The sequence below is a fragment of the Coregonus lavaretus genome (assembly GCF_964263955.1).
Source record: "Coregonus lavaretus genome assembly, contig: HAP1_SCAFFOLD_315, whole genome shotgun sequence".
Taxonomy (NCBI): Eukaryota; Metazoa; Chordata; class Actinopteri; order Salmoniformes; family Salmonidae; genus Coregonus; species Coregonus lavaretus.
In genome coordinates this window covers 365,001-480,000 of record NW_028165262.1, presented here as the reverse complement: position 1 = coordinate 480,000, position 115,000 = coordinate 365,001, and the positions used below count along the sequence as shown (strand labels likewise).

The 115,000-nt window shown below is 46.0% G+C and overlaps 4 protein-coding genes and 1 long non-coding RNA gene across 5 annotated transcripts in view; 2 read left to right on the top strand and 3 right to left on the bottom strand.

The window, feature by feature from the left end:
* The window catches only part of trpm1a (transient receptor potential cation channel, subfamily M, member 1a), a gene marked incomplete at both ends in the record, with an annotated part of 48,317 nt that extends 45,183 nt beyond the window's left edge, over nucleotides 1–3,134 (top strand). Inside the window, 4 exons of the mRNA XM_084191190.1 lie at nucleotides 128–333; nucleotides 589–721; nucleotides 1,011–1,244; nucleotides 2,120–3,134. Coding sequence (XP_084047316.1) covers nucleotides 128–333; nucleotides 589–721; nucleotides 1,011–1,244; nucleotides 2,120–3,134 — 1,588 coding nt within the window. The remainder of the gene's footprint in view (nucleotides 1–127; nucleotides 334–588; nucleotides 722–1,010; nucleotides 1,245–2,119) is intronic.
* Nucleotides 3,135–12,515: 9,381 nt separating this feature from the next.
* Nucleotides 12,516–37,713, bottom strand: rab8b (RAB8B, member RAS oncogene family). The gene is made up of 8 exons (XM_084191192.1): nucleotides 37,471–37,713; nucleotides 26,883–26,943; nucleotides 24,919–24,979; nucleotides 20,088–20,165; nucleotides 17,832–17,921; nucleotides 17,372–17,437; nucleotides 17,196–17,246; nucleotides 12,516–17,047 (listed from the first exon to the last, which is right to left on the bottom strand). Exons 1-8 carry the CDS (start codon nucleotides 37,592–37,594, stop codon nucleotides 16,955–16,957), a joined length of 624 nt encoding a protein of 207 aa, XP_084047318.1. The 5' UTR covers nucleotides 37,595–37,713; the 3' UTR covers nucleotides 12,516–16,954.
* Nucleotides 37,714–38,150: 437 nt separating this feature from the next.
* Nucleotides 38,151–46,567, bottom strand: idh3a (isocitrate dehydrogenase (NAD(+)) 3 catalytic subunit alpha). The gene is made up of 11 exons (XM_084191184.1): nucleotides 46,422–46,567; nucleotides 45,989–46,054; nucleotides 45,696–45,779; nucleotides 45,438–45,552; nucleotides 43,551–43,738; nucleotides 41,207–41,340; nucleotides 40,450–40,552; nucleotides 40,042–40,106; nucleotides 39,676–39,760; nucleotides 39,192–39,344; nucleotides 38,151–38,816 (listed from the first exon to the last, which is right to left on the bottom strand). The coding sequence occupies exons 1-11, from the start codon at nucleotides 46,446–46,448 to the stop codon at nucleotides 38,733–38,735; spliced, it is 1,104 nt and encodes a 367-aa protein (XP_084047310.1). The 5' UTR covers nucleotides 46,449–46,567; the 3' UTR covers nucleotides 38,151–38,732.
* A 4,666-nt stretch (nucleotides 46,568–51,233) lies between these two features.
* On the bottom strand, nucleotides 51,234–52,066 carry LOC311116049. Its single transcript, XR_014611347.1, has 3 exons — nucleotides 51,933–52,066; nucleotides 51,580–51,828; nucleotides 51,234–51,472 (listed from the first exon to the last, which is right to left on the bottom strand). It is a non-coding gene; the product is annotated as an uncharacterized lncRNA (long non-coding RNA).
* A 20,941-nt stretch (nucleotides 52,067–73,007) lies between these two features.
* Nucleotides 73,008–113,442, top strand: LOC311116051 (calcium and integrin-binding family member 2-like). The gene is made up of 6 exons (XM_084191182.1): nucleotides 73,008–73,402; nucleotides 74,118–74,152; nucleotides 99,773–99,884; nucleotides 105,706–105,853; nucleotides 106,691–106,886; nucleotides 112,119–113,442. Exons 1-6 carry the CDS (start codon nucleotides 73,352–73,354, stop codon nucleotides 112,138–112,140), a joined length of 564 nt encoding a protein of 187 aa, XP_084047308.1. The 5' UTR covers nucleotides 73,008–73,351; the 3' UTR covers nucleotides 112,141–113,442.
* Nucleotides 113,443–115,000: the final 1,558 nt, after the last annotated feature.

Here is a 115,000-nt window from a genome sequence, read left to right as displayed (position 1 = left end):
TCACCACATTACATGATGCATTATGCGTACGTATAGTTGACTGTGTTGTGGTGTTGTGCAGGAGACCTGGTTGGTAAAAGCAGCGCACTGATTGAGCCTCTCGTCCGTCCTTACCTCTGACCAACAGCAACACCTTCTTAGAGGTCAAGTCCGTCTCCAACCAGATCTGGAAGTTCCAGCGCTACCAGCTGATCATGAAGTTCCACGACCGGCCCCTCCTCCCTCCGCCCCTCATCATCTTCAGCCACGTCTTCATCATTCTGAAGCACGTCTGCCGCCGCTGCAAGAGAAGGACAGAGGGCGAGCAGGACGACAGGGACAACAAAGGACTACGTCAGTGGGGTTTTTGGGTGATATCGGTTGACTGATTGATTGGTTGAGTGAGTGATTGAATGATTGGTTGATTGATTAGCTGGCTGGTTGGCTGGCCGAATGGGTTTTCTGGCTGGCCAGCCGGTTGGTTTGGCTGTCTGGTTGGCTGGCTTTGGTCCTTCAAGACGGATTTCAGTGCGTTCTACCGGGTTTCCGAAGCAGTTTGATTCCACCGACCCAGCTCCAGCGTGTGACGTGTGTTTCTCTGTCTGACAGAGCTGCTGCTGAATGCTGAGGAGCTGAAGGCTCTGTATGAGTTCGAGGAGCAGTGTGTGGAGGAGTACTTCAGAGAGAAAGAGGAAGAGGAGCAGTCGTCTAACGACGAGCGCATCAGGGTCACATCTGAGAGGTCTGCATGCTCTATGAGAGACCGGCAAGCTATATGGTCTTTCCTCTTTGGTGGACTGCTTACATTGAAATAAGCAACTGTAGCAAATGTATGCACTCACTAACTGTAAGTCGCTCTGGATAAGAGCGTCTGCTAAATGACTAAAAATGTAAAAATTTAAATATTCGCTACAGTTGTTCATATTTATCAGTAAATCCCCACCAATATATTTGGTGTAGTCGGGCAGGGTGCGTAAAAAAACAAACAAAAAAGAAACAGTTGTGGTACTATTGACTCTCGTTCCTCTCAGGGTGGAGAACATGTCGATGCGCCTGGAGGAGGTGAATGAGAGGGAGACCTCCATGAAGGCTTCCCTGCAGACGGTGGACCTTCGGCTGGGTCAGCTGGAGGAGTTCTCCGGACGTATGATGAACGCCCTGGAGAAGCTGGCCGGGGTGGACCACCACGACCTGGTCAGGGCCCACTCTGGGGTCTCCTCAGTCTGCGACCCGTCATCCCTGTTCCGTCACAGCTCCGTCAACAGGTTTAATAACTTATTTAAAGGACTCTAGATGAGAAAGACAATGGTCTGGTGATTCATGGACAGCACAGTAGTCTAGTGTTTATGGATGATGTGAGGATGATATTTACTGATTATCAGCACAGTAGTCTAGTGTTTATGGATGATGTGAGGATGATATTTACTGATTATCAGCACAGTAGTCTAGTGTTTATGGATGATGTGAGGATGATATTTACTGATTATCAGTACAGTAGTCTAGTGTTTATGGATGATGTGAGGATGATATTTACTGATTATCAGCACAGTAGTCTAGTGTTTATGGATGATGTGAGGATGATATTTACTGATTATCAGCACAGTAGTCTAGTGTTTATGGATGATGTGAGGATGATATTTACTGATTATCAGCACAGTAGTCTAGTGTTTATGGATGATGTGAGGATGATATTTACTGATTATCAGCACAGTAGTCTAGTGTGTATGGATGATGTGAGGATGATATTTACTGATTATCAGCACAGTAGTCTAGTGTTTATGGATGATGTGAGGATGATATTTACTGATTATCTATTTGTCTGTCTGTCTGTCTGTCTGTCTGTCTGTCTGTCTGTCTGTCTGTCTGTCTGTCTGTCTGTCTGTCTGTCTGCCTGCCTGCCTGCCTGCCTGCCTGCCTGCCTGCCTGCCTGCCTGCCTGCCTGCCTGCCTGTCTGCCTGTCTGCCTGTCTGCCTGTCTGCCTGTCTGCCTGTCTGCCTGTCTGTCTGTCTGTCTGTCTGTCTGTCTGTCTGTCTGTCTGTCTGTCTGTCTGTCTGTCTGTCTGTCTGTCTGTCTGTCTGTCTGTCTGTCTGTCTGTCTGTCTGTCTGTCTGTCTGTCTGTCTGTCTGTCTGTGTCTGTTAGCTCTGACGGCTACAGCCTGTACCGGTACCACCTGGAGATGGGAGACGACACCCGCTCCGAGGCCGGGGACATCAAGAGCCCTGAGAGGATGGGGAGCCAGAGGAAAGGGAGCCAGAGGTTGGCGGTTGAGAGGAAAGGGAGTATGAGAGAAACCACGACCAGCACCACGGCCCCTGTGAAGGAGTACGGGGCCACGTTAGATGTGGTGGGGCCCAGAGAGAGGAAGCAATCCAGCTCCAGTGTGGATAGACTGATCTCTGGGCAGAAGGAAACCCAGAGGCCTGAGCCTCCTACAGGGTCTTCTCCACAGCCCAACCCTGTAGCCTCCCTGGACGCAGCCCTGGAGAAGGCAGGGGTGACCATGGAGAAGATCAAGTTAGAAGCAGCCGTCTCATACCCCCTGGGGAGGGTCAGGTCCCTGCAGTACCACCCACCAGAGACCCACAGTGACTGTCCGACCTCCAGGCCCAGATCCAGGAGCGCTATGGTGTACAACCCAGCCGATGGGGGAGATGAGGGGGAAACTTGGGCCACAGACGTCAACAACCCCCTCACAGGGGAGCAGGAAATGGGTACCTCCAGATCTCCGACCATGGGTCGCTGGGCAGCCCGCTTCGAGTACAAAGTCCACCCCTGCCCGTTCGGCCACACGCCCAAAGTCTCCATGGAGAAGCTAGTCCCCACCACCACCACCGATACGAAGGTCGAGGCAGAGGTCAAGGAGACAACGACAGACGGTGAACAACAGGAGCCAGGGAAGAGCAACAAAGATGGCGGTGAGGAGAAGCAGGAAGCGGAGGACAAAGATACTGGTGGAGGCCTTCTGCTTGTGGCAGAGGACAGGATGTATCCATCACTGAGGTCTAAGAGCCTGAACACCAACCCCAGGAAGGTGAAGACCAGAGGCGACCGCGTGCAGAGACCCAAGTCAGCCAGTAGTGTAAAAGACTTAACAGCTATGTTTGGAGGGACTGGGGAGACAGAGACAGAGGCAGAGACTGACAGACAGTGTTAAAGACCTAACAGCTATGTTTGGAGGGACTGGGGAGACAGAGACAGAGGTAGAGACTGACAGTGTTAAAGACCTAACAGCTATGTTTGGAGGGACTGGGGAGACAGAGACAGAGGTAGACTGACAGACAGTGTTAAAGACCTAACAGCTATGTTTGGAGGGACTGGGGAGACAGAGACAGAGGTAGAGACTGACAGTGTTAAAGACCTAACAGCTATGTTTGGGGGGACTGGGGAGACAGAGACAGAGGTAGAGACTGACAGTGTTAAAGACCTAACAACTATGTTTGGAGGGACTGGGGAGACAGAGACAGAGGTAGAGACTGACAGACAGTGTTAAAGACCTAACAGCTATGTTTGGAGGGACTGGGGAGACAGAGACAGAGGTAGAGACTGACAGACAGTGTTAAAGACCTAACAGCTATGTTTGGAGGGACTGGGGAGACAGAGACAGAGGTAGAGACTGACAGACAGTGTTAAAGACCTAACAGCTATGTTTGGAGGGACTGGGGAGACAGAGACAGAGGCAGAGACTGACAGACAGTGTTAAAGACCTAACAGCTATGTTTGGAGGGACTGGGGAGACAGAGACAGAGGTAGAGACTGACAGACAGTGTTAAAGACCTAACAGCTATGTTTGGAGGGACTGGGGAGACAGAGACAGAGGTAGACTGACAGACAGTGTTAAAGACCTAACAGCTATGTTTGGAGGGACTGGGGAGACAGAGACAGAGGTAGAGACTGACAGTGTTAAAGACCTAACAACTATGTTTGGAGGGACTGGGGAGACAGAGACAGAGGTAGAGACTGACAGACAGTGTTAAAGACCAAACAGCTATGTTTGGAGGGACTGGGGAGACAGAGACAGAGGTAGAGACTGACAGACAGTGTAAAAGACCTAACAGCTATGTTTGGAGGGACTGGGGAGACAGAGACAGAGGCAGAGACTGACAGACAGTGTTAAAGACCTAACAGCTATGTTTGGAGGGACTGGGGAGACAGAGACAGAGGCAGAGACTGACAGACAGTGTTAAAGACCTAACAGCTATGTTTGGGGGGACTGGGGAGACAGATACAGAGGTAGAGACTGACAGACAGTGTTAAAGACCTAACAGCTATGTTTGGGGGGACTGGGGAGACAGAGACAGAGGTAGAGACTGACAGTGTTAAAGACCTAACAGCTATGTTTGGAGGGACTGGGGAGACAGAGACAGAGGTAGAGACTGACAGTGTTAAAGACCTAACAGCTATCTTTGGAGGGACTGGGGAGACAGAGACAGAGGTAGAGACTGACAGAAAGACAGAACACATGAGACCGACTTCTGATGATGGCTGACTGGTATCACTCACTGTGGAATGGGATAAACTAGCCAATGATGTGTGGCAGAGCGGAGCAGCATGGAACTGATGTCTGAGACCCAGGAACGTTGCCATATCTTGGTTCCACCAATTCATTCCAGTTCATGGGGGACAGCTTTGCTCGCGAGCGAATGGCGAAAAGTACAGCAATTGTTGAGTTGTTGTTGAATGTTTTTTTCTTCTTCTTTTTATTGTATTAAATGTATTTCGTGTTGATAATCAAGCAAATAACATTGCAGATACAGACCAGCAATCTTATAAAGACAAGGGATATTTGTATTTATCTAAAATGGTACTCATTATACAAACAAGGTAAGAGCTGATGCATAGGTTTTCCGAACATTTGCTTGATCCTTCAAAACGGGTTAAAAGGGAGAATTATAACTACCTCTGTGTAACACAGATCGAATAACACTGAATTCTGAAATAAAAAATATGATTATTTGAATTACCCTTGCATGTGGTCAGTATCAGCGTATCTGTCTGTCTGAGTTAAAATGCTGTAACAGCGCCCTCTATAGCTCAGCTGAGGGAAATAAAGGAACTAATGCATTACAGCAACAATTCCCCTGAGAGGAACATACAGCAGGGACGGTCAGCTCCAGTCCTCGGGGCCTGAAAAACCCCCAACAATGCAATAATCAATAACAATGTACCACTAGAAAGAAAAAAAAACACGAGAAATAAGAAGAAATATGAAGAACGCAATAAATAAGTAAGCAACTATATACAGGGTCAGTTCCAATACCATATTAACAATGTGCAGGGATACTGGAGAGATGGAGGTAGATATGTATAGGGGTCAGGTGACTATATACAGGGTCAGTTCCAATACCATATTAACACTGTGCAGGGATACTGGAGTGATGGAGGTAGATATGTATAGGGGTCAGGTGACTAGGCATCAGGATATAAGATAAACAGAGTAGCAGCAGCTTGTACAGTGCATTAGGAAAGTATTCAGACCCCTTCCCTTTTTCCACATTTTGTTACGTTATTCTAAAATTGATTAAATAAAAAATGTTCCTCATTAATCTACACACAATACCCCATAACGACAAAGCACAAAAATGTTTTTAGAAATGTTGGCAAATTTATTACAAAAAGAGAAAAAAAATACCTCTTACATAAGTATTCAGACCCTTTGCTATGAGACTCGAAAGTTGAGCTCAGGTGCATGCTGTTTCCATTGATCATTACATTTTACATTTACGTCATTTAGCAGACGCTCTTATCCAGAGCGACTTACAGTTAGTGATTACTTTTTTTTTTTTTATACTGGCCCCCCGTGGGAATCAAACCCACAACCCTGGCGTTGCAAACGCCATGCTCTATCAACTGAGCTACATCCCTGCCGGCCATTCCGTCCCCTACCCTGGACGACGCTGGGCCAATTGTGCGCCGCCCATGAGTCTCCCGGTTGCGGCCGGCTGCGACAGAGCCTGGATTCGAACCAGGATCTCTAGTGGCACAGTTAGCACTGCGATGCAGTGCCTTAGACCACTGCGCCACTCAGGAGTCATCCTTGAGATGTTTCTACAACATGATTGCAGTCCACCTGTGGTAAATTCACTTGATTGGACATGATTTGGAAAGGCACACACCTGTCTATATAAGGTCCCAAAGTTGACAGTGCACGTCAGAGCAAAAACCAAGCCATGAGGTCGAAGGAATTGTCCGTAGAGCTCAGAGACAGGATTGTGTCGAGGCACAGATGTGGGGAAGGATACCAAAACATTTCTGTAGCATTGAAGGTCCCCAAGAACACAGTGGCCTCCATCATTCTTAAATGGAAGAAGTTTGGAACAACCAAGACTCTTCCTAGAGCTGGCCACCAGGCTAAACTGAGCAATCGGGGGAGAAGGGCCTTGGACAGGGAGGTGACCAAGAACCCAATGGTCACTCAGGACCTCAGACTGGGGCGAAGGTTCACCTTCCAACAGGACAACGACCCTAAGCACACAGCCAAGACAACGCAGGAGTGGCTTCGGGACAAGTCTCTGAATGTCCTTGAGTGGCCCAGCCAGAGCCCGGACTTGAACCCGATCCAACATCTCTGGAGAGACCTGAAAATAGCTGTGCAGCAACGCTCCCCATCCAACCTGACAGAGCTTGAGAGGATTTGCAGAGAAGAATGGGAGAAACTCCCCAAATACAGGTGTGCCAAGCTTGTAGCGTCATACCCAATAAGACTCAAGGCTGTAATCGCTGCCAAAGGTGCTTCAACAAAGTACTGAGTAAAGGGTCTGAATACTTATGTAAATGTGTCATTTCAGTTGTTTATTTTTAAGAAATTTGCTTTGTCATTATGGGGTATTGTGTGTAGATTGACGAGGGGAAAAAAACAATTTAATCAATTTTAGAATAAGGCTGTAACGTAACAAAATGTGGAAAAAGTAAAGGGGTTTGAATACTTTCTGAATGCACTGTATGTGAGTGGGTGTACGTGTGTAGAGTCAGCATAAATGTATGTGCATGTTATATGTGAGTGAGGAAATGACAGAGCGAGTGTTTTTGTGTTGGAGCGACAGCGCGTGGGAGTGTGTGAGCATAGAGACTGTGCAAATACTGAAATAAAAGGTCAATAAAGATACAAGGTTAACTCAGACAGTCTGTGTACAGTGGCTTGCGAAAGTATTCACCTCCCTTGGCATTTTTCCTATTTTGTTGCCTTACAACCTGGAATTAAAATGGATTTTTTTGGGGGGTTTGTATCATTTGATTTACACAACATGCCTACCACTTTGAAGATGCAAAATATTTTTTATTGTGAAAAAAACAAGAAATAAGACAAAAAAACAGAAAGCTTGAGCGTGCGTAGCTATTCATCCCCCCAAAGTCAATACTTTGTAGAGACACCTTTTGCAGCAATTACAGCTGCATGTCTCTTGGGGTATGTCTCTATAAGCTTGGCACATCTAGCCACTGGGATTTTGCCCATTCTTCAAGGCAAAACTGCTCCAGCTCCTTCAAGTTGGATGGGTTCCGCTGGTGTACAGCAATCTTTAAGTCATACCACAGATTCTCAATTGGATTGAGGTCTGGGCTTTGACTAGGCCATTCCAAGACAGTTAAATGTTTCCCCTTAAACCACTCGAGTGTTGCTTTAGCAGTATGCTTAGGGTCATTGTCCTGCTGGAAGGTGAACCTCCATCCCAGTCTCAAATCTCTGGAAGACTGAAACAGGTTTCCCTCAAGAATGTCCCTGTATTTAGCGCCATCCATCATTCCTTCAATTCTGACCAGTTTCCCAGTCCCTGCCGATGAAAAACATCCCCACAGCATGATGCTGCCACCACCATGCTTCACTGTGGGGATGGTGTTCTTGGGGTGATGAGAGGTGTTGGGTTTGCGCAGACATAGCGTTTTCCTTGATGGCCAAAAAACTCAATTTTAGTCTCATCTGACCAGAGTACCTTCTTCCATATGTTTGGGGAGTCTCCCACATGCCTTTTGGCGAACACCAAACGTGTTTGCTTATTTTTTTCTTTAAACAATGGCTTTTTTCTGGCCACTCTTCCATAAAGCCCAGCTCTGTGGAGTGTATGGCTTAAAGTGGTCCTATGGACAGATACTCCAATCTGTGGAGCTTTGCAGCTCCTTCAGGGTTATCTTTGGTCTCTTTGTTGCCTCTCTGATTAATGCCCTCCTTGCCTGGTCAGTGAGTTTTGGTGGGCGGCCCTCTCTTGGCAGGTTTGTTGTGGTGCCATATTCTTTCCATTTTTTAATAATGGAATTAATGGTGCTCCGTGGGATGTTCAAAGTTTCGTATATTTTTTTATAACCCAACCCTGAACTGTACTTCTCCACAACTTTGTCCCTGACCTGTTTGGAGAGCTCCTTGGTCTTCATGGTGCTGCTTGCTTGGTGGTACCCCTTGCATAGTGGTGTTGCAGACTCTGGGGCCTTTCAGAACAGGTGTATATATACTGAGATCATGTGACAGATCATGTGACACAGATTGCACACAGGTGGACTTTATTTAACCAATTATGTGACTTCTGAAGGTAATTGGTTGCACCAGATCTTATTTAGGGGCTTCATAGCAAAGGGGGTGAATACATATGCACGCACCACTTTTCCGTTATTTATTTTTTAGAATTCTTTGAAACAAATTTTTTTCATTTTGTGTATGTCCATTACATGAAATACAAATCAATTTAAATTACAGGTTGTAATGCAACAATATAGGAAAAACGCCAAGGGGGATGAATACTTTTGCAAGGCACAGTAGCTCTTTAGTTAGCTATTTATCAGTCTTATTGCTTGGGGATAGAAGCTGGTCAAGACTTTATGCGTCGGTACCGCCTGCCGTGCAGATGCAGAGAGAATAGTCTATGCCTTGGGTGGTTGGAGTCTTTAATGATTTTCAGGGCCTTCCTACCACACCGTCTGATATAGATGTCCTGGATGGCAGGGAGCTCTGATATAGCTGTCCTGGATGGCAGGGAGCTCTGATATAGAGGTCCTGGATGGCAGGGAGCTCTGATATAGATGTCCTGGATGGCAGGGAGCTCTGATATAGATGTCCTGGATGGCAGGGAGCTCGGCCCCAGTGAAGTACTGGGCTGTCCGGACCACCCTCTGTAGCGCCATTGCAATCAAGGGCGGTGCTATTGCCATACCAGGCAGTGATGCAGCCCGTCAAAATGCTCTCAACGGTACAGCTGTAGAACCTTTTGAGGATTTTGAGGGCCCATGCTAAACTTTTTCAACCTCCTGTTGTAATGGTAAAACGTTTGATATAACCTTTCCCCGACACGATCACTTTGACTAGTCTTAATTATTGCTTAATATGTTGCATAACCTTTTTATTATTTATATATATATTTATTTTTTACAAATTCTGATGGTTCTTAAGAGTGAAATTTTGACAATATTACCATTATATCAACAAAGCTGTCACTCCCGTTCAACAACTCTGAATCGCTTTGGCACAGTAAGCATCAAGTCACTTAATCTTACATACAGTTGAAGTCGGAAGTTTACATACACCTTAGCCAAATACATTTCAATTCAGTTTTTCACAATTCCTGACATTTAATCCTAGTAAAAATTCCCTGTCTTAGGTCAGTTAGGATCACCACATTATTTTAAGAATGTGAAATATCAGAATAATAGTAGAGAGAATTATTTATTTCAGCTTTTATTTCCTTCATCACATTCCCAGTGGGTCAGAGGTTTACATACACTCAATTAGTATTTGGTAGCATTGCCTTTAAATTGTTTAACTTGGGTCAAATGTTTCGGGTAGCCTTCCACAAGCTTCCCACAATAAGTTGGGTGAATTTTGGCCCATTCCTCCTGACAGAGCTGGTGTAACTGAGTCAGGTTTGTAGGCCTCCTTGCTCGCACATGCTTTTTCAGTTCTGCCCACAAATCTTCTATAAGATTGAGGTCAGGGCTTTGTGATGGCCACTCCAATACCTTGACTTTGTTGTCCTTAAGCCATTTTGCCACAACTTTGGAAGTATGCTTGGGGTCATTGTCCATTTGGAAGACCCATTTGCGACCAAGTTTAACTTCCTGACTGATGTCTTGAGATGTTGCTTCAATATATCCACAAAATTTTCCTTCCTCATGATGCCATCTATTTTGTGAAGTGCACCAGTCCCTCATGCAGCAAAGCACCCCCACAGCATGATGCTGCCACCCCGTGCTTCAAGGTTGGGATGGTGTTCTTTGGCTTGCAAGCTTCCCCCTTTTTCCTCCAAACATAACGATGGTCATTATGGCCAAACAGTTCTATTTTTGTTTCATCAGACCAGAGGACATTTCTCCAAAAAAATATCATATTTGTCCCCATGTGCAGTTGCAAACCATAGTCTGTCTATTTTATGGTGGTTTTGGAGCAGTGGCTTCTTTCTTGCTGAGCGGCCTTTCAGGTTGTCGATATAGGACTCATTTTACTGTGGATATAGATACTTTTTTACCTGTTTCCTCCAGCATCTTCACAAGGTCCTTTGCTGTTGTTCTGGGATTGATTTGCACTTTTCGCACCAAAATACATTAATCTCTAGGAGACAGAACATGTCTCCTTCCTGAGCGGTATGACGGCTGCGTGGTCCCATGGGGTTTATACTTGCGTACTATTGTTTGTACAGATGAACGTGGTACCTTCAGGCATTTGGAAATTACTCCCAAGGATGAACCAGACTTGTGGAGGTCTACAATTCTTTTTCTGCGGTCTTGGCTGATTTCTTTTGATTTTCCCATGATGTCAAGCAAAGAGGCACTGAGTTTGAAGGTAGGCCTTGAAATACATCCACAGGTACACCTCCAATGGACTCAAATGATGTCAGTTAGCCTATCAGAAGCTTCTAAAGCCATGACATAATTTTCTGGAATTTTCCAAGCTGTTTAAAGGCACAGTCAACTTAGTGTATGTAAACTTCTGACCCACTGGAATTGTGATACAGTGAATTATAAGTGAAATAATCTGTCTGTAAACAATTGTTGGAAAAATGACTTGTGTCATGCACAAAGTAGACGTCCTAACAGACTTGCCAAAACTATAGTTTGTTAACAAGAAATTTACGGAGTGGTTGAAAAACGAGTTTTAATGACTCCAACCTAAGTGTATGTAAACTTCCGACTTCAACTGTATAACGTTGTATACAACATTTGAAAGGTCTATCATTTTCATCGAACGCAATCAACGTTAACATTTGCCCTAGATGCCTTAAATTTACCCGATTTATAGGCATGCCCAATTTAGACCTATTTTTGAACGATGTGATGTTGCGCTCCAAATGGATTACATTTACGTCATTTAGCAGACGCTCTTATCCAGAGCGACTTACAAATTGGTGCATTCACCTTATAGCCAGTGGGATAACCACTTTACAATTATTATATTTTTTCTGGTGGGGTGGGGTAAGGGGGGGGGGGGGGGGGGGTTAGAAGGATTACTTTATCCTATCCCAGGTGTTCCTTAAAGAGGTGGGGTTTCAAATGTCTCCGGAAGGTGGTCAGTGACTCCGCTGTCCTGGCGTCGTGAGGGAGCTTGTTCCACCATTGGGGTGCCAGAGCAGCGAACAGTTTTGACTGGGCTGAGCGGGAACTGTGCTTCAGCAGAGGTAGGGGAGCCAGCAGGCCAGAGGTGGATGAACGCAGTGCCCTCGTTTGGGTGTAGGGCCTGATCAGAGCCTGAAGGTACGGAGGTGCCGTTCCCCTCACAGCTCCGTAGGCAAGCACCATGGTCTTGAAATAACATTTCCACTCCCGACAGCGCCAAAACAACCACTATGGCTAACCTGATGGAACAGAGCACTGAGTCTCAGAAAGAGTTGTTTCAGGTCTCAGCAGTGTAGAGCGGGCTGTCCACCTCATTCAGAAGTTGTTTCAGGTCTCAGCAGTGTAGCGCAGGCTGTCCACCTCATTCAGAAGTTGTTTCAGGTCTCAGCAGTGTAGAGCATGCTGTCCACCTCATTCAGAAGTTGTTTCAGGTCTCAGCAGTGTAGAGCGGGCTGTCCACCTCATTCAGAAGTTGTTTCAGGTCTCAGCAGTGTAGAGCATGCTGTCCACCTCATTCAGAAGTGGTTTCAGGTCTCAGCAGTGTAGAGCGGGCTGTCCACCTCATTCAGAAGTTGTTTCAGGTCTCAGCAGTGTAGCGCAGGCTGTCCACCTCATTCAGAAGTTGTTTCAGGTCTCAGGAGTGTAGAGCGGGCTGTCCACCTCATTCAGAAGTTGTTTCAGGTCTCAGCAGTGTAGAGCGGGCTGTCCACCTCATTCAGAAGTTGTTTCAGGTCTCAGCAGTGTAGAGCAGGCTGTCCACCTCATTCAGAAGTTGTTTCAGGTCTCAGCAGTGTAGAGCGGGCTGTCCACCTCATTCCATGGAGGGCAGACTGGCTGCTGCATTTAGTCATTTATTTTACATTTGTGTTCAATTAAGACCAAGACAACCAGGTGAGGGGAGTTCCTAGTGAAAGCCTGCAGACACTCTGCCCTCCAATGAAAGGAGTTTGACACCTGTGCCTTAGGAGGTATGTCTGGTAAGGAAGGAAATAAATCACCCACACCCGGATTAAAAAACAAAAGTTATTTAATTTTTATACAATATCAGTTCACACTGATCAGATCGATATGTTACAGAGTTGACAAAAGTAGCGGAAGACAAGTTAACAAGCTGCTTGTACAAAGTATGTTTATAAGGAGAAAGGCCGAACTGAAAACACGTCTTTCGGATCTTAGAGAAAGAATGCCAAAAACAATGGAGGAATGCTTTCATTGTTACACCGACGTGATAGAAAGTATTCTAGAATGTCTGCATATATCTGTATTTCCATACATGATGCTACATGATGGTCGCATGAGAATTCATGATACTCACCATCACTGCAGTACAAGAACTGCTCTATCAAAACATATCGACTACATGTAACTCAAGCCATCACGCATCGTTCGACAAAACAAGTGGGATTATTAAACGATCAGTCTCTGCCCCATCATCTCAATACACAGGTCACGCCGTATGACTATCAATTAAAATTCTTCATCATTTTAAAGTAACTGTCCAGTGTTTCCAGATTTCTATGAAATATAATTAATTACAATATGAGTGAAATAGTTTTCCTTCCAAAAAAGGGTAATAAAGTATGTTAAAAAGCAGCTTTTCTGTGTTGGAATGGTGTGGGCGTACCCCTACAACAGAATGGTGTGGGCGTACCCCTACAACAGAATGGTGTGAGCGTTCCCCAACAACAGAATGGTGTGGGCGTTCCCCAACAACAGAATGGTGTGGGCGTTCCCCAACAACAGAATGGTGTGGGCGTACCCCAACAACAGAATGGTGTGGGCGTTCCCCAACAACAGAATGGTGTGGGCGTACCCCTACAACAGAATGGTGTGGGCGTTCCCCAACAACAGAATGGTGTGGGCGTACCCCAACAACAGAATGGTGTGGGCGTACCCCTACAACAGAATGGTGTGGGCGTTCCCCAACAACAGAATGGTGTGGGCGTTCCCCTACAACAGAATGGTGTGGGCGTTCCCCAACAACAGAATGGTGTGGGCGTTCCCCAACAACAGAATGGTGTGGGCGTACCCCTACAACAGAATGGTGTGGGCGTATACCAGTCGTTCAAAATATTCATGTGAGTCGACCGCTGATTCCTCTATGGGGAAATAGCAAGCATGTTTGAAAAGGTCTGTTTGAGATACAAGTTTGAGGTTGGGTTTTTAAAAAGTGTTTTTTCTCAAATTGATGCTTTGGCCATAAAAAACCGAGCACAGGACGAGTCAACATTATTTGGATACGAGTTAACAGAATATGAACTTTTAAAAAGTGAGATTTTCACTGGACAATTACTTTAAATAAAGAATGGTTTGACTTTGAATACTTAAGATATTAAAACACGTTATGACAATCAAATCATGACCATTACACACTATGTTGCAAATGGATTGGAGTTGCTTTCTTCAGTCTTTACAATCTTGGTATGGAGTGGTTCAGACATCGATTTACCTTCGATACACACAATCACTATCAGCTACTGACCCGTCACATGACACGTTGTTAGAAGCACCTTTTATCAGAACACACACACGCACGCAAGCGCGCAGACACACACAGACGCCCACACACACACACACACACACACACACACACACACGCACACAGACGCCCACACACACACACACACACACACACACACACACGCAAGCGCGCAGACACACACAGACGCCCACACACACACACACGCACGCAAGCGCGCACACACACACACACACACACACACACACACACACACTAAGAGAAGACAAAGTGCAGCAGGAGATCTGCATAATACTAGTGGTTTTGTAAACACATTGTTTAACACTAACATTTGTAAAAAAGAACAAGATTTAACAACAGCGAGCATATTATAAGGATATTAATATCAACTGTAAAAAGTGTCATAATCAACAAGTTTTATAATATAATGAAGCATGCAGAAAGCGGTTTACCTTATGGTTTCACAAGCATGTTGAGAGTAATGCCAGTGTCCAATGTCTTATAGGAGACCATACAAAAATATATAATTACCATAACATTTGCATGAACGCACCGACGACAGAACCCAGAGGTTTCCTGCTTGTCGCTACTTTTCAAAAGCACTTGTATGAGTCAGTATCTGCTACCGGGGTGGTCGACGTTGTTTCTTCAGGAAGGACTGTCAACTCAAACTGAGGGCAAGGCCGTTTTCAGTGAATGGAAATTGCAAGAAAGTCTGAACTTTCAAACACAACAACAACAACAACAACAACGTTCAAGGCTTTAAAAAGACACTTAAAGCTGTAAAAAAAAGTTACGTTGAGTAGCGCGCTACTCGGTGGTTTTAAGTTGGAGTAATTGAGAAACCTTCTCTAAGTGCATGACTAAGTGACAACAGAAAAACGAGTCATTCGTTACGTTCGATTGAGTGAAGCCAATTCTGAGACCGTCATCTTCTCAGTTGAAGTGCCAAGCAATGAGCATCATTTAACTCTTTAGAATGGTTCTGAAGAGTGGTTCTGAAGAGTGGTTCTGAAGAGTGGTTCTGAAGAGTGGTTCTGAGGTTCTGAAGAGTGGTTCTGAGGTTCTGAAGAGTGGTTCTGAGGTTCTGAAGAGTGGTTCTGAAGAGTGGTTCTGAAGAGTGGTTCCGAAGAGTGGTTCCGAAGAGTGGTTCTGAATGTAGCCTTCAGTGCTCTGGACAAGTGATGCACCGTCGACTGATTGCAGTTTCCTTTTTGACAGAGGCGGTGTTTTAACAATCATTGAAACATCCATAATGATCTCCAGTGCGATTACATAAAGTTGATATAAAACTAAAGACATTTGTGAAACAACCACCACAGTGACGCCATCAGCTTTGGTTGAATATTAAACAGTTCCTTTTAGCTTTTTAGTCTGGCCAGTATATGCAGCCAATCCCCATCTCTCCCTCCAGTCATGCTCATTCATGACTTTAAAAGAGAACGTGATGATGACTTACAATTCTCAGCAGACTATTTTCTTCTCTAGTAGCAAACCGAAATCCACACAAAACAACTCTTCCAATCCTTCAGGTGTCAATCTCTTCGCAGAAAGACGTAGGTACAAAGACAAGACACTCAACAAAATAAAAGTTGCGCATAAAGTGAATACAGAGAAAAAGGCAGCTTCAGTTGAATATTAATCAAAACAAACAAACAAACAAAGAGTTTCCATGGGAACTAGAGAACACAGAAGACAGGGTTCAACTGTCAATCAGAGCTGTTGGGGGAGAATTGCGATTGTGTCCAAAATGGCACTCAATTCCCTATATAGTGCACTACTTTTCACCAGGGCCCGCATAGGGCTCTTGTGAAAAATAGTGCACTATATAGTGAATAGGGTGCCATTTGGGGTGCAGCCATAGACAAACTCCTTTGGGGAAGGGAGAGGGGGGGGGCAGTTAAGACAACAATTGGGGGAATTCCTTCTTTTCATAATGGTTTTGGTTCTCTAATGTGTCATTGTTTAATGGGACGGCGAGTCGCTTTCCTCTGTAGCTTACAGAATAGCCAGCCAGCTCAGCAGCAATAAGTAGCCTAGTCGGGCCAAGCCCCGGGCCAAGCCCCAGTTTAGGGTGTGGAGGTGTGCTAGGTAGGTAGCCTGGTACTCAGGCCTGGTGAGGGGTTGGAGGTGTGCTAGGTAGGTAGCCTGGTACTCAGGCCTGGTGAGGGGTTGGAGGTGTGCTAGGTAGGTAGCCTGGTAGCCAGGCCTGGTGAGGGGTTGGAGGTGTGCTAGGTAGGTAGCCTGGTAGCCAGGCCTGGTGAGGGGTTGGAGGTATGCTAGGTAGGTAGCCTGGTACTCAGGTCTGGTGAGGGGTTGGAGGTATGCTAGGTAGGTAGCCTGGTACTCAGGCCTGGTGAGGGGTTGGAGGTGTGCTAGGTAGGTAGCCTGGTACTCAGGTCTGGTGAGGGGTTGGAGGTGTGCTAGGTAGGTAGCCTGGTACTCAGGTCTGGTGAGGGGTTGGAGGTATGCTAGGTAGGTAGCCTGGTACTCAGGCCTGGTGAGGGGTTGGAGGTGTGCTAGGTAGGTAGCCTGGTAGCCAGGCCTGGTGAGGGGTTGGAGGTGTGCTAGGTAGGTAGCCTGGTAGCCAGGCCTGGTGAGGGGTTGGAGGTGTGCTAGGTAGGTAGCCTGGTACTCAGGCCTGGTGAGGGGTTGGAGGTGTGCTAGGTAGGTAGCCTGGTACTCAGGCCTGGTGAGGGGTTGGAGGTGTGCTAGGTAGGTAGCCTGGTACTCAGGCCTGGTGAGGGGTTGGAGGTGTGCTAGGAAGGTAGCCTGGTACTCAGGTCTGGTGAGGGGTTGGAGGTGTGCTAGGTAGGTAGCCTGGTACTCAGGCCTGGTGAGGGGTTGGAGGTGTGCTAGGTAGGTAGCCTGGTAGCCAGGCCTGGTGAGGGGTTGGAGGTCAGCTCAGGGGGGAAGCAGCAGGGAAGGTAAAGGTTGTACCAGTCCATGGAAAGGAGAGGATTGATCCACTAGAACAGTGAACATCTGAAGAAGCTGCTCTTCTTTGAGCGGTTCTCTGTGATCTTCACCGGCCCGCCTCCTCCTGGAGGATTGTTGTCGTTCTAAAGCGGAGGGAAGAAGGGGGAAAGGTTAAGGGTCAACTACCACTCTTAAGATCCCCCTGTGGCCACCAACTGTTGTAACTTACATTCTGGATAAGTGTGCATCGTACATCATATGAGCATCATCTGCTAGGCATCATAAACTCACCATTTTTCTGTTGAGTCTCGTCATGATGTCTCTCCCCAGTGTGAAAAAGGACTGTTCAAAAGAAACAAAATGTATACTTCAGGGACAGTTTATTAGAGAAAAATGTCCTGTTTCAATGAAAAGATTGGGAGGAGAATTAAAAATGGGTATAAATGAATGGCATAGACAGAACCCACCTCTTCCACATTCAGGCTGGATTTTGCACTTGTTTCTAAGAACTTGATCCCATAATCGATTGCCAACTGTGCAAAATACAACAGACAAATGATGAGAACAATTCGTGTTAGTAATGAATGTTACAGATGTACTTTTATCAACAGCAGCTCATGCAACACATGGCATTGCCAGAACGTACGTGTGTTACCTTCTGTTGTAAAGGAATTCTACTTCATCATTAAGGGAGAACTGGGCTGGCTACGACAGACATTTATCATGCTGTATAATCACGAGTATGTCAAAGATACCACTGGGAGTACGTTTACACAAAGATACTATCAGGAGCAGTGTGGGGGGGTTTCTCTTTTCTCTGATGTTATCAAATAGTTTCCAACGCACCTGCAACAAGATATCTCAGACGCGCCAGTGCTTATTTGAAACACAAAGAGACCCTGATAGCCTGAACTCTGAACTCCATACCTTTTCTCCTCGTTCTTTTGACACCTGTCTTTTGTCGTTCATGTCACACTTGTTCCCGAGGATCATCCTCTCCACGTCAGAGGACGCATGCTACAAACAGACAGAGGAAGAGAAGACTGATTATTGCTACAGACAGACAGAATGAGAAGACGGATTACTGCTAGGGACAGACAGAATGAGAAGACGGATTACTGCTAGGGACAGACAGAATGAGAAGACGGATTACTGCTACAGACAGACAGAATGAGAAGACGGATTACTGCTAGGGACAGACAGAATGAGAAGACGGATTACTGCTAGGGACAGACAGACAGAATGAGAAGACGGATTACTGCTACGGACAGACAGACAGAATGAGAAGACTGATTACTGCTACGGACAGACAGACAGAATGAGAAGACTGATTACTGCTACGGACAGACAGACAGAATGAGAAGACTGATTACTGCTACGGACAGACAGAAAGAATGAGAAGACGGATTACTGCTACGGACAGACAGACAGAATGAGAAGACGGATTACTGCTAGGGACAGACAGAATGAGAAGACGGATTACTGCTAGGGACAGACAGAATGAGAAGACTGATTACTGCTACAGACAGACAGAATGAGAAGACTGATTACTGCTACGGACAGACAGAAATAATGAGAAGACGGATTACTGCTAGGGACAGACAGACAGAAAGAGAAGACTGATTACTGCTACGGACAGACAGACAGAATGAGAAGACTGATTACTGCTACGGACAGACAGACAGAATGAGAAGACTGATTACTGCTACGGACAGACAGACAGAAAGAGAAGACGGATTACTGCTAGGGACAGACAGACAGAAAGAGAAGACTGATTACTGCTACAGACAGACAGAAAGAATGAGAAGACGGATTACTGCTAGGGACAGACAGAATGAGAAGACTGATTACTGCTAGGGACAGACAGAATGAGAAGTCTGATTACTGCTAGGGCCAGACTGATTACTGCTAGGGCCAGACTGATTACTGCTAGGGCCAGTCTGATTACTGCTAGGGCCAGACTGATTACTGCTAGGGCCAGTCTGATTACTGCTAGGGCCAGTCTGATTACTGCTAGGGCCAGTCTGATTACTGCTAGGGCCAGACTGATTACTGCTAGGGCCAGTCTGATTACTGCTAGGGCCAGTCTGATTACTGCTAGGGCCAGTCTGATTACTGCTAGGGCCAGTCTGATTACTGCTAGGGTTCCAAAGCTTTATTAAGATTAAGATCACTTTATTATTTAATTGTCCAGTTGCCTTCCACGCTGGGCGCCGGGGAGTGGTCGTTGTTGGGGGTTAAGTGCCTTGCTCAAGGGTACAACGGCAGGCAATGGCATCTAAGATTTTAAAGATTTTATACCAGCAACCCGCCGGCTGCCAGCTGACTTCACCCCAGATATTTCCCGTCGGGACCTGGGATTCAAACTGGCTCGCCTCTCTAACTACCAGGCTACCTGCTGCCGTAGCTTCATACTGGCTCACCTCTCTAACTACCAGGCTACCTGCTGCCGTAGCTTCATACTGGCTCGCCTCTCTAACTACCAGGCTACCTGCTGCCGTAGCTTCATACTGGCTCGCCTCTCTAACTACCAGGCTACCTGCTGCCATAGCTTCATACTGGCTCGCCTCTCTAACTACCAGGCTACCTGCTGCCGTAGCTTCATACTGGCTCACCTCTCTAACTACCAGGCTACCTGCTGCCATAGCTTCATACTGGCTCGCCTCTCTAACTACCAGGCTACCTGCTGCCGTAGCTTCATACTGGCTCACCTCTCTAACTACCAGGCTACCTGCTGCCGTAGCTTCATACTGGCTCACCTCTCTAACTACCAGGCTACCTGCTTCCATAGCTTTATACTGGCTCACCTCTCTAACTACCAGGCTACCTGCTGCCGTAGCTTCATACTGGCTCACCTCTCTAACTACCAGGCTACCTGCTGCCGTAGCTTCATACTGGCTCACCTCTCTAACTACCAGGCTACCTGCTGCCGTAGCTTCATACTGGCTCGCCTCTCTAACTACCAGGCTACCTGCTGCCGTAGCTTCATACTGGCTCGCCTCTCTAACTACCAGGCTACCTGCTGCCGTAGCTTCACACTGGCTCGCCTCTCTAACTACCAGGCTACCTGCTGCCGTAGCTTCACACTGGCTCGCCTCTCTAACTACCAGGCTACCTGCTGCCATAGCTTCATACTGGCTCACCTCTCTAACTACCAGGCTACCTGCTGCCGTAGCTTCATACCTCTTCGATGTTCCTGATCCAGTTCTTGATGTTCTCGAAGGACTTCTCGTTAGTGATGTCATACACTAGCATGATGCCCTGTTGGACAAAGGACAGGAAGTGACATCAGAGGAAGTGACACACCGTGACATTAATAGAAAAAAAGACAACCTAGCGCCATTCCAATCACGACCCGGTGAAATGTACGTTCATCTGTACGTCGCTCTGGATAAGAGCGTCTGCTAAATGATGTAAATGTCTGTGCTGTAGTCAGTGTAAAGGCTTGTCTGACAGCATCACTACAAGCCAGAAGCCCATATAAACCCGGAATAATCTACCGCAATAAAAATAATAGGATGCTTTCCAAAAACGTATTTACATACAAAGTTGACAAATATAACCTGTTTAGTAAGCAAAACATAACAATAGTACATTTCCTAACCGGATACAGAGCCGTGAATAAGGTGGAATAGACATTGTTCTGACTATTCTACTAGAACTCTGAGGCAGTGTAACTGACCACAGTCTAAACTCCTACACAAAGCAAACAGCTGGGAGGAGACAGTAGTTAGTACAAAAATGGAGATTCGCGACATCTTGACTAAAAAAATATTGGTCGACCAACAGCCTATCGACCAAACAATCGACCAGTAACACACACACACACACACACACACAGCCCTCCATAGTAACACACACACACACACACAGCCCTCCATAGTAACACACACACACACAGCCCTCCATAGTAACACACACAGCCCTCCATAGTAACACACACACAGCCCTCCATAGTAACACACACACAGCCCTCCATAGTAACACACACACACCCCTCCATAGTAACACACACACAGCCCTCCATAGTAACACACACACAGCCCTCCATAGTAACACACACACACACACACAGCCCTCCATAGTAACACACACACACACACACAGCCCTCCATAGTAACACACACACACACATCCCTCCATAGTAACACACACACACACACACACAGCCCTCCATAGTAACACACACACAGCCCTCCATAGTAACACACACACACACACACACAGCCCTCCATAGTAACACACACACAGCCCTCCATACTAACACACACACACAGCCCTCCATAGTAACACACACACACACAGCCCTCCATAGTAACACACACACACACAGCCCTCCATAGTAACACACACACAGCCCTCCATAGTAACACACACACACAGCCCTCCATAGTAACACACACACACACACACAGCCCTCCATAGTAACACACACACACACACACAGCCCTCCATAGTAACACACACACAGCCCTCCATAGTAACACACACACACAGCCCTCCATAGTAACACACACACACACACACAGCCCTCCATAGTAACACACACACAGCCCTCCATAGTAACACACACACACATCCCTCCATAGTAACACACACACACACACACACAGCCCTCCATAGTAACACACACACACACACACACACAGCCCTCCATAGTAACACACACACACAGCCCTCCATAGTAACACACACACACACAGCCCTCCATAGTACACACACACACACACAGCCCTCCATAGTAACACCACACACAGCCTCCAGCCCATAGTACACACACCACACACACAGCCCTCCATAGTAACACACACACACACAGCAACACACAGCCCTCCATAGTAACACACACAGCCCTCATAGTAACACACACACACACACAGCCTCCATAGTAACACACACACACACACACACAGCCCTCCATAGTAACACACACACAGCCCTCCATAGTAACACACACACACAGCCCTCCATAGTAACACACACACACACACACACAGCCCTCCATAGTAACACACACACAGCCCTCCATAGTAACACACACACACAGCCCTCCATAGTAACACACACACACACACAGCCCTCCATAGTAACACACACACAGCCCTCCATAGTAACACACACACAGCCCTCCATAGTAACACACACACACACAGCCCTCCATAGTAACACACACACACACACAGCCCTCCATAGTAACACACACACAGCCCTCCATAGTAACACACACACACACACACAGCCCTCCATAGTAACACACACACAGCCCTCCATAGTATCACACACACACACACACACAGCCCTCCATAGTAACACACACACAGCCCTCCATAGTAACACACACACACACACCCCTCCATAGTAACACACACAGCCCTCCATAGTATCACACACACACAGCCCTCCATAGTAACACACACACACACACACACAGCCCTCCATAGTAACACACACACACACAGCCCTCCATAGTAACACACACACACACAGCCCTCCATAGTAACACACACACACACACAGCCCTCCATAGTAACACACACACACACACAGCCCTCCATAGTAACACACACACACACACAGCCCTCCATAGTAACACACACACACACACAGCCCTCCATAGTAACACACACACACACACAGCCCTCCATAGTAACACACACACACACACAGCCCTCCATAGTAACACACACACACACACAGCCCTCCATAGTAACACACACACACACACACACACACACAGCCCTCCATAGTAACACACACACACACACACAGCCCTCCATAGTAACACACACACACACACTTAAATACAGTGTGGGAAAAAAGTATTTGATCCCCTGCTGATTTTGTACTTTTTCCCACTGACAAAGAAATGATCAGTCTATAATTTTAATGGTAGGTTTATTTGAACAGTGAGAGACAGAATAACAACAAAAAATCCAGAAAAACGCATGTCAAAAATGTTATAAATTGATTTGCATTTTAATGAGGGAAATAAGTATTTGACCCCCTCTCAATCAGAAAGATTTCTGGCTCCCAGGTGTCTTTTATACAGGTAACGAGCTGAGATTAGGAGCACACTCTTAAAGGGAGTGCTCCTAATCTGTTTGTTACCTGTATAAAAGACACCTGTCCACAGAAGCAATCAATCAATCAGATTCCAAACTCCACCATGGCCAAGACCAAAGAGCTCTCCAAGGATATCAGGGACAAGATTGTAGACCTACACAAGGCTGGAATGGGCTACAAGACCATCGCCAAGCAGCTTGGTGAGAAGGTGACAACAGTTGGTGCGATTATTCGCAAATGGAAGAAACACAAAAGACCTGTCAATCTCCCTCGGCCTGGGGCTCCATGCAAGATCTCACCTCGTGGAGTTGCAATGATCATGAGAACGGTGAGGAATCAGCCCAGAACTACACGGGAGGATCTTGTCAATGATCAAGGCAGCTGGGACTATAGTCAACAAGAAAACAATTGGTAACACACTACGCCGTGAAGGACTGAAATCCTGCAGCGCCCGCAAGGTCCCCCTGCTCAAGAAAGGACATATACATGCCCGTCTGAAGTTTGCCAATGAACATCTGAATGATTCAGAGGAGAACTGGGTGAAAGTGTTGTGGTCAGATGAGACCAAAATGGAGCTCTTTGGCATCAACTCAACTCGCTGTGTTTGGAGGAGGAGGAATGCTGCCTATGACCCCAAGAACACCATCCCCACTGTCAAACATGGAGGTGGAAACATTATGCATTGGGGGTGTTTTTCTGCTAAGGGGACAGGACAACTTCACCGCATCAAAGGGACGATGGACGGGGCCATGTACCGTCAAATCTTGGGTGAGAACCTCCTTCCCTCAGCCATGGCATTGAAAATGGGTAATGGATGGGTATTCCAGCATGACAATGACCCAAAACACATGGCCAAGGAAACAAAGAAGTGGCTCAAGAATAAGCACATTAAGGTCCTGGAGTGGCCTAGCCAGTCTCCAGACCTTAATCCCATAGAAAATCTGTGGAGGGAGCTGAAGGTTTGAGTTGCCAAACGCCAGCCTCGAAACCTTAATGACTTGGAGAAGATCTGCAAAGAGGAGTGGGACAAAATCCCTCCTGAGATGTGTGCAAACCTGGTGGCCAACTACAAGAAATGTCTGACCTCTGTGAAGAGTTTTGCCACCAAGTACTAAGTCATGTTTTGCAGAGGGGTCAAATACTTATTTCCCTCATTAAAATGCAAATCAATATAACATTTTTGACATGCGTTTTTCTGGATTATTTTGTTGTTATTCTGTCTCTCACTGTTCAAATAAACCTACCATTAAAATTATAGACTGATCATGTCTTTGTCAGTGGGAAAACATACAAAATCAGCAGGGGATCAAATACTTTTTTCCCCCTCACTGTACCTGGGGATCAATACACGTCTTAAACTACCTGGGGACAACACACATCTTAAAAGGAAAACTCCACTCAAAAACAATCTATATTTTTTTATTAGTCCACTGTTTATACAGTCCCAAAATGTTTTGCATGTCAGCAGTCAAGTTTTCAAGATATTGGACTTTCAAGAAGCAAAGTGTCACCGGCCGCATCACCATGACGATGAAGTGGGTGTTGGTTCTCCAAACATACTATAGGCTATCCCTCCAACCCAACCCAACCCAACCTTTCCCTTGTATCCTAGCGGTTCTCTCTCTGTGTAAATACATCCATGGGCTTGGGTCCTCCCTGTGTATACAGTCTCCTATCAAACTGGGCATTCAGTGATTTTGACCGCTCACATAGAGCATACAAATCTGTAAGACGGACCTCAGTGTTAACAAGCAGTGCATCGATAAATCTAGTTTAACTAGTAGATGGACTGTTTGGTATTGACCGGGAGGCAGATAGACATTAGGATCCAATTCATTATTAAAAGTTGACTCCCATACTGAACGCACACGCGATAACCTCCAGGCGTGTTGTTGATCTGTGCCGTTTCCGTCTGTGACCTTGTGGAGACGTGACAGTGGACGGTTCTTACCATAGCTCCCCTGTAGTAGGCTGTGGTGATGGTCCTGAACCTCTCCTGACCTGCTGTGTCCCTGGGAGAGAGAGTACAACGTCAGTACAGTGTAACAACCATGTTGGTATAGTAACTACAGCATTACTACACTACCCTGGGAGAGAGAGTACAACGTCAGTACAATGTAACAACCATGTTGGTATAGTAACTACAGCATTACTACACTACCCTGGGAGAGAGAGTACAACGTCAGTACAACGTAACAACCATGTTGGTATAGTAACTACAGCATTACTACATTACCCTGGGAGAGAGAGTACAACGTCAGTACAGTGTAACAACCATGTTGGTATAGTAACTACAGCATTACTACACTACCCTGGGAGAGAGAGTACAACGTCAGTACAACGTAACAACCATGTTGGTATAGTAACTACAGCATTACTACATTACCCTGGGAGAGAGAGTACAACGTCAGTACAATGTAACAACCATGTTGGTATAGTAACTACAGCATTACTACACTACCCTGGGAGAGAGAGTACAACGTCAGTACAATGTAACAACCATGTTGGTATAGTAACTACAGCATTACTACACTACCCTGGGAGAGAGAGTACAACGTCAGTACAGTGTAACAACCATGTTGGTATAGCAACTACAGCATTACTACACTACCCTGGGAGAGAGAGTACAACGTCAGTACAGTGTAACAACCATGTTGGTATAGTAACTACAGCATTACTACACTACCCTGGGAGAGAGAGTACAACGTCAGTACAGTGTAACAACCATGTTGGTATAGTAACTACAGCATTACTACACTACCCTGGGAGAGAGAGTACAACGTCAGTACAATGTAACAACCATGTTGGTATAGTAACTACAGCATTACTACACTACCCTGGGAGAGAGAGTACAACGTCAGTACAGTGTAACAACCATGTTGGTATAGTAACTACAGCATTACTACACTACCCTGGGAGAGAGAGTACAACGTCAGTACAGTGTAACAACCATGTTGGTATAGTAACTACAGCATTACTACACTACCCTGGGAGAGAGAGTACAACGTCAGTACAGTGTAACAACCATGTTGGTATAGTAACTACAGCATTACTACACTACCCTGGGAGAGAGAGTACAACGTCAGTACAGTGTAACAACCATGTTGGTATAGTAACTACAGCATTACTACACTACCCTGGGAGAGAGAGTACAACGTCAGTACAATGTAACAACCATGTTGGTATAGTAACTACAGCATTACTACACTACCCTGGGAGAGAGAGTACAACGTCAGTACAGTGTAACAACCATGTTGGTATAGTAACTACAGGTTCTCCCTCTAAAGCGTGTCAGACAGTGATATGACCAGTGGTTCCTAGTGTGAGTGGCGCGCTCCCGAGTGGCGCAGTGGTCTAAGGCGCTGCATCACAGTGCTAGCTGTGCCACTAGAGATCCTGGTTCGAATCCAGGCTCTGTCGTAGCCGGCCGCGACCGGGAGACTCATGGGGCGGCGCACAATTGGCCCAGCGTCGTCCAGGGTATGGGGAGGGAATGGCCGGCAGGGATGTAGCTCAGTTGGTAGAGCATGGCGTTTGCAACGCCAGGGTTGTGGGTTCGATTCCCACGGGGGACCAGTATGAAAAATAAAAATAAATCATGTATGCACTCACTAACTGTAAGTCGCTCTGGATAAGAGCGTCTGCTAAATGACTAAAAATGTAAATGTGAGTGACTGCTCTGGATAGGGGATCAATAAGTAGGCCAAATGTGTTGCGGCCGAACGCGGCTGAACGCTCTACCACATGAACGCACACGTGTGGAACACTCAGGGCTGACGGAGGCTCTCCAAGCTATCGCTGACTACAAGGCAGTCAACACCACACTGCAAGTGGCCCACTGGTACTCACTAACGTCCGTTGGCGTGGCGTAGCGTTTGGCAGGAGCGAGGAGTCTGGGTAGCCGGGCGAACTCACCATATCTGGAGCTTGATCTTCTTTCCATCCAACTCTACCGTCCTGATTTTGAAGTCAATACCTGAAATCAGAGAAAAAACGGATGAAAAACATTTCTAAAGTGTTAAACTACATCTGAGGCAGGGGGTGGGGGCTAGCTGGGGGGGCTCTAGCTGGGGGCTCTAGCTGGGGGGCTAGCTGGGGGGGCTCTAGAAGGGGGCTCTAGCTGGGGGGCTAGCTGGGGGGGCTCTAGAAGGGGGCTAGCTGGGGGGCTCTAGCTGGGGGGGCTCTAGCTGGGGGGGCCTAGCTGGGGGGGGCTCTAGCTGGGGGGGGCTCTAGCTGGGGGGCTCTAGCTGGGGGGCTCTAGCTGGGGGGCTCTAGCTGGGGGGGCTAGCTGGGGGGGCTAGCTTTAGTCCCCTGACGTCACTGGCATTGAATTTCACATGATGGACCATATTGGCACCTATTAACACTCTTAAAGGCCTTGAGTACTGAAGGTAAGTTCCTATTAAGTATCCAAGAACTTTAAGAAAACCTCGGAATAGAGCCAAGCTTTTCAGTCATTCTGATCAGAGTAAAGGTCATCCAGTCATGGTGTAGAAGTCATTCTGATCAGAGTAAAGGTCATCCAGTCATGGTGTAGAAGTCATTCTGATCAGAGTAAAGGTCATCCAGTCATGGCGTAGAAGTCATTCTGATCAGAGTAAAGGTCATCCAGTCATGGTGTAGAAGTCATTCTGATCAGAGTAAAGGTCATCCAGTCATGGTGTAGAAGTCATTCTGATCAGAGTAAAGGTCATCTAGTCATGGTGTAGAAGTCATTCTGATCAGAGCAAAGGTCATCCAGTCATGGTGTAGAAGTCATTCTGATCAGAGTAAAGGTCATCCAGTCATGGTGTAGAAGTCATTCTGATCAGAGTAAAGGTCATCTAGTCATGGTGTAGAAGTCATTCTGATCAGAGTAAAGGTCATCCAGTCATGGTGTAGAAGTCATTCTGATCAGAGTAAAGGTCATCCAGTCATGGTGTAGAAGTCATTCTGATCAGAGTAAAGGTCATCCAGTCATGGTGTAGAAGTCATTCTGATCAGAGTAAAGGTCATCCAGTCATGGCGTAGAAGTCATTCTGATCAGAGTAAAGGTCATCCAGTCATGGTGTAGAAGTCATTCTGATTAGAGTAAAGGTCATCCAGTCATGGTGTAGAAGTCATTCTGATCAGAGTAAAGGTCATCCAGAGCTGGGAGGATCTATTGTGATACGTCCCCAAATGGACCCCTTTTCCTTATAGTGGACAACTTTTGACCAGGGCAAGATTAGGGCACATTAAGGGAATAGGGTGCCATTTGAGACGCACTCTGGAGTGATCTGTAGCCAATCCAATAAAAAGGTCTGCCTGGTCCTCTGACCTGTTTCAGGGAGAACCACAGACTCACTGTAAAAGGTCTGCCTGGTCCTGGACCTGCTTTAGGGAGACCCACAGACTCACTGTAAAGGTCTGCCTGACCCTGGACCTGCTTCAGGGAGACCCACAGACTCACTGTAAAGGTCTGCCTGGTCCTGGACCTGCTTCAGGGAGACCCACAGACTCACTGTAAAGGTCTGCCTGGTCCTGCTTTAGGGAGACCCACAGACTCACTGTAAAGGTCTGCCTGGTCCTGGACCTGCTTTAGGGAGACCCACAGACTCACTGTAAAGGTCTGCCTGGTCCTGGACCTGCTTCAGGGAGACCCACAGACTCACTGTAAAAGGTCTTCCTGGCCCTATGATGCAAGGACAGTTATTTACCCACACAGCAACAGAACAGACAGCAGGGCAGGACAGGAAGATCATACAGGCCAGGACAGGCCCAGGGCAGGAAGATCATACAGGCCAGGACAGGCCCAGGGCAGGGCAGGAAGATCATACAGGCCAGGACAGGCCCAGGGCAGGGCAGGAAGATCATACAGGCCAGGACAGGCCCAGGGCAGAACAGGGCATACCATTCAAGCACAGGGTAGGACAGGGTATACCATTCAGGCACAGGGTAGGACAGGGCATACCATTCAGGCCCAGGGTAGGACAGACTATTCAGGCCCAGGGTAGACAACCTCACCCCCCTTGGATACACTGTGGCCCCTCACAGCTAAATAAAGCCTGTCCTGAGAGCAGCTGGTGCCGTTGCCCCATTCAACTGACCTGACCTTATCACTTTCATGGCCGTAGTGATGGCGATGATGATAACTGTATCCCCTAAAAAGCAGCCAGTCAAACAGTTTATCTTATTGAAAAGTGTCGGTTCTGTGTGCAGAAATCCATTGGCACATAAAAAAGGTTGCTATGGTGTCCTTCTGTAACCTGATCCCAGAGGAGCTCCCATCAGAATAGTCCTTGTTGAGGGCTGAGGGACAGCACACTTCACCAGCCAGTAATAGGAGAGGAAAGTGGGTACCTGCTCAATTATCAGTCTGTCCCTAGAACAAGTGTTCATATTAAAACATAATGAGCTAGCCTGGCGCTAGCTAGCTGGAGGGCTTCGATACAGTCCCGAGTCCCAAATGGCAACCTATTCACTATATATCGTGCACTACTGTTGACTAAATAGGGAATAGGGTGCCATTCAGGACGCAGCTGCAGATGGAGGGTGATGCAGGTAGGCAGGCTCACTGAGAGGAGAGGAAGTGGTGAGGGCAGAGCACCACAGCAGGTTGTAGAGAGCAGGGCAGAGCACCACAGCAGGTTGTAGAGAGCAGAGCAGAGCACCACAGCAGGTTGTAGAGAGCAGAGCAGAGCAGAGCACCACATCAGGTTGTAGAGAGCAGATCAGAGCACCACAGCAGGTTGCAGAGAGCAGAGCAGAGCACCACAGCAGGTTGTAGAGAGCAGAGCACCACAGCAGGTTGTAGAGAGCAGAGCAGAGCACCACAGCAGGTTGCAGAGAGCAGAGCAGAGCACCACAGCAGGTTGTAGAGAGCAGAGCAGAGCACCACAGCAGGTTGCAGAGAGCAGAGCAGAGCACCACAGCAGGTTGCAGAGAGCAGAGCAGAGCACCACAGCAGGTTGTAGAGAGCAGAGCAGAGCACCACAGCAGGTTGTAGAGAGCAGAGCACCACAGCAGGTTGTAGAGAGCAGAGCAGAGCACCACAGCAGGTTGTAGAGAGCAGAGCAGAGCAACACAGCAGGTTGAGAGAGCAGAGCAGAGCACCACAGCAGGTTGAGAGAGCAGAGCAGAGCACCACAGCAGGTTGCAGAGAGCAGAGCAGAGCACCACAGCAGGTTGTAGAGAGCAGAGCAGAGCACCACAGCAGGTTGCAGAGAGCAGAGCAGAGCACCACAGCAGGTTGTAGAGAGCAGAGCAGAGCACCACAGCAGGTTGTAGAGAGCAGAGCAGAGCACCACAGCAGGTTGTAGAGAGCAGAGCAGAGCACCACAGCAGGTTGAGAGAGCAGAGCAGAGCACCACAGCAGGTTGTAGAGAGCAGAGCAGAGCACCACAGCAGGTTGTAGAGAGCAGAGCAGAGCACCACAGCAGGTTGTAGAGAGCAGAGCAGAGCACCACAGCAGGTTGTAGAGAGCAGAGCAGAGCACCACAGCAGGTTGTAGAGAGCAGAGCAGAGCACCACAGCAGGTTGTAGAGAGCAGAGCAGAGCACCACAGCAGGTTGTAGAGAGCAGAGCAGAGCAGAGCACCACAGCAGGTTGTAGAGAGCAGAGCAGAGCAGAGCACCACAGCAGGTTGTAGAGAGCAGAGCAGAGCACCACAGCAGGTTGTAGAGAGCAGAGCAGAGCACCACAGCAGGTTGTAGAGAGCAGAGCACCACAGCAGGTTGTAGAGAGCAGAGCAGAGCACCACAGCAGGTTGTAGAGAGCAGTCTACCAGGAACACAGACCCACCATTACACCAGATACTAACCAGATACTAGAACGCTTGTCCCTGAGGGGATACATTAAGCTCTATTGAATTGAATTAAATAAAGTGGTCTATGTAGCAAATGAGACATGTCTTCTGTTTCAGTGCTCTACTGCTTTCTATATGTTGAATAGCCTACTACTTTGAGTTAGTGGAAGATGAGGATACTAGGCCACATTCCTGTTGTAGAGAAACTGGTGTGTATCCTAGGGTTTATACGGGGTCTTTACAATAGCCACTGCTGCTCTAACTAACTCTGCACCTCCACTATACATGGTGGAGTTGCTTTATCAGCGCTTCATCAATGTGATATATTCTACCTGAGGAGAGGAGAGGAGAGGAGAGGAGAGGAGAGGAGAGGAGAGGAGAGGAGAGGAGAGGAGAGGAGAGGAGAGGAGAGGAGAGGAGAGGAGAGGAGAGGAGAGGAGAGGAGAGGAGAGGAGAGGAGAGGAGAGGAGAGGAGAGGAGAGGAGAGGAGAGGAGAGGAGAGGAGAGGAGAGGAGAGGAGAGGAGAGGAGAGGAGAGGAGAGGAGAGGAGAGGAGAGGAGAGGAGAGGAGAGGAGAGGAGAGGAGAGGAGAGGAGAGGAGAGGAGAGGAGAGGAGAGGAGAGGAGAGGAGAGGAGAGGAGAGGAGAGGAGAGGAGAGGAGAGGAGAGGAGAGGAGAGGAGAGGAGAGGAGAGGAGGGGAGAGGAGAGGAGAGGAGAGGAGAGGAGAGGAGAGGAGAGGAGAGGAGAGGAGAGGAGAGGAGAGGAGAGGAGAGGAGGGGAGAGGAGAGGAGTGGAGAGGAGAGGGCATCTTTACTCTATTGCCCCTACTGTACTGCACCATATCCTTCCATTATGCGTCAGTACAACAGCTTTGGTCTAGTTTCACACATACTCATTCATGTATTTATAATGGTCTTACTAAATGATCCTCAAATTGCACAAGTTGTTTTTGTTTACATTGTGAATCTAAACAATGTAGCTAGCTAGCTAGTAGTAGTACCTTCTTGACTTCAGAAATGTTAGTAAAATAACCAGTGGTGTCTGGCGGAGGACGCAACCAGTGGTGTCTGGCGGAGGACGCAACCAGTGGTGTCTGGCGGAGGACGCAACCAGTGGTGTCTGGCGGGGGACGCAACCAGTGGTGTCTGGCGGAGGACGCAACCAGTGGTGTCTGGCGGGGGACGCAACCAGTGGTGTCTGGCGGGGGACGCAACCAGTGGTGTCTGGCGGAGGACGCAACCAGTGGTGTCTGACGGAGGACGCAACCAGTGGTGTCTGGCGGAGGACGCAACCAGTGGTGTCTGGCGGAGGACGCAACCAGTGGTGTCTAGTCGAGGACATATGCAACCAAAATCCACTTTTATTTTTCATTATTTCAATTCACAAGATAGAATGAACGGGCGTCAGTCATCGAGAATTGAACCTCGCCGATTATTGAGCTTGGACGCTGCCATTGGACGTGACACAATGCGAGCGCAACACGGGCAGTGAAGCATCTTTCATTGATTTCAAAAGGATGCATTTCCTGAACGGCTGATGGCAACGCCGGACGCCCGACGGCTATAGTGTAGCAAGGCCGTAACTACACAGACTTCCCTTCCTGCCTCTACAGGGAAAAAAAACTATATTCCAAGAACTTCAGGATACGGACGACACGGCAGCTAGCTTCGTTTCCTTTCTGTCCTCTAAATACCATACAGGGGGCTTTCTTACCATCTTCAACCATGTTTAGGGCAGAAAAATGTCTGAAACAGAACAAAAACTGAAGTAACTATCCTCCCCCAGTAGTACTGACAGAAAAAAGGCACAACAATGGAAGAATTCTCTAGTTAGTGAATTCACTCCACAGTTGGTGAATTCCAATGGCTGTGATTCAACTTCCGTTCTTTTGACGGAGGCTGGCTGGTGGCTGGAGCATTCTGCTGGGCCTGAAGGGGAAGGCAAAGAGAGATGCATGGGTGGCTCTGCACTGCGTGGGGTTACTGGCAGTCAGTCAGTCAGTACGTCAGAGGAGACTTTTCCCTTTCCCCCCCACCCCCCTCTGTCCTGGCTCCAACAGGGCCCTTTCCCTCCCAACCAAATCACTTGTGTCCAGGAAGAGGAACCAGGGCCTGGCCAGGGGGGGGGCTGGTTAGTGGTGGTGATTAGGGAAGCCTGCAGCGGTACAGGCTGTAGCAGAGCCCACCCTCAGGTCACTGACCTCTCTGCTCAGGCCTCACACACAGGAAGAGATGTGAGTGACACACACACACACACACACACACACACAGAGCGTACGTATGTACACGTACACAATTGCGCCCCACCCTGATTACAAACAGCTGGTCAGCTGATCGCTCACGAGACAGAGGAGATTTATGACAGTGCCGCTTCTTGTTTTTACAGTCCATTGTCTACAGACTGAGTAGGGGCTCGTTTCACATTCACCCTTTAAAATTCCCCAACACTAATACCGTACTGTGCAGTCGGGGCTCATTCGAAATTCCCCATCTTAGTCATACAGTTCCCAGCATTCATCCTGTACAATAACAACACAGAACTTTACGGAGTGTGAGAACTGTGCTGCTTCACACACACACACACACAACATCATGTCACCTATGTCTTGGTCTCCGCTTCAGACAGCAGAATTGAAACAGGACAGACTAGGTCACATGACCTTAAAACTAGACCACTGCTGCTGCGTCTGTAGAATAGAGGAGTTCCGCCTGCATACACTTCTTCTCTGCTCTCTGAGCGAACGTCTTCCTGTTTCGGAGACAAAATGTAACTTCTCACTTCCTGTTTCACTCAGGAGGATTTCTCCTCGCCGCTCCCGAAAACAATTCAACAACCTTGTCCTCTGTGACGCAAAGGAAACTCAGGTGAGCATCCTAAAAATGGCACCCTATTCGACCAGAGTCCTATAGGCCCTGGTCAAAAGTAGTGCACTATACCAGGAAATAGGGTGCCAGTTGGAACGCAGACAGACAGGAGGTCTGAGAGAGGTTATTATGTTGGGAACTTGGGTGGTGGTGAAACACACAGTGTCCTAAATGGCACCCTATTCCCTCAATAGTGCACTACTTTATAGTGCACTACTTTTGACTAGGGCCCACAGGGCTGTCATTTCAGACCAACATAGTCCCTAGTAGTGGATTCTAGCCTTCTTCTGTCTATCATTCAGTAGCATGAATCAAATAAAAGATACTTGGAACTTCTGAACCCCCCCTTTGCTGCTATAACAGCCTCTACTCTTCTGGGAAGGCTTTCCACTAGATGTTGGAACATTGCTGAGGGGACTTGCTTCCATTCAGCCACAAGAGCATTAGTGAGGTCGGGGTTCCAATTCATCCCAAAGGTGTTCGATGGGGGTTGAGGTCAGGGCTCTGTGTAGGCTAGTCAAGTTCTTCCACACCAATCTCGACAAACCATTTCTGTACGGACCTCGTTTTGTGCACGGGAGCATTGTCATGCTGAAACAGGAAAAGGGCCTTCCCTAAACTGTTGCCACAAAGTTGGAAGCACATAATCGTCTAGAATGTCATTGTATGCTGAAGCGTTAAGATTTCCCTTCACTGGAACTAACAAGCCTCGATTTTATACACCTGTCAGCAACGGATGTGGCTGAAATAGCCAAATCTACTCATTTGAAGGGGTGTCCACATACGTGTGTGTGTATATATATATATATATATATATATATATATATATATATATATATATATATATATATATATATATATATATATATATATATATATATATATAGTGTATTGTTGGGGTAGTGTAACTTCCTATATTAGTCTGTGAAGAGGGAGTCATACAGACAGCAGGGGTTGGTGAGAAAAGCTGAACAATCTCTCTTAATGACTCCATAAAACAGAACTTTAAAAAAATAAAAATTCAAGCAATCTTCGGAAAATCTTAAACCGATCGCCTCGCTAAATACTAATTTGGGACCTAACATAGTTAAAAAGCTGTTGTTTCTACTCTATTCAACAGAGTCCCAGAGCTCCACGTTGCTGTTGTTTCATTCCAACAGAGTCCCAAAGCTCCACGTTGCTGTTGTTTCATTCCAACAGAGTCCCAAAGCTCCACGTTGCTGTTGTTTCATTCCAACAGTCCCAAAGCTCCACGTTGCTGTTGTTTCATTCCAGCAGAGTCCCAGAGCTCCACGTTGCTGTTGTTTCATTCCAACAGAGTCCCAAAGCTCCACGTTGCTGTTGTTTCATTCCAACAGAGTCCCAAAGCTCCACGTTGCTGTTGTTTCATTCCAACAGAGTCCCAAAGCTCCACGTTGCTGTTGTTTCATTCCAACAGAGTCCCAAAGCTCCACGTTGCTGTTGTTTCATTCCAACAGAGTCCCAGAGCTCCACGTTGCTGTTGTTTCATTCCAACAGAGTCCCAGAGCTCCACGTTGCTGTTGTTTCATTCCAACAGAGTCCCAGGGTGAGCCTTAGAGCAGACCCGGGATGCGTCCCAAATGGCCTATATAGTGCACTACTTTTGACCAGAGCCATATGGAACTCCAGTCAGAAGCAGCACACTATAAAAGTGAATAGGGTGTCATTTGGGACGAATCCCCAGTCTGAAGTAATGAACACCTTCCCGGACTTCTATTCTACCCACAGGAATGACCTCATTAATGACGACGAGTCACCAAACAACTGCTGCTTTTTTTCTCCAGTTGGCCCTAGTTCACAAACAACACAGACTAACGTTTCGATGAATGACGATGACCAATGAGGATCAGTTGTTTGGGAGTAAATGGTGACTTCGTTTTCAAAACAGAGTAGAAACGTTCAGAAAAGTGTCGTTCCACACTTACAGGGGTTTGTGTGTGTGGGGGATGTGTGAAACCTTCTCCTCAGCCTGAAGTGTCGTTCCACACTTACAGGGGTTTGTGTGTGGGGGGGATGTGTGAAACCTTCTCCTCAGCCTGAAGTGTCCCCACTTGCGCCAGCCAATAGCTAGCTTTTTGCGTGGCGCCGACAGGTAAGACGCTTCAAGAGGGCGGTGGTACTCACTTAGCAAGCAGCATGCGTCCTTTACCTGTGGTACTCACTTAGCAAGCAGCATGCGTCCTTTACCTGTGGTACTCACTTAGCAAGCAGCATGCGTCCTTTACCTGTGGTACTCACTTAGCAAGCAGCATGCGTCCTTTACCTGTGGTACTCACTTAGCAAGCAGCATGCGTCCTTTACCTGTGGTACTCACTTAGCAAGCAGCATGCGTCCTTTACCTGTGGTACTCACTTAGCAAGCAGCATGCGTCCTTTACCTGTGGTACTCACTTAGCAAGCAGCATGCGTCCTTTACATGTGTGTTTCGCTTACACTCCGTTTATTTACGAGGGGGAAAGTATAGAATATCTGCTATCTCTGAACCTTTTTTTGTCATAAACATAACCTTTGTGCTGTTTAAATTGATCATTGTTGAGTTAAGTACATGCGATGAACACTCCAACCACCCAAAGGTTACTGGAAGAAAAGCAGCAGTGAAGGGGTTTCCCCATTTCAGATACACTCAAATTGAAAGTCCAACTGTCATGTCAAAAGAAGGTTCCTATTAATTAACACCAGAAACTCCCCAACATAACCATAGTGGTTTCTCTTTTTTCCAACCATGAAGGCAACACTCTGCCACAACAAAAGAACGGAGTGGAGACATACATCTAGTACATCCACCTAGTCAAACTTCCAGGTAAAAAGACATACAATCACCTCCAGTTTAGGGTCCATTTACACACCCAGAATACAGACACTTGGAGTTGTAGGACAGACAATGGAATAAATTAGCAATACCCACATGTAACTGCCAAAATAAAGGAAACACCTACATAAAGTGTCTTAATAGGGCGTTGGGTCACCGCGAGCCAGAACAGCTTCAATGCACTTTGGCATAGATTCTATAAGTGTCTGGAACTCTATTGGAGGGTTGCGACACCAATCTTCCACGAGAAATTGCATCGTTTTGTGTTTTATTGATGGTGGTGGTGGTAAACGCTGTCTCAGGCGCCGCTCCAGAATCTCCCAGAAGTGTTCAATTGGGTTGAGATCTGGTGACTGAGACGGCCATGGTCATATGGTTTACATCGTTTTCATGCTCATCAAACCATTCAGTGACCGCTCGTGCCCTGTGGATGGGGGCATTGTCATCCTATGGGGGCATAGCCATGGTAGCCAAAATAATGGCCTGCCCAGCATTTTCATACATAATAATAATATGACCTTAAGCTTGATGGAATGTTCATTGCTTAATTAACTCAGGAACCACACCTGTGTGGAAGCACCTGCTTTCAATATACTTTGTATCCCTCATTTACTCACGTGTTTCCATTATTTTGGCAGTTACCGGTATAATGTTATGTTCTTCGTCTGATAAAACAAAGCCCAGGTCAGGAATACTGCCAGTGTCATGCATGAGGCCCCCTACAGCTGACAATCAAGCTGTCTGACAGCCAACAGGTCTTTAATAGGAGCCCATGAAAATAGATGGCAGCTTAGTTTACAGAGTTAGCAGTGTGATAGAAATAGGCCTACAGTATTAAACATGAATGACAGAGCTCTTCTTCAATATAACAAACCATTTACTGTTTCTGAATTGGCGCAAGATGTGATGATTCTAGGCCCGCTTCCTGTCGCCAATTCGTTCCACTAACTGTCAACAGCATACAGTAGAGAATTATAGGTAATGTAGCATTTTCAGCAGCATGCCGTTGTTCAAAACCCCACTCAATTTTAGAAAGAGAAACGGACCTATTGTTGATATGAAGGTAGTGTTGAACGCATCTTCGCTGAATCGGAAGAGGAGACATGTCTTGCCGACACCGCTGTCCCCGATGAGTAGCAATTTAAAAAGATAATCATAGGTTTTCGACATCTCTTCACCCTCGCTTCTTTCTTCCCGAAATGTGCTAGACTGTCTGGAACGTAGCAAACACTTTGTAGCTATCCGCTGCTGTCGACACCTTCTCCGACCCGACACTAACCAGCCATACAGTCCAGGGAGGAAACGAGGCGTTAGTTTAGTGACGTTACACAGAGGAGGCGGGACGGAAGCTAAGGAACCTAGGACGGAAGCGCGGTAGTCACTAGTTACCACAGCCACAAAGTCAGAATCATACTTTGTTTTTTATGTAGCCAATTCTGACAACCCGGAAGCATCCTCTCCTCTGGGTTGACAGATTGGTAGTAATATTGTCACACTGAGAATTTTCCCCCAATTACAAAACTCCAGACTGAATCAGCTGACAAATGTTTGAGGATATTATATAGGTCAAAGTGACCTTCCATAAACACAGATGGTTGACTGAGGGATACGAGATAATACGTCATCAAATCCCTGTGAAAATTAACCCAACTGGCTTTGCAATAACAATACACTGTTCTTCAACTCTTCCTGTTTACCAGAAATAAATGAGACGTCAGGCTTTAAGTCATGTAATCTTATGTTTTATGTATGGAACTGAAAAGAGCTGCATAAACATGAGACACTGGTACAATCCAATCCATTCATGCACAGGAAACCGACTGGTAGAAATAATAAATAAAATACAATTAAGCTGTTAGCATTACATTTACCATTTTAAAAAAAACTAGCAACTATCAGAACCACTGCCGGACAACACAGGTGGAGTGCTACGCAGTATAGAGGCTAGTATAACTTTGGGGAAGTTTGCGCCATGAAATGATTCCATTCCATTTAGGTAATGTCATGTGAGTAAAATTGTGCGTAAATACACCTTAAGAGCGAATATCCATCCATATATAGGGTGCGTTCCAGGTTGTGATTTATTGCAGTCCACACCGCACAGATTATCCAATGTCTATTTCTAGAAAACCTGGAGAATTGTCTCTTCTCAGGAACCTACATAAATATGATATAGTAATCTAAGATGTGCAGCGGCATCGTGACTGCAGTACTGACAACCTGGAACACGCCCAGAGTCTTTAGGAGTAAAGTTCAAAGAAGTGGTTGAATTCTTATGAAGTCTTCTTCAGAATCAACAGTTGTAGTTTCAGTCCATGTCTCGCACTCTACGGCAGATCTCCTCTGTAAACTCGGAGCACTTTGACTTCCCACCAAGGTCCCCCGTCAGCACCTGGGAGAGGAGAGAAGCAGCCCAATGAATTCATTTTAAAAAGCCAAAGCAGATTTTTGCATACAAATGACCAACTGACAAAAAAAAACCTGTCATCTTGTTAGATCTACAGAAAGAATACATAAGAGCATTGGGCACCGGAAGGAGGTGTGGTGTCCAGGGGACCCAACATATTGTAAACCAACTACCCAAACATTCGCCTCCCTCCCCTTAGGCATCGGATAGAAGAGAGCAGACGCTCCGAGCTGTCCTCCAATAACAAGGAACTACTCCTCCTCCTCCCCGGGGCACCTCCACTTCAAAATGTATTCCGGCACCGATACGCAAGAGCCACAATAGTCACTATTGGGGTAAAAACAAAACAAATGCCCCCACCTGCTTGTCTCTGATGGTGTCGAAGCAGGCGGTCTCGATCTTCTTGCCGTAGTCGTGCATTCCCATGTGACGCAGCATCATCACAGCGCTGAGCAGCAGAGCCGTAGGGTTGGCCATGTCCAGACCGGCTATATCAGGGGCCGTCCCGTGGACCTGGATACATTTCAGTCATTTTAGAAGACGCTCTTATCCAGAGCCACTTACAGTTAGTGAGTGCATACATTTTTTCATACCCTCAGGGTACAGGGATAATATTAAAACTTCTACTCCCAACACTGGAACAGCTTCCGTACATTGATTAGAATGGACGACTTATTGAAATATATTATTGTTTTGTTGAAGAGTGGGAAGTCCAAACATATATTTAGGTATTGCACAATATACTGGCACAGGACAAGAAGCCCATGCATTCTATCAAAACAGTTGAGACAGAGTAGCTAAACATCTTTCGGATAACAACGGCCAGGTAAAGCGGGAGACAAACCGATTCAAAAATGGCGACTCCGTTGGCGCCAATGTTTCCACTAGGAGTGACTCCCAGACCTCCAATAAGTCCAGCACAAAGATCACTGCAATACATGACACACAACACACACAACACTATCAGTAGCCACAGCCTTTAGTAAGCAGAATCATATAGTCACATTAACGCAACACATATTAAAGTCAGTCGCTTTGGATAAAAGCGTCTGCTAAATGGCATATTATTATTATTATTATAAAGCCAGTATTGGGCCCCATACGACCAAACTCTGCTAAGCTATTCATGTTTGAATTAATAGCTTAAAAACGCATTGCATTTTAATAGCGGTTAATGAATATAGATCCATTGAAATCAATAGAAAGTGACCTGAGAATGTCCCCGTACAGGTTGGGCATCACCAGCACGTCAAACTGGGTCGGATCTTGCACCATCTGAAACATTCAACACCAGAACCTGATTAAGCCCCCATTTCCATCAACTGCTTCAACATGAAAAACTCATTCAGCCTAATTCCCCCCCAATCTACTGCTTCCGGGTCATCTGCTAGGTCTGCGCCAAACGAAACGACGCAATATCGAACTTCCCACTCCCGTCGGCATGGACACATCTCTGCGTCCGCGCACGTCACCTTTCAAAGGGAGGTGCGCCGAAAACACGCAGACGGGAGCAGACCTTCGATTGAAGCGGTAGGTGTAAATGAGGCTTTAGGACAGAGAATGTGACATGCATCAAAACAGCGTCAAGTAGAAGAACAGTGTAAAGGAGTGTACACACGTTGAGACACACGGTGTCCAGGTACATCTCAGTAAACTTGATGTCCTTGAAGCTCTCAGCCACCTCTCTGCATTTCCTCAGGAACAGCCCATCCGACATACGCCTAGTCAAAACATCAAAACCCGAGGCACATTAGTTTCATTTTATTTATTTAACTAGGCAAGTCAGTTAAGAACAAATTCTTGTTTACAATGACGGCTTTACACCGGCCAAACCCGGACGACGCTGGGCCAATTGTGCGCCGCCCTATGGGACTCCCAATCACGGCCGGTTGTGATACAGCCTGGAATCGAACCAGGGGGTCTCTGTAGTGACGCCTCAAGCACTGAGATGCAGTGCCTTAGACCGCTGCGCCACTCGGGAGCCCCAATGCCTGAATAGTGGTGCCATTGATATGCTCATTATGATATTTTATTTATTTAATAAAAACATTTATTTGAGCGTATCGTTTTGTATTGCTAGGTATTACTGCCCTTTGGAGCAAAGAACATAAGCATTTAGCTGCACCTGCGATAACATCTGCTAAAATATGTGTACGTGACCAATAACATTTTCATTTTATATATATTATCATTCTGTTTTGACTGTAATTGACCCCATGGTGATCACACATTTAGTCAACATTTGTTATAAAACATACAAGTTAGATTTTTACTGATCATCGCTTCTCATTTTGAAATGATCCACAAGGATAAAAAAATGTAACATTTCTAAAAAGATTCCACAGCCTATTTGATTCTGGAGCTGTAAGACTTACATGATGTTGGCTTTGTGAACGGCCGTGACGCTGTTTCTTTGGTTATTTCTTGCATACTCAAAGGCATACTCAGCGATACGTCGACTGGCATCTTCCGTGATGAGTTTGATGCTCTGAACCACGCCGTCAACGATCTACCACACAAGAGGAGGAGACCATCACATTAGCCTAAATCAAACAATGGATGACTTCATTAACCATACAGAATAAAAAATATTTTGAATCAGTGATGTAGTCACTCATGACCTGCATGGGTCATAAAATGTTCTGAGGGACAGTAACAACTGGGAAAGACAACTGAGCTACTTTTAAAAAACAATTTAACTAGAAAAATTAAAATGGAAGAGAAGATTTCTATAAGATATTCATAACCATCAGTGGAGAAATGAAAAGTCCTCTCAGCCTGTGGTGGCGACTACATCCAATGGGATTTCACTGTAAAGGAAGTGACGTCGTCAAGAAGTTACAGATGTGCCATCTTTAATTTGACCAGTTTCGCACAGCAGGAAAATAATCCTGCAGCAACAGTAAATGTTAATTATTATGTCGATTATTATTAAAACTGACATTTTTGTAGGGGTAGATACATTTTTTCATTTGGGCAAATCAAGTCTGACATTTTAAAGTGGAAATTATAAACTTTAGAAGCCTTTTTAAAACATTGAACACACTACAAGTTCGCATTTCCTGCTTAAAATTCTCTGCGACAAGAGCGATCAAATTAAGATAGCAGCTATGTAGGAATAACATACAATACCTTTAGTTGAAAAAAAAAAAACTAAGTGAAGAAAGGAGAACTTAGAGAGAGAATTTGATGAACATACATTAGGGCACACTAGGGTTAGAGACTGGGGTGGTGGTCTGGTTAGTGAAGCTGTTGTTCCTCTGGCTTCCCTAAGGAACACCTGGAGAATAACCAAATCACCTGTGTGTGTTGTGCCCTGTCCAACCCAGATAAAACGGTTTCAATAACCGAGAACACATTCCACACAACACCACACTGAAAATACGGACGGCTCAGCTCTAAGCCTTGAACAGCTGCTTATATAAAAGAGCTGAAAAACGACTGACCAGAGTCGTCACATCACAGTTAACGTGACATTCAGTCAGACCTGTCAAACCATTCGCAACCATTTTTAGTGCTGACATTTGCTCTGGAATCTACACCAGATGCCCTAATAAAGGACCCACTCGAGTGTTGAAATACTGGGTCATGTTCAGCAGGGCACAACGTAGACGTTAATAATAATAATAACCTGAACATTCTTCTTGGACATGTTCAGGTAGGACCTCTTTTGTTTCACCTCCATTTCAAAAACATTCTCTACCATTTCATACCTAATGAACACATCCCTGCATGGTATTGCTGTAAGAATATTCCATCCAGAGGAATACTACGAAGCAGGATCAAGGAGTTAGCTAGCTGACTAGATATTCTGACTCAACAAACAAAAACACCTTTCTAAGTTTAGCTTTCTTAATTAACCCCCCCAAAAAATCCATAGTTATTTCTGGTTGTTTATCAAAGTTAGCTGGCTAACTCATTGATCCTGCTTTGTAGTATATACCCCTCTGGTCAGTAGGAGGGATCAGCCAATTCATTATTCTCCTGAACAAACATTCCAGCAAACATACGAAGTAGCTACCGCTACGTGTTCTATCCCTCTGTAGTCAGTGTTAGCTGCAGCCATTTTAACATACGAGGTAGCTACCGCTACGTGTTCTATCCCTCTGTAGTCAGTGTTAGCTGCAGCCATTTTAACATACGAGGTAGCTACCGCTACGTGTTCTATCACTCTGTAGTCAGTGTTAGCTGCAGCCATTTTAACATACGAGGTAGCTACCGCTACGTGTTCTATCCCTCTGTAGTCAGTGTTAGCTGCAGCCATTTTAACATACGAGGTAGCTACCGCTACGTGTTCTATCACTCTGTAGTCAGTGATAGCTGCAGCCATTTTAACATACGAGGTAGCTACCGCTACGTGTTCTATCCCTCTGTAGTCAGTGTTAGCTGCAGCCATTTTAACATACGAAGTAGCTACCGCTACGTGTTCTATCACTCTGTAGTCAGTGTTAGCTGCAGGCATTTTAACATACGAGGTAGCTACCGCTACGTGTTCTATCACTCTGTAGTCAGTGTTAGCTGCAGCCATTTTAACATACGAGGTAGCTACCGCTACGTGTTCTTTCCCTCTGTAGTTTCCCCCCTCACTGTTAGCTGCAGCCATTTTACATATTGACACATTCACTTTGAAATCCACACATTTGAAAAATCGGTTTCACTCAAAACGTTCTCTTCCATTTCTCTCCTACTGAACGTGACCCTGTTACCATAGCTACTTACTATGTGCTCGATGCCGCTGTACTCTCCCTCAGTGTTCTCCCTGATGGTGACCAGGTCGACGTCGGTGTAGGGGGTCTTGTAGCCCTCGATGGACACGCAGGGACGCACATTGGCATACAGGTCAAAGGTCTTCCTGAGTAGCAGGTTCATGGAGGGGTGGCCGGCTGCGATGGGCGTCTTCAGGGGGCCTACACACACACACAGAGGAGGGCGGGGGTTAAAAGTCCAACGCAGACGTTTTTATCTCAACATCAAATCATTTCTGGCTAACATTGGAGTACCTTATTGTGATTAGCCTGGTGACCACCTGAAAACAAACTCCATCCCACCACAAGAGGCTGACATTTCTGGCGGTCTTTTAATACAGCTCTTACACTAAAATGGGCATTATCCTCATGTTCAAAACATCATAGTAATATTCCAACCTCAGTGTGGAAATATATATTTAAAAAAACACACAGGAAAATCTATTTTTTGACTGCACTGGGCCTTTAAAACACCAGGTTACTGTTCATTAGGAACCAAACAGAAGTAAATAAGACTGAAACAGGGAGGGACTACCTGTACTTCTAATAAAATACTTGTTTCCATTTTCAGTTGCAAAACTTTTTCAAACATTTTCTGTTTGCATCTACTGAATACTGCTTTACTCATCTCATGTATATACTCTATTCTACTGTATTTTAGTCAATGCCACTCCGACATCGCTCGTCCTAATATGTATATTTCTTAATTCCATTCTTTTACTTTTAGAATTGTGTGTATTATTGTGAATTGTTAGACACTACTGCACTGTTGGAACTAGGAGCACAAGCATTTCGCTACACCTGCAATAACATCTGCTATATATGTGACCAATAATAATAATAATAATAATATGCCATTTAGCAGACGCTTTTATCCAAAGCGATTTACAGTCATGCGTGCATAAATTTTTTGTGTATGGGTGGTCCCGGGGATCGAACCCACTACCCTGGCGTTACAAGCGCCGTGCTCTACCAGCTGAGCTACAGAGAACCAATGAAATGTGATTTGAACACATAGGCTACTATCCCCTGTGAACCCTACATAGTATCCCATGTGAACCCTACATAGTATCCCCTGTGAACCCTACATAGTATCCCCTGTGAACCCTACATACTATCCCCTGTGAACCCTACATACTATCCCCTGTGAACCCTACATACTATCCCCTGTGAACCCTACATAGTATCCCCTGTGAACCCTACATAGTATCCCCTGTGAACCCTACATAGTATCCCCTGTGAACCCTACATAGTATCCCCTTTGAACCCTACATACTATCCCCTATGAACCCTACATACTATCCCCTGTGAACCCTACATACTATCCCCTGTGAACCCTACATACTATCCCCTGTGAACCCTACATACTATCCCCTGTGAACCCTACATACTATCCCCTGTGAACCCTACATACTATCCCCTGTGAACTCAACTCCATCCCCTATGAACTCAACTCCATCCCATATGAACTCAACTCCATCCCCATATGAACTCAACTCCATCCCCATATGAACTCAACTCCATCCCCATATGAACTCAACTCCATCCCCATATGAACTCAACTCCATCCCCATATGAACTCAACTCCATCCCCTATGAACTCAACTCCATCCCCTATGAACTCAACTCCATCCCCTATGAACTCAACTCCATCCCCTATGAACTCAACTCCATCCCCTATGAACTCAACTCCATCCCATATGAACTCAACTCCATCCCATATGAACTCAACTCCATCCCCTTTGATGCCGCCTGCAGGAGGGTCTTCTTTTTCAGCCGACTTCAGTACATTATGTACATCATGAGCATGCAGGTCCCTGCTACCATAGAATGACATAGGATCTCTGTGGCTGCTACCTACCTTTTAACCCGATCAGGGTCCTGTCCATAGACTCCTTACAGTCTGGAGGGATCATCCATCTACCTCCTGGGCCCTGGATGGCTGTCACATTCCTCTCCTCCCACTGGATTGGAACCTAACGGGTGGTAAAGAGAGGACTTAGAACGGTACAGAAAGGAATCCAGTTAAATGTTCCGTAAAACTTTCCATGCAAATGGCATTATGTTCTGCTGTTAACCCTACAATTTGCTGTGTGTGAGAGAGAGTTTGACAGCTTACCTTAGCAGACTCGAAAATCTTCATGACAGCCACAGATATTTCTGGACCGATTCCATCCCCGGGAATTAATGTAACAGTTTGCAACTGTAAAGAGAAAACAAACCCCTTTTAAAATCTGTTTTAAAGGGATTACATATTAGGACTGACCTTAGGCCATGGTTGGAAAGGTAATCCATAACACACTAAACACTGGATCATGAATTACGTAATTTCAGCATTTTTTGGCAATGAGGGAGAACTTGTATAAAAAGACAGGTGTAGACTTGTAGTCTGGTTCTCAGTCCTTGACTTACCCCCCTGCTGAAAACAGATCTTGAACATACCGTCGGCCTCTTTGCTGCCCCCACGACGTGAGAGAGCTGAAGCAGGGAGATGAGCGAAAGGTTATTGCTGCAAAATTACTACCGCGCAGATACAATGTATCACAACAACATCCACAAACTGTATCTCTAGTCTAGTGAGATTGAATCGGAAACATATTGACAAACACGAAATGTCAATTGTCAAGCATTAGGCAGATAAACATAGCATAGCTCGCTACAGTAGTAGCAAGACAAGGACACACACACGCACAGTAAAAGGCCTCACAGAAAATCCATGGAAAGAACCTAATAACAACCAACAAAGTCATTCAAGCACATGAGCTTACATTACACACACACATAAATCCAATACATGCCAAGTTACATTCAATTATTTTGACGCTGACAAACGGCATTTTCTTACCATTGACCTCCACGCGTTGCTAGCCATACTCGTCTGTTAATTTGGTCCTCTGCCGCTACCGGGACTTCCGGGCTGGAAGCGGATGATATCGTCCTTGCGCGAAGCCGTGGTCAGAGCGACTACTTTCATGCGTTTCCAGATTGGACAAATTTCTTCTTCTTCTTCTTCTTCAGTGGGGTTTATTTATGTTATGGTGCATTACCGCCACCTACCGTACTGGAGTGTGGCCCAGAGACAGGGATAAACTAAATCCTACCTGCCTATGGAGGACTAAAAGTGCCACAATTAAATAAATAAATACACCATTAAATAATTACTTAAATGTGTCATTAATTAATTAAATTAGAATTAAATACATAAATGTGTTATTAAATGTGTCATTAATTAATTCAAATACCGATTAATTTTATGTAAAATACATATATAATAATTTCACTATTTACATTTACATTTCATGATCCTGCATTGCAGTGATTCATGAATTACTTAAAACTGTCAAACTGACCCATCAAAAGTTGGTAGGCGGAACCTAACGCCTGATTGGTTACCCTCTGCATCAAGCCAAGACAAATCAATTCCGGATAATGGATTGATGCAGAGCTACTGAACACATTCCAATACACTGGGTGGCGCTATTCACCTCTACGTTGGTTTAGTTACACGGTTAAACAGAACTTTCATTGCAACGGCTAAAAATCAAGAGAAGACTCGGTCCTGCTAGCCCCAATGTTGAGACGCTGTGTGAGGTGCAGGACAAAATGTCTAAAAGTTGCCCGGAGCTGCTGAGAGAAGCAGCGAATTTGATTGAGGAAGCTCTGAGCAGAAGTCCAACGGCTCCCGCGGCACCGGTGACTCCGGCAGCTCAGTCACAGCAGATACCGGCCGCTCAATCACGTACACCTGTCCATGGGCGGCCTGTTCAATAGGGCGATATGGGCGACGCACTGCCAAACGGGAAAAGGAAGGGATTTTTTTTCTAATCAATTATATCACGGCAACAGTAGTTATCAGTGTTGTAATCTATACGTCTGATCTGCCACAGTGCCACACTGCCACTAAATGTCGAATCAGGCTAAAGTCGTGCTTCAAATGGCTCCCCCCCCTTTTGGGGCGATTTCAGTCAGATTGAAAATCGCCCAGAAGTCTGTCATAGACTCCCATGTAAAATCTATTTTTTTCAAATTTCAGAGCCTTCAATACAATCTCTATGGGTGTCTGTGGGCTTGCACTTACGCGCTTTCGTCATACGTTACGTAACCATGAACGTAACTGAGAAAAGAGCGGAAGCGGATTGTTTGAAAGAAGTTCCTTTTTGTCGGCGAACAAATGAAGATAAATTGGCAACGAAACAATTGGGACCTCCCAGACCAAATTTAATAATTCAACAGGTTTCTACTAAAGGCGGAAAGTCCTACACCCGAGGATTTTCCAAAAATTGGTACGAACGAAAAAAGACATTGCCACTCAACTGGATGAGGGATACAGGCTAGCTGTCCGCCGCCACAACGATGAGGTTAGTGTTGATAATCACACGTTTACTGGAGAACTGAGACCAAGTAGAGACTTTGGACAGGGTGGATATGGTATAATAAAGGCAGTTTATTCAGAGGTAAATATATCTGGAATCGCGTTCACGGACCCGTTCGTCAAACTCTTAGGGAGCTATAAATTAAGCCCCATTACTTACCATATCAGATAAGAGAAATTGCTGCAGCTACATATATTTTACATCCTGGCCCTACATAGTTCACTATTTGCATCACTTACCAAAATATTACATGTGGTCATATATGCTTGGAAAGTGGAGATGCCATAGAACGTCAAAAAAGTAAACATTGCTGGAGACACATTGCCGTTTTGGAGAAGACATCGCGTTTGCTAGCGAAGAGATTTGTTGTGGCAAATGAACTTGGGCTGGGAATTGCCAGGAACCTCACGATAAGATATATGCATCAGCATTGCGAGTCTCATGATTCTATACGTATTGCGATTCGATACTGTGATTTTATTGCGCACCATATGTCTGTTGTAGAGGGATCAGAAAGCCATGAGAACGAGTGTTGATCAGTCATGGAAATAAAAGTGCTGAAAACAAATTGGCTCCCAATGTGAAAAGATTGAGAACAAGCTATGAAGGAACAATAATGGTGTTTTGGTGCAGGTACAGCCAACTAGCGCTAAAATATTGCGATATTGTCAATACAGTATATCGTAAAGTATCACTATGTAACTCGATTTCTTTCACCTCAATCCCTCAAATTAACGGTAAATAACTGAATTGTTTGCCCCACATTTAGCTAAGATGATTAGCTAGCCAGCTAAAATGTTTTATTTAGTTAGCAGTCGCATCTACAATAGTTTACTGTCAATAACATGTCTCCAAAAATGACGTGGTGTCTCCAATTGTGTTGACATTTTACAATTGCGATGCGCATCCATGAGTATCCACTTTCTGTAGCTCAGCTGGTAGAGCATGGTGCTTGTAACGCCAAGGTAGTGGGTTCGATCCCCGGGACCACCCATACACAAAAATGTATGCATGCATGACTGTAAGTCACTTTGGATAAAAGCGTCTGCTAAATGGCATATTATTATTATTATTATTATTATTATTATTATTATTATTATTATTATTATCTGAAGAGAGCCCCGAAACAATGTTCAGCCTAAGAGAGGGGATTTGTGTGTGTGTGTGTGTGTGTGTGTGTGTGTGTGTGTGTTTAACAGTGATGATGTGTGTGTGTGTGTGTGTGTGTGTGTGTGTGTCCTCAGAGCAAGAACTCGTGAGTTGGAAGAACTGAGAGGCCTATGGCGTGGGTGTTGTCCTTGGCCACCTGCTGACAAGATAGGACCCTTTTGTCCATTGTTATTGGATAGGAACAGAACTTATAACCAGCTCCTGACCTAAATAGATCTTAGCACAACATTTTACTCAACATATCATATTCCATATTCACTATAACAAATATATTTACTACGACATTAGCAAGAACCGCCACATCCTCAGCCGGCTAATCCAGTGTGTGAAGTTTTGCGGAGTGTTTGAGTTAGCTTTGCGAGGCAAATATGAAACTGAGGGCTCCACCAACCCTGGTAAGCCAACACTTTTGAGATCAGTCAATAAATGCTTCTGGTATTGACTTATATGCTGCCCCTGTCTTCATGTTGTTGCTGGACATATATTTTTTAAAATGTGTGTAGGTCACCTAAATCATCAGAAAAATTGCCCCTCCTGAGAATTTTTTCAGGAGCCGCCACTGCACCTGTCCAAGGTAAGCTAAGTAATTTCATGTTAGCCAGGTGTGCTACTATTTAATGATTCGGGACACACGTGTAGGTTAAATTAGATCGACTCGAACATGTATTTGCATGCGGTATTATGATGCTTCGTGCGTGACACGTTTATTGTTAATGGGGGGGAAGCATAAACCTAGCTAGTTCGCTAATCGGCTAAATGGTGTTAGCTGGCTTGAGCATCCCAAGATAGAAGTAGAGGCTGTTTTAGCTGACTGGTGACCATTGAGCTGTTACGTTTTTCTGTGTTGCAGCGGAGGTAGCAAAGCTCTTTGCGCCATATATCATTGGAGCCAGAAGGAATATGACGAGACGACCAGCACAAGTCCAAGTTAGCCGAAGAAGCTACACACACACTGTCTGTTGTTTGGCTGACCACAATGCGGATAAAATTCCAAGCGTACTGTTTAAAGCTGAACTTCTTACTTCAGGACTTGGAGAGCTGCATTACAGTAAAGTGATGTCATTTTCTGAACTTACCAGACTGTTCTAGCTGTTCTATTATTTGCCTTTTACCACTTAATCATTATATCCACAATATGATAGTTATTTATCCGAAATCTAAATGTGGAAGATATTTTGTGAATGCACCAATTGTCAACCTTACAATATCGTTGCAATATCGACATCAAGGTGTTAGGTCAAAAATGTGATATTTGATTTTCTCCATATTGCCCAGCCCTAATGTCAATGCATACACAGTTCAGATGAATTGACACAAGTTCAGTGTCTTTGAAAACATTAACACACTGTGCAGTAGTTGACTTTTTTTTCTTCCATTTACTAAAATCAAACTGTTCTGCACCTTCAGTGCTAACAGTACAGCATTCATGTTAGTCATTCTGTGGACCATAATGAGACAGGAAGCTTCAAAGAAACAGCTTTTTTTCCTTTCTTTTAAAAGGAAAGTAAACTTTCAGTTTTTCCTTGCTTGTTCTAACACAACAAATAAAAACATGGGTTGGACATCAGTCTAAGATTCTTGATAACACTTCCACAGTCTCTACATATAGTCTAAGTGCATCAGTAACAGAAACTCCTGGAGCTGGCAAAATTGCAACCTCTTCATCTGAGAGCTCACGGGCCAGCTGAACCTCGGGGACTGACACAGTGCCTCGATGAAGGCAGTGAGGTCCGTTCCAATCGATCCCATATTCTTCAGGAACCTGAATGGATGACAAGCATAATCAGTCTTGTACTTAAAACTAGTTTGACATGTCCTTACACAAGATTGTTATTTTTGGTCACCAAGGCAGTGAGAAATGAAATGTTACTTATTCAGTTTTTTTAAATAATACAGCTTTGCATAGTATGCACTGTAGAAACTACAGCTCACAGGTTGATCTTTAAAAGCTCGGGAGATTTTAAAGAGACAATAATCTATAGTAAATGTTTCATTTAAAGTATCACATTTAGCACCATTTTTTTCTCCCATAATTCCTTTGGGGAAACAATTTTAAGAAAGTGTTTAAAGTTCATTGTTAACCTCAGTAGGATCCTCCTCAGGGCCTTGCTCCCTGTAACTTCTCCAGAGTTGCTGTGGTGACTGATTCCTTTCAGTTCTAAGACCGTGGAAGTTCCAAGCATCTCGAAAAGAGTCGAGGCTTTGCTGAACCAGTGGAAGGAAAATCCGGTGCAGAGCGAAAAGATGGACTTCATTGTCTGGATTCAGTGTCTCCTGATCTTCCAATGAAGTAAAGATCTGATAGAAGAGGTCCAGGGCATGTTCATAAACATCTCTCCACATCCTCTCTATTCTGTGTTTAGGATAAAATTGAGAAATTGTTAATTTATGACATATGCTAAAGTACATTCAACTAGTATGTTAGTTGTGTGAGCCTAGTTGCCAAACATATTTCTTTACCGCTGATTGTGGACACTTCTGCCTGTGATGTGTGAATTCCTGTCGGTACCTCTGCTTCTGATCATGAATTCTGCTACATCTGCATTCTCCCCCCCTTTGTCAGACCGTACCCTTGATGGCAGCCCATACTGCTCAACAGCGGCGATAAAGCTCTGTAAGACCGTATGAGCTCTATTATTGCCGGCCACAGTCAGGTAGACCACTAAACGACTGAATCCATCCACCCCACCGTGGACAACAAATCTCCACCTGTTGCAAACACATGAAAAAATATAACTTTATTGTATAACAATTGTAATGAAACATATAGAAAGATGCATTGTTTATCTTGTTTATCTGCTAATATCACTGACCTGATAAACTTATGGTGGCCATCTATATGCCACAAAGAGTTTGGGCCAGGAACAAAATACTGCCGTCGCCTTAATACACGCAGCCTCAGACGTCTCATGTAGACTCCCTCTGCATTGACTCTGCGTAAAGAGTCTTGAGACTGAGGGGAGGAATTTAAAATGAATAACCACACACTCACTGGCTACTTATTTTGAGGATATAGTGGTGTCATAATAAAATAAATAATGTGTGTAAAACAGTCAACTATTACAGAACCACCACAGCTTCAAAAATGTACTTTACTGTCAGATATTGTACATATACATACATACATACATATATATATATATATATATATATATGTATGTATATATATATATACATACACATATATATACACATATATAAAAATTATATATACATATACATATATATATATATATACACATACATACATACATATACATACATATATACATACATACATATATTTATATATATATACATACATATACATACATATATATACATACATACATATATTTATATATATATATATATATTTATATATATATATACATACACACATATATATACATATATACACATATACATATATATACACATATACATATATATACACACATATATAGATAGATAGATAGATAGATAGATAGATAGATACCACATGCTCGAACAGAGATGACCTGAGATTTTTTGCCTCCTATGATATTTTGCTTTTCTATGATTATATTATACCCTTTACAGCAGGGGCACATCCGGACAGCTGAGAATATTACTGTCAGATATTGTTCCACCTCTATTAAACAGGAGGCTAAAAATCACAGGACATGTCTATCCTGATGATACAAGTCAGCCGTCCTGAAATGTGTGTTTCTCTTCACATTTCTTCTACACATTCTACATCTCAGAGGCGATGTCTTTCCATAAGCGGGCTTCCTTCACCTTTCAAAGGGGCAGAGCTCCAAATTAAAAATACATTTAAATAATGCCCATATTATTATCTACTCACTTGGAACATGCACACCTCTTGCATTCAGGTGACCACGCATTAGCTTGTAGCCGGTGTTTGGATGACTTTGTGAATTTCACTTACAATACGGTCTAACTCCTCATCATTCACAGCTGAATAGAGATCTGTCTTTCTGTACAAACAAGAAAAACACAACATCAAGTAATGTTACCTTAAACGTCATATTCTTTCCGAGTGTATGAGAGCAGCAATTCATAAACAGAAAACTCATGAATTTAGTGTAAATACCTTAAACTGTATTGTTGCATGCGCCTCCTGATGGTCCTCTTTGACACACCGAACATCGCTGCAATTTGAACTGCGGGAACTCCACAAAGAAGTTGATGCTCCAGAACTGCACTCGGTATGTCAAACGCCAAACGCCCCGGTCCCTGTGTGTGTTGGGCCTGAAGTGCCCTGGTACCAGAGAAGCGGTGGACAACTTCTTCTAGATTTGCAATCACTCTGTGGTCGATATCTTCGTCGGAAAGTGCGGAAATGACTCCAACAACTTCAATAAGTTCCTCTGCTTTACTAGCTACATGCTCTGGGTCAGCAGGTCCTGCTTCTACATCCTCTGCTAAGTTTAAAATGTCTCTAACCAACTCCCTGGAAAGTTCACGGAGATCCTCCATTGTCTCTATCCAGGTTGGCCTACTCTACTTCAGACCAAAGCAATGGATCAGACTAGATTCGCGTTAGCCCCGCCCACTGACTTTGATGGGTCAGTTTGACAGTTTTAAGTAATTCATGAATCACTGCAATGCAGGATCATGAAATGTAAATGTAAATAGTGAAATAATTATATATGTATTTTACATAAAATGAATCGGTATTTGAATTAATTAATGATACATTTAATTACACATTTATGTATTTAATTCAAATTTTAATTAATTAATGACACATTTAAGTAATTATTTAATGGTGTATTTATTTATTTAATTGTGGCACTTTTAGTCCTCCATACCTGCCAACCCAGTTTCTCTTAAAAAATACAACAAAATATGTGATACTATATCTAATGACGTCCTACTCAATATACTCTTTAAACTAATTTCCTGTATCCCCTTCTCCCTCATACTTAATCTCATCCTCTCTCTGATTCTGCCCGCACTGTAGCAATACATGCTCCACAGTCTCTATTTCCTGACAATAATGAATACCCATCTGTTTAATCCTGCCATGGGTTTGTAGCGCCTCATAAAGCAGGTCTTGTCTGCTACGTGAGCTAAAGGACTGGAGACTCAGTCAATGAGGAACGCCCAGCCCCCCCACTCCTTCCCCGTCAGACAGCGCATCACATTTAGCACCTTCTTACACTTTCCCACCACTCAAATCAAATCAAATCAAATTTTATTGGTCACATGCGCCGAATACAACAGGTGCAGACATTACAGTGAAATGCTTACTTACAGCCCTTAACCAACAGTGCATTTATTTTAAACAAAAAAAGTAAAAATAAAACAACAACAAAAAAAGTGTTGAGAAAAAAAAAACAGAAGTAAAATAAAGTGACAGTAGGGAGGCTATATATACAGGGGGGTACCGTTGCAGAGTCAATGTGCGGGGGCACCGGCTAGTTGAGGTAGTTGAAGTAATATGTACATGTGGGTAGAGTTAAAGTGACTATGCATAAATAATTAACAGAGTAGCAGCAGCGTAAAAAGGATGGGGTGGGGGGGGCAGTGCAAATAGTCCGGGTAGCCATGATTAGCTGTTCAGGAGTCTTATGGCTTGGGGGTAGAAGCTGTTGAGAAGTCTTTTGGACCTAGACTTGGCACTCCGGTACCGCTTGCCGTGCGGTAGCAGAGAGAACAGTCTATGACTAGGGTGGCTGGAGTCTTTGACAATTTTGAGGGCCTTCCTCTGACACCGCCTGGTATAGAGGTCCTGGATGGCAGGAAGCTTGGTCCCAGTGATGTACTGGGCCGTACGCACTACCCTCTGTAGTGCCTTGCGGTCGGAGGCCAAGCAGTTGCCATACCAGGTGGTGATGCAACCAGTCAGGATGCTCTCGATGGTGCAGCTGTAGAATTTTTTGAGGATCTGAGGACCCATGCCAAATCTTTTCAGTCTCCTGAGGGGGAATAGGCTTTGTCGTGCCCTCTTCACGACTGTCTTGGTGTGTTTGGACCATGATAGTTTGTTGGTGATGTGGACACCAAGGAACTTGAAGCTCTCAACCTGTTCCACTACAGCCCCGTCGATGAGAATGGGGGCGTGCTCAGTCTCTCAATGTGTTCTGCCCAGGTCAGTCTAGTATCAAAGTATACCCCAAGGAACCTGAAGGCCCCCCACCCTCTCCAGGTTTCTCCCATATAACCTCAAGCATACCTCACCTCCCACCTTCCTCCTGGTAAAGAACACTGTCTGAGTTTTCTCTACAGAGAACCTGAATCCCCACATTAATGCCCACCACTCTACCTCATCAATTGCTTCCTGCACCTTCCTGACTATGTATGGCACATTTCTTCCCCTCTTCCATAAGGCCTCATCATCTGCAAATAACGACCTCCCTATATCCGGCTGTACCTGAGAGTAAACATCACTGATCATGATTGAGAACAACAGAGGACTAATCACGCTCCCCTGCGGTGTACCATTATCCACCAAGTAGCTGCCTGATAAAGACTTCCCCACCCTCACCTGGAGAGACCTTCCAAACAGGAAATCCTTTATCCAGTTGTACATTCTTCCTCCTACCCCCATAATATCAAGCTTGATTAACAACCCCATCCTTCCACATCATATCATATGCCTTCTCCACATCAAAAAAAGACAGCTACAACAGTCTCCTTGTTCACCTGAGCCTTCCTGACCTCTGCTTCTAAGCAGAGCACTGGATCCATAGTTCCCCTACCCTTCCTGACCTCTGCTTCTAAGCAGAGCACTGGATCCATAGTTCCCCTACCCTTCCTGAACCCACTCTGATGTGGCGGTACTAGCCCTCTGCTCTCCAGGAAGTAAGTTAGCCTCTCCGTGATCATACGTTCCATAATCTTACATACATGTGATGTTAAAGCTATTGGCCGATAGCTTGTTGGCTTCGTTGGATGCTTCCCGGGCTTCCGGATTGGTCCCGCTACTGGCTCCTTCCAACTGCCTGGTAGTTTCCCCTCCTCCCACACTCTGTTGTACAACACCAATACCTTATCCAGTGCCTCATCAACTAAGATGGGCCAACATAACATAGCACACCTCATCTTTCCCAGGTGAAGTTAACCCAGCCTTACCTATTGCTCTTTTCACCTCTGCCCTGGTAAATGGTGCACTCAACGCATCATTTACATCCTCCCTCCTTTCCAGCACTCCAGGATGCTCCTCTCTCGGGTTCTCTCTCCCCCTCTGCCCCTCCTCTGACAGATTTGCTGAGCTATGCACTTGGACAAATGCTTTGGCCATCATCTCTGCTTTCTCCTCATCTGTTACTGCCATATCCTCCCCACTCGTCAACACTGGATAATCCCACCCCCTTCTGACCCCATTCATCCTCTTAAATCACCCCCCACACTTCTCCCACAGGTGTCGCCCTTCCAATGGTGTCACAGAACCGATGCCAACATGACCTCATTGCCTGACGGATATAGTTCTCCTCACCATGGCCTGGGCCTGCTTATATTGAATCAGACGTTGGAAATGATGCGTCCTTTTCAGTATTCTAAATGCCCTGTTCCTAATCCTCACCATTGCCCCACATTCCTCCGTCCACCATGGGACTGCTTTCCTCCTCCTCCTCCCTGAACTCTTAGGTATAGCCTCAGTAGCTGCCCCCACTAACACTGTTCTCACCCAGTTATTCATACTATCTACATCCCCTCTCATATCCACCCGAGCCATCACCTGCTCACTCAGCTCCTGAAACTGATCCCACTTTGCCCTTCCAAACACCCACCTGCCTACTCCCTCCACTGATACCTCCTCCTCCCTCCGGCCTACTGTGCATAGAATGGGGTAATGATCCCTCCCTACTGTCGACTCCTCCCATACCTCCCACTCACATATCCCTGTATGATAAACTCCACATTCGGTTTTGAGCCATGTTTCCTGCACACAAATCACATCCGGCTTAGCTAGCATATCAACAATGAACTGCTTGAATTCCTGGCCATTAGCCAACAGGCTTGGAGCATTCCATTGTAGTACTACCACTATAACTAGGCTCCAGTAATACATGACTCCACCCTCGGCTGATGGAGGTCATCTCGAACCTCTTCCCATGTCAACCCTGTCACTCAAATGTCTCCCAGCAGCTTTCACTATTAGTTTACTCCTCTCCGTTTTAGACTCTACTTTATCGGTGCTATTGATAGCTCCTGCTATAAACATCACCAGCTTTCTCTTTTCTATGTATACCATATCGCTGCCCACCTGCCCCGTAATCCCCGGTCTAGATGCTCCTACCCTTCTCTCCCTTGAACGTGTATCTCCCTGGACCTGGACCACCCTCACTGCCTCAGCATATGACACCCTTCTCTCCTGGACCACCCTCACTCCCTCAGCATATGACACCCTTCTCTCCTGGACCACCTCCACTGCCTTCTTCATAGCCTCACACCCACTATATGCCACACTATGAGCACCCCCACAGTTGCAGCACTTTGGTTGTCCACCATCTCCACACTTCCCATACTCATGCTCCTCTCCACACCTGGCACACCTCTTTTTCTCATTACAGACTGTTGCCACATGCCCAAACCTCTGGCAGTTATAATATCTTAAAAGGTTTCAGTACATAAGCTCTCACACGTTACCTTATTTGGGCATTACCCGCTCCTTAGAAATTTAACAGAATAGACGTGCTATCTACCCTATCTCCACCCCCTTGTTGCTTGCAATCTTTGTGCATTCACTAGAACCAGGGACGGCCTGTTCAATAGGGCGATATGGGCGACGCACTGCCAAACGGGAAAAGGAAGGGATTTTTTTTCTAATCAATTATATCACGGCAACAGTAGTTATCAGTGTTGTAATCTATACGTCTGATCTGCCACAGTGCCACACTGCCACTAAATGTCGAATCAGGCTAAAGTCGTGCTTCAAATGGCTCCACCCCCTTTTGGGGCGATTTCAGTCAGATTGAAAATCGCCCAGAACTTCTGTCATAGACTCCCATGTAAAATCTATTTTTTTCAAATTTCAGAGCCTTCAATACAATCTCAATGGGTGTCTGTGGGCTTGCACTTACGCGCTTTCGTCACATGAACGTAACTAAGAAAAGAGAGGGTAGCAGCGTCAATCAATTCACTACTACTATCAACATGGCTAGGCTTCAGTGCAACTCGGTTGTGTCTTTGAAAGAATTTCCTTTTTGTCGGCGAACAAATGAAGATAAATTGGCAACGAAACAATTAGGACCTCCCAGACCAAATTTAATAATTCAACAGGTTTCTACTAAAGGGGGGAAGTCCTACACCCGAGGATTTTCCAAAAATTGGTATGAACGAAAAACCTGGCTAGCAGGCTGCGATGTAGCTAATGCAGTTTTCTGCTACCCCTGCTTACTCATTCACCCTGAAGGCGGCACGGCAGACAGCACCGCTTGGACAGCGACTGGTGTAACCGACATGCACCATCTTTCAGAAAAGATTAAGAAACATGAGCTGTCAAAGACCCACATGGATAGCTGTTTGAGAATTTCTGCTTTGGGGAGAGTGAATATTGCCACTCAACTGGATGAGGGATACAGGCTAGCTGTCCGCCGCCACAACGATGAGGTTAGCAAGAACCGCCATATCCTCAGCCGGCTAATCCAGTGTGTGAAGTTTTGCGGCGTGTTTGAGTTAGCTTTGCGAGGCAAAGATGAAACTGAGGGCTCCACCAACCCTGGTATTTTTCTTGGACTTGTCAACTTTGTGGCACAATTAGATGAGGTGTTTGATGACCATCTTAAAAATGCTAAAGTTTTCAAGGGCACATCAAAGACCATTCAAAACGAGCTACTGGAGTGTATGCTAGCGGTCACGAGGGAACATATTGTGGAGGAGGTGAAGTCTGCGAACTTCGTAGCTATCCAAGCTGACGAGACCACGGACGTTTCTACACAGACACAGTTGGTGCTTGTGCTGAGGTACATAGATAGCAAGCACAAAGTGCAGGAGCGATTTTTTGAGTTCCTTCCCATCTCGGAAATCAACCTCAGTCTCAATCGCCAGTGTACTTTTGGAGAGACTGAACGGTCTTTTTGCCGATGACGAGAAAGTCAAACTCATTGCGCAAGCTTACGATGGAGCCAGTGTGATGAGGGGAGAGAAGGCTGGTGTGCAGAAAAAGGTGCGTGAGCATTTCAAGAATGCCCATTACGTGCATTGCTATGCGCATCAGCTGAATTTGATCATGCAGCAAGCTACTTCTCGCATCAAAAAAGTGAACATTTTCTTTTCCGATCTGAGCGGGATTACAACTTTTTTTTCCCGGTCACCCAAACGCACCAGCATTCTTGACCAGACTGTTGCACGAAGACTGCCCAGACCTTCATCCACACGGTGGAACTTCAACAGCAGAGTCGTGAACACTGTCTACGAGAATCGAGACGACCTAATAGAATGTTTTGAAGCCATCCGGACGGGTTCATTGGGTTCATTTGACCAGGGCACAGTGAGAGAGGCATCTGGCTACGTGAGGATGCTGCATGATGAAGATTTTATTTTTTTCCTGCGGCTTTTTCACAAAATCATGCCCCACGTCGACATTCTGTACCAGAAGCTACAGAAGAAGGACATCGATGCTGTCTTTATCAAACGTGCCCTCGACAGCTTCACAAGCAGTGTGCAGGCCATAAGGTAAGATTAAACAATATCATTCGATCTTTCTCAAAGCAGAGCTTTATTTGAAAATGTATGCATGAAAGGAGACTGCATTTGTGTTTGAAATTACATTATTCTCATTATATATGGCCAGTGGTGTAATCTATTTTATTTTATATACTATGTGTACTGTGCAGTGGTGCTCATAAGTGTATGAACACATTCTAAAGTTGACTAAAAAGAGGAATAAAAAAATAATCTTTTGGAAATTTATCTTTATGACTTAATTAAAAAAGTTGGAAAATCCAACCTTTATGGACACCAATTTTCTTTTCTTTTTTATTCCTCTTTTTAGTCAACTTTAGCATGGGATCATAAGCTTATGAGCACCACTGTATACTGTGCTGAACATCCAGGCTATGTGAGACACAAAGGCTAACTTAAACACTAAAGACTTTATGCATCCCTGCCCATTTTAAGTGGAACTGAAGTATTTGTACTATACATCATGGATACATTGCATATACCTGTGCATCACATAGACAACAATACTGTACAAAGCCAACAAACACATTGGTCTGTTTGCCTTCAGGGACTCCTCTCAACAGCAGCTGCAAGAAGCAACAGGAGCCAAAAGACCCAGAACAGCTTTGAGAGAAGAGGAGAAGCAGAGGCTGTCTGAAGATGTCTGCAACACCATCCTGGATCACATCAAAGAAAGGTTCTCTTTCTCTGGCCACCTTGTGAGTGCTACCTTACTGCAAGCAGACATGTTTGAAAGGTACTGCCATTCATTTCCTGATGAGGCTCTGAATGCCACTGTGAATGCATACCCCATGCTGAGCAAGGCAAAGCTCAAGACAGAACTATCTCTGATCTATGAGAATCCTGAATTCAAGGGAGGCTGTGGTGCACTGGCACTGTACCAGGTTCTCATGAGCTACAACCTCCAGGAGACGTTCTCTGAGACTGTGACTCTGTTGAACATCCTCATAACTACTCCCATGACAACAGCTGAAGCTGAGAGATGTTTCTCAACTTTGACACGAGTTAAGACATTCCTGCGAAATTCAATGGGCCAGGAACGTCTGAATGCACTGGCCATGCTTTCCATGGAGAGGGAACTAGTCCTCAGCATGCCTGATTTCAATGAGAAAGTCATTGAACGCTTTGCTGTATTGAAACAGAGAAGAGAACAGTTTCAGTACAATAATGTAGCCTCTCTCTCTCTTTGTCCCTCCCTGTCTGTCTCTTTAACACACACACGCCCAAATCAGTTCACAGTTGATGTTGTTTAAAATAGTTATTTTTCATTTAAAAAAAAGTAAAACAAAAAAAAATATCTGTTCATGTTCATTTTTACAAATCTATACAATTGGCCAGAATATGGTTGTTCATATTTACAAATCTATACAATTGGCCAGAATATGGTTGTTCATTTTTACAAAGCCATACAGATAGCTGTGTTTACCTTTTCTAGAAATTACTTTCAAATTCTGTTTTCAAGCAAAATGTCTATCACTGTTCATTTTCACAAATCTATACAAGAGGGCAGAATATGGAAGTCTATAAAAATTTCTTATTACCAATAACTTGCATCAATGTTTTCAGTAGCCTCTATCAAAAGCTCCTGCTTGCTTGTTGTGAATTATGCTCAGGTGCACATATTTCCAATTCAACCATGAGGCAAAAAATGTGGTAAAAGCTCTTGTTGATCCTGCAATCTGAACAAATACCAAGATGCTGTATTTTCAGCTGATATTTCATTTGTTTATGGAAATGCATATTGTTTATGCAGTGTTGAGGAATGTGAAAGAACACCCTTGATTATTTTTACTGTGATAACTTATTTTGCTTTTGTAAGCCAACACTTTTGAGATCAGTCAATAAATGCTTCTGGCATTGACTTATATGCTGCCCCTGTCTTCATGTTGTTGCTGGACATATATTTTTTAAAATGTGTGTAGGTCACCTAAATCATCAGAAAAATTGCCCCCCCTGAGAATTTTTTCAGGAGCCGCCACTGCTCACCTCCCACCTTCCTCCTGGTAAAGAACACTGTCTGAGTTTTCTCTACAGAGAACCTGAATCCCCACATTAATCCCCACAGCTCTACCTCATCAATTGCTTCCTGTACCATCCTGACTATGTATGGCACATTTCTTCCCCTCTTCCATAAGGCCCCATCTGCAAATAACCACCTCCCTATATCCGGCTGTAGCTGAGAGTAAACATCATTGATCATGATTGAGAACAACAGAGGACTAATCACGCTCCCCTGCGGTGTACCATTATCCACCAAGTAGCTGCCTGATAAAGACTTCCCCACCCTCACCTGGATAGACCTTCCAAACAGGAAATCCTTTATCCAGTTGTACATTCTTCCTCCTACCCCCATAATATCAAGCTTGATTAACAACCCCATCCTTCCACATCATATCATATGCCTTCTCCACATCAAAAAAAGACAGCTACAACAGTCTCCTTGTTCACCTGAGCCTTCCTGACCTCTGCTTCTAAGCAGAGCACTGGATCCATAGTTCCCCTACCCTTCCTGACCTCTGCTTCTAAGCAGAGCACTGGATCCATAGTTCCCCTACCCTTCCTGACCTCTGCTTCTAAGCAGAGCACTGGATCCATAGTTCCCCTACCCTTCCTGAACCCACTCTGATGTGGCGGTACTAGCCCTCTGCTCTCCAGGAAGTAAGTTAGCCTCTCCGTGATCATACGTTCCATAATCTTACATACATGTGATGTTAAAGCTATTGGCCGATAGCTTGTTGGCTTCGTTGGATGCTTCCCGGGCTTCCGGATTGGTCCCGCTACTGGCTCCTTCCAACTGCCTGGTAGTTTCCCCTCCTCCCACACTCTGTTGTACAACACCAATACCTTATCCAGTGCCTCATCAACTAAGATGGGCCAACATAACATAGCACACCTCATCTTTCCCAGGTGAAGTTAACCCAGCCTTACCTATTGCTCTTTTCACCTCTGCCCTGGTAAATGGTGCACTCAACGCATCATTTACATCCTCCCTCCTTTCCAGCACTCCAGGATGCTCCTCTCTCGGGTTCTCTCTCCCCCTCTGCCCCTCCTCTGACAGATTTGCTGAGCTATGCACTTGGACAAATGCTTTGGCCATCATCTCTGCTTTCTCCTCATCTGTTACTGCCATATCCTCCCCACTCGTCAACACTGGATAATCCCACCCCCTTCTGACCCCATTCATCCTCTTAAATCACCCCCCACACTTCTCCCACAGGTGTCGCCCTTCCAATGGTGTCACAGAACCGATGCCAACATGACCTCATTGCCTGACGGATATAGTTCTCCTCACCATGGCCTGGGCCTGCTTATATTGAATCAGACGTTGGAAATGATGCGTCCTTTTCAGTATTCTAAATGCCCTGTTCCTAATCCTCACCATTGCCCCACATTCCTCCGTCCACCATGGGACTGCTTTCCTCCTCCTCCTCCCTGAACTCTTAGGTATAGCCTCAGTAGCTGCCCCCACTAACACTGTTCTCACCCAGTTATTCATACTATCTACATCCCCTCTCATATCCACCCGAGCCATCACCTGCTCACTCAGCTCCTGAAACTGATCCCACTTTGCCCTTCCAAACACCCACCTGCCTACTCCCTCCACTGATACCTCCTCCTCCCTCCGGCCTACTGTGCATAGAATGGGGTAATGATCCCTCCCTACTGTCGACTCCTCCCATACCTCCCACTCACATATCCCTGTATGATAAACTCCACATTCGGTTTTGAGCCATGTTTCCTGCACACAAATCACATCCGGCTTAGCTAGCATATCAACAATGAACTGCTTGAATTCCTGGCCATTAGCCAACAGGCTTGGAGCATTCCATTGTAGTACTACCACTATAACTAGGCTCCAGTAATACATGACTCCACCCTCGGCTGATGGAGGTCATCTCGAACCTCTTCCCATGTCAACCCTGTCACTCAAATGTCTCCCAGCAGCTTTCACTATTAGTTTACTCCTCTCCGTTTTAGACTCTACTTTATCGGTGCTATTGATAGCTCCTGCTATAAACATCACCAGCTTTCTCTTTTCTATGTATACCATATCGCTGCCCACCTGCCCCGTAATCCCCGGTCTAGATGCTCCTACCCTTCTCTCCCTTGAACGTGTATCTCCCTGGACCTGGACCACCCTCACTGCCTCAGCATATGACACCCTTCTCTCCTGGACCACCCTCACTCCCTCAGCATATGACACCCTTCTCTCCTGGACCACCTCCACTGCCTTCTTCATAGCCTCACACCCACTATATGCCACACTATGAGCACCCCCACAGTTGCAGCACTTTGGTTGTCCACCATCTCCACACTTCCCATACTCATGCTCCTCTCCACACCTGGCACACCTCTTTTTCTCATTACAGACTGTTGCCACATGCCCAAACCTCTGGCAGTTATAATATCTTAAAAGGTTTCAGTACATAAGCTCTCACACGTTACCTTATTTGGGCATTACCCGCTCCTTAGAAATTTAACAGAATAGACGTGCTATCTACCCTATCTCCACCCCCTTGTTGCTTGCAATCTTTGTGCATTCACTAGAACCAGGGACGGCCTGTTCAATAGGGCGATATGGGCGACGCACTGCCAAACGGGAAAAGGAAGGGATTTTTTTTCTAATCAATTATATCACGGCAACAGTAGTTATCAGTGTTGTAATCTATACGTCTGATCTGCCACAGTGCCACACTGCCACTAAATGTCGAATCAGGCTAAAGTCGTGCTTCAAATGGCTCCACCCCCTTTTGGGGCGATTTCAGTCAGATTGAAAATCGCCCAGAACTTCTGTCATAGACTCCCATGTAAAATCTATTTTTTTCAAATTTCAGAGCCTTCAATACAATCTCAATGGGTGTCTGTGGGCTTGCACTTACGCGCTTTCGTCACATGAACGTAACTAAGAAAAGAGAGGGTAGCAGCGTCAATCAATTCACTACTACTATCAACATGGCTAGGCTTCAGTGCAACTCGGTTGTGTCTTTGAAAGAATTTCCTTTTTGTCGGCGAACAAATGAAGATAAATTGGCAACGAAACAATTAGGACCTCCCAGACCAAATTTAATAATTCAACAGGTTTCTACTAAAGGGGGGAAGTCCTACACCCGAGGATTTTCCAAAAATTGGTATGAACGAAAAACCTGGCTAGCAGGCTGCGATGTAGCTAATGCAGTTTTCTGCTACCCCTGCTTACTCATTCACCCTGAAGGCGGCACGGCAGACAGCACCGCTTGGACAGCGACTGGTGTAACCGACATGCACCATCTTTCAGAAAAGATTAAGAAACATGAGCTGTCAAAGACCCACATGGATAGCTGTTTGAGAATTTCTGCTTTGGGGAGAGTGAATATTGCCACTCAACTGGATGAGGGATACAGGCTAGCTGTCCGCCGCCACAACGATGAGGTTAGCAAGAACCGCCATATCCTCAGCCGGCTAATCCAGTGTGTGAAGTTTTGCGGCGTGTTTGAGTTAGCTTTGCGAGGCAAAGATGAAACTGAGGGCTCCACCAACCCTGGTATTTTTCTTGGACTTGTCAACTTTGTGGCACAATTAGATGAGGTGTTTGATGACCATCTTAAAAATGCTAAAGTTTTCAAGGGCACATCAAAGACCATTCAAAACGAGCTACTGGAGTGTATGCTAGCGGTCACGAGGGAACATATTGTGGAGGAGGTGAAGTCTGCGAACTTCGTAGCTATCCAAGCTGACGAGACCACGGACGTTTCTACACAGACACAGTTGGTGCTTGTGCTGAGGTACATAGATAGCAAGCACAAAGTGCAGGAGCGATTTTTTGAGTTCCTTCCCATCTCGGAAATCAACCTCAGTCTCAATCGCCAGTGTACTTTTGGAGAGACTGAACGGTCTTTTTGCCGATGACGAGAAAGTCAAACTCATTGCGCAAGCTTACGATGGAGCCAGTGTGATGAGGGGAGAGAAGGCTGGTGTGCAGAAAAAGGTGCGTGAGCATTTCAAGAATGCCCATTACGTGCATTGCTATGCGCATCAGCTGAATTTGATCATGCAGCAAGCTACTTCTCGCATCAAAAAAGTGAACATTTTCTTTTCCGATCTGAGCGGGATTACAACTTTTTTTTCCCGGTCACCCAAACGCACCAGCATTCTTGACCAGACTGTTGCACGAAGACTGCCCAGACCTTCATCCACACGGTGGAACTTCAACAGCAGAGTCGTGAACACTGTCTACGAGAATCGAGACGACCTAATAGAATGTTTTGAAGCCATCCGGACGGGTTCATTGGGTTCATTTGACCAGGGCACAGTGAGAGAGGCATCTGGCTACGTGAGGATGCTGCATGATGAAGATTTTATTTTTTTCCTGCGGCTTTTTCACAAAATCATGCCCCACGTCGACATTCTGTACCAGAAGCTACAGAAGAAGGACATCGATGCTGTCTTTATCAAACGTGCCCTCGACAGCTTCACAAGCAGTGTGCAGGCCATAAGGTAAGATTAAACAATATCATTCGATCTTTCTCAAAGCAGAGCTTTATTTGAAAATGTATGCATGAAAGGAGACTGCATTTGTGTTTGAAATTACATTATTCTCATTATATATGGCCAGTGGTGTAATCTATTTTATTTTATATACTATGTGTACTGTGCAGTGGTGCTCATAAGTGTATGAACACATTCTAAAGTTGACTAAAAAGAGGAATAAAAAAATAATCTTTTGGAAATTTATCTTTATGACTTAATTAAAAAAGTTGGAAAATCCAACCTTTATGGACACCAATTTTCTTTTCTTTTTTATTCCTCTTTTTAGTCAACTTTAGCATGGGATCATAAGCTTATGAGCACCACTGTATACTGTGCTGAACATCCAGGCTATGTGAGACACAAAGGCTAACTTAAACACTAAAGACTTTATGCATCCCTGCCCATTTTAAGTGGAACTGAAGTATTTGTACTATACATCATGGATACATTGCATATACCTGTGCATCACATAGACAACAATACTGTACAAAGCCAACAAACACATTGGTCTGTTTGCCTTCAGGGACTCCTCTCAACAGCAGCTGCAAGAAGCAACAGGAGCCAAAAGACCCAGAACAGCTTTGAGAGAAGAGGAGAAGCAGAGGCTGTCTGAAGATGTCTGCAACACCATCCTGGATCACATCAAAGAAAGGTTCTCTTTCTCTGGCCACCTTGTGAGTGCTACCTTACTGCAAGCAGACATGTTTGAAAGGTACTGCCATTCATTTCCTGATGAGGCTCTGAATGCCACTGTGAATGCATACCCCATGCTGAGCAAGGCAAAGCTCAAGACAGAACTATCTCTGATCTATGAGAATCCTGAATTCAAGGGAGGCTGTGGTGCACTGGCACTGTACCAGGTTCTCATGAGCTACAACCTCCAGGAGACGTTCTCTGAGACTGTGACTCTGTTGAACATCCTCATAACTACTCCCATGACAACAGCTGAAGCTGAGAGATGTTTCTCAACTTTGACACGAGTTAAGACATTCCTGCGAAATTCAATGGGCCAGGAACGTCTGAATGCACTGGCCATGCTTTCCATGGAGAGGGAACTAGTCCTCAGCATGCCTGATTTCAATGAGAAAGTCATTGAACGCTTTGCTGTATTGAAACAGAGAAGAGAACAGTTTCAGTACAATAATGTAGCCTCTCTCTCTCTTTGTCCCTCCCTGTCTGTCTCTTTAACACACACACGCCCAAATCAGTTCACAGTTGATGTTGTTTAAAATAGTTATTTTTCATTTAAAAAAAAGTAAAACAAAAAAAAATATCTGTTCATGTTCATTTTTACAAATCTATACAATTGGCCAGAATATGGTTGTTCATATTTACAAATCTATACAATTGGCCAGAATATGGTTGTTCATTTTTACAAAGCCATACAGATAGCTGTGTTTACCTTTTCTAGAAATTACTTTCAAATTCTGTTTTCAAGCAAAATGTCTATCACTGTTCATTTTCACAAATCTATACAAGAGGGCAGAATATGGAAGTCTATAAAAATTTCTTATTACCAATAACTTGCATCAATGTTTTCAGTAGCCTCTATCAAAAGCTCCTGCTTGCTTGTTGTGAATTATGCTCAGGTGCACATATTTCCAATTCAACCATGAGGCAAAAAATGTGGTAAAAGCTCTTGTTGATCCTGCAATCTGAACAAATACCAAGATGCTGTATTTTCAGCTGATATTTCATTTGTTTATGGAAATGCATATTGTTTATGCAGTGTTGAGGAATGTGAAAGAACACCCTTGATTATTTTTACTGTGATAACTTATTTTGCTTTTGTAAGCCAACACTTTTGAGATCAGTCAATAAATGCTTCTGGCATTGACTTATATGCTGCCCCTGTCTTCATGTTGTTGCTGGACATATATTTTTTAAAATGTGTGTAGGTCACCTAAATCATCAGAAAAATTGCCCCCCCTGAGAATTTTTTCAGGAGCCGCCACTGCTCACCTCCCACCTTCCTCCTGGTAAAGAACACTGTCTGAGTTTTCTCTACAGAGAACCTGAATCCCCACATTAATCCCCACAGCTCTACCTCATCAATTGCTTCCTGTACCATCCTGACTATGTATGGCACATTTCTTCCCCTCTTCCATAAGGCCCCATCTGCAAATAACCACCTCCCTATATCCGGCTGTAGCTGAGAGTAAACATCATTGATCATGATTGAGAACAACAGAGGACTAATCACGCTCCCCTGCGGTGTACCATTATCCACCAAGTAGCTGCCTGATAAAGACTTCCCCACCCTCACCTGGAGAGACCTTCCAAACAGGAAATCCTTTATCCAGTTGTACATTCTTCCTCCTACCCCCATAATATCAAGCTTGATTAACAACCCCCTCCTTCCACATCATATCATATGCCTTCTCCACATCAAAAAAGACAGCTACAACAGTCTCCTTGTTCCCCTGAGCCTTCCTGACCTCTGCTTCTAAGCAGAGCACTGGATCCATAGTTCCCCTACCCTTCCTGACCTCTGCTTCTAAGCAGAGCACTGGATCCATAGTTCCCCTACCCTTCCTGAACCCACTCTGATGTGGTGTTACTAGCCCTCTGCTCTCCAGGAAGTAAGTTAGCCTCTCCGTGATCATACGTTCCATAATCTTACATACATGTGATGTTAAAGCTATTGGCCGATAGCTTGTTGGCTTCGTTGGATCCTTCCCGGGCTTCCGGATTGGTCCCACTACTGCCTCCTTCCAACTGCCTGGTAGTTTCCCCTCCTCCCACACTCTGTTGTACAACACCAATACCTTATCCAGTGCCTCATCAACTAAAAGATGGGCCAACATAACATAGCACACCTCATCTTTCCCAGGTGAAGTTAACCCAGCCTTAGCTATTGCTCTTTTCACCTCTGCCCTGGTAAATGGTGCACTCAACACATCATTTACATCCTCCCTCCTTTCCAGCACTCCAGGATGCTCCTCTCTCGGGTTCTCTCTCCCCCTCTGCCCCTCCTCTGACAGATTTGCGGAGCTATGCACTTGGACAAATGCTTTGGCCATCATCTCTGCCGTCTCCTCATCTGTTACTGCCACATCCTCCCCACTCGTCAACACTGGATAATCCCACTCCCTTCTGACCCCATTCATCCTCTTAAATCATCCCCCACACTTCTCCCACAGGTGTCGCCCTTCCAATGGTGTCACAGAACCGATGGCAACATGACCTCTTTGCCTGACGGATATAGTTCTCCTCACCATGGCCTGGGCCTGCTTATATTGAATCAGACGTTGGAAATGATGCGTCCTTTTCAGTACTCTAAATGCCCTGTTCCTACTCCTCACCGTTGCCCCACATTCCTCCGTCCACCATGGGACTGCTTTCCTCCTCCTCCTCCTCCCTGAACTCTTAGGTATAGCCTCAGTAGCTGCCCCCACTAACACTGTTCTCACCCAGTTATTCATACTATCCACATCCCCTCTCATATCCACCCGAGCCGTCACCTGCTCACTCAGCTCCTGAAACTGATCCCACTTTGCCCTTCCAAACACCCACCTGCCTACTCCCTCCACTGACACCTCCTCCTCCCTCCGGCCTACTGTGCATAGAATGGGGTAATGATCCCTCCCTACTGTCGACTCCTCCCATACCTCCCACTCACAGCTTCCTGCCATCGCACTAGATACCGGAGTGAGGACCGAGGCAGACTCTTTCCCTGTGGCTACATCAATCCTGGTCCCTCGGCCATCATTCAGGCACACCAGATCTTTATTTTCTATACAATTTTCCATCACTTGTCCATTTCCATCCATCCGTCCCCCGTCCCCGTCCCCCCAAAGCGTGTTGTGGGCGTTAAAATCCCCACACTACATTACCTTACTTCTTTCCTGGCCCTCCACCCACTCTAGTACTTCCACGTCCAATATCTGACACAGATTATAGTAATTCACTACCACTAGCACCCCTTCCCTCAGCCACACCTCCACCACCACATACTCCTGTTCAATACCTTTGCCTCATCTTGTAGGGAATTCCTTGCTTTATGAAGGTGGCACCCCCCACACAGTTGCAGCACTTTGGTTGTCCACCATCTCCACACTTCCCATACTCATGCTCTCCTCCACACCTGGCACACCTCTTTTTCTCTTTACAGACTGTTGCCACATGCCCAAACCTCTGGCAGTTATAACATCTTAAAAGGTTTCAGTACATAAGCTCTCACACGTTGCCTTATTTGGGCATTACCCGGTCCTTAGAAAATTTAACAGAATAGACGTGCTATCTACCCTATCTCCACCCCATTGTTGCTTGCAATCTTTGTGCATTCACTAGAACGCCTCCTCTCAAATGTTCCCTTATCTCTTCAGTGCTAACGCTCACAGGCACTCCTGTTATCAGCCCGTTACTCCACTGCTTCCCTGCTTGATCAGACCAGCTGCTCGACTCCACCTTACACTTCCCTATTTGCTTCACTCCGATAGCCTTTTCCCCCTGCGCCATGTCCTTACAGCACACCAACAATCTCCCATCTCTTAACACTTTAGCATTAACAACTTCCCCAATCAACTCTTTTATCACAGCCGTCAACCTTATCGAACTCATCGCCCCAACTCCCCCTTCCTCCCTAAACTTCATAATCACTTTATGCTCCTCCTCACCTCCATGTTCCTCTCGTGTCTTATCTTGCCCTTCCTCTGCACTTTCTGCCTCAGAACTTCCGCTAGCGTTGGAATCTAGGTTGCTCTCCTCAAACTTCATTTTCTGCCTCCTCTCTACATCCATAGACCTCTCGCTCCCCTTCAAACCACTACTCCCTTTCTCTCCCGCTTTCTTTTTCTCTTTGTTACTCCCTCCTTTATTTGTACCACTATGTTCCATACTTGCTTCCCGTTCCTCTCCATCACCATCTCTGGCCCATTCACAGCACGGCCGTGCGGAACCTCCGCCACACCGAGTAAAGTTTGTTTGTTTCTCAACGATTTCAAAAATCCCTCTCCTCAACCTACCATCAGCAATGTATCTAATGTCTGTTTATCTTAATACTACAACGTGAAACAAATCCGTGATAAAAGCATTTCAGTAAAATAATGCACGTTGAAAATTACTGGCTTTGATCGACATAATATGCCTACTTTGCAGTGGTGTAAAGTAAATAATGTACTTTTTACTCCATTCGTTTTCCCGGACACCCAAAAGTACTGGTTAAATTTTGAATGCTTGGCAGGACAGGAAAATGGTCAAATAAACGCACTTGTCAAGAGAACATCCCTGGTCATCCCTACTGCTCTGGTCTGGAGGACTCACTAAACACATGCTTTGTTTGTAAATGATGTCTGAGTGTTGGAGTGTGCCCCTGGCTATCCGTTATGGTGCCATCTGGTTTGATTAATATAAGGAATTTGAAATGATTTATACTTTTACATTTACTTTTGATACTTAAGTATATTTAAAACCAAATACTTTTACTCAAGTAGTATTTTACTGGGTGACTTTTACTTTAGTCATTTTCTATAAAGGTATCTTTACTTTTACCCAAGTATGAACATTTTGTACTTTTTCCACCAATGCTACTTTGTTGTACAACTCAAATATGTACTTCACGTGTCAAACTCATTCCACAGAGGGCCAAGTGTCTATGGGTTTACGCTCCTCCATTGTACTTGATTGATGAATTAAAGGTCACTAAATAGTAAGGAACTCCCCTCACCTGGTTATCTAGGTCTTAATTGAAAGAAAAAACCAAAAGGACCCAGGACCCAGTTTGGGAAACCCTGTATTAGGGTAAGAGTGGACTACCCCTGCACTAGGTCCTCCATTGAATGAGTTTGACACCCCTGATACATCCTCCGTCCAATCCTTTCTACATATCTCCACCACCAGATGGCAAACTGCCTTTCTCTTTATTTATTATGGATATAACCCTGTTATTATAGGACTACAGATTCAGACCTTTATGGATATAACCCTGTTATTATAGGACTACAGATTCAGACCTTTATGGATATAACCCTGTTATTATAGGACTATAGATTCAGACCTTTATGGATATAACCCTGTTATTATAGGACTACAGATTCAGACCTGTATGGATGTAACCCTGTTATTATAGGACTACAGATTCAGACCTTTATGGATATAACCCTGTTATTATAGGACTACAGATTCAGACCTTTATGGATATAACCCTGTTATTATAGGACTACAGATTCAGACCTTTATGGATATAACCCTATTGGGGGATATGAAAAAATAAAAAAAATAATGTATGCACTCTGGATAAGAGCGTCTGCTAAAATGTACATGTTAAGTTAATGTATTAAATGTAAGTATCCTGAGTACATTGGTACAAAGGGCTTGCCTATTTATTTGCATTTACCAGTCTAGCCAGTCTTCGACATGTATCCTTACTAGTGTTGTGTAATCTTCTCTGTGAGTCATTTAAACTGCTATTTCTACAGGTTCCTCTGTGGATATGATTAATATTTCATCATATTTTTTATATTCAAAACTACAGTGGAATCTGATAGATCTGTACAGCTTATGTTAGATCTATATAGCTTCTGTTGGATCTATATCGCTTCTGTTGGATCTATATCGCTTCTGTTGGATCTATATAGCTTCTGTTGCATCTATATAGCTTCTAATCGTGTTTTTAAAATTAGCCTGCACATACGTTTCCATAGGACCCAGTCACATAGGTGGACAGATCCGACCACTTGGCTGTCTAAATGACGCCGCCTGCTGGCTCGCCTTGGTCTGCGTCGGTAGGCTACAGTATCGGGTGCAACATCCTGAAATCCTCCAGTGATGAGACAACGTTCAACCAGGACAGAGTCAGCGGTACCCCTACCTACCCTCGACACGCTGCTGCTCCAAGGATGCACGGAAAGGATTTCATTTGTCTTTTTCGTTACACCGCTCTACAAAATCACGAGGTCTAGGCCTACTTTGTTTGCGAATTTGTAATTTGTGATCAACGAAAACCGACACGTTTTTTTTCTTCTTCTTCTCGATAAATCCACGTTGGTTTTATGAATCAAATCTTTCAGCAAGAAAAGGCGATGAGGTCGTCTTAAATGACTGAAATAAGCACGTCACGAACGTCCAATGTAATGTATCTGTGTGATGTTGAAAATACTCGACTAGGATGGGTAATAAGCAAACGATATTTACTGATGAACAGTTCGAGGCATATCAGGTAAAATGTGTTTAAATGTTTATTTTTTTTTCATGATCTAGTTTAGGCTACTTAATTTCCATACTGTCATATCAATTAATGTAACATTCAACAGTATGTATTGTGGAAGAAGTAGCTTAGATAGGCCTGTTTATGTTTATTAAAAAACCTCATGAAATTAATCTGGCATGATGAATTGCAAGTGTCCATAATGTAGATACATTTATATTCAGGCAAATGTATCTTTTTTATACACACTGAGGAATAATCTGTCAGAATTTTCAGCGCACTGTTCTTGTTTATTGTTGGACGCTTGAGATAAGTCCCAGGTAGGTAGGTTACTGTCTATATACTGTAAAAATGCATTCCAAATGGCACCTTATTCCCTATTACCAGAGCCCTTATCAAAAGTAGTGCACTGTATAGGAAATAGGGTGTGATTCAGGACGCACACTACTACATTATCGCTGAGGTGTACAGGTTTCGGTACCACCACACAAAGGAATAAATGTGCTCGTTTCATAATAGCTCCACCTAAACCTGTGTGTGATTTGATTTGTTGTAAACCCATTGAGCATGGAGTACCTCATCTAAACTCTCCCAGGGTTAGTGCCCAATGGTGGGCATCAAATGAGGGCTGCTGCCACACCGTCCATCTTTTACACCTGCTATCTTGTTCTGCTAGTCTAGTCTGTTCATTCAAACTGGATTTTAACGTTCCTTTGTCTCTTTCCAGGACTGCACTTTCTTCACACGCAAAGAAATCCTACAGTAAGTTTATTTTATACAGTACACGTGCTTTAATATCCATATGATAACACAATGGATCTGAGAGAGTAATTCAACCTCCCTTTGTTAATGAGACACATGATGACCATGGACTGAGGCTGCAATGGCTACTTAACCCAGTGAGCACAAAGATGTTGAAAATACATATTTTCAACGTCTTGTGCTCATAGGATTATTGTCACACAGTAATCTCTGTGTAACCAGTCCAGGACATAATTTAGAATCCACACACTGGCCCAGCCATCATCTGCAGCTTCATGAATTTAACCAAGCCCAGCCAGCACATGTAGCTTCATGAATTTAACCAAGCCCAGCCAGCACCTGTAGCTTCATGAATTTAACCAAGCCCAGCCAGCACCTGTAGCTTCATGAATTTAACCAAGCCCAGCCATCACCTGCAGCTTCATGAATTTAACCAAGCCCAGCCAGCACCTGCAGCTTCATGAATTTAACCAAGCCCAGCCAGCACCTGTAGCTTCATGAATTTAACCAAGCCCAGCCATCACCTGCAGCTTCATGAATTTAACCAAGCCCAGCCATCACCTGTAGCTTCATGAATTTAACCAAGCCCAGCCATCACCTGCAGCTTCATGAATTTAACCAAGCCCAGCCAGCACCTGTAGCTTCATGAATTTAACCAAGCCCAGCCAGCAGCTGCAGCTTCATGAATTTAACCAAGCCCAGCCAGCAGCTGCAGCTTCATGAATTTAACCAAGCCCAGCCAGCAGCTTCATGAAATAAAGATTAAAATCTCACCTTTCTGGTAAAAAAAATAGCTGCTTTAAAGCTAGTTTCCTGCAATTCTACACATTTTGTCATGGGCCGGAGAGAATTTAGTTAGTTTTAGAGCAAATGTCCTGCAATTCTACACATTTTGTCATGGGCCGGAGAGAATTTAGTTAGTTTTAGAGCAAATGTCCTGCAATTCTACACATTTTGTCATGGGCCTGAGAGAATTTAGTTAGTTTTAGAGCAAATGTCCTGCAATTCTACACATGTTCTTAAACCTGTGTCACACGAAGCAATTTGGACTCAATTTCTGTTGCAGATGCAAGTTGCAAGTGACATCTCAAGCAACTTTGCTGATACACAAACCTGTTTCACAAATGATTTGTTTATCCAAATGTTTGGTATATGTAACGTCAATATAGACAAAATGCTTGCTGTCCAATTTAGCTAGCTAGCCAAAATGTTGCCTATTTGCCAACCATGTTTTTACCAAGATAGCTAACCAAGCTAGCGATAAGCTGAGTTTAGCTAGCTAGCTAGTGCAGTTCATGTTAAACCATTTAAGTTGAAACTGGAGAGAGAAATGTATTGACTGCCAGGCCATGTACATAAACCATGACTAGCCATGCATGGTGTCTCTTTAAGGAATACCTGGGATAGTATAAAAGTAATCCTTCTACCCCCCCCCACCCCAACCCCACAAAAAAATAATAATATTAATAATAATAATAATAATAATAAATATAAAAAATATATATATACAAAAAATAATAATAATAAATATATATATATATATATATATATATATATAAAACAAATGAAAATTTTAAATATACTCTAAAAATTTACAAATTAGAAAAAAAATGTGTGAAGTGGTTGTCCCACTGGCTATCATAAGGTGAATGCACCAATTTGTAAGTCGCTCTGGATAAGAGCGTCTGCTAAATGACGTAAATGTAATGTAAATGTGTCTAGATAAAAAAAATAAAAAATCCCATTTGGCATGTCTCTTTTGTCATGGTTTGCAGCAGCACTGACAGCTGTATTGACATGACAACTGGGTCGGAGTTCCGGACGGAACGGAACGATATGATTGGACATTGCATACAGTCAGTTGCATGAAATAGGATTGATTTATATCTCTTGCAATGCAATGCAACTAAGTTGCAGGCAATTTTTTGGGGTTGACACACTGAGCAACGCAGATTCAACTTTGTTGCACGCAACATAAATTGCGTCCAGATTGCTTCGTGTGACATCGGCTTTATGCTATCTGAGTGACTCAAACATTATAACTAAACCATTGAGGTCCCCATGCTATGATATTTTTGGAATTTTAGATTCTCCCTGACTGTCTAGTTTTTATTTTTGTGATTGTTAGTTCTCAAAGATGATCTAATTAAAAAATACAGTATATAGGTCCATTATCGTTTCTACATACTTGATATCTGGTTTTAAGTTTACACTGAAAACATTTTACCATTCCGTTAAAATTTTGTTCAGTGTACAGTGGGGAAAAAAAGTATTTAGTCAGCCACCAATTGTGCAAGTTCTCCCACTTAAAAAGATGAGAGAGGCCTGTAATTTTCATCATAGGTACACATCAACTATGACAGACGAATTGAGAAAATAAAATCCAGAAAATCACATTGTAGGATTTTTGATGAATTTATTTGCAAATTATGGTGGAAAATAAGTATTTGGTCACCTACAAACAAGCAAGATTTCTGGCTCTCACAGACCTGTAACTTCTTCTTTAAGAGGCTCCTCTGTCCTCCACTCGTTACCTGTATTAATGGCACCTGTTTGAACTTGTTATCAGTATAAAAGACACCTGTCCACAACCTCAAACAGTCACACTCCAAACTCCACTATGGCCAAAACCAAAGAGCTGTCAAAGGACACCAGAAACAAAATTGTAGACCTGCACCAGGCTGGGAAGACTGAATCTGCAATAGGTAAGCAGCTTGGTTTGAAGGAATCAACTGTGGGTGCAATTATTAGGAAATGGAAGACATACAAGACCACTGATAATCTCCCTCGATCTGGGGCTCCACGCAAGATCTCACCCCGTGGGGTCAAAATGATCACAAGAACGGTGAGCAAAAATACCAGAACCACACGGGGGGACCTAGTGAATGACCTGCAGAGAGCTGGGACCAAAGTAACAAAGCCTTCTGTCAGATGTGGTGTGGGTGCGTGGAGAGGAGTCAGACGCAGGACGCATAAGCTAAGTCGAACAGGACTTTACTAGAGGCACGACCAGTACAAAATAAAGTGCCTTTAACGAGAAGGCAAAACGACGACGCAACACAGTGCATAATAATAACAATGCCAGAGTACAGCACAGGATACCACCAACAGACAGGAACAAAAATAACACACAACTAACGAACACAACCACAGGAAACTTATAAGTCACATAATCAAGACCAAACGGACACAGGTGTAACAGACAGACCAAACCAAACGAACATAGAAACATTCAACGGTGGCAGCTAGTACTCCGGGGACGACGAACGCCGAAGCCTGCCCGAACAAGGAGGAGGAGCAGCCTCGGCAGATTCTGTGACAGTACCCCCCCCCTTGACGCGCGGCTCCAGCCGTGCGCCGACCCCGGCCTCGGGGACGGCCAGGAGGACGCGGACCCGGACGCGTGGGATGACCACGGTGGAACTCAGTCAGGAGGGATGGATCTAGGATGTCCCTCCTAGGCACCCAGCACCGTTCCTCCGGACCGTACCCCTCCCACTCCACGAGATACTGGAGACCACTCATCCGGCGTCTCGAGTCCAAGATGGTCCGGACCCTGTACGCCGGAGCCCCTTCGATGTCCAATGGGGGCGGATGGGTCTCTCCTATCTCATCTTCTTGGAGTGGACCAGCTACCACCGGCCTGAGAAGAGACACATGGAACGAGGGGTTAATATTCTTATAATCAATAGGCAGTTGTAACCTGTAACACACCTCGTTCAATCTTCTCAGGACTTTAAAGGGCCCCACAAACCGCCGACCCAGCTTCCGGCAGGGCAGGCGGAGGGGCAGGTTTCGAGTCGAGAGCCAGACTCGATCTCCCGGTGCGTATACCGGTCCCTCACTGCGGTGGCGATCGGCTCTCGCCTTCTGTCGACGGATGGCCCGCTGCAGATGGACATGTGCAGCGTCCCACGTCCCCTCCGAGCGCCGAATCCACTCATCCACCGCAGGAGCCTCGATCTGGCTCTCGTGCCATGGTGCCAGAACCGGCTGATACCCTAAAACACACTGGAAAGGTGTTAGATTGGTGGAGGAGTGGCGGAGAGAGTTCTGGGCCATCTCTGCCCAGGGGATATACCTTGACCACTCCTCCGGCCGGCCCTGGCAATAGGACCTCAGAAACCTACCCACATCCTGGTTGACTCGTTCAACCTGCCCATTGCTCTCTGGGTGGTACCCCGAGGTAAGGCTCACCGAGACCCCCAAGCGTTCCATGAAAGCCCCCCAGACTCTGGAGGTGAACTGGGGACCTCGGTCAGACACTATATCCTCGGGGACCCCATAGTGCCGGAAAACGTGGGTAAACAGGGCCTCAGCGGTCTGTAGGGCAGTAGGGAGACCCGGCATTGGGAGGAGACGACAGGCCTTGGAAAACCGATCCACAACGACCAAAATGGTGGCATTCCCCTGGGAGGGGGGAAGGTCGTTAACAAAATCCACCGAGAGGTGGGACCATGGTCGTTGCGGAACGGGCAGGGGATGTAACTTTCCCCTGGGCAGGTGTCTAGGCGCCTTACACTGGGCACACACCGAGCAGGAGGAGACATAAACTCTCACATCCCTAGCTAACGTTGGCCACCAGTATTTCCCGCTAAGGCAGTGCACTGTCCGGCCAATACCTGGATGTCCAGAGGAGGGTGATGTATGAGCCCAATAAATAAGTCGGTCACGAACCTCGAGCGGAATGTACGTCCGCCCCATAGGACACTCGGGGGGAGTAGGGTCGGCACGTAACGCCCTTTCGATCTCCGTATCGACCTCCCACACTACCGGAGCCACCAGACAAGACTCCGGCAGTATGGGAGTAGGCTCAATGGACCTCTCCTCTGTGTCATACCGCCGGGACAGGGCGTCTGCCTTACCGTTCTGGGACCCTGGGATGTACGTGATCTTAAAAACGAACCGGTTTAGGAACATGTTTCACCTAGCCTGACGAGGGTTTAGTCTCCTAGCTGCCCGGATGTACTCCAGGTTACGGTGGTCAGTCAGAATGAGGAAAGGGTGTTGAGCCCCCTCAAGCCAATGCCTCCACACCTTTAGGGCCTGAACCACAGCTAACAACTCCCTGTCCCCTACGTCATAATTACGCTCCGCCGGGCTGAGCTTCTTGGAATAGAACGCACAGGGGCGGAGTTTAGGTGGCGTGCCGGACCGTTGCGACAGAACCGCCCCAATACCGGCTTCTGAAGCGTCCACCTCCACCTGGAATGGTAAAGCGGGATCCGGATGCGCCAGCACCGGCGCCGAAGTGAACAGGTTCTTCAGTTTAACGAATGCCCTGTCCGCTTCAGCTGACCACTGCAAACGCACCGGACCCCCCTTTAGCAGGGACGTAATGGGAGCTGCCACCTGTCCAAAACCCCGGATAAACCTCCGGTAGTAATTAGCAAAACCTAAAAACTGCTGCACCTCTTTTACAGTGGTTGGAGTTTGCCAATTACGCACGGCCGACACGCGGTCAACCTCTATCTTCACACCAGATGCGGACAATCGATAACCCAAGAAGGAGATGGACTCCTGGAAAAACAAGCATTTCTCTGCCTTGACATACAAGTCATGCTCCAACAGCCTCCTCAACACTCTGCGTACCAGGGCTACATGCTCGGCTCGTGTAGCAGAGTACACTAGGATGCCGTCGATGTACACTACCACACCCTGCCCATGCATGTCCCTGAAAATCTTGTCCACAAAGGATTGAAAGACTGAAGGAGCATTCATTAACCCGTATGGCATGACGAGATATTCGTAATGACCCGAGGTGGTGCTGAATGCTGTTTTCCATTCATCTCCCTCCCTAATGCGCACCAGATTGTACGCGCTCATGAGATCCAACTTTGTGAAGAACCGCGCTCCGCGTAATGATTCTGTCATAGTCGCAATCAGAGGAAGAGGATAACTGTACTTAACCGTGATCTGATTGATACTACGATAATCAATACACGGGCGCAAACCCCCGTCCTTCTTCTTCACAAAGAAGAAACTCGAGGAAACCGGGGAAGTGGAGGACCGTATGTATCCCTGTTCCAAGGACTCGGCTATGTAAGTCTCCATAGCCGCGGTCTCCTCTTGAGACAGGGGATACACACGGCTCCGCGGAAGTGCCGCTCCTGTTTGGAGATTTATCGCACAATCCCCCTGTCTATGAGGTGGCAACCGTGTTGCCCTAGTTTTGCTGAAAACCAGTGCTAAATCCTCATATTCAGGGGGAATGTGCATTGAGGACACCTGGTTCGGACTCTCCACCGATGTTGCCCCTATGGAAACACCTAGACATCTCCCTACACACTGGGCAGACCATTCCATAAGAGCCCTCTGTTGCCACGTAATGGTAGGATCATGGGTGCTTAACCAGGGAAGCCCCAGCACCATGGGATACGCAGGAGAGTCGATCAGATAAAACTGAATGATCTCCTCATGACCCCCCTGCGTAATCATCTTCAGTGGCGCTGTGACTTCTCTAATCAACCCCGACCCCAGCGGCCGGCTGTCTAGAGCATGAACTGGCAAAGGGGGTTCCACCGGCCGAAGGGGAATTCCAACCCTGGAACAAAATACACGATCAATAAAATTCCCAGCTGTGCCTGAGTCTACTAGCGCCTTATGCTGGGAATGAGGTGCCACCTGTGGAAATCTCACAGGTATACACAGGTGTCCAACAGAGAGCTCTGGGTAAGTGGGGCATCTACTCACCTGAAATGGCTCCCCAGTGCGTGACCTGTTGTCCCCTTTCCCAGGAGACCCTCCCCAGCACCTAGCCGCAGTGTGCCCTCCACGGCCACAGTTGGTGCAGGGGACGGCCCCCCTCGGGTTCTCTCTCCTCCTCTCCCTAGCGCCTGCACCCCCGAGCTCCATGGGAATCGGCTCGGCGGTGCTGGAGGATGGAATGGACGACCCCCATTCGGGACGTCCGCGTGTAGCCAGCAGGGTGTCGAGACGAATGGACATGTCCACCAACTGGTCGAAGGTGAGGTTGGTGTCCCTGCAGGCCAGCTCACGACGAACGTCCTCTCGTAGGCTGTATCGATAATGGTCAATGAGGGCCCTCTCATTCCATCCCGCATCTGCCGCTAGCGTCCGGAACTCCAGGGCGAACTCCTGGGCACTCCTCTTCCCCTGTCGGAGGTGGAACAGACGCTCCCCCGCCGCCACCGGCCGAAGGGGAATTCCAACCCTGGAACAAAATACACGATCAATAAAATTCCCAGCTGCGCCTGAGTCTACTAGCGCCTTATGCTGGGAATGAGGTGCCACCTGTGGAAATCTCACAGGTATACACAGGTGTCCAACAGAGAGCTCTGGGTAAGTGGGGCATCTACTCACCTGAAATGGCTCCCCAGTGCGTGACCTGTTGTCCCCTTTCCCAGGAGACCCTCCCCAGCACCTAGCCGCAGTGTGCCCTCCACGGCCACAGTTGGTGCAGGGGACGGCCCCCCTCGGGTTCTCTCTCCTCCTCTCCCTAGCGCCTGCACCCCCGAGCTCCATGGGAATCGGCTCGGCGGTGCTGGAGGATGGAATGGACGACCCCCATTCGGGACGTCCGCGTGTAGCCAGCAGGGTGTCGAGACGAATGGACATGTCCACCAACTGGTCGAAGGTGAGGTTGGTGTCCCTGCAGGCCAGCTCACGACGAACGTCCTCTCGTAGGCTGCATCGATAATGGTCAATGAGGGCCCTCTCATTCCATCCCGCATCTGCCGCTAGCGTCCGGAACTCCAGGGCGAACTCCTGGGCACTCCTCTTCCCCTGTCGGAGGTGGAACAGACGCTCCCCCGCCGCCTTCCCCTCAGGTGGATGATCGAACACTGCCCTGAAGCGGCGGGAGAACTCCGCGTAGGTGATGGTAGCGGCGTCTATTCTCCTCCATTCGGCGTTAGCCCACTCCAACGCCTTGCCGGAGAGACAGGAGATGAGGGCGGAAACGCTCTCGTATCCCGAGGGCGCCGGGTGTATGGTGGCCAGGTAGAGTTCCACCTGCAGGAGGAATCCCTGACACCCGGCTGCGGTACCATCATATGCCCTCGGGAGCGAGAGCCGAATGCCGCTGGGTTCCGGTACTGGGAGAGGAGGACTGGCCGATGGTGAGGGTAAGGTGTGCGAAGATGTGGGCATCTTGCCCGTAACCAAACGGCGCAGCGTGTTGGACAACTCGTTCATGGCGACCCCAAGTTGCTGGATCATGGTGTCTTGATTGCAGATCCTTTCCTCGAGGGACTTGGGTGCCGCCGTTGCTCCTGCTGACTCCATGAGGGTGTGTTATTCTGTCAGATGTGGTGTGGGTGCGTGGAGAGGAGTCAGACGCAGGACGCATAAGCTAAGTCGAACAGGACTTTACTAGAGGCACGACCAGTACAAAATAAAGTGCCTTTAACGAGAAGGCAAAACGACGACGCAACACAGTGCGTAATAATAACAATGCCAGAGTACAGCACAGGATACCACCAACAGACAGGAACAAAAAAACGTATAAGTCACATAATCAAGACCAAACGGACACAGGTGTAACAGACAGACCAAACCAAACGAACATAGAAACATTCAACGGTGGCAGCTAGTACTCCGGGGACGACGAACGCCGAAGCCTGCCCGAACAAGGAGGAGGAGCAGCCTCGGCAGATTCCGTGACACCTACCATCAGTAACACACTACGCCGCCAGGGACTCAAATCCTGCAGTGCCAGACGTGTCCCCCTGCTTAAGCCAGTACATGTCCAGGCCCGTCTGAAGTTTGCTAGAGTGCATTTGGATGATCCAGAAGAGGATTGGGAGAATGTCATATGGTCAGATGAAACCAAAATATAACTTTTTGGTAAAAACTCAACTCGTCATGTTTGGAGGACAAAGAATGCTGAGTTGCATCCAAAGAACACCATACCTACTGTGAAGCATGGGGGTGGAAACATCATGCTTTGGGGCTGTTTTTCTGCAAAGGGACCAGGACGACTGATCCGTGTAAAGGAAAGAATGAATGGGGCCATGTATCGTGAGATTTTGAGTGAAAACCTCCTTCCATCAGCAAGGGCATTGAAGATGAAACGTGGCTGGGTCTTTCAGCATGACAATGATCCCAAACACACCGCCCGGGCAACGAAGGAGTGGCTTCGTAAGAAGCATTTCAAGGTCCTGGAGTGGCATAGCCAGTCTCCAGATCTCAACCCCATAGAAAATCTTTGGAGGGAGTTGAAAGTCTGTGTTGCCCAGCGACAGCCCCAAAACATCACTGCTCTAGAGGAGATCTGCATGGAGGAATGGGCCAAAATACCAGCAACAGTGTGTGAAAACCTTGTGAAGACTTACAGAAAACGTTTGACCTGTGTCATTGCCAACAAAGGGTATATAACAAAGTATTGAGAAACTTTTGTTATTGACCAAATACTTTTTTTCCACCATAATTTGCAAATAAATTCATAAAAAATCCTACAATGTGATTTTCAGGTTTTTTTTTCTCATTTTGTCTGTCATAGTTGACGTGTACCTATGATGAAAATTACAGGCCTCTCTCATCTTTTTAAGTGGGAGAACTTGCACAATTGGTGGCTGACTAAATACTTTTTTCCCCCACTGTATATACAGTGAGGGAAAAAAGTATTTGATCCCCTGCTGATTTTGTACGGTTGCCCACTGAAAAAGAAATGATCAGTCTATAATTTTAATGGTAGGTTTATTTGAACAGTGAGAGACAGAATAACAACAACAAAAATCAGAAAACGCATGTCAAACATGTTATAAATTGATTTGCATTTTAATGAGGGAAATAAGTATTTGACCCCTCTCAATCAGAAAGATTTCTGGCTCTTTTATACAGGTAACGAGCTGAGATTAGGAGCACACTCTTAAAGGGAGTGCTCCTAATCTCAGTTTGTTACCTGTATAAAAGACACCTTTCCACAGAAGCAATCAATCAATCAGATTGCTTTGGGGGTGTTTTTCTGATAAGGGGACAGAACAACTTCACCGCATCAAAGGGACGATGGACGGGGCCATGTACCGTCAAATCTTGGGTGAGAACCTCCTTCCCTCAGCCAGGGCATTGAAAATGGGTCGTGGATGGGTATTCCAGCATGACAATGACCCAAAACACATTGCCAAGGCAACAAAGGAGTGGCTCAAGAAGAAGCACATTAAGGTCCTGGAGTGGCCTAGCCAGTCTCCAGACCTTAATCCCATAGAAAATCTGTGGAGGGAGCTGAAGGTTTGAGTTGCCAAACGTCAGCCTCGAAACCTTAATGACTTGGAGAAGATCTGCAAAGAGGAGTGGGACAAAATCCCTTCTGAGATGTGTGCAAACCTGGTGGCCAACTACAAGAAATGTCTGACCTCTGTGATTGCCAACAAGGGTTTTGCCACCAAGTACTAAGTCATGTTTTGCAGAGGGGTCAAATACTTATTTCCCTCATTAAAATGCAAATCAATTTATAACATTTTTGACAAGTGTTTTTCTGGATTTTTTTGTTGTTATTCTGTCTCTCACTGTTCAAATAAACCTACCATTAAAATTATAGACTGATCATTTCTTTGTCAGTGGGCAAACGTACAAAATCAGCAGGGGATCAAATACTTTTTTCCCTCGCTGTATGCAGTCCATTCGGAAAGTATGCAGACCCTTTTTCCACATTTTGTGACGATACAGCCATATTCTAAAATGGATTTAGTAGCTTTTCCCCCTCATCAATCTACACACAATACTCCATAATGACAAAGCAAAAACAGGTTTTTTTATAAATGTTTGCAAATTTATAAAAATGAAAAAATGAAATATCACATTTACATAAGTATTCAGACCCTTTACTCAGTACTTTGTTGAAGCACCTTTGGCAGCGATTACAGCCTCAAGTCTTCTTGGGTATGGCGCTACAAGCTTCGCACACCTGTATTCGGGGAGTTTCTCCCATTCTTCTCTACAGATCCTCTCATGCTCTGTCAGGTTGGATGGGGACCGTCGCTGTATCAGCTATTTTCAGGTCTCTCCAGAGATGTTTGATCAGGTTCAAGTCCGGGCTCTGGCTGGGCCACTCAAGGACATTCAGAGACTGGTCCCGAAGCCACTCCTGCGTTGTCTTGGCTGTGTGCTTAGGGTCGTTGTCCTGTTGGAAGGTGAACCTTCGCCCCAGTCGGAGGTCCTGAGCGCTCTGGAGCAGGTTTTCATCAAGGATCTCTCTGTACTTTGCTCCGTTCATCTTTACCTCAGTCCCTGCCGCTGAAAAACATCCCCACAGCATGATGCTGCCACCACTATGCTTCACCGTAGGGATGGTGCCAGGTTTCCTCCAGACGTGGCGCTTGGCATTCAGGCCAAAGAGTTCGATTTTGGTTTCATCAGACCAGAGAATCTTTTTTCTCATGGTCTGAGTCCTTTAGGTGCCTTTTGGCAAACTCCAAGCAGGCTGTCATGTGCCTTTTACTGAGGAGTGGCTTCCGTCTGGCCACTCTACCATAAAGGCCTGATTGGTGGAGTGCTGCAGAGAAGGTTGTCCTTCTGGAAGGTTCTCCCATCTCAACAGAGGAACTCTGGAGCTCTGTCAGAGTGACCATTGGGTTCTTGGTCACCTCCCTGATCAGTTTGGCCAGGTGGCCAGCTCTAGGAAGAGTCTTGGTGGTTCCAAACTTCTTTCATTTAAGAATGATGGAGGCCATTGTGTTTTTGGGGACCTTCAATGCTGCAGACATTTTTTGGTACACAGTCCTGTCTCGGAGCTATACGGACAATTCCTTCGACCTCATGACTTGGTTTTTGCTCTGACATAGACAGGTGTGCCTTTCCAAATCATGTCCAATCAATTGAATTTACCACAGGTGGACTCCAATCAAGTTTTAGAAACATCTCAAGGATGATCAATGGAAACAGGGTGCACCTGAGATCAATTTCCAGTCTCATAGCAAAGGGTCCGAATACTTATGTAAATAAGGTATTTCTGTTTTTTATTTTTAATAAATTTGCAAACATTTCTAAAAACCTGTTTTTGCTTTGTCATCATGGGGTATTGTGTGTATATTGATTAGGTAAATGTTTGATTTAATCCATTGTAGAATAAGGCTGTAACGTAACAACATGTGGAAAAGGGGAAGGGGTCTGAATACACTGTTTAGCTAGCTCTCACTGTATATATCATGTTTTTGTAGAGACTGCTTTCAGCTGGCTCTTCCCATTCTTATTTTCTCTGCCACCTGCTTTGAGCTAACTCCTAGTCTCCAGTCCACGCTGCCTTGCCTGTAACTTGGAGCCTTTCCAAAGACAGTGCGTCTCTCTCTGTCTCTCTCTCTCTCTCTCTCTCTCTCTCTCTCTCTCTCTCTCTCTCTCTCTCTCTCTCTCTCCCCCTCTCCCCCTCTCCCTCCCCCTCCCTCATTCTCTCTTTTTGCTGGCCTCAGTATTCTAAAGCAATTAAATTCCTGAAATGTTGCCAGTGCACTTCCAGAATGACTTATGGTAGAAAATCGCTCCCCGCTTACAATTAAAAACCTGTAGGAGCTTGTATTTTTTTTTAACCAATGGCCATTTGTTATCTTGAAATATAGGTCAGGGCCACTTCAGTAGTCCTCTCAAGTTGCAAAGCTGCATCGGCAACATTAAAATGACATATTGGATGTAGATTCCAATTAACACACACTTATTGTTTTTTGATGCATTGTAGATGACCACTGTGTAGTGTAGTGCAGGACGTTGCTGATAGTTACAGACTCATTTGCTTTGCTACTCCATACTCGCTCCTTGTTAATCCATGTCCCTTTGCTACTCCATACTCTCTCCTTGTTAATCAGACCATACATGTCCCTTTGCTACTCCATACTCTCTCCTTGTTAATCAGACCATACATGTCCCTTTGCTACTCCATACTCTCTCCTTGTTAATCAGACCATACATGTCCCTTTGCTACTCCATACTCTGTCCTTGTTAATCCATGTCCCTTTGCTACTCCATACTCTCTCCTTGTTAATCAGACCATACATGTCCCTTTGCTACTCCATACTCTCTCCTTGTTAATCAGACCATACATGTCCCTTTGCTACTCCATACTCTCTCCTTGTTAATCAGACCATACATGTCCCTTTGCTACTCCATACTCTGTCCTTGTTAATCAGACCATACATGTCCCTTTGCTACTCCATACTCTCTTCTTGTTAATCAGACCATACATGTCCCTTTGCTACTCCATACTCTCTCCTTGTTAATCAGACCATACATGTCCCTTTGCTACTCCATACTCTCTCCTTGTTAATCAGACCATACATGTCCCTTTGCTACTCCATACTCTCTCCTTGTTAATCAGACCATACATGTCCCTTTGCTACTCCATACTCTCTCCTTGTTAATCAGACCATACATGTCCCTTTGCTACTCCATACTCTCTCCTTGTTAATCAGACCATACATGTCCCTTTGCTACTCCATACTCTCTCCTTGTTTATCAGACCATACATGTCCCTTTGCTACTCCATACTCTCTCCTTGTTAATCAGACCATACATGTCCCTTTGCTACTCCATACTCTGTCCTTGTTAATCAGACCATACATGTCCCTTTGCTACTCCATACTCTCTCCTTGTTAATCAGACCATACATGTCCCTTTGCTACTCCATACTCTCTCCTTGTTAATCAGACCATACATGTCCCTTTGCTACTCCATACTCTGTCCTTGTTAATCAGACCATACATGTCCCTTTGCTACTCCATACTCTGTCCTTGTTAATCAGACCATACATGTCCCTTTGCTACTCCATACTCTCTCCTTGTTAATCAGACCATACATGTCCATTTGCTACTCCATACTCTCTCCTTGTTAATCAGACCATACATGTCCCTTTGCTACTCCATACTCTCTCCTTGTTTATCAGACCATACATGTCCCTTTGCTACTCCATACTCTCTCCTTGTTAATCAGACCATACATGTCCCTTTGCTACTCCATACTCTGTCCTTGTTAATCAGACCATACATGTCCCTTTGCTACTCCATACTCTCTCCTTGTTAATCAGACCATACATGTCCCTTTGCTACTCCATACTCTGTCCTTGTTAATCAGACCATACATGTCCCTTTGCTACTCCATACTCTCTCCTTGTTAATCAGACCATACATGTCCCTTTGCTACTCCATACTCTCTCCTTGTTAATCAGACCATACATGTCCCTTTGCTACTCCATACTCTGTCCTTGTTAATCAGACCATACATGTCCCTTTGCTACTCCATACTCTGTCCTTGTTAATCAGACCATACATGTCCCTTTGCTACTCCATACTCTCTCCTTGTTAATCAGACCATACATGTCCCTTTGCTACTCCATACTCTCTCCTTGTTAATCAGACCATACATGTCCCTTTGCTACTCCATACTCTCTCCTTGTTTATCAGACCATACATGTCCCTTTGCTACTCCATACTCTCTCCTTGTTAATCAGACCATACATGTCCCTTTGCTACTCCATACTCTGTCCTTGTTAATCAGACCATACATGTCCCTTTGCTACTCCATACTCTCTCCTTGTTAATCAGACCATACATGTCCCTTTGCTACTCCATACTCTGTCCTTGTTAATCCATGTCCCTTTGCTACTCCATACTCTCTCCTTGTTAATCAGACCATACATGTCCCTTTGCTACTCCATACTCTCTCCTTGTTAATCAGACCATACATGTCCCTTTGCTACTCCATACTCTCTCCTTGTTAATCAGACCATACATGTCCCTTTGCTACTCCATACTCTGTCCTTGTTAATCAGACCATACATGTCCCTTTGCTACTCCATACTCTGTCCTTGTTAATCAGACCATACATGTCCCTTTGCTACTCCATACTCTCTCCTTGTTAATCAGACCATACATGTCCCTTTGCTACTCCATACTCTCTCCTTGTTAATCAGACCATACATGTCCCTTTGCTACTCCATACTCTGTCCTTGTTAATCAGACCATACATGTCCCTTTGCTACTCCATACTCTGTCCTTGTTAATCAGACCATACATGTCCCTTTGCTACTCCATACTCTCTCCTTGTTAATCAGACCATACATGACCCTTTGCTACTCCATACTCTCTCCTTGTTTATCAGACCATACATGTCCCTTTGCTACTCCATACTCTCTCCTTGTTTATCAGACCATACATGTCCCTTTGCTACTCCATACTCTGTCCTTGTTAATCAGACCATACATGTCCCTTTGCTACTCCATACTCTCTCCTTGTTAATCAGACCATACATGTCCCTTTGCTACTCCATACTCTCTCCTTGTTAATCAGACCATACATGTCCCTTTGCTACTCCATACTCTGTCCTTGTTAATCAGACCATACATGTCCATTTGCTACTCCATACTCTCTCCTTGTTAATCAGACCATACATGTCCCTTTGCTACTCCATACTCTCTCCTTGTTAATCAGACCATACATGTCCCTTTGCTACTCCATACTCTCTCCTTGTTAATCAGACCATACATGTCCCTTTGCTACTCCATACTCTGTCCTTGTTAATCAGACCATACATGTCCCTTTGCTACTCCATACTCTCTCCTTGATAATCAGACCATACATGTCCCTTTGCTACTCTATACTCTGTCCTTGTTAATCAGACCATACATGTCCCTTTGCTACTCCATACTCTCTCCTTGTTAATCAGACCATACATGTCCCTTTGCTACTCCATACTCTCTCCTTGTTAATCAGACCATACATGTCCCTTTGCTACTCCATACTCTCTCCTTGTTAATCAGACCATACATGTCCCTTTGCTACTCCATACTCTCTCCTTGTTAATCAGACCAAACATGTCCCTTTGCTACTCCATACTCTCTCCTTGTTAATCAGACCATACATGTCCCTTTGCTACTCCATACTCGCTCCTTGTTAATCAGACCATACATGTCCCTTTACTACTCCATACTCTCTCCTTGTTAACTAGACTGATAGATTTGCTACAGTTAGTTCATTGTTTACAGTCAATTATTGATTATCTCATTTATCAGTGTTCAAACACTGACCAAGTAGCCCTCCACCCCTTTCCTCTACAAAGCTAACCTTAACACACTGACCAAGTAGCCCCCCACCCATGTCCTCTACAAAGCTAACCCTAACACACTGACCAAGTAGCCCCCCACACATGTCCTCTACAAAGCTAACCTTAACACACTGACCAAGTAGCCCCCCTCCCCTCTCCTCTCCTCCACCAAGTAACCCCCTGCCCATTTCCTCCACCAAGTAGCCCCCCTCTCCTCTCCTCTCCTCCACCAAGTAGCCCCCCTCCCCTCTCCTCCACCAAGTAGCCCCCCTCCCCTCCCCTCTCCTCCACCAAGTAGCCCCCCTCCCCTCTCCTCTCCTCCACCAAGTAGCCCCCCTCCCCTCTCCTCCACCAAGTAGCCCTCCTCCCCTCTCCTCCACCAAGTAGCCCCCCTCCCCTCTCCTCCACCAAGTAGCCCCCCTCTCCTCTCCTCCACCAAGTAGCCCCCCTCCCCTCTCCTCTCCTCCACCAAGTAGCCCCCCTCCCCTCTCCTCTCCTCCATCAAGTAGCCCCCCTCCCCTCTCCTCCACCAAGTAGCCCCCCTCCCCTCTCCTCTCCTCCACCAAGTAGCCCCCCTCCCCTCTCCTCTCCTCCACCAAGTAGCCCCCCTCTCCTCTCCTCCACCAAGTAGCCCCCCTCCCCTCTCCTCTCCTCCACCAAGTAGCCCCCCTCTCCTCTCCTCTCCTCCACCAAGTAGCCCCCCTCCCCTCTCCTCTCCTCCACCAAGTAGCCCCCCTCTCCTCTCCTCTCCTCCACCAAGTAGCCCCCCTCCCCTCTCCTCTCCTCCACCAAGTAGCCCCCCTCCCCTCTCCTCTCCTCCACCAAGTAGCCCCCCTCCCCTCTCCTCTCCTCCACCAAGTAGCCCCCCTCCCCTCTCCTCTCCTCCACCAAGTAGCCCCCCTCCCCTCTCCTCTCCTCCACCAAGTAGCCCCCCTCCCCTCCCCTCTCCTCCACCAAGTAGCCCCCCTCTCCTCTCCTCCACCAAGTAGCCCCCCTCTCCTCTCCTCCACCAAGTAGCCCCCCTCCCCTCTCCTCTCCTCCACCAAGTAGCCCCCCTCCCCTCTCCTCTCCTCCACCAAGTAGCCCCCCTCCCCTCCCCTCTCCTCCACCAAGTAGCCCCCCTCTCCTCTCCTCCACCAAGTAGCCCCCCTCCCCTCTCCTCTCCTCCACCAAGTAGCCCCCCTACCCTCTCCTCTCCTCCACCAAGTAGCCCCCCTACCCTCTCCTCTCCTCCACCAAGTAGCCCCCCTCCCCTCTCCTCCACCAAGTAGCCCCCCTACCCTCCCCTCTCCTCCACCAAGTAGCCCCCCTCCCCTCTCCTCCACCAAGTAGCCCCCCTCCCCTCCCCTCTCCTCCACCAAGTAGCCCCCCTCCCCTCTCCTCTCCTCCACCAAGTAGCCCCCCTCCCCTCTCCTCTCCTCCACCAAGTAGCTCCCCTCTCCTCTCCTCCACCAAGTAGCCCCCCTCTCCTCTCCTCCACCAAGTAGCCCCCCCCTCTCCTCTCCTCTCCTCCACCAAGTAGCCCCCCTCTCCTCTCCTCCACCAAGTAGCCCCCCTCCCCTCTCCTCTCCTCCACCAAGTAGCCCCCCTCCCCTCTCCTCTCCTCCACCAAGTAGCCCCCCTCTCCTCTCCTCCACCAAGTAGCCCCCCTCCCCTCTCCTCTCCTCCACCAAGTAGCCCCCCTCCCCTCTCCTCTCCTCCACCAAGTAGCCCCCCTACCCTCTCCTCTCCTCCACCAAGTAGCCCCCCTACCCTCTCCTCTCCTCCACCAAGTAGCCCCCTCCCCTCTCCTCTCCTCCACCAAGTAGCCCCCCTCCCCTCTCCTCTCCTCCACCAAGTAGCCCTCCTCCCCTCTCCTCCACCAAGTAGCCCCCCTCCCCTCTCCTCCACCAAGTAGCCCCCCTCTCCTCTCCTCCACCAAGTAGCCCTCCTCCCCTCTCCTCCACCAAGTAGCCCCCCTCCCCTCTCCTCCACCAAGTAGCCCCCCTCCCCTCTCCTCTCCTCCACCAAGTAGCCCCCCTCCCCTCTCCTCTCCTCCATCAAGTAGCCCCCCTCCCCTCTCCTCCACCAAGTAGCCCCCCTCCCCTCTCCTCTCCTCCACCAAGTAGCCCCCCTCCCCTCTCCTCTCCTCCACCAAGTAGCCCCCCTCTCCTCTCCTCCACCAAGTAGCCCCCCTCCCCTCTCCTCTCCTCCACCAAGTAGCCCCCCTCCCCTCTCCTCTCCTCCACCAAGTAGCCCCCCTCCCCTCTCCTCTCCTCCACCAAGTAGCCCCCCTCCCCTCTCCTCTCCTCCACCAAGTAGCCCCCCTCCCCTCTCCTCTCCTCCACCAAGTAGCCCCCCTCCCCTCTCCTCTCCTCCACCAAGTAGCCCCCCTCCCCTCCCCTCTCCTCCACCAAGTAGCCCCCCTCTCCTCTCCTCCACCAAGTAGCCCCCCTCTCCTCTCCTCCACCAAGTAGCCCCCCTCCCCTCTCCTCTCCTCCACCAAGTAGCCCCCCTCCCCTCTCCTCTCCTCCACCAAGTAGCCCCCCTCCCCTCCCCTCTCCTCCACCAAGTAGCCCCCCTCTCCTCTCCTCCACCAAGTAGCCCCCCTCCCCTCTCCTCTCCTCCACCAAGTAGCCCCCCTACCCTCTCCTCTCCTCCACCAAGTAGCCCCCCTACCCTCTCCTCTCCTCCACCAAGTAGCCCCCCTCCCCTCTCCTCCACCAAGTAGCCCCCCTCCCCTCTCCTCCACCAAGTAGCCCCCCTACCCTCCCCTCTCCTCCACCAAGTAGCCCCCCTACCCTCCCCTCTCCTCCACCAAGTAGCCCCCCTCCCCTCCCCTCTCCTCCACCAAGTAGCCCCCCTCCCCTCCCCTCTCCTCCACCAAGTAGCCCCCTGCCCCTCTCCTCCACCAAGTAGCCCCCCTCCCCTCTCTCTTTCCTCCACCAAGTAGCCCCCCTACCCTCTCCTCCACCAAGTAGCCCCCCTCCCCTCTCCTCTCCTCCACCAAGTAGCCCCCCTACCCTCTCCTCCACCAAGTAGCCCCCCTCTCCTCTCCTCCACCAAGTAGCCCCCCTCTCCTCTCCTCCACCAAGTAGCCCCCCTCCCCTCTCCTCTCCTCTCCTCTCCTCTCCTCCACCAAGTAGCCCCCCTCTCCTCTCCTCCACCAAGTAGCCCCCCTACCCTCTCCTCCACCAAGTAGCCCCCTGCCCCTCTCCTCTACAAAGCTCACATTGCATAATGAGCTACCCTACATTAAATACTCTACAGTATCATGTCTGGGAAAAACAGCTTGCTGAATGTTTTCAGAAAATTGAATTCGGTCCATCTTTTTAACAATGTATTGTATGTAACGGTTTAACCTTTCCCTTGTGTTGGAAAAGGATATCCAGGTATGTTCCGGGTCAGTTTGACCCAGTACAGTAGGTTCAGTAAACTCAGACAGTACAGTATTCCTTATCACCATGTTGGTGAATCCATCATACATTCATTCATCATTTCAAGTTATTAAGTGAACATGGCATACCTATCCAATAGTCAGTTGATTCCACCCCCTTTTAACCATGCATCCCATAATAGGGATTGTTTGCTCTCAACAACACCCTCCCCTTTCCACTGATTCTGATTTCTGGCTCTGATAACACTCCCACACCTCTCGGTTCTGCTATGGTGAACCACTCCAGGATTTATGGAGTCGACTCCACACCTCTCGGTTCTGCTATGGTGAACCACTCCAGGATTTATGGAGTCGACTCCACACCTCTTGGTTCTGCTACGGTGAACCACTCCAGGATTTATGGAGTCGACTCCACATCTCTTGGTTCTGCTATGGTGAACCACTCCAGGATTTATGGAGTAGACTCCACATCTCTTGGTTCTGCTATGGTGAACCACTCCAGGATTTATGGAGTCGACTCCACACCTCTCGGTTCTGCTATGGTGAACCACTCCAGGATTTATGGAGTCGACTCCACACCTCTCGGTTCTGCTATGGTGAACCACTCCAGGATTTATGGAGTCGACTCCACACCTCTTGGTTCTGCTATGGTGAACCACTCCAGGATTTCTGGAGTTGACTTTTCGACACTTGGTGGTCAAGGAGATGAGTAAGCGATTATTTTTGAGTCGACTCCACACCTCTCGGTTCTGCTTCTCACCTCGTGCTTTAATTGACTGAATTTGAATGTGTGTTCCAACTACGGTATCAGGTAAACAGTAGAGATGAGCTATCCAAGAGTCAATTCAATTCCATCCATGTGTCCAATAATAGTTAGTCTAATTTAAAACAACCTCCTCCTTGATTCCACTTTCTCCATGGTCTGATTTCTGGGTGTGATAACATTTGGTACACCTCGGTTCCTCTTGGACTTCTGCTGTTCGAACTGAGAGCCACTTCCTTTCTGTTATACCAGGACAGGATGTACCTCCCCTCAACATCCTTTCTGTTATACCAGGACAGGATGTACCTCCCCTCAACATCCTTTCTGTTATACCAGGACAGGATGTACCTCACCTCAACATCCTTTCTGTTATACAATGACAGGATGTACCTCACCTCAACATCCTTTCTGTTATACCAGGACAGGATGTACCTCCCCTCAACATCCTTTCTGTTATACCAGGACAGGATGTACCTCACCTCAACATCCTTTCTGTTATACCAGGACAGGATGTACCTCACCTCAACATCCTTTCTGTTATACCAGGACAGGATGTACCTCACCTCAACATCCTTTCTGTTATACCAGGACAGGATGTACCTCAACTCAACATCCTTTCTGTTATACCAGGACAGGATGTACCTCCCCTCAGGTTCCACTGAGCCTGGTTGTCAGAGGTATGACGCACAGACTGTCACCAAGATGGATGGATGGCTGCAATCGCCAGCAATGTGCCACAAATGACCCAATAAAACGGCAGCAGACCAAACTGTAGTGTGAATCACGAGGAGAGGAGTGACACCTCTCTCTCTCTCTCTCTCTCTCTCTCTCTCTCCCTCCCCCTCCCTCTCTCTTCTCTTCTCTCTCTCTCTCTCCCTTCTCGCTGATAGATTTTTTTATAGGGATCCGTTTCAGTAATGTTGGTAATCAAAGGACAAAGTCATGATGAGATGACATAAGGTGAGCGAGGAGGAGGAGTTCCAGACTCCAGGGCCGGCGCCAGAACGAGTCAGTTGGACGGGCATTTGATTTCCATAGGGGGGAGGCCCGTTTTTGTCACGGGACTTACTATGTGCGTCATTTTCTATGGGTTTTACAGTAAAGACATGTCATTTTACTGTAAAAATGTATTACCTTTTAATGTTGCATGAACACAACCAGTCATGATGTTTTGATCTGATTGTCAAACAAATCACTTTAAAAAAAACTAGCTTACCTTCGTACGTTCATCCAAAATTATTCCAGCATCCGAACAGTACACTGTTGGCACTTGCCAACTTTCCTTCAATTCACAAACGGCTGAAACTATCTCACCGGCGAAAGTATCAGAGTGAGCGAAACAGCGCCCCTCTGTCTCACTATGTGTAGCCCATGTATCTGATGCTGTGTGGCCAAAAAGAGAATGACATGCCAGACAGCGTCATATACATGGGCTACACATGCTGAGAAAGAGGGGTGCTGTTTCGCTAACTCGGATGCTTCATCTGCGATTGATGCACCTTTCTGGCGGTGCGCGTCTCAGTCAAAAAAAAATATGAATACTGAAGTGTTTTATTTGGACGGGCAAGGAGGTACGGTAGGGTCTGCCTGTAACGCCGTCCCTGGTGCGTGCGTGCGTGCGTACGTGCGTGCGCTTCTCTCTCGCTGTGTCCTTCAGTGCCTTTAAAGGTTGTCAGTGAATACTGTTCACAGACGGGGGTCATCAGGCAATTTATCACTGGAGAGTTAGTCATTATTAACCGTTATTTATTTCACTGTGTACCCCATTATTACAGCACCACTAGCATCAGTAAATGAAACATTTTTCAAGAGAGCTCTCTGCCGTTTCAGCTAACAACCCCAGTGACAAATCCCCACCAATGTCCAAATAGACCCATGGTAAATCTGTTATAGACCCATGGTAAATCTGTTATAGACCCATGGTAAATCTGTTATAGACCCATGGTAAATCAGTTATAGACCCATGGTAAATATGTTATAGACCCATGGTAAATCTGTTATAGACCCATGTTAAATCTGTTATAGACCCATGGTAAATCTGTTATAGACCCATGGTAAATCTGTTATAGACCCATGGTAAATCTGTTATAGACCCATGGTAAATCTGTTATAGACCCATGGTAAATCTGTTATAGACCCATGGTAAATATGTTATAGACCCATGGTAAATATGTTATAGACCCATGTTAAATCTGTTATAGACCCATGGTAAATCTGTTATAGACCCATGGTAAATCTGTTATAGACCCATGGTAAATCTGTTATAGACCCATGGTAAATCTGTTATAGACCCATGGTAAATCTGTTATTGTCTTAATGTTTATTTCTGCACCCCAAATGAAACCCTATCCACTATAGCGCCTTGTGCCTATTGGGATGCATGACGCAAGACTGGAACGGAAGTGACCTGGGATATACACTGAGTGTACAAAACATTAGGAACACCTGCTTTTTTTTCCCATGACATAGTATATATATATATTATATTTTCTTCCATCTGCAGATGTATTATAACACTACGTCCTAGTACACAACACTACGTCCTAGTACATAACACTACGTCCTAGTACATAACACTACGTCCTAGTACATAACACTACGTCCTAGTCACATCCCTGCAGAGTGCGGATAGTGTCTGTCTGCTATGGTTAAAAGGGATACTTCGGGATTTTTGGCAATGAGGCCCTTTATGTACTTCCCCATAGTCAGTTGAACTTGTAGATACTATTTTAATGTTTCTGTGTCCAGTATGAAGGCATGCTACACTATATATCTCAAAGTATGTGGACAAGGGGAGGTGGGGAGGTAGAATGGAGGAATGGAGGAATGCCCTGTGTGGAGGTGGGGAGGTAGAATGGTCTGTCTGGAAACCTTTGGTATATTTCTCAATATTGTGTCATTTTTCTCCCAGCTACCCATGCATAGAGTACGCACTGGGCCAATGGGATTGGGTAGATTCCCCCGTTATTTGTGGCCTGGTTTCCAAACGGGTATCCTCACTGACATGCTCTGTTTCACCATGGGGAATGGAAGCCACAGAGCTTCAATTGGATTCCATGCTGTTATTTGGGCCATCTCACTGGCCTAATGGTCATTTACCGTACCCGTGTCTCTGCCGTGTGACACTGGGTCGAGAGATGTGTCGAGGTGTAGCTTAGTGGTTAAGAGCGTAGTCCCCAGTAACCGAAAGGTCGCCGGTTCTAATCCCTGAGCCGACTAAGTGAAAAAATCTGTAGATGTGCCCTTGAGCAAGGAACTTAACCCTAATTGCTCCTGTAAGTCGCTCTGGATAAGAGCATCTGCTAAATGACTAAAAATGTAAAATGAAGGAGGTGAGTAGTGATGACCGTACCTCCTATCAGAGCTGATGACCATAATGGGCAGTGCAGCCATCGCTGCTGGACTCCCAGAACCAAATCTGCTATTAAGGCAGTCAATAGAGAGTGGATCACCAGATGGATGTGCAGTGGCGTACCATTCCTACCCTATCTCCACAGGACAGAGAGGGAGCTCCTTCCTAGCCACACGCTGCTCTGAAGACAGGAGATACATTCTCCTAATGGACCGTTGATGACTGGGGAATATAAGCAGAGAGGCTTTTATTTAGTGAAGTGGCTTTCTGAACCTAATATATGAAACAGCTCATTAAAACCTTCATACTGACGATTGGGGTCATTTTGACCCAAGAAGCATATTTCTGATCATAGCCAAAAGGTAGCTTATTGAATTCTTCAAAAAATTTATGACTTTGTCAATGAACTTGTTATTAATAAATCTCAATCATTGTTTACTGTTTCTGTATTAATATGGACTTCAAGTCCTTTGGTCAGAGTCACTCAGGATAAATGGACAAATCACTTTATGTCAATAAAATTAAGTATGTCAATAAAATAAAGTATGTTTCACATTTTTGTGTACAGTCGTTTTTTTACCACATAAATATGACAATTAATATTTACTTCTAAATTCTAAAAACTAAATTATATTATATTATATTACAATCAGCTGATGGTTAATCAGCTTTTTACTACTGATGTAGATTGTACTTGAAAAAAAGATGTACATTATTTAAGGCATAATCTATATTTATATTTTAGTTTTTACAGAACATGCAAATGAACTTTAATATTACTAAAATAAGTCGCAAAGTATTCAGACCCGTTGACTTTTTCCATATTTTGTTACGTTACAGCCTTATTCTAAAATGGATTAAATTGTTTTTTCCCCTCATCAATCTATATAGACAGGTGTGCCTTTCCAAATCATGTCCAATGAATTGAATTTACCACAGGTGGACTCCAATCAAGTTTTAGAAACATCTCAAGGATGATCAATGGAAACAGGATGCACCTGAGCTCAATTTTGAATCTCATAGCAAAGGGTCTGAATACTTATGTAAATAAGATATTTCTGTCTTTTTATTTTATACATTTGCAAACATTTCTAGAAACCTGTTTTCGCTTTGTAATTATGGGGCATGGTCTGTAGATTAATTAGGATTTTTTTTTAAATGTAATACATTTTAGAATAAGGCTGTAACGTAACAAAATGTGGAAAAAGTCAAGGGGTCTGAATACTTTCTGAATGCACTGTTTGTTTTGCAATGACTGTTGCTTTATCCAATAGTTTCTTCTCAGGGTGAAAATGACCCCAGTTGGCAATATGTAAAATATGTTGGTAGTACGAGGGTTAAACATCCCAGCTACATGACAGTACAGGGTGCTCACCTCAGAGAATTAAAAGCGAGTTGGCTCCAAAAGTCTCCCGAGTGGCGCAGTGGTCTAAGGCACTGCATCGCAGTGCTAGCTGTGCCACTAGAGATCCTGGTTCGAATCCAGGCTCTGTCGTAGCCGGCCATGACCGGAAGACCCATGGGGCGGCGCACAATTGGCCCAGCGTCGTTCAGGGTAGGGGAGGGAATGGCCGGCAGGGATGTAGCTCAGTTGGTAGAGCATGGCGTTTGCAACGCTAGGGTTGTGGGTTCGATTCCCACGGGGGGCCAGTATGAAAAAATATAAAAAGATAATAATGTATGCACTCACTAACTGTACGTCGCTCTGGATAAGAGCGTCTGCTAAATGATGTAAATGTAAAATTAGTTTGTCAAGATGTTTTCAAAATGGCAGCCGTGTGTATGTGTGAGAAAAGTCCACCTTCCCAGCTCATCTGTTGTGTAGCTACAGCTGTACGTTTCAATCCAAAATGAATGGAAAAGATAAGCAGCCCCATGTACTGTATGTGAATATACTTATGACCGATTGTGTCGACTGTACTGATGCTATACCGCTGCATGTGATGTCCATAATGGCTCTGCATTTCTCTAGCTTGGTCCCAGATCTGTTTATGCTGTACAGCTAACTCCGACGGTCATCGTCATGACAGCACAAAAAAATACCTCTGACCAGGCTAAACTTCTCCTGCCTTGTAAAACAAAAGAGCCAATCCATAGGGTTAACGCGTGTGGATGTTTCCTAACCTTCTCCTGTCTGTGGTCTAGGTTACATGGGAGATTCCATGAGCTGGCTCCTCATCTAGTGCCGCTGGACTACACCAACCAGCCTGACATCACACTCCCCCTGGCACTCATCGTCAGCATGCCAGAACTAAAGGTAAGTGGTTCTGACGTTCCGTGGTTTTTGTTGTTGTGATATTGATACTCATTTGTGAGGCTCTGTTAATGTCAGTTAAGTGTAAATATTTAGCTCTTAAAATGAACTTAAAGTTCAGAGTTAAATGATATCTTCTTCTGAGTTATCTGACTGGCTACTAGGCTATTTTATACACACCACCTGTATGTTTTATGAGCTGGTAAATCTAATGTAGAACTAATCTCTTTAGCCCTCTGTTATTGTAAGACATTAAGCTTAACCAGTAAGGTGATATGGAGCAGTAGATAGTTGCTTGGTAACAGGGAGGTGATATGGAGCAGTAGATAGTTGCTTGGTAACAGTGAGGTGATATGGAGCAGTAGATAGTTGCTTGGTAACAGGGAGGTGATATAGAGCAGTAGATAGTTGCTTGGTAACAGGGAGGTGATATGGAGCAGTAGATAGTTGCTTGGTAACAGTGAGGTGATATGGAGCAGTAGATAGTTGCTTGGTAACAGTGAGGTGATATGAAGCAGTAGATAGTTGCTTGGTAACAGGGAGGTGATATGGAGCAGTAGATAGTTGCTTGGTAACAGTGAGGTGATATGGAGCAGTAGATAATTGCTTGGTAACAGGGAGGTGATATGGAGCAGTAGATAGTTGCTTGGTAACAGTGAGGTGATACTGTATGGAGCAGTAGATAGTTGCTTGGTTACAGTGAGGTGATACTGTATGGAGCAGTAGATAGTTGCTTGGTAACAGGGAGGTGATACTGTATGGAGCAAGCAGTAGATAGTTGCTTGGTAACAGTGAGGTGATATGGGCCATTAGATAGTTGCTTGGTAACAGTGAGGTGATATGGAGCAATAGATAGTTGCTTGGTAACAGTGTGGTGATATGGAGCAATAATAGTTGCTTGGTAACAGGGAGGTGATACTGTATGGAGCAGTATATAGTTGATTGGTAACAGTGAGATGATACTGTATGGAGCAGTAGATAGTTGCTTGGTACAGGGAGGTGATATGGAGCAGTAGATAGTTGCTTGGTAACAGTGAGATGATACTGTATGGAGCAGTAGATAGTTGCTTGGTAACAGGGAGGTGATATGGAGCAGTAGATAGTTGCTTGGTAACAGGGAGGTGATATAGAGCAGTAGATAGTTGCTTGGTAACAGGGAGGTGATTAGGAGCAGTAGATAGTTGCTTGGTACAGTGAGGTGATATGGAGCAGTAGATAGTTGCTTGGTAACAGGGAGGATTCATGTGATCATTACTGCTGTGATGTGTTAAGGCTGTTTCCTGGTGAGAAGCATTCCATTCACCCTCCATCCCTCTATCCTCCATCCCTCCATCCCTCCATTCCTCCATCCCTCCATCCCTCTACCCCTCCATCCCTCCACCCCTCCATCCTTCCATCCCTCCATCCTTCCATCCTTCCATCCCTCCATCCCTCCATCCCTCCATCCTTCCATCCCTCCATCCCTCCATCCCTCTACCCCTCCATCCCTCCATCCCTCCTTCCCTCCATCCCTCCATCCCTCCACCCCTCCATCCCTCCATCCCTCCATCCCTCTACCCCTCCATCCCTCCATCCCTCCTTCCCTCCTTCCCTCCATCCCTCCATCCCTCCATCCCTCCTTCCCTCCATCCCTCCATCCCTCCATCTCTCCATCCCTCCACCCCTCCTTCCCTCCATCCCTCTACCCCTCCATCCCTCATCCCTCCTTCCCTCCATCCTTCCATCCCTCCATCCCTCTACCACTCCATCCCTCTACCCCTCCATCCTTCCATCCCTCCATCCCTCCATCTCTCCATCCCTCCATCCCTCCATCCTTCCATCCCTCCTTCCCTCCATCCCTCCATCCCTCCTTCCCTCCATCCCTCCATCCCTCCATCCCTCCTTCCCTCCATCCCTCCATCCCTCCATCCCTCCATCCCTCCATCTCTCCATCCCTCCTTCCCTCCATCCCTCTACCCCTCCATTCCTCCATCCCTCCTTCCCTCCATCCCTCTATCCCTCCTTCCCTCCATCCCTCCATCCCTCCATCCCTCCATCCCTCTACCCCTCCATCCCTCCTTCCCTCCATCCCTCCATCCCTCCATTCCTCCATCCCTCCATCCCTCCATCCCTCTACCCCTCCATCCTTCCATCCCTCCATCCCTCCATCCCTCCATCCCTCTACCCCTCCATCCTTCCATCCCTCCATCCCTCCATCCTTCCATCCCTCCATCCCTCCATCCCTCTACCCCTCCATCCCTCCATCCCTCCATCCTTCTATCCCTCCATCCCTCCATCCCTCCATCCCTCCATCCTTCCATCCCTCCATCTCTCCATCCCTCCATCCCTCCATCCTTCCATCCCTCCATCCCTCCATCCCTCCATCCCTCCTTCCCTCCATCCCTCCATCCATCCCTCCTTCCCTCCTTCCCTCCATCCCTCTACCCCTCCATCCCTCCATCCCTCCATCCCTCCATCTATCTATCCCTCCATCCCTCCATCCCTCCATCCCTCCATCTCTCCATCCCTCCTTTCCTCCATCCCTCTACCCCTCCATCCCTCCTTCCCTCCATCCCTCCATCCCTCCATTCCTCCATCCCTCCATCCCTCCATCCTTCCATCCCTCCATCCCTCCATCCCTCTACCCCTCCATCCCTCCATCCTTCCATCCCTCCATCCCTCCATCCCTCTACCCCTCCATCCTTCCATCCTTCCATCCCTCCATCCTTCCATCCCTCCATCCCTCTACCCCTCCATCCCTCCATCCTTCCATCCCTCCATCCCTCCATCCCTCCATCCTTCCATCCCTCCATCCCTCTACCCCTCCATCCTTCCATCCCTCCATCTCTCCATCCCTCCATCCCTCCATCCCTCCATCTCTCCATCCCTCCATCCCTCCATCCTTCCATCCCTCCATCCCTCCATCCTTCCATCCCTCCATCCCTCCATCTCTCCATCCCTCCATCCCTCCATCCTTCCATCCCTCCATCCCTCCATCCTTCCATCCCTCCATCCCTCCATCCTTCTACCCCTCCATCCCTCCATCTCTCCATCCCTCCATCCTTCCATCCCTCCATCCCTCCATCCCTCCATCCCTCCATCCAGCTAGCCCGGCAGTGCACAGCCCACTCACCAGAGCCCATGCACAGACCGACAGGGTCATTTAAACAGAGGAGAGAGAGAACAGGGACTCAGTCTATGGTGATTTTGTTGAGTCAAGCAACTTACAGAGAAACAGTGACATAAGATTTTTCATGTGAGTTTTAAGAAATCATGCCACTTTTATTTTTCTTGCATCGTTTGAAAAATAGTCAGATTGGTCGTCTGAGTTCTTCTTTTAATAAATCATGATCTGTAATCACACAATGCTCAGTAAACATACTGTAGAATATTGGTTGGGCTACCGTTGCAGCATTCATTATACTGTTGGGAGCATAAATCAGTCTTTATGTAACCAAATATTGTATGGCTTTTCCAATACCGATAACATCAGAGCCTAGCGAATCACTGGCAATAGACTGAACAACACCCCTCCATCCTCTGTGGATCATTCACACGTCACTTCACAGAACCCTCTAATGGCGCTATAACATCTCGAACATGTTCCCCATGGGGAGGGGACGGGTGTAGAGGGAGTATCTGTAACCCATTCATACTAGAGACATTAACTGCATCCCAAATGGCACCCTATTCCCTACATAGTGCACTACTTTTGACCAGAGCTCTATGGTGGGGGGGGGGGGGGGGACAGGGTACCATTTGGGAGTGGGACACAGTCACGGTACCAGTAACAGGGGCGTAAAGCTCCCAGCGACCGGGGGCCCGTTCAGCGGTGAATGATGGTCCTCTGACAACAGGCAGAGCCAAAATGGTCGCCCAAAGGCCACCAGGTCGTAAATCGACGCCTCACCTGCACAGATGTCTGCATTAATTAGCCTAGCTTAACCCAGCCCCCAGGATGCCGTGGGTTGATTTAGAACAGGACCCAGAGACACTGCTGTGTACTGTACCCTGATCTAGCTAATGAATGGGACATAGAGTAGTGTGTGTGTGTGTTTGTGTGTGTGTGTGTGTGTGTGTGTGTGTGTGTGTGTGTGTGTGTGTGTGTGTGTGTGTGTGTGTGTGTGTGTGTGTGTGTGTGTGTGTGTGTGTGTGTGTGTGCGCATGTGTACATGCATGTGTGTGTGAGCTCATGTGCGTTAGGTAGCGTTAACCTTCAAAGCGCCAACAGGGGTAAATGTTGACCCCTTTTTAAAAAATCTTTCTGAAAGGACTTTGTCAAGCAACTAATTGCTGACAAAAAAAAAAAAAACAGCATTTACCATGATTTCTGTGTTAATATGGAGGAATGAAACAATCTCTCTTTTGTATACTAGTGGTGCAGTGAAGCTGAAAATGCTGACTCAATAGTGCACTTTGTGATAAAAGCACCACATTTGGTACAGAGGTAGATGTATGTACCCTGAAGATATATAGATGTGGAGCCACCCCAGATTTAGCCCCTGAGGGGCGTGGCAGCACCTACAACTAAAAAAGAACACATGTTATTCAAATGTAAATACATATTTAGCTTCCAGTCAATGTCTCTATACCAAGTCAAACTTAATTGGAACTGAGTTGATAGCTCATAGCGTTCCAAAGGAAGAGCTAGTGGTCTGATGGCACCGTCGCCCATATCGGTGGCCATCTTAGGTCGTACCGGGATGTCGCCCATATCGGTGGCCATCTTAGGTCGTACCGGGATATCGCCCATATCGGTGGCCATCTTAGGTCGTACCGGGATGTCGCCCATATCGGTGGCCATCTTAGGTCGTACCGGGATGTCGCCCATATCGGTGGCCATCTTAGGTCGTACCGGGATGTCGCCCATATCGGTGGCCATCTTAGGTCGTACCGGGATGTCGCCAATTTCTCAGCCTCTTGAGTATCACAGAAACACAACACTTTGAATTAATAGCAGACAAATGTTCATAACATTTGGCGATGGGGGAAATTGATCAGAATATCAACACATACATAAACGTCTATTTTGAAACTTCAATTTATGACTATAAGTCTGTGAACAGTTAAAAATATACGCTTCTTTTGGGGAATTTAAACCATTTACTTGTGCTACAAAAGGTTAATCAAATTAAAAGTGTTGCTGCTTGTCATTACCAATTTGGGTTCTAAAATGACCCCAGTTGGTGCTTTTAGGTTTAAAAAGGCTTTTAAGATGATTGAGGGCAATTCCACTAACAGAATGATGCTGAGATTTTTCAATTTAAAATGTATGTCAAACAAAAATTGCAAAGTTAAACAAACCGTACAACTCTATGCACAAGGACTACTTTTAACAATTTCCACAGAAGATTTTGACAAAAACACCTTTACTTGAACAGTGCAGATGCAGAGTATGGTAACAGAATGACGGTTTGTGCTGTTGGTGCTGTCATTCTGTTACCAAACTTCTGCACTGTGTGATGTCTGGGGCTGTTCTGTCACCTACTGACCTCATAAAGATCGGCCATAGTGGGAAACAGACACAGTAGAATGGGACACAGCACTTTACATCGATTTACATTTCAGTCATGGTTGAGACTCCATATTCGTCTTAGTAGTACCTGTAGCATGATCTACTACAATACCCATAATGCCCCGGTAACAGTACTGACTCACTCATGATCTACTATAATACCCATAATGCCCCGGTAACAGTACTGACTCACTCATGATCTACTACGATACCCATAATGCCCCGGTAACAGTACTGACTCACTCACGATCTACTACGATACCCATAATGCCCTGCATACAGTACTGACTCAGACTGTTCCTGTCCCTGTGCTCCTTCATACCTATACAGGAGAACCCTTTCAGAAACCGCATCGTGGAAGTCTTCTCTGAGGACGGACAAGGCAACTTGAGCTTCAACGACTTTGTAGACATGTTCTCAGCTCTCTGTGAAACAGCTCCAAGAGAACTGAAGACCATATACGCTTTTAAAATCTATGGTTAGTACCGAGTAGACTAGTATGTCTCCTATGGAGTCACTGTCTGAGAGTGTGTTTATTCTGTCTGTCTGTCTGTAGGTCTGTCTGTCTGTCTTTAGGTCTGTCTGTCTGTCTATCTGTCTGTCTTTAGGTCTGTCTGTCTGTCTGTCTGTCTGAGTGTCTGTCTGTCTGTCGGTCTGAATGTCTGTCTGTCGGTCTGTCTAGGTCTGTCTGTCTGTCTGTCTGTCTGAGTGTCTGTCTGTCTGTCTTTAGGTCTGTCTGTCTGTCTGAGTGTCTTCTGTCTGTCTGTCTGTCTGTCTGAGTGTCTTCTGTCTGTCTGTCTGTCTGTCTGTCTGTCTTTAGGTCTGTCTGTCTGAGTGTCTTCTGTCTGTCTTCTGTCTGAGTGTCTGTCTGTCTGTCTGTCTTCTGTCTGTCTGAGTGTCTGTCTGTCTTCTGTCTGTCTGTCTTCTCTCTGTCTGTCTGAGTGTCTGAGTGTCTGTCTGTATGTTTGTTTGTTTTGTTATACAAGTACTCATAGCACCAGAGCCATGATGACAACTAGGAATCTGACTCGTACTCACTCTGTTTTATCTTGCTTACCTAGTTACTTATTTAGTTACTTGGTTAGTTACTTATTTAGTTATTTGGATAGTTACTTGGTTAGTTAACTGGTAGGTTACTTGGTTAGTTACTAATTTAGTTACTTATTTAGTTATGCTTTTTGAATTCCTTGTGGAACAAAGGCCATCGGCAAACTGCTTCCAACCCATTCTGTCCTGCGCCATTCAAACCATTTTTTAATCTCTTAATTTTCCTTTCACCCATTGTTTTTAATCTCTTCCTCTTCCTGTGTGCCAGATTTCAACGTGGATAACTTCCTGTGTAAGGAGGACCTGGAGAAGACGTTGAACCGGCTGACTAAAGGAGAGCTGACCCCCGAAGAGGTCAACCTGGTCTGTAGCAAGGCCATGGAGGAGGCGGACCTGGACGGAGACAGCAAGCTCTCCTTCTCTGACTTTGAGAACATGATCTCCAAAGCTCCAGACTTTCTAAGGTACATGTTAATGGGGTAAAAGGAGACGTGTTGGATCACGAAGGGGGTATGAGTCATGTGGTTTGGTGAGTCAGGCTAGTGTATAATGTGATGGAGGTGGTTTGGTGAGTCAGGCTAGTGTATAATGTGATGGAGGTGGTTTGGTGAGTCAGGCTAGTGTATACTGTGATGGAGGTGGTTTGGTGAGGCAGGCTAGTGTATAATGTGATGGAGATGGTTTGGTGAGTCAGGCTAGTGTATAATGTGATGGAGGTGGTTTGGTGAGTCAGGCTAGTGTATAATGTGATGGAGGTGGTTTGGTGAGTCAGGCTAGTGTATAATGTGATGGAGGTGGTTTGGTGAGGCAGGCTAGTGTATAATGTGATGGAGGTGGTTTGGTGAGGCAGGCTAGTGTATAATGTGATGGAGGTGGTTTGGTGAGTCAGGCTAGTGTGTGATAAGGAATCTTACCTAGAGACGTTAAGAAATAATGCCAAGGCTTTAGCTCAGATGCCAAGGCTAGCACGGTCTTGTTTATCAAACTATGGATGCAGGGTTTTAGGGTACAACAGAAAAGCTGTCTTTCTGCCAGACTGAGCACAGCAGAATCTTCTAGTGAGTGGACCTCTATGTTCTGCTCTGCATAATGTTGCTTTCAGACAGAGATAGCTTCTGCTGCTCTGCATACGGCTGCTTTCAGACAGAGATAACTTCTGCTGCTCTGCATAATGCTGCTTTCAGAAAGAGATAACTTCTGCTGCTCTGCATAATGCTGCTTTCAGACAGAGATAACTTCTGCTGCTCTGCATAATGTGGCTTTCAGACAGAGATCACTTCTGCTGCTCTGCATAATGCTGCTTTCAGACAGAGATAACTTCTGCTGCTCTGCATAATGTGGCTTTCAGACAGAGATAACTTCTGCTGCTCTGCATAATGCTGCTTTCAGACAGAGATAACTTCTGCTGCTCTGCATAATGCTGCTTTCAGACAGAGATAACTTCTGCTGCTCTGCATAATGCTGCTTTCAGACAGAGATAACCTCTGCTGCTCTGCATAATGCTGCTTTCAGACAGAGATCACTTCTGCTGCTCTGCATAATGCTGCTTTCAGACAGAGATAACTTCTGCTGCTCTGCATACTGCTGCTTTCAGACAGAGATAACTTCTGCCGCTCTGCATACGGCTGCTTTCAGGCTGAGATTAAACACGGAGAGAGAGAACCAATAGTGCTTGATCAGAGCCTTTTTTACTGCGGACCAATCAATCTATCAACAGTGTTGTAAATCATTTTCATTTGAGAGCCAAAACCAGGCGGAAAGAACTGGCTACTAAAAACCTCTCCTATTCCATTCCAGAGAGCTTGATTTAGCTGGCCAATGATATGGCCCGTAAATCTGTCAATCACACGGGGCCGGCTGTAGATTGGCTTGAACTCTTCCTGGTTTCCATGGTTTATTGGTGGAGCGTGTTGCCGTGGCAACCAGGTCAGGCTTGTGGCAGGATGCTGCCTGTAACCAGAGACCGTGACAGATAAACATGATGGCTCTGTAAGACATAAACAGAGATAAACAACAACATGTCTCCTTCTGCCTGTAACAGGTGTCTGGGGAGTGAATGCTGTTATAGACATTTACATTTATCTACTTCCCCAGAGTCAGATGAACTTGTGGATACCATTTTTATGTCTCTGCGTCCAGGATGAAGGAAGTTAGAGGTAGTTTCACGAGCCAATGCTAACTAGCGTCAGCGCAATGACTGGAAGTATATGGGTATCTACTAGCATGCTAGCTGATAGACTTGTCCGTTGTTTACACAGAATGGGAAATGTGTCTTTTGGCATTTTGGCTTACAGTAAAAAGATACGAACAGACGTAAAACATACACACAAACACACCTGGTTTACACAGGCAGCGCAATCCTGATCCTTTTGTCACTAGTTGGTCTTTTGACCAATCAGATCAGATATTTTGACAATAATTGGGCAAAAGATCAGAATTGGGCTGCCATAGTAGATGCTCCTATGCAGATGGACTCTCCTCCAGCCTCGATCTCTCCCAGACCTGCCCTCCTAATAGACTTGTATTAGAACCATGTCATTGCAGTATTGACATGGCGGTTTTTATCTTCCATCCTTAGACAACCTGTCAGTATCTTTAGAATACTCTGACCGGCCTGATAATACTCTGACCGGCCTGATAATACTCTGACCGGCCTGATAATACTCTGACCGGCCTGATAATACTCTGACCGGCCTGATAATACTCTGACCGGCCTGATAATACTCTGACCGGCCTGATAATACTCTGACCGGCCTGATAATACTCTAACCGGCCTGATAATACTCTGACCCGCCTGATAATACTCTGACTGGCCTGATAATACTCTGACTGGCCTGATAATACTCTGACCGGCCGGATAATACTCTGACCGGCCTGATAATACTCTGACTGGCCTGATAATACTCTGACCGGCCTGATAATACTCTGACCCGCCTGATAATACTCTGACCCGCCTGATAATACTCTGACCGGCCTGATTTACATTTACATTTACATTTTAGTCATTTAGCAGACGCTCTTATCCAGAGCGACTTACAGTTAGTGAGTGCATACATTATTAATTTTTTATTTTTCATACTGGCCCCCCCTGATCATACTCTGACCGGCCTGATAATACTCTGACCGGCCTGATAATACTCTGACCGGCCTGATAATACTCTGACCGGCCTGATAATACTCTGACCGGCCTGATTTACATTTACATTTACATTTTAGTCATTTAGCAGACACTCTTATCCAGAGCGACTTACAGTTAGTGAGTGCATACATTATAAATGTTTTATTTTTCATACTGGCCCCCCCTGATCATACTCTGACCGGCCTGATCATACTCTGACTGGCCTGATAATACTCTGACCGGCCTGATAATACTCTGACCGGCCTGATAATACTCTGACTGGCCTGATAATACTCTGACCGGCCTGATAATACTCTGACTAGCCTGATAATACTCTGACTGGCCTGATAATACTCTGACCGGCCTGATAATACTCTGACAGGCCTGATAATACTCTGACCGGCCTGATAATACTCTGACCGGCCTGATAATACTCTGACCGGCCTGATAATACTCTGACTGGCCTGATAATACTCTGACCGGCCTGATAATACTCTGACCGGCCTGATAATACTCTGACCGGCCTGATTTACATTTACATTTACATTTTAGTCATTTAGCAGACACTCTTATCCAGAGCGACTTACAGTTAGTGAGTGCATACATTATTAATTTTTTATTTTTCATACTGGCCCCCCCTGATCATACTCTGACCGGCCTGATCATACTCTGACCGGCCTGATAATACTCTGACCGGCATGATAATACTCTGACCGGCCTGATAATACTCTGACTGGCCTGATAATACTCTGACCGGCCTGATAATACTCTGACTAGCCTGATAATACTCTGACTGGCCTGATAATACTCTGACCGGCCTGATAATACTCTGACAGGCCTGATAATACTCTGACCGGCCTGATAATACTCTGACCGGCCTGATAATACTCTGACCGGCCTGATAATACTCTGACCGGCCTGATAATACTCTGACCGGCCTGATGCCCTATTAGAATGGCGGAGGCTGTGGATCCGTTGGTAACCACCCCGTCCCACCCCCGTACAGACCCCTGGATCCCTTTTCCCCAGAGCTGAAGATCCGTATCAAGTTCATTTACCTCTACTTTAGACACACATTGTTGTGAATAGAATACCTGTTAAGGACAACAGTCAGATCTGCAGCCACTCCGTATTAGAATACCTGTTAAGGACAACAGTCAGATCTCCCCAGCTCATTAGATGTAATGTATTCATGGCCATCTCCCCAGCTCATTAGATGTAATGGATTCATGTCCATCTCCCCAGGCCATTAGATGTAATGGATTCATGGCCATCTCCCCAGGCCATTAGATGTAATGGATTCATGTCCATCTCCCCAGGCCATTAGATGTAATGGATTCATGTCCATCTCCCCAGCTCATTAGATGTAATGGATTCATGTCCATCTCCCCAGGCCATTAGATGTAATGGATTCATGGCCATCTCCCCAGGCCATTAGATGTAATGGATTCATGTCCATCTCCCCAGCTCATTAGATGTAATGGATTCATGGCCATCTCCCCAGGCCATTAGATGTAATGGATTCATGTCCATCTCCCCAGGCCATTAGATGTAATGGATTCATGTCCATCTCCCCAGGCCATTAGATGTATACCCTGTCTGGATGACCCTGCAGGCCCCTCTCTACTTTAATATTACTTCATGCAAAATATTGTCATTTTCCATCTTTGGCAGGGTAAAAAGTCATCGTTACAGTATCATGCTGTCATCCGAGCCGCGGTCCAATGAGACATTGGTTACTAGTTCACGGGGCCAAGCCTTGTAAAAATGTCAGTACAGTGGCTCTATGTCACTCTACGTAGCTCTATTAGCAGCAGAGTAGTACTGTTGTAGGTTAATGGGAGTATTACAGCTCTGGCTGGGGCTGCGGCTCAAAACGGCACCCTATTCCCTATATAGTGCACTACTTTTGACCAGGGCGCGAGCCTTATGTATGGAATAGGGTGCCATTTGGGATGCGGACCTGTTCTGTTCTGTTCTGTGATTCTCTCCTCGGGAAAGAGCCCATTTCTCACTCACACAACAAAAAAAATGGCTTTTGGACGTCTCAGCTGAAACTGAAAGTCAGCCGGAGTGGGACACGATGCATATGAACAGGAGAGGAGAGGAGAGGAGAGGAGAGGAGAGGAGAGGAGAGGAGAGGAGAGGAGAGGAGAGGAGAGGAGAGGAGAGGAGAGGAGAGGAGAGGAGAGGAGAGGAGAGTTGTGAAATAATGGCAGGAATGAATCTGTCAGACGTTTATAAAGGGAGATCCAGTTAGTCATGCTGGATGTCTCCAGTCAGCAGATATACTGTATCTATTGTTGATAAGGGGACAACACTTCTAACAGCAGACCACTTCCACTGTTGACAAAATGACTTGCATCATAGACAGCCCCTGGTTAAAGTGATACTTCACTCCAAAATCAATGTTTATTATTACATGTTTTAGACCTCACATTCTTTTTCTTCTTTTTGGGATGAGTCCATGGTGTCCCATGCCGTCTGTTGTAAATGCAGCTGTGTAATGAACTAACTAACTAGCTACTGTATCTGTGACTTAGTATGTCTGTGTGTTGTGCTTCATTTCCATTTCCAGCACGTTCCACCTACGGATCTGAGATGATGTAACCACGCCCACGACGAGACACCAATGGAAGACGGAGAAGACGAATGGGGTCACTTTCTGGTTCGTCTGATGATGTCATCCCTGAAGACTCCTCCCAAAGTCTCTGTGGCCCCGCCCACAGCAGAATGACCCCCCTGACCTCAACCTCAGTACAGCACAGTGCCTACCAACACGTTAGTAGAGAAGTCTTATCTTTCCCAAGTCTATCTTCGATCGATGCGATGTTTTTTTTTTTTTTACAAAATATCACATTTAAAGTGGAACAAAGTTTGGCTTCAGCTGCAGGAATATGGACCCGGGGGGGGGGGGGGGGGGGATTTTTTTCTCGGAAGCACAGGCCTTTTTGCCAACTCATGTTCAATAGGAAGGACGTTATCGACCACAAGACATTTCCATTTCGGAAGAGAAGATCATTAATGCATGATTGTTTTCTCTTATAATCAATTGTAACTCCAAATGGAGCTAGAAAATGAACTGATGTACAACGAGGGGCTAATTTTGATACCTGTAGGGCTTAGCCACTACACAACCCGTAAGGAGTTTTCTAGAAGTTTAGGACTTTTGCAGATTTTTTTTTCTTTTTTTCTTCGAACTGACCTAAACCTTTTCAAGTGTATGCATTGAATGGACTCTGACTGACAACAATGTGGAAGCGTATCGAACAACAAGATATTTTCTGTCTGACGTGTACGGCGGAAAAGAAAGTAGGATATATAGTGTACGAAGTATTACAAGCACAGTTTTAGCACCAAGGGACAGAAACAGTTGAAGAGCTATGCAATATATCTTTACGAAGTGCATGAGTGTTACATAAATTGCAAAATAGATTTTTATTTTACACTCCAGTATAGTGCTGAGTATTTGCTGGAACACGATGACAATCAGAACCTGTGATGTAGTGGTAAATAACCAATAGGTGATGGGGGGGAAACGCTGATCTCCGTCTGCGGTGAGTAAAGTAACTCTCCCTGTGCTTTCAATGCTCTTTATATTTCCCTGCAAAAAGGTGGGTTAAAAAAAACGCTCGGCACAAAGTACGAAAGGTGCGCTTCCCCGTGCGTTTCCCCCTTCACTACACCACTGATCATAATGTTACCTAACTGTTCTGCAGTTGAAGGAAGGGCTCCATTCTCTGTCTCATCGGCTCTTCCATTATGTTATGCTTTGATACCTATTTCTGCCTCTCAACTTGATATAACGGCGTTAACTTCACTTAAGAAAAAATAAACGTTTTCAGTATTTCATATGATGGAACATTTGTCTAGACTTGATTAAATGAATTTTCTGTTGCTTCAATGTTTAATGAACCTTCTTTTGAAAGATGTTATTGTTTCTCCTGGTATTTCCTGTCAACCTTGGGGAATAACATTTTACTTGCAACATTAACTTGAGCTAAAAATGAAACTAGCTAAAGATGACAAATGATGTGCCCAATCTGCATGGCTGCATCAAGTTCCTCTGTAAACGCTCTAGTAGTTTGCCCAAACTAAATATCCTTTTCAAACCAACTATATAATATTTCATCTTGGCTCGTTTTCTTCTTTGAAGTTTGATTAAGAATGATTTTTCAATTAATGCCAGCGCCCTGTCCAAGGCCTTGTTAAAGATGCTATTAATGCGAAAATGTTAAAGCCCGCCGTAAATGTATCTTCCGTGAGTTATCCATGCGGCCAGTGTTATGCGCGCATTAACATTATGGCTAGGGAATAAGATATCACCAAGACACACTCCACTAAATCTCCCTGGACTGAAACCTACACTGTCTATTAAAGACCAGATGGGGACATCATGTTGCACCCCCAACCCTGTAGTCAAGCCAACCTAGTAGAAATGGACAGTCGTTTGAATGTAGACACTAGACAGTAGGTGGTTTTCAACAGTGGCGCTCTTGAACATAATAGATTTATCCTTGGGAGGTGCGTAATAACTAGCCAAAGAGACGAGAATCCATGAAGGAAGATGAAGAGTCCTGTGTCCCAAATGGCACCCTAATCCCTATATAGTGCACTACAAATGGCACCCTAATCCCTATATAGTGCACTACAAATGGCACCCTAATCCCTATATAGTGCACTACTGTTGACCAGAGCACTATGGGGATGCAGCCGAGGAATAGGGAGGTGAGAGGGAATCATTCCAACCATTCAACTGTTTCTTCCGGTCGGTCTTGTGGTGCAGTCGGTCTTGTGGTGCAGTCGGTCTTGTGGTGCAGTCGGTCGTGTGGTGCAGTCGGTCGTGTTGTGCAGTCGGTTGTGTTGTGCAGTCGGTCGTGTTGTGCAGTCGGTCGTGTTGTGCAGTAGGTCGTGTTGTACAGTCGGTCGTGTGGTGCAGTAGGTTGTGTTGTACAGTCGGTCGTGTGGTGCAGTCGGTCGTGTGGTGCCGTCGGTCGTGTGGTGCAGTCGGTCGTGTGGTGCCGTCGGTCGTGTGGTGCAGTCGGTCGTGTGGTGCCGTCGGTCGTGTGGTGCAGTCGGTCGTGTGGTGCAGTCGGTCGTGTGGTGCAGTCGGTCGTGTGGTGCCGTCGGTCGTGTGGTGCAGTCGGTCGTGTTGTGCAGTCGGTCGTGTGGTGCAGTCGGTCGTGTGGTGCCGTCGGTTGTGTTGTGCAGTAGGTCGTGTTGTACAGTCGGTCGTGTGGTGCAGTCGGTCGTGTGGTGCCGTCGGTTGTGTGGTGCAGTCGGTCGTGTGGTGCCGTCGGTCGTGTGGTGCAGTCGGTCGTGTGGTGCCGTCGGTCGTGTGGTGCAGTCGGTCGTGTGGTGCAGTCGGTCGTGTGGTGCAGTCGGTCGTGTGGTACCGTCGGTCGTGTGGTGCAGTCGGTCGTGTGGTGCAGTCGGTCGTGTGGTGCAGTCGGTCGTTAA

Bases quoted from the DNA above. Each gene is read 5' to 3' on its own strand.
- LOC311116051 (XM_084191182.1), top strand. From the start codon at position 73,352: ATGGGTAATAAGCAAACGATATTTACTGATGAACAGTTCGAGGCATAT. The intron at 74,153-99,772 runs GTAAGTTTATTT...TCTGTGGTCTAG, and splicing joins ACACGCAAAGAAATCCTACA to GTTACATGGGAGATTCCATG. The intron at 106,887-112,118 runs GTACATGTTAAT...TTCCATTTCCAG, and splicing joins AAAGCTCCAGACTTTCTAAG to CACGTTCCACCTACGGATCT.
- idh3a (XM_084191184.1), bottom strand. From the start codon at position 46,448: ATGGCTAGCAACGCGTGGAGGTCAATG. The intron at 45,780-45,988 runs GTAAGTCAAGGA...TTCTCTTTACAG, and splicing joins GATCTGTTTTCAGCAGGGGG to TTGCAAACTGTTACATTAAT. The intron at 39,761-40,041 runs GTCACTTTCTAT...CATGTATTGCAG, and splicing joins CTGTACGGGGACATTCTCAG to TGATCTTTGTGCTGGACTTA.
- rab8b (XM_084191192.1), bottom strand. From the start codon at position 37,594: ATGTCGAAAACCTATGATTATCTTTTTAAATTGCTACTCATCGGGGAC. The intron at 26,944-37,470 runs GTCCGTTTCTCT...CTCTGATTTCAG, and splicing joins TACCTTCATATCAACAATAG to GTATTGACTTCAAAATCAGG. The intron at 24,980-26,882 runs GTGAGTTCGCCC...TCTCTCTCCCAG, and splicing joins AAGATCAAGCTCCAGATATG to GGACACAGCAGGTCAGGAGA.